General features: G+C 39.8%; 1 protein-coding gene and 1 long non-coding RNA gene across 2 annotated transcripts in view; both read right to left on the reverse strand.

The window, feature by feature from the left end:
- Positions 1-10,567: 10,567 nt before the first annotated feature.
- On the reverse strand, positions 10,568-102,982 carry LOC309807110. Its single transcript, XR_014294510.1, has 5 exons — positions 102,823-102,982; positions 38,703-38,829; positions 20,743-20,839; positions 13,058-13,141; positions 10,568-11,895 (listed from the first exon to the last, which is right to left on the reverse strand). It is a non-coding gene; the product is annotated as an uncharacterized lncRNA (long non-coding RNA).
- A 22,621-nt stretch (positions 102,983-125,603) lies between these two features.
- The window catches only part of LOC309808830 (forkhead-associated domain-containing protein 1-like), a gene marked incomplete at both ends in the record, with an annotated part of 1,104,685 nt that continues 1,086,109 nt past the window's right edge, over positions 125,604-144,179 (reverse strand). Inside the window, 6 exons of the mRNA XM_082629403.1 lie at positions 125,604-125,630; positions 132,552-132,717; positions 133,255-133,472; positions 133,896-133,991; positions 136,913-137,029; positions 138,939-139,036. Coding sequence (XP_082485529.1) covers positions 125,604-125,630; positions 132,552-132,717; positions 133,255-133,472; positions 133,896-133,991; positions 136,913-137,029; positions 138,939-139,036 — 722 coding nt within the window. The remainder of the gene's footprint in view (positions 125,631-132,551; positions 132,718-133,254; positions 133,473-133,895; positions 133,992-136,912; positions 137,030-138,938; positions 139,037-144,179) is intronic.

Consider the following 144,179-nt stretch of genomic DNA (forward strand, 5'->3'; position numbering starts at 1 on the left):
CCAGGAGTGTTCCACTGATCTGCTTCTGGCACAGCTTTTCTTGTCTCCTGACCCCTGTCCATATGGAAAAGCAGGGAGATGAGGAAGAATTTCTCTAGAGTGATTTGGTATTTTCTGCCATGTGCAGGGCGCATGGTGGACACAGCTCCAGGTGGTGTCTTTCTCATTGTGGAGATTTCGGTTCCAGCTGATGCCCCTGATCCAGATGACAACAGAAATGGACCCCATCCCCCATACCTGTCAGGTCCCTCAACACGTGGAAATGCTGTGACCTGGGGTGGAGGGGGCAGAGTGAGCACAGGACTGCTCACACCCCTGGTTTCTCCCTGGAGCCAGGCCCTACCTCTGGGCCCCGATTCCCAAGGCAGCCTCCAGAATGGGCAGAGCAGTGAGAGTGAAGCCAGGACTTGTGGGAGGGGTCGGTACCCAGAGGAGAGAGTTGACAGGGCTGGGACCTGAGCCTGGCTGCTGCTGGGTCCTCTCAGGGGCACCCAGAAGTGAGTTCTGGGAATATGGGGAAGCTGGACTTGGACCCCCCTGGCTCCTGCTGGGAGAGTGCCACAGACAGGTGATGCTGATGGAACAGCAAGAAAACAGAAAGAAGCAAGTCCCTTTGCCCTTCTCTTGCTGCTCCGTCTTCCATAAGGTACAGTAAGACAAGAAATTGAGAGACCAAAAGAAAAAAAGAAATGGAGAGACCCAGAGACAATACACAAAGACTTCACGGACACACCTCTCGAGAGACTTCTCACGCAAACACCTTTCTCAGAGATCACATACTGAGACCTCACACAGGGACCTCATGTTGCTTCACAGACCCTCAGACAGAAACCTAGCACAGATTCAACAGATTTCCCAGAGATACCTTCCAAAGGGACCTCATACAGAGACTTCACACAGAGATCTCACCCAGAGACAACACACAGAGACCTCACATCTATTCTTCAGTATCCATTGACAAGTCTTTCTTAGTGAATATGAAACCACTTAGCAAACTGGCAGCATGATAAATATATTATCAGTTGTGCCCCTCTGAGATCCACCAGACACTCACTGTCAGCATTACTCTAAATGGGGAAATGTTGGAGAAGTTTTGTTCTTTTGGAATGTCACTGCCTCTGAACAAAAGAATTATACATTCCAAATGTAGATTTTCAAATTTCATTCTTAGGTGTTCATTAGCTTGAAGATCACATATTACATTATTTTATTTTTATTTATTTTAGAGGAATGAAGAAAATAATGTTTATTTCTTAGAAATGCATGTAGTACTCTATTTTTTTATTTTAAAAGATTTTTATTGGAGTATAGTTGAGTTACAAATTTGTGTTAGTTTCAGGTGTACAGCAAAGGGAGCCAGTTATACATATACATATGTCCACTTTTTTTAAAGATTCTTTTCCCACAGAGGCCATTACAGAGTATTGAGTAGAGTTCCCCGTGCTATACAGTAGGTTATTATTACCTATTTTGTATATAGTAGTGTGTATATGTCAATCCCAATCTCCCAATTTATCCTTCCCCCCTTATCATCTCCTGGTAACCATAAGTTTTCATTTGTACTCTTTTTTTAGGAGAATCACAAATTGTAAGCACAGCTAAAACACTGTCAGTCTCCAGTGAGAGAAAATATTTGTCCAGTTTAGTTATCATCCAGTCAAATGGTATCTGGCACATTTTTTACTTTATTGAGGACAGAACTTAAACTTGAGATGGCTTACTTGTTTCCTTTGGAAACATAAGAAAAACCTGCAACAAGGAATGAAATAAATGAAATGAAATAAATAAATAAATAAATAAATGAAATAAATAAATAAATGAAATAAACCAAGAAAGAAGCATCCGGACTCACATTCACTTCCCAGAGGGCTGTGTAACTAGCACGTTATTTTGCACATAATAGCTTGCATCAGGTTTGTGGGGTTTGCTTTAGTTTTTAACAGGCCAATAATCATGTGAGGATTTTTCACAAGTCAAATTTCTGGTTTTAAATTTTACATTCTGGCAAAATTATGCTTCTGAATATTATTTTATTTCTTAAAATGTGGTAATGCCCTAAAATGATATTACACAATCATAACGTTCAGCTAACATACTTAAAAAGATGGGCTATTGAACTGGTAAATAATAAGAGATAGAAGACGCGGAGATCACCTTCCTCCCCACGGATACACCAGAAATACAGCTACACGTGGAACAACTCCTACAGAACACCTACTGAACGCTGGCAGAAGACCCCAGACCTCCCAAAAGGCAAGAAACTCCCCACATACCTGGGTAGGGCAAAGCGGAGAGATCCCCACACAGAGGATCAGTGCCGAGCGGCACTCAGCAGCCCGAGAGGCTTGTCTGCTCGCCCGCCGGGGCGCGCAGCGCTGGAAGCTGAGGCTCGGGCTTCGGTCAGAGCGCAGGGAGAGGACTGGGGCTGGCGGCGAGAACTCAGCCTGAAGGGGGCTAATGTGCCACAGCTAGCCGGGAGGGAGTCCGGGAAAACTCTGGAGCTGCCGAAGAGGCAAGAGACTTTTTCTTCCCTCTTGGTTTCCTGGTGCGCGAGGAGAGGGGATTAAGAGCGCTGCTTAAAAGGGCTCCGCAGACGGGCGCGAGTCGCGACTGAAAGCGCGGAGCCCAGAGACGGGCGTGGGACGCTGGGGCTGCTGCTGCCGCCGCCAAGAAGCCTGTGTGCGACCGCAGGTCACTGCCCACACCGCCCTCCCGGGAGCCTGTGCAGCCCGCCACTGCCGGGGTCCCGGGATCCAGGGGCGGCTTCCCTGGGAGAACGCACGGCGCGCCTCGGGCTGGTGCAACGTCACGCCGACCTCTGCCGCTGCAGGCTCGCCCCGCACTCCGTGCCCCTCCCTCCCGCCCGGCCTGAGTGAGCCAGAGTCCCCGAAGAGGCTGCTCCTTTAACCCTGTCCTGCCTGAGCGAAGAACAGACGCCCTCCGGCGACCTACACGCAGAGGCGGGGCCAAATCCAAAGCTGAGACCCAGGAGCTGTGAGAACAAAGAAGAGAAAGGGAAACCTCTCCCAGCAGCCTCAGAAGCAGCGGATTAAAGCTCCACAATCAACTTGATGTACCCTGCATCTGTGGAATACATGAATAGACAACACATCATCCCAAATTGAGGAGCCAGGAGTCAGTGCTGTGCCTCTGAGGTGGGAGAGCCAACTTCAGGACACTGGTCCACAAGAGACCTCCCAGCTCCACATAATATCAAACGGCAAAAATCTTCCAGAGATCTCCATCTCAACACCAGCACCCAGCTTCACTCAACGACCAGCAGGCTACAGTGCTGGACACCCTAAGCCAAACAACTAGCAAGACAGGAACACAACGCCACCCATTAGCAGAGAGGTGGCCTAAACTCATAAAAAGTCCGCAGACACCCCAAAACACACCACCAGACGTGGACCTGCCCACCAGAAAGACAAGATCCAGCCTCATCCACCAGAACACAGGCACTAGTCCCCTCCACCAGGAAGCCTACACAACCCACTAAACCAACCTTAGCCACTGGGGTCAGACACCAATAACAACGGGAACTTTGAACCTGCAGCCTGCAAAAAGGAGACCCCAAACACAGTAACATAAGCAAAATGAGAAGACAGAAAAACACACAGCAGGAGAAGGAGCAAGATAAAAACCCACCAGATCTAACAAATGAAGAGGTAATAGGCAGTCTACCTGAAAAAGAATTCAGAATAATGATGGTAAAGATGATCCAAGATTCTATTTCCCAGATCCAAAATCTTGGAAATAGAATAGACAAAATGCAAGAAACAGTTAACAAGGACCTAGAAGAACTAAAGATGAATCAAGCATCGATTAAAAACACAATACATGAAATAAAAAATACTCTAGATGGGATCAATAGCAGAATAACTGAGGCAGAAGAACGGATAAGTGAGGTGGAAGATAAAATAGTGGAAATAACTGCTGCAGAGCAAAATAAAGAAAAAAGAATGAAACGAACAGAGGACAGTCTCAGAGACCTCTGGGACAACATTAAACGCACCAACATTCGAATTATAGGGGTTCCAGAAGAAGAAGAGAAAAAGAAAGGGACTGAGAAAATATTTGAAGAGATTATAGTTGAAAACTTCCCTAATATGGGAAAGGAAATAGTTAATCAAGTCCAGGAGGCACAGAGAGTCCCATACAGAATAAATCCAAGGAGAAATACGCCAAGACACATATCAATCAAACTGTCAAAAATTAAACACAAAGAAATCATATTAAAAGCAGCAAGGCAAAAACAACAAATAACACACAAGGGAATCCCCATCAGGCTAACAGCTGATCTCTCAGCAGAAACTCTACAAGCCAGAAGGGAGTGGCAGGACATAATTAAAGTGATGAAGGAGAAAAACCTGCAACCAAGATTACTCTACCCAGCAAGGATCTCATTCAGATTTGATGGAGAAATTAAAACGTTTACAGACAAGCAAAAGCTGAGAGAATTCAGCACCACCAAACCAGCTTTACAACAAATGCTAAAGGAACTTCTCTAGGCAAGAAACACAACAGAAGTAAAAAACCTACAATAATGAACCCAAAACAATTAAGAAAATGGGAACAGGAACATACATATCAATAATTACCTTAAATGTAAATGGACTAAATGCTCCCACCAAAAGACACAGATTGGCTGAATGGATACAAAAACAAGACCCATCTATATGCTGTCTACAAGAGACCCACTTCAGACCTAGAGACACATACAGACTGAAAGTAAGGGGATGGAAAAAGATATTCCATGCAAATGGAAACCAAAAGAAAGCTGGAGTAGCAATTCTCATATCAGACAAAATAGACTTTAAAATAAAGACTACTAGAAGAGACAAAGAAGGACACTACCTAATGATCAAGGGATCGATCCAAGAAGAAGATATAACAATTGTAAATATTTATGCACCCAACATAGGAGCACCTCAATACATAAGGCAAATACTAACAGCCATAAAAGGAGAAATTGACAGTAACACACTCATAGTAGGGGACTTTAACACCCCACTTTCACCAATGGACAGATCATCCAAAATGAAAATAAATAAGGAAACACAAGCTTTAAATGATACATTAAACAAGATGGACTTAAGTGATATTTATAGGACATTCCATCCAAAAACAACAGAATACACATTTTTCTCAAGTGCTCATGGAACATTCTCCAGGATAGATCATATCTTGGGTCACAAATCAAGCCTTGGTAAATTTAAGAAAATTGAAATTGTATCAAGTATCTTTTCCGACCACAATGCTATGAGACTAGATATCAATTACAGGAAAAGAGCTGTAAAAAATACAAACACATGGAGGCTAAACAATACACTACTTAATAACGAAGTGATCACTGAAGAAATCAAAGAGGAAATTAAAAAATACCTAGAAACAAATGAAAATGGAGACACGACGACCCAAAACCTATGGGACGCAGCAAAAGCAGTTCTAAGGGGGAAGTTTATAGCAATACAATCCCACCTTAAGAAACAGGAAACATCTCGAATAAACAACCTAACCTTGCACCTAAAGCAATTAGAGAAAGAAGAACAAAAACATCCCAAAGTTAGCAGAAGGAAAGAAATCATAAAAATCAGATCAGAAATAAATGAAAAAGAAATGAAGGAAACGATAGCAAAGATCAATAAAACTAAAAGCTGGTTCTTTGAGAAGATAAACAAAATTGATAAACCATTAGCCAGACTCATCAAGAAAAAAAGGGAGAAGACTCAAATCAATAGAATTAGAAATGAAAAAGGAGAAGTAACAACTGACACTGCAGAAATACAAAAGATCATGAGAGATTACTATAAGCAACTCTATGCCAATAAAATGGACAACCTGGAAGAAATGGACAAATTCTTAGAAATGCACAACCTGCCAAGACTGACTCAGGAAGAAATAGAAAATATGAACAGACCAATCACAAGCACTGAAATTGAAACTGTGATAAAAAATCTTCCAACAAACAAAAGCCCAGGACCAGATGGCTTCACAGGCGAATTCTATCAAGCATTTAGAGAAGAGCTAACACCTATCCTTCTGAAACTCTTCCAAAATATAGCAGAGGGAGGAACACTCCCAAACTCATTCTACGAGGCCACCATCACCTTGATACCAAAACCAGACAAGGATGTCACAAAGAAAGAAAACTACAGGCCAATATCACTGATGAACATAGATGCAAAAATCCTCAACAAAATACTAGCAAACAGAATCCAACAGCACATTAAAAGGATCATACACCATGATCAAGTGGGGTTTATTCCAGGAATGCAAGGATTCTTCAATATACGCAAATCAATCAACGTGATACACCATATTAACAAATTGAAGGAGAAAAACCATATGATCATCTCAATAGATGCAGAGAAAGCTTTCGACAAAATTCAACACCCATTTATGATAAAAACCCTGCAGAAAGTAGGCATAGAGGGAACTTTCCTCAACATAATAAAGGCCATATATGACAAACCCACGGCCAGCATCGTCCTCAATGGTGAAAAACTGAAACCATTTCCACTAAGATCAGGAACAAGACAAGGTTGCCCACTCTCACCACTCTTATTCAACCTAGTTTTGGAAGTTTTAGCCACAGCAATCAGAGAAGAAAAGGAAATAAAAGGAATCCAAATCGGAAAAGAAGAAGTAAAGCTGTCACTGTTTGCAGATGACATGATACTATACATAGAGAATCCTAAAGATGCTACCAGAAAACTACTAGAGCTAATCAATGATTTTGGTAAAGTTGCAGGATACAAAATTAATGCACAGAAATCTCTGGCATTCCTATATACTAATGATGAAAAATCTGAAAGTGAAATCAAGGAAACACTCCCATTTACCATTGCAACAAAAAGAATAAAATATCTAGGAATAAACCTACCTAAGGAGACAAAAGACCTGTATGCAGAAAATTATAAGACACTGATGAAAGAAATTAAAGATGATACAAATAGATGGAGAGATGTACCATGTTCTTGGATTGGAAGAATCAACATTGTGAAAATGACTCTACTACCCAAAGCCATCTACAGATTCAATGCAATCCCTATCAAACTACCACTGGCATTTTTCACAGAACTAGAACAAAAAATTTCACAATTTGTATGGAAACACAAAAGACCCCGAATAGCCAAAGCAATCTTGAGAACGAAAAATGGAGCTGGAGGAATCAGGCTCCCTGACTTCAGACTATACTACAAAGCTACAGTAATCAGGACAGTATGGTACTGGCACAAAAACAGAAAGATAGATCAATGGAACAGGATAGAAAGCCCAGAGATAAACCCACGGACATATGGTCACCTTATCTTTGATAAAGGAGGCAGGAATGTACAGTGGAGAAAGGACAGTCTCTTCAATAAGTGGTGTTGGGAAAACTGGACAGGTACATGTAAAAGTATGAGATTAGATCACTCCCTAACACCATACACAAAAATAAGCTCAAAATGGATTAAAGACCTAAATGTAAGGCCAGACACTATCAAACTCTTAGAGGAAAACATAGGCAGAACACTCTATGACATAAATCACAGCAAGATCCTTTTGGACCCACCTCCTAGAGAAATGGAAATAAAGACAAAAATAAACACATGGGACCTAATGAAACTTAAAAGCTTTTGCACAGCAAAGGAAACCATAAACAAGACCAAAAGACAACCCTCAGAATGGGAGAAAATATTTGCAAATGAAGCAACTGACAAAGGATTAATCTCCAAAATTTATAAGCAGCTCATGCAGCTCAATAACAAAAAAACAAACAACCCAATCCAAAAATGGGCAGAAGACCTAAATAGACATTTCTCCACAGAAGATATACAGACTGCCAACAAACACATGAAAGGATGCTCAACATCTTTACTCATTAGAGAAATGCAAATCAAAACTACAATGAGATATCATCTCACACCAGTCAGAATGGCCATCATCAAAAAATCTAGAAACAATAAATGCTGGAGAGGGTGTGGAAAAAAGGGAACACTCTTGCACTGCTGGTGGGAATGTGAATTGGTACAGCCGCTATGGAGAACGGTATGGAGGTTCCTTAAAAAACTACAAATAGAACTACCATATGACCCAGCAATCCCACTACTGGGCATATACCCTGAGAAAACCATAATTCAAAAAGAGACATGTACCAAAATGTTCATAGCAGCCCTATTTACAATAGCCCGGAGATGGAAACAACCTAAGTGTCCATCATCGGATGAATGGATAAAGAAGATGTGGCACATATATACAATGGAATATTACTCAGCCATAAAAAGAAATGAAATTGAGCTATTTGTAATGAGGTGGATAGACCTAGAGTCTGTCATACAGAGTGAAGTAAGTCAGAAAGAGAAAGACAAATACTGTATGCTAACACATATATATGGAATTTAAGAAAAAAAAATGTCATGAAGAACCTAGGGGTAAAACAGGAATAAAGACACAGACCTACTAGAGAATGGACTTGAGGATATGGGGAGGGGGAAGGGTAAGCTGTGACAAAGTGAAAGAGCGGCATGGACATATATACACTACCAAACGTAAGGTAGATAGCTAGTGGGAAGCAGCCGCATAGCACAGGGAGATCAGCTCGGTGCTTTGTGACCGTCTGGAGGGGTGGGATAGGGAGGGTGGGAGGGAGACGCAAAAGGGAGGGGATATGGAAACATATGTATATGTATAACTGATTAAATTTGTTATAAGGCAAAAAAAAAAAAAAAAAAAAAAAAAAATAGACCAACAAGATCCTACTGTATAGCACAGGGAACTATATTCAATATCTTGTAATAAGTCATAATGAGAAAGAATATGAAAAATAATATCTATATACATACACACACAAACTGAACCACTTTGCTATACACCAGAAACTAATACAACATTGTAAATCAACTATACTTCAATAAAAGTAAAAAAATAAAAAGAAAAAAAGAAAAAAAGAAAAAAAAAAAAAAAAAAAAAAAAAGATGGGCTATTAAGGATTCATTCTTCAATAATTCTATGAAATGCACATTTTCTAAGACATGCAGTTAGGATCCATTTTATATTCATTATAGGGTTAACACATTGCTTTAAAAAGTTTTGAAAGATTATAAAATATATGACTTAGCCTATGCTTGACATTATACATGTTACCTCATAAAATTACTGAGGGAAGGATATCTTAATATCTGAATTGAAGGTAGTGTACATTTAATCTACATTTGGCTTATAACAATGAATAATGAAAGGCTTTCATTTATTATATATCTCACACTTTCCAAAGGGTACACTTCTAAAAGACTACTGATTTCTCATTGCTAATAAGCAACCTATTGTCCTTGCCTTGGTAAAATCTATTTTAATGACAGCTGGTTCTCTCCCAGATTATCCATTGGTATTACAGCGCCACGGTCTTTTAAGAGGAGCAGGGCTGACACGAGGACTCTTTGGGCTTATTTCTACAAGAAATTTAGTTTTTCTATTCTCCTAATTAAAAAATGTATAATTATTAATTTTTCACTTTCTTATGTCGTTGAATCAGAAAACAATGGACTATGGTCATGTATGTCATCTAATACTCTATCAGATCACTTTTTTTAAAATAGTGCAGCTTACTCAGGTAAGTTTACTGATCAGAACAAAATGGAATCAATTAGGAAAAAGTTCATACAGGAAAATATCCTTTTCAAAGTTGACTATTTTAACACAGTTAAATAAGCGATTATTTTTTAATCCTTTGAGTTAAAATTGTTCAGGGTGGCCAAGAAAGTCTGGAAACATGAAAAATGTCCATAAAAGCACTTTATTACTATAATACATTGAATGTGTTGCTCCTCATTATTAATTCACAGTTCATTAAGCTGGGCAAAATTACAACGAACAATGTGCATTAAAGCAAAATTCCCATCAATCATTTTCCATCTGTCATACATTCTGTCAGATGATTTGTGTGTCTAATTTTCATGGAAAAACTTGTACCTTTACTCCAGAATAAGAAATCAAGGGGGATCAATCTATTAAAAAGATATTAATATTCCCAGACTCTGTGGCCTTCAGTATTTTTTTTTAAGAAGATTCACCTAGTGCAAATCTTATAAATATTTTTACCATTTAATATGCCCAGACAAAATGGATACAAAAATTAGATAAAAGAGAAAACAACAAAAACAGATCCCCTTTGTTTTCAAAACATTTGATGTTTACATCAAAATATTTTGTTGAAAATGAAGTGATTTTTAATCTATAGTTAAAAGACACTATAATGATATTTAGAACATATTACAGATCCGGATTTTTACAAATAGATTTTTATTTAAAACAGGTCTCACACTGATATCAATAAACCAGGCACTCTAGAACAAAATGTGGAGAGATGGCAATTATGAGATGACTTCTTAATACTCCAAGGGAAAAAGATTTTTTCCAAAGTAGTCCATCTACAATATTAACCCTTAAGATCTACTCCCCTTGATAGGTTTCAATATTATTTTCTCTTTTATACACATTTACTTTATAATTAACTCCTACAGGAGGACATTTCTGGAAATGTTCCCAGATATCTACAGCCACACTTTCGGTCATGATCACATCATGGAAAAAGTAGGGAACATCCAGATCCTGATGATCCAGGGGTTTCATAATTACCCCTTTGAGTTCAGTCAGAATCATAATCATTCCCAGAACAGGGTCGGTCTTTACATTTGTGCCCCGAGACATGCAGATTGTAACACTACCCACCCAAAGGCAAGTTGTCTTCCTTACTCAGGTTTGCAGGGGCACCACTCACTGTGGTAGCTAGAAGAGTCCGTTGCCCCCAGCCCGGACCTGCATTCTGTACTCTCCACACACACATCGTACCGCAGATATACCAGTGGTGCTGATGAAACTTCCAGAAAGCTATAAAATAATGCATGCCAGGCACGGTAGATGAGGATTCAGAAAATGCTAACATCTTCTCTAGGAAATAAAGGTGACATACCTATGTGGCTTTAAGCATTTTTGTGCATTAGCTGGCCCCCTGGATCTGGGAAAAAGCATCTGATTTTAAAGTTTCTCAGCCTCATTCTCTGCAGTGAAATCTGAAGCTCTTCCTTCCTTCTCTGAGTCCAGAAGCTGGAACTGATACAGTCTGCTCTCTGTGATTTGTCTCTACCATTTGTTTCCAGTGACCACTTCAACTCAGATATCTCTCAATTCAGGGGTCACTCCTAAACTTCAGAACGAAGGTCACTGCCCTTTTCATTCCCACCACAATTTTATGCTAGTAACCCTTTACCGTGTCAATAAACTTATTTTGTAGAATGTGCCCCCTGGACTCCACCTGCTAAATCTGTTTTTTGGGCAAATCATTTGTTACTTAGCTAAACAAATTTTATAAAATCATATTTCATAAAATTGTATTTTATAAAATGTTACTTTCTTATTTTATAAAATTGGTAAATCCAGGGATTTAGGCTTAATTATTATTTTTAAAAATGTTGGTACTCATTTTGCCAATTTTTCTCTTTTTACATATATCAGAAAATATGTTAAGAACTCAACTGTGAAGATACCACTGTTTTTATTTTTTCTCACTTTTTGTACACAGGAAACAAGAAAGTTTGTTCCTTGGAAAACATCAGTCCTAAGAACGTACTAAGTTAAAGCTTAGCATGTTAGATCTCCGAGTAGCCTTGTCTTTTTTTTTTTTTTTCTTTTCGGTACGCAGGCCTCTCACTGTTGTGGCCTCTCCCGTTGCAGAGCACAGGCTCCGGACACGCAGGCTCAGCGGTCATGGCTCATGGCTCCAGCCGCTCCGCGGCATGTGGGATCTTCCCGGACCAGGGCACGAACCCGTGTCCCCTGCATCGGCAGGCGGACTCTCAACCACTGCGTCACCAGGGACGCCCAACCTTGTCTTTTTTTTAATGATGCTTTTTTCTGAATTGGTTAAAAAAAAAAGAAAAAAGCCTTAAGGCTTAGGAACAGAAGCAAATTGAGAATTAAAATCCAAATCATTCAAATGAAGTTTGTCAGAACAGTTTGTGTGTGGAGAGGACAGCTTCTAGGCACTTCAGAGAAACCAGCAGGACAGAATTGAGAATAGCCAGCACCTTACAGGGCTTCTCACAGAAATGCTTTAATGCAAAGAGGTGACTGGATTTCACAGGGAGACCAGGGAGAGGATGCAGAGATAATTAAATCACATTCAAGCACCTGTTTACCTGGGAGGTAAGTTCCTTCATATTGTGGTCAGATGCTGTTTAGGGGGACACTGGCGCAGGGGAGGTGTTGGGAGGATGAACTCTTTTCTGAGTGATTTTGCAAGTGTGAAAATTCATCCAACAGAGATGCTAGAAAAATTTGCTCCTAGTAGCGAGCGTCCAACATGATATTTTGGGACAAAAATGTGTATTTGGAAGAATTTTTCACAAAAGAGCAGTGATGGGAGGAAAAGATTCATATGGGCCTGGCTAGTAATATTCTTCCTTCACAATTTTCTTGTGGGTTCCTGAGGCCTGTTGTGACTGCTTGGAGACCTGGTCCCCAAGCAATGGCCCTCTTTGTCATACTCAGGGTAACCCAGGAAGTTGCTTGTCTGAAGCAGAAAAGGTTCTCCCTTCCACTCATGTCCTCTTGCTGATCAGATGAACACATGGCATCATCTACAGCTGAGAGGTGTTTGTTAACTACCTTTGTTTCATAGGACACAACTCATATATACTCTACAGTAATGTTTATCACTGTCTTTTATAATCTCAAGGTAAGAAGTAATCAGTGTTAAAATCATTCTACTGGAATAACAAAGCACATGATTTTTTTTCCCCTAATAGTGATTGTATTTGTTTGCTAGGGCTGCCATAACAAAAGACCACACTGGCTACTAGGTGGCTTAAACAACAAAATATATTTTCTCATAGTTCTAGAGGCTAGAAGTCCAAGATCAAAGTATCAAGTTTAGTTTCTTTGAGGTCTCTCTCCTTTGATGGCTGCCTTCTCGCTGTGTCCTCACATGGTTGCCCCTCAGTCTGTGTTCTAATATTCCCCCCTTATAAAGATACAAGTCATATTGGATTAGAGTCCATCCATATGATCATTTTACCTTAATTTTCTCTTCCAAAGCAGTATTTCCAAGTAGAAGTTAAGCTTACTGTACAAGCAATCAGGTATTTAATAAGAGGCATTGCTATGGAGACAAAAAAACAAAGGTTAATAATTGAGGCAAATTTCATATCAGTTTTTGAGTTCTGAGGGTAGACAGTTGAGAAGATCTCCAAATGTCAGGGTTAAAGCATCTTTTGTAGTTTGAATGTCCATCAGATGTTCAGGTAAACTTTCTGAGTGGTCCATATAGCAACAGGAACGAAGAAGACTGTCTAAACATGAGCTGCTGTGGAGATTTCTCTGAAGTTTATATTAAGATATCTACCTTCAGTATGCAGGACTTCAGAAAAAAAGGCAGTTTTAGTTTCAATTATTCCAAGTCAAAAGGGTGGGAGAAAATTTGGAAACATTAGTTTGGAGAGTTGTAGTCAGGTAGTGGAGGAAACTAGAAAAATTCAGGATACAGCCCAGTTTTCAGGTAATTAACAAAACTTCAAGGAAAATTAATAGCACTAGAATCTAATATCCACAATATGTATTTTGGTTTCTATCGAAAGATAATTTTTCTCTCTAAAATCACCCTCATTTCTATCAAAGATAGCCAAATTAAGACAAATTTGTTTGCAAAATAAGTCTAGATTCAATAAACTTGGTCTTATTTATATAAGTATAGCAAGGATTGTGACTGACCATATAGGCTTATTTTTTATTTTTATTTTTTGCTTTTATTAAGAGAATTTATTGCCTCTCTCTCCTCCCAATAGCTCAAACATGAAGAAGCAACATCAGAGGAAGACAGATAAATGACTCTTTGAGTTTGTCCTGCTTGGCATTGGTGAAGGAAGAGGCAGCTTTCTCAAAGTTTTTATCTGCTTAATTGGATGTAGTAGAGAAAGGGAACAAGGAAAGTCAGAGGATAAGTGAACAGGCTCTGCACCTACCAAGGATGTGTTATCCTCCTAATCATCCCAGTAGGAATATTCCATTCATGTTCTTTGATCTGATCCTTGCATTGGAAGACACTTCTTTTTTAATCTCTTTTTTTTAAAATTTAAATTTAAATTTTATATTGAAGTATAGTTGATTTACAATGTTGAATTAGTTTCAGGTGTACAGCAAAATGATTCAGTTATATATATACACATATCCATTCTTTTTCAGATTCTTTTGCCATATAGGTTATTACAGAATATTGAGTAGAGTTCCCTTTGCTATACAGTAGGGTCTTGTTGATTATCTATTTTATATATAGTAGTGTGTATATGTGAATCCAAACTCCTAATTTATCCCTCCCCATACCTTTTCCCTTTAGTAACCATAAGTTTGTTTTTTAAGTCTGTGAGTCTGTTTCTCTTTTGTAATTAAGTTCATTTGTATCATTTTTTCAGATTCCACAGATAAGTGATATCATATGATATTTGTCTTTCTCTGAATGACTTCACTTGGTATGATAATCTCTATGTCAATTCATGTTACTGCAAATGGCATTATTTCATTCATTTTTATGGCTGAGTAATATTCCATTGTATATATGTACCACATCTTCTTTATCCATTCATCTGTCAATGGACATTTAAATTGCTTTCATATCCTGGTTATTGTGAATAGTGCTGCACTGAACACTGGGGTGCATGTATCTTTTGGAAGGATAATTTTCTCCAGATACATGCCTAAGAGTAGGATTGCTGGATCATATGGTAGTTCTATTTTTAGTTTTTTAAGGAATCCCATAATATTCTCCATAGTGGTTGAACCAATTTACATTCCCACCAACAGTGTAGGAGGACTCCTTTTCTCCACACCCTCTCCAACATTTTTGTAGTCTACAGTTTGTAGACGTTTTGATGATGGTTACTCTGACTGGTGTGAGGTGATACCTCATTGTAGTTTTGATTTGCATTTCTCTAATAATTAGCGATGTTGAGCAGATTTTCATGTGCTTTTTGCCCATCAGTATGTCTTCTTTGGAGAAATGTCTGTTTAGATCTTCTGTCCATTTTTTGACTGGGTTGTTTGCTTTTTTGATATTGAGCTGCATGAGCTATTTGTATACTTTGGAGATTATTCCATTGTCAGTCTCATCATTTGCAAATATTTTCTCCCATTCTGTAGGTTGTCTTTTTGTTTTGTTTATGGTTTCCTTTGCTGTGCAAAAGCTTTTAAGTTTTATTAGGTCCCATTTGTTTATTTTAGTTTTTGTTTTCTTTCCTCTAGGAGGTGGATCCAAAAAGATATTGCTGCTGTGAAAGAGTGTTCTGCCTGGATTTTCCTCTAAGAGTTTTATAATATCCAGTCTTACATTTAGGTCTTTAATGCATTTTGAGTTTATTTTTGTCTGTGGTGTTAGAAAATTGTTCTAATTTCATTTTTTTACATGTAGCTGTCCTGTTTTCCCAGTACCACTTATTGAAGAGACTGTCTTTTCTCCATTGTATAGTCCTGCCTCCTTTGTCATAGATTAATTGACCATAGTTGTGTGGGTTTATTTCTGGGCTTTCTATTCTGTTCCATTGATCTATATTTCTGTTTTTGTGCAAGTACCATACTGATTACTGTAGCTTTGTAATATAGTCTGAAGAGAGTGAGCCTGATTCCTCCAACTCCATTTTTGCTTTCATAGTATGCTTTGGCTATTTGGGGGTTTGTGTTTCTGTACAAATTTTAAAATTTTCTGTTCCAGTTCTGTGAAAAATGCCATTGGTGGGGGCTTCCCTGGCGGTCCGGTGGTTGGGACTTCACCTTCCAACGAGGAGGATGCAGGTTCGATCCCTGGTCAGGGAGTTGGGATCCCACATGCAATGCAACCAAAAAAAAAAAAAACAACAAAAACATAAAACAGAAGCAATATTGTAACAAATTCAATAAAGACTTTAAAAATGGTCCACATGAAAAAAATCTTAAAATAAAAATTCCACTAGTAATTTAATAGGGATTGCATTGAATCTGTAGATTGCCTTAAGTAGTATAGTCATTTTGACAGTATTGATTCTTCCAATCCAAGCACATGGTATATCTCTCCATCTGTTTGTGTCACTTTCGATTTCTTTCATCAGCATCTTAGAGTTTTCAGAGTACAGGTCTTTTGTCTCCTTAGATAGATTTATTCATAGGTATTTTTTCTTTTTGATGTGATGGTAAATGGGATTCCTTCCATAATTTCTCTTTCTGATCTTTTGTTTTTAGTGTATAGGAATGAAAGAGATTTCTGTGTATTAATTTTGTATTCTGTGACTTTACTGAATTCATTGATGTGGTGTATCACACTGATTGATATGAGCCTGTGAGCCATGGCCGCTGAACCTGCGCGTCCGGAGCCTGTGCTCTGCAACGGGAGAGGCCACAACAGTGAGAGGCCCGCGTACCATGAAAAAAAAAATCATAAAATGGGGCTTTCCTGGTGGCACAGTGTTTAAGAATCTGCCTGCCAGTGCAGGGGACATGGGTTCAAGCCCTGGTCCAGGAAGATCCCACATGCCGCAGAGCAACTAAGCCCACATGCCACAACTACTGAACCTGCATTCTAGAGCCATTGAGCCACAACTACTAAAGCCCACGAGCCACAACTACTGAAGCCCATGCACCTAGAGCCCATGCTCTACAACAAGAGAAGCCACTGCAATGAGAAGCCCATGCACCACAACAAAGAGTAGCTGCCATTCGCTGTAACTAGAGAAAGCCCACACACAGCAACAAAGACCCAATGCAACCAAAAATAAATAAAATAAATAAATTTATTTTTAAAATCATAAAATATTATAACCATCTTCTTCAGTTTACTTAGTCCCATGTAATTAATTCTTGTTTTGTTTGATCTTTTGTTAGAAGTTTTATGAAACCATCAATTTCTCTATTAGGGTTTTGTAAATTCTTACTCAGTTCAGTGTAATGATTTGAAATTCATCAGAAACTTGTGTTCTAGAATACTTGTTAGATCCTTTTCCATGAATTTCTCTGAACATGAAACACATTTTCAGGAAGCTTTTGTCAAAGCATCTGAGTAAAACCATTGTCTAAGTAATAAAAGACAAATATCCATTACTAAAAATTTGATTCATTCTAATGGAATTGACAAGAAAATTTATCTCTGTGACACAAAACATTTAAGATAATAACTAGAATTATGACTGATAACATTATACTAGGACATATCCAATTTTAGGAATTTCATATACTTTCGAGAACATTTATATTAATAACATTCACCCTTATGATATAACCTAGGGTTTATGATCATTTATTTAGCAATGCTTCCCATGTAAGTAACATACCAAATAAGCCTAATGAGTTTCATAGCTCTCTTTTCTAATAAGATAAAACAAATCTTTTAAGGTGTTCCAAGGGGCCTCTGGAAAACCTGAACGTTATTTCCAGGTCAATAAAACTTCATTTAGAATTTGACTTGGGGGAAAATCTATTTTTTCAAAAATAAAAATGTTTTAAAACACTTTGTCAAATATGATCATATGTCACTGTGAATTAATATTTAGTTATCAATTTAATCAAAGTGACAAAGATTCACATGTAAATACAGATAGTTAAATAGTGTAAAAAGACTTAGCTCTTTTACTATTGAAAGCACTCAGTTTTTCTTCAAAATTATCAAAGACTCATAAAGACAAAATGTACAATATTTGTTTTGCCAGACAGATTATATTAAATGTAAAAAAAGGGCTTTGTTTACAATTTCTCATTAAGAGCAGACCAATAATTAAGAAAATTTTGCAAAAAGAGAGAAAAAACAAATTTTAATTTTCTACCAGCTTACTTTGGATATTAAAACTCAATCACTTTATTAAATTCATTCCAATCTTAGACCTGACTACACATAAAATTCCTTTCTAAAGATTCCTCTTTAACAAACCTCTTACAACTTTCTCTGTCCATTTTGATTTGTCCCTTGTTCTCTTTCCCATTTAGAAGTTACCAGCTTTAGGACAAAACTCACTTAACAAAGTTTTTACATTAACAAAAACATCTCCATACCGTACACTTTTTCTTACCCCCAAATATATTCTAATTTCCTTATAATTCCTAGTAGCTTTAACCACATCTATTATTTACAATTCTTAATCCTTTGAAGCTTTAATTTTTTTGTAAAGATAAAGTTAAAAATTATGAACTGTGTAAGTATTTTGTGGCTTGGCAAACTTATAAATACATTTCATAATTTCTAGAAACATATTCTACTTCATAGTACAAGCTTTTAATGAAGCACAAGACATGTTTACTAATAGAACCAAACATATTTAGTGTGTAATAAGAGGTCAAAAGTAGGTAAACTTAGACTCGTTCAGCAATTAATATTTCAGTATTTTGTCTTAGTTGGAAATGATCTAGACATTCAATTCATTTAATTTAACTTAGCAAAACTCTAAGGGTACAATTTATCAAAGACATTTAGAAAACTATTTAAGTTGACATAGCAAAAACAATTATTGCTAAAAAAAGTTTACCTAAAAGAATTCTTATCTTATGTCTATTTAATTAATTTGTTCTTAACAATCACTCAGATTACTCATGACAATTTCATAAGTTGTTAAAGTAGTGTTAGCCATCATCTTAAATTATTATTATTACTTTTTTCTGAGAAATTTTGTAAAAGAGATAACATGGGCTTATTTGACTTTTAGTAAAACTACATAGCATAAAGCTATTATACTTAATGCTGATAACTCTTAAGATATGTCTGTATTAATTAAACCATTAAACCTGAACTAGATTTTACTTACCAAAAATTATCCTAGATCATGTGAATTTGAAAAATATTTGTATTCGTTTTTGTTATATTTTTGAGAATTTTTATATTGCTTGTTGGAATAAATTAAGTTTACTCACTCAGATAGCTACAGTCTTTTATTATTTACGGAGAAGACTTTTAAGTCTTCTTGCCCTTTAAGTGTACTTGCCCTTGATAAACAATTTTAAGGAGACTGTGATTTAGAGTTTGAGCAAGAGAGGGTTTTTCTGGTGGTTTTTGTTTAAAAAAAAAAACCTCTTTCCTTTTTTTTCTTTGACTTTTAGTTTCAGGTTCTAACAATTGAGATAATCTGGGCTCAGTCTCAGGCAATGCGGCTGTGTTTACATTTCAAAGACATGGTAAGATTTATAAGTTTAAGGGACAGAGAAAAAAGTGTAAATTTTCTTCTGTGAGTTTTGGAGTGTATTTTTCTATCATAAGTTTCAGGGTAATTATTATTTTAAAAACTTTTTCTTCTTAAGTACAGGACAATTTTGCTCCAATTATCCTCAACTTTTATAATATCTACAAGAATTTGAGAGGAATAGGTTTCAGGGTTGGTGAAGATAAATGGGCCTTGACTTGTTCCTAAGTTGCATTTCTGGTTTTGTAGAGATTTGGAAGACAAAGATAATTGTTTCTATTAGCTCTTGAATATTGGCTTCCAACTGATCTTTTCCTAATTATTTGTAGGAGGGCCTAAGGAATTGTTGAGGAGATGGGGCAATTTTTAAAATTTTTCTTAAAAAGGGGAATTCATGTTGGATCTTTAATTTCTGTTATTTCATCTTAATAACGATTCCCTAAGGCTAGCTGTTATACATGATTTTTCCTTTCAATTTGATCCTTCCATAAATACCAATATGACAGCTGTTTATGATGAGAGCTCTCAAAAAGGGAATCTTTTAAATACAGCAAATTTAAAGGATCCATCATCTGGCCATTGAGGAGTAAGACCTTTCATTAATTTCAAATAGTGACTCAAATCAGTAAGCCTTTTTATGGAACGACCCAGAGGTAACTTTTCAGGCTTAGAATAAATCCTTACCATGGATGAAATAAGCATACTTTCAGATGGAGAGGGCACGGATGATATAGCCCCTATAATGTGAAAATTCATTTCCAAGGATAACCTAAGAAAGCAAAGGCCTTCATTGCACAGGCAGTAAGGGTGGTATAATGCAAACTGTGTCCCTGGTCTCTCCTGGGAAGTTGAGGCACCTCTGATCCCAAACCTACTAATCTGTGACATCAGGCATATGCTGCTGGAATGGGACTTTTCCAACACTAACAAGGCAATGAAGGTTGAAACAACAAAGGCCCCTTATGGACTGGGTCCCCTTAGGACAAACTCCTCTGACAGCTGGCACAACAAGACTAGAGTGTGCTGTTTATGACTTTGTGTCTCAGAACCCCAGTCAATTCAACTGGTTACCAGATGCACCCCAGTAAATACACCATCCAGATGGTGGAGACCAGAGAGAATATTCTCACTGGACAAAAAGCCAAACTCTCAGGACACAGAAAAATACAGAAGGAAAAATCTCATCCAGTTTTTATATAGAGGACTGACAGCAAAGTTTGTCTTAATAGGCACTGGACTAGAGAGAACTGGTAACTCACCAGTCTGTGAGGCTGTCTCAAACAGCAGGCTTATAGGGCCTATGCCTGTATTCTGCCCTATGGTTCTTTCTTCTTATGAAACATGACTCAGGAGACAGAGACAAAGAAAAACAGTGACTGTCTCTGGGAGGAAAGGATTAAGAAAAACTGAGATGAGATTACTCATTTCCAAAAACCAGATTTTCTATGTCACAAGGATCTTGCTCCATAAGTATTTTCTTCTGCTAATCTAAATTTAGAGATAGAGAAAAGGAGACTCTTAAGCACTTTCCCTCCCACCAGACCTTACAGGCCTGGGAAGTTGAGGAGAGAAGAAACTTTACCTTCTGCTGGCCTTTGTCATGTGTCCTAGGATCTCTCAGCTGCAGCAGTCTTGTGGTGGGAAGCAGGGTTTAGCCAGCCTCCTGGTTGTCTTGTCAGCTGTTGAGGAGGAAGAAATGTCCCTGCCAACCTTCTTGAGTTAAAGAAGTAACAAGGTTTATACAGCCTTCTTGACCCTGCATTCCCTATCTCTGGTGCTAATGATGTCTTTCTACCTCCTGGTACAGGAAGGGCACCATTCACATGAGATATTAATTTCCTGCTTTCATGGAGACAGATAGGAAGGTCAGTGTGTCTCTCTTGCATCAGTCATTTCTTCAGTAACTTTAATTCAAAGTAATATTCCACTGAGGCATATTTTGGAGCATCCTGCCCTGGGCACCAACAAAGTCAAATGGTTTAGAGAGAAAGCAAGTCCCTTTGTCAGCACTGACCTGTGCTCATGGTGATTGTTATTCCATCTCCACAATACCATTGGGCTGGGTGCTCAAGAAACAGAGCTGTGAAAACATGGCTCCTGTCTCTTATAATTTATAGTACCAATGTTTCAAAGAAAAAATTTTATTTAGTGCCTCCTTTGTGTTAGACAATAATGCTGGTATATTTTCAAGATATACAAATAATAGAAAGAGACATGTATGGTACTTGAATTGTAGTGAGACATTAAAAATTCCCCCCCCCCCCAAAAAAAATCTTTTTCTTTATACTTATAAGGAAAAAAATGTAGATTCATTTTGGATAAGATAAAGAAAATTTATGAAGTGATAAATCTAACCTGAGAAAGTAGAAAAGAACACAGTACACAGGCTCTGAGCATTCTACTCACAGAAAATATTGTCCTGTTCTTTTGCAATATGGACTTGTTCCCCTGTCCCTATGTCTGTCTCTTCCCCTCTCTGTTTCTGCCCCTCTTCTCTCTCTCTCACACACATACACACATTCACTCCCCTACAAAAAAACCCATTGACTAAATGCTAATTGGCAGACACTGTGCTCAAACTGAGGCTACAGTGGTGAGTTAAAAACAGAGATAATTTTTCCATCCTCATCAAACGTATATTCCAAGATGGAGAAAGTGAATACTAACCAAAGAGTCACACAACCATAATATTGCAACCACAACGAACAACCATAACCACTGAGTTAAGCTAAGCAAGCCACTATTGTCAGCTTTCTCTCAACCCTCAGTAGAGTGTGTTCCACTTAAAGGCCTTGAGTAAGTCACTATTCTGTTGAGAAAATCCAGGACATTTCTCAGTCTTCCACATCTGAAATTATGCAGTTTGGAATGTCAGGAACAAGAGTGAGGGGAAAGGTCATTCAGAACTGCAACTAACCAGTTTCTCTCTTTCTGACTGCTGCAATAACCTCCTGGTCTATCCTGTGTTTACTCCCATTCCTCTGGCCCGTTCACAGAGCTGCCAAAGTGGTCCCTTAAAATTTAAGCCTGATTGTGCCACTCTATACTCAAAATCATCCAGTGAATTCAATTTAATTACAGTAAATCCAAAGTTCTCACCAAGGCCTCAGAGTCCTTTTTGATCTGTTCTCCCCTTCTCCCATGTCTCTCTTGGCCTCATTCCTACCACTCTCCCCCTTGTTTTCTGTAATCCAGCCAAACTTGCTTCTTCTCCAGCTTTTACTAAAACACTACTTAGTAGACAAACAATTTAATTTAAATTGGGCAAAAAATTTAATAAGACACTTAACCAAAGAAGATACAGGAATGGTAAATAAGCAACATTTAAAAATGTTCAGCATTATCAGTCATCAAAGAAAAATTAAAACCACAATGCAAATAACTTCACATCTACTAGAATGACTAAAATTAAAAAGATTGATAGCATCAAATGTTAGTAAGGATGGAGAACAACCAGAAGTCTCATACATTCCTGAAGAAAATGTGAAATGATGTACTACTTTGGAAAACAGTTCGGCATTAATACAACCCCCTAATTTCACCCCCTAGGAATTTAAATTAGAAAAATATGTCCACACAAAATTTGTACATGAACGTTCATAGAAACAACTTTATTCATGATTGTGAAACTGAGTAGGATCCTGTGGGGCCTTCCCAGTGACAGACTCCCAGTGTTCCCTGCTTCTTGTTTGTAGAACAAAGCTTTAGTCTCCTAGGCCTCCCTTGATTTCCAGAGAGCAGTTAATGATTACAGAACTGACAAAATTCAGAAACAAAGGAAAAGCAGTCAAGCAAGAAAAGTAACAATAGATTGAAAAACAGTGTTGTCTATATCCCTTTCTCCTCAAGGGATATAGATAACAGTCTGACACATATCCTTGATGTGGTGCTCCAAGGACAATGGTGCTTCAAGGACAAAGGACAACCCTCTCTGAAAAAGTGTCAGCGTTACACCCCTTATCAGACCCTTAATTGCCCTCCCCACCATGTTGTGATGCTTATGAAATTCCTGAGCCCAGCTGGGCCATGAGACCTGTCCCAAATAAGAAAAGGCATCTTCCCTGTCCCACTGCCACCCTATAGAAGGAAAGTATATGTGCCTCGACCAATTAGTAAACGAAATTTTCACCTTGGAGCATTCCTTTGTTTTCTGGCTATAAAAACTGATCAATAGCACATGTTTGGGGTCCACTCCCCCAGACTACTAGGAAGTCAGCCTGCTGTTCTGGCAGAGACACTTTCCTCTAATAAATTCTATCTTCTTTACATTCTGCCTTGTGTCTGGAAATTCTTTTCCAACCCACGTATGGACCACGACACTTGAGAGTTTTTTGTAGACACTAAGGCTCTCCACCTGATGGAGGATCTGACTACATGCTGATCACAAGCATGTAGGTCCCAGACTGGTTGGAACAAGAAGGCTGATGATTAAGGTTCCCAAAATATCACCCTGTCACCTCTCCACCAACTAATCAAAAGAATGTCCATGAACTGATAATTCACCCTGAGACCCTCACTCCTAATGTTGTCTTTAGAAACACTTGCCCAAAAGTCTTCAGGGAGTTTGGGTCTTTTGAGCATTAGCTGCTTGTTATCCTTGCTTCACATCCTGCAAATAAACACTGTACTTTCCTTCACCACAACTGGTATCAGTAGATTGGCTTTGCTCTGCATTGGGTGAGTGAATCTGTGTTTGGTTTGGCAATAATTTAGGCAACCATGAAGGGGCCACCATCCCTAGTGGGCATCTCAACCATAGCACACTGGCCCCTGACCAGTGGCAGCTCATGGATACTACTCAGCAGCTGCTTGAGCACCTTTGTCTCAGAGATGGCCCTGAACACTTGCCACTGACCAGGCATCATTGGCCCATGGCACTTTTGATTTCTCTGGTAAAGGGAAAAAGACACATGCTTTGCTGGTTGAGATTTCTCTAGTAAGTAGTGGAACTTGTGTGTGATAATACCAGGGTATTCATTCTCTTAGCCATTTGGGTCTGTCAGTGGCTAACCATTTGTTGGGATTTTCCCTTTTGGGCTGAGGAGTTTGAAACCCTGAGAGACTACATTTGTTTGTTTGTTTGAGATTTTAAGATTACCAGCCATAAACAACTGAGAATGGGTAATCAGAGCTCTGTTTCATCTTATATTCCCTACGGTGTATTTTGCAGAATCGGGAAATTCTTAGCTCTTAGTTTCATGGGCTCGTACCCATGAAAAGGAGAAGGTGATATTTTTCTAAAATCATGTGGTCACAGTATTCTTTAGGCTCTGGAGAATAATGACCCAGATGGGGCACTTTTTGACATTCTAAAACTTGTTTTTGCAAATGAAAAAGATGGCTTGTTAAAAGTATCTCTTCACTATTCTGACCAGAAGGAAACAAATCTTACTAGGAGGAACTTACATTTTTCCCCCTGTGCCTTTGAAATGTAAATGTTCTACCCTGGGCTCTAATGTACTCTCACTCACTCTTGTCTATACCATGGCCAATTCCTGAGACTGAGGGGGGAAAAAAAGGGAGAAGAGTCCTTTTTAAACTCAGGCAGGAAAACTGTGAGATCTCTGTTTGTCTGGAATGTATGTATGTCCATGTGTACATTATAAATATATCTCTTTTCCTTTGGATGGTATTATCAAAGTTAGTTTGTAAATGAGCTCTATTTAATTGACTTAAAGGAAATTAAGCACTTACAGAAATTCTCAGAAATATAAAAGAAACTAACTTGAATGAATTTCAGATTCATGTGATCTGAAAAATATTCAATATTAAATTTGGGATAATGGCTGACTTGGTCTAATGTCTCATAAAGTTTTCTTGGGTAATCTAAACATAATTTTTGAGAACAAGTGAATAAAATAGAGGTAAATGAGACAAGAGTTTTTAGGTGAACTCTGGGAATAATTATGTTTTAGGAATGCCTACTTAAAAATAGCTTTTCTGGACGTTTTAGTAACTTGAAATTTTAGAGTTTAACTAAATTAAGCTAAATGATGAGAATTCATTGAATATCGAGGTCTTTTTCAAATAAAATAATATACTGAAATATTAATTACTAAACATTGGCTTCCTTTTACAGAGAAAGTAAAGATATTTAAGACTATTAATAAATATGTTTGGTGTCACACTGAGACATTTTCCATAAGAAAGCACATATTTTTAGAAATTATAAATAGCATTTATTTATAAATTTGCCAATCTACAGAATGCTAATGTAAAGAACAGCTCATAATTGCTTACTTCTTAATTTTCACTAGGAATTTAGGTTTTTAAGACTTGAGAATTCTAATTAAATATGTAATTAAAGCCACTAGAAATAAGGAGAACATTTTAGTATACAGGGTAATAGGATGTGTGTTTTCATTAAAAGAAGGTATGAAGAATAGGAATTTATTTTGTTAAAGAAAAAGGAAGTAATTTTCTCTTAAAGTTGGTTATTTCTAAATAGGAAATAAAATAAAGGGCAAGTTAATATGAATATAGAAAGTTGTAGATTTCTGGGGAAAAAGTAATCTTTAGAAAGAAATTCTATGTGTTGTCAGGACTCACTAAGATTAGAATGAATTTAATTGAGTAAATGAATTTTAAGATTAAAAGTAAAGTGGTACAAAAACTTAAAATTTTTTTCTCTCTCTGTTAAGAGAAAAAAGTTTTCTTGGAATATTGATTTGCTTTTGATTACAGATGGTAAATTTTCTTTACCTTTTAAATAATCTGTTATAACTTTCTGTACTTGCTTTTAAAATCTTTCATTGTAACTTTAGTTAAATGGATAAGCATTGTTTCACAGTGATCTGTAATCCTATTTGACCAAGTGTCTTGAAACTTTTTAACATTTTGGATAAATTTCTCAAGGATAGAATCCTAATTAAAGATATTTTGACCTCTAGATAGCTTTGGGATGTTTCAGAGGACCCCTAAGTCATCTCAAAGAGAGATATTAAACTAATTAGGATTATTTGGTATGTTATGGGAGGCACTGTCAATTGATTAGGGATAAATGTATCTCCAACCTTCTTAGGTTATACATTTAGATTATACTAAATATCATTAATATAGATATTCTTAAGTTATATGAAATTAAATAAAATTTCTAAAATTTGAATATGTCAAATTTGTATGTTACAGAAGTAAACAAAATTTTTTTTGTCAATTGCATTTTAACCAGCTCTTTAACTGTGTCTTTTTAAGTCTTTTTATCATTCATAGATGCTTTTGCAAAAATGCTTCATCTTCAGGAAGATTCATACTAAAGACTTTCTGACAAGTGCAGGTTTCTGATAACTTTCAAATCATACCATTGAATTGGGTAAGAAATTAAAGAATTCTAATGGAAATCCCGATGGTTTCATAAAGGTTAAGGCTGCAAACTGTAAACAGCTCAAATGTTCATCATCAAGTGAATGAGTAATTCACATCAGCAATAAAGGGGAATGAAATATTAATATACATAACATGGATGAATCTCAAAACATGCTGAGTGAAAGAAAACAGGAACCAAATACACACTGTTAGATTCTATTTATGTAAATTTGAGAATGGGAAAACTATAGTCACTGAAAGCAAATCATCATATCACTTTTGTAGGAAGGTGAGGATTGACCACAAAGGAGCCTAAGGAAACTTTCTGGGTAATGGAAATTTTCTGTATCATGATTGTGGTAGTGATTACACAACTGTATATACTTGTCAAAATTTATCTAACTGTGCTGTACACTTAACATGAGTGCTATCAGTTGTCTGTAAATTGTACCCCAGTAGGGGTGATTAAAAGGAAATATATATTATGTATGACATATAAATATATGTTTACATATATTACATATACATCATGACAATAGAATAAAACATGTTCTTAGTGATTAAATTGCCATTTAGCCAACATCCAGAATGCCAAACATCCTTATTTTTTTCTTGTTTTTCCTTTCTCTAACCTTTCAAAAAGCATCATTTTTAATAGTCACATCAACATTGCTGATTAGATTTGCAGTAATTTGAAAACACAGAAGACATTCCTTTTAAAAATATAAACAAAAGCTTCTTTCATCTGCTCTCTAGATCTTTTTATTCTTATGCCACATTCTTTACACCAGTTGACCAATTGAGTTAGGCACTCATTTACTTTTTCACAAATCTTTGTTGTGTTTCTGCTAGTTCTGCATTAGGGACTATTAAGGAGGAAAACCACTGACACAAAATGGTTTCATTTGTGCTGAAGCCCACGATACCACGCATATATTTAATACCTAACCTACTTGCAATTTCGACCTTCACCAGAAATGTTATCTTAATTCTGAAATCTGGAATCTTCTGGTCAGCACCAATGTGGTAATCTATCACAGGGGCCCTCTCCATCTCCCCCAACCCAAGAAGAAGAGGCAATCTGCAAGATAAAACTCAAGGCTTCCCTTCCCTACAAAGAGAAGATAGTACTGGTCCCAAATAACCTTTTTTTTCTTTTGCTAATGACTTTCTTGCCCACCCTCCTTTCTATAAAAACCTTCCACTCTGTGTAACTTCTCAAAGTGCCCTTCTATTTACTAGATGAGATGCTGCCCAATTCATAAAGCATCAAATAAGGCCAATCAGATTTTCGAATTTACTCAGTTGAATTTTGTTTTTTAACAAGACATGACCTTAAACAAGATAAACATTGCCCCTGTTTTCATCTCAGGTGGCCTCAGCCTGCAGCTGCTTGAAGCAGGATTTTGGTTCCTGGCCAGAGATTGAAGTCAGGCCGGGGCAGTGAAAGCACTAAATCCTAGCCACTAGACCACCAGGGACTAGTGGCCAGTGACAAGGTCCTGGCCTGTCTGCTGTGTAGAAATGAATTTCCACAGAGATGGAAAGTAGTGAAACAAGTAAAGTGTTTATTAGGAGGACAAAGAATACATGTGGATAGACACATGGGCGGGCTCAGAGAGAGAGTTGCGCTCGCAGGGTAGTTTGAATCACTTTTATGGGGAATTTCTTCCAGGTTTCCTTTGACCAATCATCTTGCTTTGCCTGGTTCTGAGTCCATATTTGGTATACCTCAGGGTCCTCCCGTGTTCATGTGCATCTCTTAGCCAAGATGGATGCTAGCGAAGAGGCCTATGGGTAGTTGACATCACTTACTATGGGGTGGTGCCCTCTCCCTTTTTGACCTCCAAGGAACCCTTCTGCACATGTGTCGCTGGGAAGGTCTCCTTGACTACGAGAATGAGGAACATCTAGTCTTTTATCTCTTATCTGGGCAGGGCACAGCCTCCTTTCTCGATTGCCCTGTTATTGATATTTTGGAGTTTCTGTCCAGAGGGAATGAACTCCTGCTGCTTACCCTGCGGCCCATCTATCTCCTGCCTCACTTTCACAGAACTCACAATCTGCTGTGCGAGACAGTCAGAATATGAGCACACACACACACAAATAATTTTAAAGCCCGATAGATTTGAAGTCAATAGAAAAGACATTGAGGGCTTCCCTGGTGGCACAGTGGTTAAGAATCCGCCTGCCAGTGCAGGGGACACGGGTTCAAGCCCTGGTCCAGGAAGATCCCACATGTCGTGGAGCAACTAAGTCCGCGAGCCACAACTACTGAGCCCGCACGTTGCAACTACTGAAGCCCATGAGCCTAGAGCCCGTGCTGCGCAACAAGAGGAGCCACCAAAATGAGAAGCCCTCACACCGCAACGAACAGAATCCCCTGCTTGCCCCAACTAGAGAAAGCCCACGCACAGCAACGAAAACCCAATGCAGCCATAAATAAATAAATAAATAAATAATAAATTAAAAAAAAAAAAAGAAAAGACATTGAAAAAGAAATGGGCCTCCTTTTGATAAGGAAGTCAGAGGTTTCTCTGTAACTTCTTTTGAGAACAATAAGCCATGTCTTTTCCCTCTTCTACATTTTCTCTCCCCACTGCTGACCCCAACAAAATGCTGAAGACAGAATTTGCACTCAATAGATTACCTTTTAAATTGATGTAAAAGTATAAAGTATATTTAAGTGCATTAAAGTATGGAAGGGCATACATTTGGAGCATAAAAGCTCAGTACCTGCTGGAAATATCACATAATTGATGAATATAAAACTAATTATATAATAGGGAAATTAAAAAGAAATTTCAGGCTGTGTAGAGACTAAATTAAGAGAACAATATCATATATAATAGCTGAATATTTTGGCATTTGAAATTGGAATTTAAAAAATAGATAAGAGAGGAAGAAATAGGAGTCTTAATTAATAACTGAAGGACAAAGGGGGGATAGGTAGCTTATTTAGCTTATTTCTGCCTTTTTAGTTGCAGAAAATATCAGTTTTGAAACCAGATATGGTTGCAATGTATTAGTTCTGCACAAAGTGCTAGGATGAGTTTCCCCACACCCACAGTTTGGGGATAGTGCTTTACTCATAACTCATCTTTCATGCATTTGCCTAAATTCTTGTGGAATACAGCTGGACTTGCAGCTCATAAATGTGAACCTTTGGATGTGTTTTAAACACTACTGAACTCCATTTTAATTTTACATAGTAAAGCCTCTGGGCTCTATTTACTCTTTCATTATATAACATTCATTTATCTTATGAAAAACGCTGTGATTCACTGTTGGTCTAGCTTTTTTTTTTTCACTTATTTGGATGATTTTTAGAATCCAAACTGTATTGTTATTTATCTTGGAAAACAGAAACACTTTCGGGAGTCAGTTCTCTGAGTCCCAAACCCCTCACCTGACACCCTCTTGTGGTGCTGTGCCCTGGGGGGAGGATACAGCAGGATCTGCAGGTGGAGAGGCCTAGAGAGCTGAGGGTATTATGTGTCTGGTTTATCGCCAAGATCAGTCAAGCCCCAAATTATAGTGTTGAGGGAGAAATTTTTCACGTAATGAGGTATGGGGAAGTCATTTAGGCTTATACATGGTTCAGTGTAAACTCTGTGTGAACTGAAAGAGCCTGTCAAGCACACGCAGCACATCTGCTTTAACCATTAAGGAAAAGAAATGCCTGATTCAAACAGAAGGATAAGTGACTCCCTTCTTACGATGCCCATGTTCACACCCTCTCGAAGACGAGGCTCCTTTCCCACGTGCCAGGATCCCACTGTCTCACTACACATGTCCTCAATCTGTCTCTTTTGAAATCTTCAAGGAATAGACCCCTGTCATGTTGGATGTATGTTCTTTGTTCTGATAAAGTACAAGACTACCATGCTTCAGTGGAGAAGTTCCTTAGAGCCTTTTGAGGGGCTGCCTCCCAGATTATAGCCCTCAGCTTGGCTCAAATAAAACGATTTTCTGTTCCTATTATAAATTCTTTATTATTTCCCTCCACAGTGTGTTATTCCTTATGAAGTCCAGCTGTTCTAGGCTGACACCAAGCCACCCTGAAGCAGCCATCGTGTCTTCATTGCCTCTTTCTCACATCTGGGTCCTTGAAGGTTGCTGAGATCACACTTGCTTGTCTGTGTCCATGGAACCCAGGGCAGAGCCCAGGTCCTCCCACCAGGGCCCTGGATTCTGGTACCAAACCCAGGAGAAGGTGTGCTCTAGTTATATCAGCCTCACCTGGCACCGAGGCCAAGATCGTCATGTGTTTTTTCCCAGACTTCTTCTGTGGGAAAGGGTTTTGGGACGTTTTGTTTTCCCTAGTTCACCCTAGAGAGATGCAAGGAGGAAGTCTGATGCAGACTTTCCAGCTTACAAACATCTGAGGGCTGTGTCTCAGGTCAGGATCAATGTTCCCTTTTCCATGGGCATTCAAGTCAGTGAGGCAGCCTGACTTGAGGGCCAGGACTCTGCCTCTGTAGTCCTGGAGGTGATGGCTGAAGGCTGGGGACAGGGGCGCTGCAGTTCTGCTCAAGGGGAATTAAAGGCCAGAAAGCCCGGGTTTCTGCAGGAGTCTGATCATCGCCTGGAATGTATGCCAGTTAACATATAATTTCTTTATCCTATTTATTCATTATTGTTATCATTGTATCATCATTGTACTTTGGGACTCAATTTTTTATTGTTATAGAAATCCAATGTTTTCAAAGATTCTCCCTCAAGGATTCTACTGTTAACATTTTTCATTAAGAGAAATGCCTGTCTATTCCAATCTTTCTTTCCCTCCATTATTTACTGTGTCTTTTCTAGGTCTTGTCCTTGTCTCCTGGGCCACAGTCAGTAATGTCTCCACTTATGTATTCTGAGTGTGTGATCATTTGGTCCAAGGGATTCTGCTGAATGAAGTATAAATTCTGATATCTTTCTCTTGCAAACTTTCAAAAACTACAAATAAAATGAAGATATGGGCAATATAAAATGAAAATATGATTTTCCATTCTTATTAATATCTATCTCTATATTTCAATAGAATTCAATTATTGGCCCCTGGTGACTATATTTTTCAAAAGAATTCCCTAAATAATTACCAGGAATTCACTACTCCAATGTAATGTAGAAGATATTCTTAGTGTATTCTTCAAATTCATGTTGATGGAATGCTCAAGTTCCCTATATCAAATTGAGCTCCTATATTCCCTCTGAATAATAAAACTAAGATATGTTTGCTAAAGACTGTTGAAAAACAACATTTTAGCTTGACATGGACAGTACAAATACAGTATCACTAAGGGTGAAAATTTAGTATATGTCCTGTGGACTACCAATTTCATGTTCCACAATCACAATCGAACCATTTAAATACAGAATTATTTCCTAATTCTCTATTATATAAATCTCATTATAAATAACAAGCATTTTAAAAGCTTTAAATTTTTAACTATAGCTCATTAATTTGTACCTTTTCTCCTCTATCAACAAAAATTGACTTTCATGGTTAACTCAGTTAAAAAATAAAACAGCACAATAGGAAAGAAGTAAAATATCTCCATTGCCTACAATATATAATAATATATATAAATATGCTGATGACAAAAACGTGGGTCTGCTCTCCCACGTGCAGTAAAGCAAATCTACTGACACCAGGTTATGGCGAAGGAAAGTGCAGCGTTTATTGCAGGTGCCAGGCAGGGAGTTCAGGTCAGCTAGTGCTCAAAACCCCTGAACCCCCTTTCCTGATGGGTTTCATGAAAGCATTTTTAAATACCAGGTGAGAGAGGGGAATCACAGGGTATGTGATCAGCTCCTGCACAATTCTTTGGTTGATGTGAGGTAACAGAGCAGTGTCACAGGGGTTAACGTTATCAATCCTCAGGCTCCAGTAAAAGATCTCCTACTTAAAACAGCTTTAAAAGTTAATAAAAATAAACACTAACTGAGTAGAGGGCAGGTGTCCTCAACTTCAGAACAGTGTAAAGTCAGCAAATATCACAACTGGTACACCCCTCGAAGAGACTGATCTTGACTGGTTGCAATTTTTAAGAAAACACATTTGGGTAAAATTAACTCTGCACTTAAAAAAATTGACTCACAGGTTTTAGGTTTTCTCAATGCTCTAAAAGTACTTCTTTTTCCTTTCCAAGAAGGGACTTTCAACCTCCCCCAAAGTAAAAGGGCAGTGCCTCTTGGATTGCTTTCTCTCACTGAACACACCGAAGAAAAATTGCATCATGTTGGTGTCTATCTGAATAATGTGCTCAGGGCTCTCCCTGAGTCATTGCATGGTTCTCATTTGCACGTGGGAGCCAATGGGTCTAAGTGCAGGCCACCACAAGATGTGCCACTATGGCATGTGGATTATTTTGAGCTGAAAACAATCAGGCCCAAAAGACTCAGGAAGAGCCTTTGAACTTCCCCCTTACTGCCTAAAATAATTTAAGACAGGGGGCCTGTCCCAGGAAGAAGCTATCACTAGAGATAAATGTAGTATAATATTAGGTGTGGTAGAACAGGAGGAACATTGAAAAGCCCATTTGATCAAAATCCTCTCTGTGGGGCTTCCCTGGTGGCGCAGTGGTTGAGAGCCCGCCTGCCGATGCCGGGGACACGGGTTCGTGCCCCGGTCCGGGAAGATCCCACGTGCCGCGGAGCAGCTGGGCCCATGAGCCATGGCTGCTGGGCCTGTGCGTCCGGAGCCTGTGCTCTGCAAGGGGAGAGGCCACAACAGTGAGAGGCATGCGTACCGCAAAAAAAAAATTCTCTCTGTGGCTCATTGTCTTTGGATGGATCAGCAAACATTTGTTTACCAAACATTAACTCTTTTTAACTTCCTGTGAATTACCTTACTTCCCCTTGAAATTTCAGACCCATACCTCCTTCTGATGCCGAAATTTGGCCTCTGTGCGCTGGTATGGAATCGAATTCGGGGGCAGAGTTTGGGTGAAGTAGAAAAGAATAGGTTTATTGTGTTGCCAGGCAAAGGGGGACACAGCAGGCTAATGCCCTCAAAACTGTGTGTCCCAACCTGGGGGGATTTGGTGAGGAGTTTTATAGCAATGGTTCAAGGTCAGGGTTGCTGATAAGGATTATGGTGTGTTCAGGGCCTGCAATCCTTTAAGCTGGCCTCAGGTGGTCTCCTGATGAGCTTCTATGCTTCTCAAGGTTATCAAACCGTGACCTTCTCTCTAGAATGAAGGATGCTTCATCAAGTAGTTAACATCTTCCATTTGTTGGGGGTTTTAGTTCTGTAGAAGAGCTCAGTTATTGGTATATGTTTCCCTTGAGGCAGAACCAGGATCTTGTCCCAAAGCTGCACTATTGTTTCTTGACAGTTCCTCCCTTGTCTCTGCAGCCCCTCCCTTCCCTGATTAGCAACTATTTGACCCTACCCTTTGGAATTCAGGGAAGGTTGTGGAGGCTGAAGCCTAGTCCCTGCAAACAAGAAATGGGGGACACAGAAAGACTTTAGTGCCCAGGAGCCCCACAGGGTCCTGCTCAGTTTCACTTCTCTTTAGTCAAGAATATATATATGTCACCTTGTCTTGCTGTCTTTGGAATTCTTCATACTTATGTGAATTCCCCATGTGCACATAATAATTTAATTGTCTCTTGTTAATCTGCCTTATGTCATTTTCATTGCCAGCCAAAGAGCTAATGTTACCCAAAAACCCGGGTTTGCCTCTTGGTGGGTGTCAAGCTGAAAGGCACAACAAAAACAAAGATTGGGAGAAGAAAGGATTTGTTACTTGCAGCAAGTAAAGAGAACACCGGGGGTCTTTCCCAAAGCAGTGTCTTCCTGAACAGCAAAATTGGGGAATTTTTAAGCTAAGGGTATATGCATATTCATGAAGGGGTTTGGGTGGTCCACAGAGTCCAAGCTTTAGTGGACTGAAGTCATGAGGGTCAGAAAAGGTCAATATCATCATTCCTTATGTTCCCAGTTGATCAGGCTAATCTTTACCATTGAAAGAGAACTGGGAGTCTTTACAATTATCTTTGTTATTGTTACTTCTTTTACCTGAAAACAGTCCTTTGATTCTGCATTATTTTGTTCCCTTAAGATCATTAATTACTGAGACCCTTTCAACGGCAAGCATCCTGGCCAGGCTTACATTGCAAAATGGCTTAGGCCAAAAATGACTCCTAGATATACATATTATTAAACTTTTGTTTTATTTTCTCCTGTTAATCAGTCTCACGTCAATTTAATTCTTAGACCAGCTAAAAGTGTTACCTGAAACACTTCTTTTGTTGAGCCAAAAGACACAACCAAGCCAAAGGGCAGGAGAAGGAAGGGTTTATTACTTGCAGCAAGTAAGGAGAACACCAGGGATTTTCCCAAAATGGTGGCTCCTTGAACAGCCAAATTGGGAAAGTTTTAAACTGTCAACTGAAAAAAAAAAAAAAGCACAAACTGAGAGTTGTGAGTTAAGTTTTATTTGGGGCAAAATGAGGACTATAGCCAAGGAAACAGCCTCTCAGATAGCTCTGAGGAACTGCTTGAAAGAGTTAGGGGGAAGGTCAGCATGTATGTGATTTTGGTGAAGGGGGACACATGGAATCAGGGACACATTTTGGCAGAAATTTGCTGCTAGTCACGAAATGGTGGCTGCTAGTCACAAGGAGCAGATGTCTCCATTAATGATTTTAGTGCTTTTCTAGATATGAGAAGATAAAAGAAACTGGGCTCATAAAATCTTCTGAAAATATCCAACTATCTGAAGGCCTGTTCTGCCGGGTTTTCCCAGAGCATAGACTGCCTCATTCCTGATCTCTGTCCTGAATTCCATTCAGGGTGTGTTGAAGGTTGTGAAACAAAATTTATATTTTATGGCAAGACAAGAGAAATTTAAACATAAATTCTTCTCTGCCCTTTGGTCTCCTCTCTCCCCACACTGTGCATTGTGCATCTGCATTATACATTGACCAAACCTCCCCCATAGGCGGGGACACTTGCTCAACCATAAAGAGCAACATTCTCCTAACATCAACAAGACAACTCCCTCCTTAAGAGATAACATTTCTTCTTGACCTTGTAAGGGGTTACATGACCAGCAGGATGGCACTTAGATCTGAATTATGTAAACGTTCAATAACATGTCATTTGATGTACAGCCCTCGGTCTCAAAAAAAACTTATACACCTCCCTGGGTTTCTAATGGGCAGAACAGTTTTCAGAGTTTTCTGAGATGCTCTTCCCAGGTTATAATCCTCAAATTTGGCTCAAAGAAAAATCTCCAGTTCTCTTTTAGATCAAGTGATTACTTTTTTGTCAAGGTCAGAGACTACAGTGGCTAGTGACTTCATTCTTATAGAACCAGATGGTAAGGGACCATTTTATTTCACAAGATCATTAATTACTGAGACCTGTTCAAGAGCAAGCATCATGACCAGGCTGAGATCACAAATGATTTAGGCTTAAAATGGCTTCTCTTATGTCAAAAAGTTATATTTGATTCTTTTTCTTTGGGGACCCCCGACTCCATTTGCCTACAGAAGGGCAGAGGAAAAGTTCTTCCTCTCTGACAGTCTTCATGACTGCCTGGAGAAACAATGATGGACTCAGGAGTTCTTCTCAGCCTCGATGTGCACAGAAATCTTTATGCCTATGGTAAAGGGGCATGGAAAGGAGAGGGTTCTCAATGTGTAGAAGTTCAGATGCTTTCAAAGGCAGGCAATGTACCCTGCACTATAATGCCTGTTGGGCAGGAAGAAAGTTTCCTGTACCCTTCTAGATTTTTCTGGTTAGTCTAGGAATTAAATTGACATGAGACAGATTAAGATTAACAGGAGAAAATCAAACAAAATTTAATAATATGTATACATGGAAGAGACCCAGGAGAACTCAGTAAATCTCCCAAATGGCTGAAATCCTCACCTTAAATACCACTTTCAACTAAAGACAAACATGTTGGGTGTAGTGGTTTGGGACTTCAAAGGGGAGGAAGGCAATTCTTCCCCGGACCTCATACATGAAGTCACCATACCTCAAGGGGAAATTCAGCTTGCACTGCAACTTCAACTAAAGAACAGTTCTTCGTGTAACACTGCCGGATACTGGAAGATACACAGGCCCCTCGGCCGACCGAAGGCATTCCTTCATTGAGGCCGTTCGCTAGTCGCAGAACACCCTGCTTTAAAAAGTTGATTCAGTTTAGGGCACAGTGGGTAGCTTGTGTCTCTTTTACTTGTTAGAAAACACACGTATTTAGGCTGCGTGTCAATCTACACATGGCGTCTATAGCGAAAAGCCTGGTTTTCCCATTTTGAAAGCTCCATTCTTGCAGCCGGAAAAAAACTGAAAAACACTGTTGTTGCCGTGTTTCTAGTCCCTGCAGGCATGGCTCTGAGAAAAAAAAGAGTTTTCTCGAAAGAAAGAGGGTGCTTCCAGGTCCTGGGTGGCAGCTCTTCCTGCCCTGCTCTAGAGCTAAGGGGAATCTCAACGGGGGCCCTAGCCTCACCGTAAGGTCTTGATTTGGCATCCAGAAGGGTAGGCGTGAAGCAGGTTCCCTGAGGCCTTAGTCGCAGTTCTGCATCCGTTTAACGGCAGTAAGTGTCTAGAGACTCGTGGCCCCGTCGCGTCAGCGCCAGTTTCAGGACAAGAACTCTGAGGACCCGCCGGCTCCCCTGGGCTTGCTGGGCCACACTCAGACCCGTAGGCCCTTCAGGGTGCCCCAGGGTAGGCCGAGGGAAGGGTAACACACTGCAGTCTACCTTGGGGGAGCTAGATGTTGATGTTCCAACTACCGGGTTTGTTTTTTTTTTGGCAAAAACCCCTAAATATCCTGTACCCTCCCTTACCTCTTCAGAACAGTCCCTCAGAGCTATCTGAGAGGCTGTCTCCTGACTTAAGTCCTCAGTATGTCCTCCAAATAAAACATAATTCTCAACTTTTAGGTTGTGCATTTTTTTTCAGTCAACATTTAATTGTATGGCTCATGTAGGTACTATGCCTAAATGTAATGGGATGAGCTGTAAATTATTAAAACTAGATAAATTCTGTCAGCTCTACCACTAGCTGAGATCAGGCTTTCTTCTCTGGATACTTCTGTCATAGACCTTGGCAGATATGGGGTCTGTGTTGGTCTTAAAATTCTTCTTAGAATTGTGGGGACTCATTCATTCTTTCAACAAATTTTACTGCTTATATTCTATGTGTCAGTTACAGTGCTGGGTCTTGAAATACAGAAGTCAACACACGAAAATACAAGGATAAAACACATTTTCTACCATATTAACTTTTTTCATTCATTAATTCATCCTTAAGTCATTCAACACGCATCTTCTTATTGAATACTGATGAGGGATCAAATGCTATGCTAAACACTGAGTATATAACTGCAAATGAGATGGATAGGCCCTGATTTTGATGTCACTACTATCTTTTGTCGTGCCATATAGTGGGACAGCTTCGTTATTCCCTTTACCGTAAGTTTTGGGTTTTTTGCGGTACACGGGCCTCTCACTGTTGTGGCCTCTCCCGTTGCGGAGCACAGGCTCTGGACGCGCAGGCTCAGCGGCCATGGCTCATGGGCCCAACCGCTCCGCGGTATGTGGGATCTTCCCAGACGGGGGCACGAACCCGTGTCCCCTGCATCGGCAGGCAGACTCTCAACCACTGCGCCACCAGGGAAGCCCTACCCTAAGTTTTTATCACAAATTGCTAATGAAAATAAAACTGTTAGTGGAGTTTCAACATGCATAGGTAAATGAGAACACAGAACTCCCCTTTCGCATGCCCCATTCTCCTCCTTCTAACTCCCTACGTGAACTCACTTTGTGCCAAGACCAAGAAGATGTGCCCCAATAAGAACCAAGCTGATTTCCTCACACTGACAGGGGCTATTGCTCACTTAGAAGACTTGATGCTTAAGTTTGATAAGCAACTAGAAGACCATGGAGACAACCTATAAAAATGATTTGTATTGGGAGAAAATACTAAAAAGGGTTAATGTGCTGTTCCACATGTCTAACCTCCTGGGATTAAACCACAGGCACCAAGGTCACCAAGGGTACTTGGCAACAATGAGCTAAAAATGAAAAAAAAAGCATCATACTGTTATTGTATTCATCTTCCCCCAAGGCACTCTCTGATAAACACCACAACCACTAAGGGAATTGAGAACAGCTTCCTTGTGGGGTAGGTTATATATGCATCTTTTTCCAAGAAGTTAAATCATATCCAGCTATCAGCACACCTTACTTAAGGTGATTGCAATGTATGAGATTAAATGTTCCTACCTGATTGGAAAACTTCTTGTCCTCAATTCATTGGCTATACTGGATTATTTTTCTTGGGTCAGACCTTCAGACTTCTACCAGAAATCGTTCCTTTGGGGAAACCAGGCCTTCCCAGAAACTCAGGAAACTGAAATGGAGACAGCAAGAGAGAAGGAAATTATTTGGACATATAGACCTCAATTGTTTGGTTTTAAGTAAACATCCCAGCAAACATCTTCTAAATGGTATAATAACTTTAGGGAAATTCACAGTTTATAAGTTTGTGTACTCATAAACTGAACATATTATGATAAGAGTACAGGTTGCATTTTGTGTCTTCAACTCAAGCAAAGACTTCAAAAAAGTCCCAGTTATCCTTTGTTCATTAAGACACAAAGAAAGGGCAAAAAGGGCAAGTTTCTAAGTCTTTTTCTTTAAAATTTACTTCCTTTCTTCAGTCTTCATCAAGATCTTCAGGAAATTAACTTTACTAAAGTTAATTAGTCATAAAATAAACATAGGAACCTGCAGAAGACTATTTCACAGAGACCTGTAATGTACAATATCCATTGCATACATGCACCATGAGCTTGTCTTTTCTAGCACTGGCATACACAAAACTCTGTGTGTGTGCACATGTGTGTCTTTTTTTTGTGATGGAGCCATAGGGAGAAAATAAATCTATTGGCTGCAATTCAGTGATGTAGAAAGATTTAAGGGTAAAGGAAAAGGCTACATCAAGTGAAGCAATAAAGTCATGAGGTTGTGCTTCCATAATAATAACAATAGCAGTCTTCTGTAACCAAGGGAGCAGGCTCCTCAAATTATAGTCACACCTGTTAGACCATCTGCCCATAAATTTCACACTATCATTAATGGAAAACAAATGGCACTGTCTCTCCTTCCCTTTATCCATTGGCCATTCTCATATAAATGATTTTTCTCTTCAAGGTCATGCTCTTTCCTATCTGTTTAAAAATATTAGGATTTAGGAGGGGTGATACATAATGTGCCATGCCTTGGTACTTGTACCAGTGATGGCTCTGTAAGGAGCACTGGATTGTTAGGAGGCTATAAATTGAATTCCCCTAGAAGCAGAACCTGAGGCAATAATTTGAATGCAAACTGTTCATGTGGGAGGTGCTTCCAGAAAACTCAGAAGTGGAGTGGGAATTGAGAATGGAGGCATGGAAGGAAACCAACAGAGGTGCATTACTGAATAAATTACTCCTGCAGGGAACTGCTGCCAGTACTTCAGGGGAGTTCTGTGAAACTCTATAGAACATGTCTCAGAGTTATCCCAAGAATTGGTGAGAAACTTGAAGTACTTATCTTCCAGTCCCCTCTGTCCTTGGTTGAAAGCTACACCCAGATACATTAACTCCTGTACATTTCTGGCCTGCCCTAAGGTGGATAATTGCAGGTGGTAGCATGAGTCTATCAGCATATACTGGAATGATGAGTGCTGGGGAGATATGAGTGGAGCAGTGAAACCATCTAATACAGTCGGGGCAGGAGATATTAATTATTGGCTTGCAAGTCCAAATGGGTAACCTTAAATTCCTGGGTTAATGGTTTTACTTTGAGGTATTTAAGCATGATGTATGAGTAAAAATTTCCTCTATTAAATCAAGTTGAAGATCCTAAGTCCCTAATCTTCTGGAAAACTGTGGGTATCTTTTTAACAGATTTTTGAAAAGTAACATGATTAAGATTTCAAACTGACCATCCATTCATTCATTCATTAACTCATTCAACAAGCATTTATTGAACACCTAAAGTATGCCATGGGTTAAACTAGGCACCAGTGTTACTGTTACTAAAATCATTATCGTGCCACCTAGAAGTCAATGTATTGTGACACTCAAATAAGAAAATCCATAGTTACTGTAAAAATTATTACAGAGTGATATAGAAACACACGGTAAGACCTTAATTCATTCTGTGGACAGTAGTATATGGGGGATATCAGTAGGGCTTCCTGTAGAAGGCAATTGAAATGGATATGTAACATGAAGGAAGGGTGAATTTTTGAGGAAAAGAGAAGATAAATTCATGTTTGCCAGAAAATGAATGGTTAAGGATCAGTCCAGAAAGGAGTTCCATTCATAATCAGTATAAGAAATGTCACTGGGGCCTCCCTGGTGGCGCGGTGGTTGAGAGTCCGCCTGCCGATGCTGGGGACACGGGTTCGTGCCCCGGTCCAGGAAGATCCCACATGCCGCGGAGCGGCTGGGCCCGTGAGCCATGGCCACTGAGCCTGCACGTCCGGAGCCTGTGCTCCACAACGGGAGAGGCCACAGCAGTGAGAAGCCCGCGTACCACAAAAAAAAAAAAAAAAAAAAGAAATGCTCACTGGAGTGTAAGAAAAGAAGACAATGGAGAGGGTGGTAGAAGCCAGACCATGAATGGTCCATGTATGTATACTAAGTGCTATGGTCTAGTCTTTGTGTTCCCCTCCAAATTTATACGTTGAAATCTTAATTTCCGGAGGTGATAGTAGTAGTAGGTGGGGCCTTTGGGAAATGATAAAGGTATTAGTGCTCTTATAAAAGAGACCCCACAGAGCTCCCTAAGCTCTTCTGCCATGTGAGGTTACAATGAGAAGTCTGTGACTCAGAAGAGGGCCCTCATCTGACCATACTGGCACCCTATTCTTGAACTTGCAGCCTCCAGAACTGTGAGAAAAAAATTCCTGCTGTTTATGAGCCACCCAACCTGCAGTATAATCTTACAGCAGCCCAAAAGGACAAAGAGAGTTGGGATGTGAGATTTTACTCCAAGAAAGATGGGAATCCATTGAAGGATTTTAACTGGTAACTTAGAAGAGAGAAAAGTTTCATAACACAATCAGGTATTTTTATAAGAAACATTTGTTTCATTTTCAGAACGATCACTCTGGAAATACTGTGACTAGATTTTTGGAGAAGGGTGATGGCAGTCCGGGATATAGAAAGATGAGTTAGTACTCCATTAACGTAAGTCAAACAAGAAAGTGGAGATAAAAAGTGTGAATTTGTGGCTGAGAGTTCTTTTCTTTTAGCACTTGAAAAATGTTATGTCAATGCTTCTGACTCCAGAGTTTTAGACAAGAAATATGCTGTCATTGGAATTGGTGTTTCTCAATAAGCAATGCATCGTTTCTTCCTGTCCACTTTCGAGATTTTTTTTGTCTCTACTTTTCAGAAGTTTAGTTATGACACGTCTTGGCAAGGATATCTTTGCGTTTTTCCTCTTTGGGTTTGTTCAGATTCTTGAATTTGTGTTTATGTCTTCTAAAAAATTGGGAACTTTTTAGCCATGATTTCTTTGAATACTTTCTCAGTCTTACTTGCTCTCTTTTTTCATTCTGGAACTTTGATGATATGAATGTTAGTGCTTTTGTTACTGTTCACAGGTTCTTGAGATCCTGTTCTTTCTCCCATCTTTACCCCTCAGTCTATTTTTCTCTGTACATTTGGTACATTGTATTGATCTCTTCTAAGTTCATGATTCTATGCTTTGTAATCTCCACTCTATTCTTTTTTTTTTTTTTTTTTTGCGGTACGCGGGCCTCTCACTGTTGTGGCCTCTCCCATTGCGGAGCACAGGCTCCGGACACGCAGGCTCAGCAGCCATGGCTCACAAGCCCAGCCGCTCCGCGGCATGTGGGATCCTCCCGGACCGGGGCACGAACCCGTGTCCCCTGCATCCGCAGGCAGACTCTCAACCACAGCGCCACCAGGGAAGCCCTCCACTCTATTCTTGAGCAATGTTTTTTGATTGTTGTATTTTTCAGTTCTACTGTTCTCATTTGTTTTTATTGTTATAGCTTCTAGTTCTTTGTTTACATTTCTATTTTTCCCATTTCTGTCAAGGAACACATAATTGCTAATTGAAGCATTTATGTGACAGCTTATTTAAAATCCTTGTCTGATCATTTCAATGGATGTTTTATCTCAGTGTTGGTGTATGTTTATTGTCTTTTCTCATTTATTCTGTGATTTCCTGGTTCTTGGTGTCATGAGTATTTTTCCATTGTATTCTAAACATTGTGAGTTATTATATGACTCTGTAACTCATTTAGTTTTATTATTACTTTTTAGAAGGAAGTCATCCTATTTGAGGCGTAGTATGAGGACTGGGGGGTTACGTACAGATTTCCATTGGGCCCTACTGACAATACCCCAGCAAAAGTGGGCACTTACATTGTCTCACTGCAGACAGGTCAAGTAGAAGTTCAGCTATCCTACTGGCCCTTCTGACCCCTTCCCCCCAAAAGTGGGAGCATTAATATCATTGTGTTGCCTTTTAGTAGGAGTGGAAGTTCATCTCCCCAGTAGATTTCTTGACACAGGGGAGGGGAGAAGTGAAGTGTTTGCTGTCCTTCCTCCCACTTCATTCCTTCTTGTTGATGCCGGGTGTGGGTAGAGGGTCAGCTCCCTGCTGGCCCCACTGACGCCAGGGTAAGAGGAAGAGAACTGACGACTCGCCCTGCTCGTGCCGTCTCGTTCTGTCTTGTTGCCTCAGGGTGGTTCTGGGGATTCAGCACCCCAGTGGGTCTCACTGACACCATGTGTCGGGGGTTAGTGGGGTGCCTACTCCCGCCAACCTGTAACATCCTATTCTTATTGATGTCCGGGAGAGATGGACGCTAAGTCCCACCATTGGACCCCACGACTGTGTGAGGGCAGCCCAGTGTTAACAAGCCTGTCAGGCACCACTTTTTTTTTTTTTTTTAAATAAGTAAATTTATTTATTTATTTGGCTGTGTTGGGTCTTCATTTCTGTGCAAGGGCTTTCTCTAGTTGCGGCGAGCGGGTGCCACTCTTCATCGTGGTGTGCGGGCCTCTCACTGTTGCGGCCTCTCTTGTTGCGAAGCGCAGGCTCAGTAGCTGTGGCTCACGGGCCCAGCTGCTCCACGGCATGTGGGATCTTCCCAGACCAGGGCTCGAACCTGTGTCCTCTGCTTTGGCATGCAGATTCTCAACCACTGCGCCACCAGGGAAGCCCAGGCACCACCTTTTAAAGTCTGTTTGCTAATGGAAAGGGGTGGAGGCTCAGCTCACCACTGGACCACACTGAAACAACCCTGGTGGGGAATCAGAGCGCTGGCTCTTCTGGAGGGCAGGAGTGGGGTGGTGTGGAAGATCAAATCCTACCTTGGCCCAACTGAAACGACAGGACATAGGGGATGGGTGCAATATTCCACTGGCACTTGGCTCGAGTAGTGTGTATATTCCACTGGCACTTGGCTCGAGTAGTGTGTATATTATTGCCCAAATGGTCTTCTGTCTTTAGCAACCCCTTTCCTCATACTTTGGCTAGGGGGAACAGGGTTTTGTGTTTTTTTCTGAAGCTTTTTTGTCTGTTGTTCTGTTGGTGGTTATTGATTGGGGGTGCCTGTAATACCCTCTCCAGGATGTATGGGAAGCAACAGGAAACACAGGGGACTCATCACCATGTTATTCCTCAAGTCCCGAAGTCCCTAGTTAAGTCTGCCTTCTCATTTCCACCTTTCAGCATCTTCCTATGTTTGTTTGTTGTTATGTTCAGGGCTTTAGTTTTAAGTGGGAGAACCTGGGAGAAATGGGCTATTTCATCTTCTTGGAAGCAGAGGTCTGGAGGCCTTTTGATGTTAAAAAGTACTGCTGACTGTAAATTAAAATTTGATGATATACACCTTGCCCTTTAAGAATTATTCTACTAGATGATGTGGCTTCCCAAAGTTGCTACAATTTGATTTTCATACTTCTAAAAGCCAAGTGTTTTGCTGGAGTTGAAATTTAAAGATAAGCAAGAGATGAGGCTAAGATGATCTATGTGGTAACAGATTAAAGTTGGAAACATCAATATACATTCATGTTTAGCTTAATATTGCTTCATATTACCTTAATACACATGGTTATGTAGAGAGATACTTATAGATATGTGCGTATACATGGGTAATGTGCACACATATTATCTCTTTGCTCTGTCATCTGAGAAGATCTAGAAGCAATGACATCCGAGCAGCAATTAGCACACCCCACACCCAGATCCTGCTGTCTAATACTGTTCTCCACTAAAAAGACCTAGTTATCTTTGAAGAAATAGCTGATTCTAGGACTAGGGCAGTAAATATACAAGATTTATATACAAGACCATCTCATAGTGTCAGAAAGTAAGGAAGTTCAAAAAAAAAAAATACAGGATGGGGATACCTCAGAGTGGCACAAGAGCCAACTGAAAAGAGTTCACAAGGGTCAGGACTAGAGCAATTTGAGGAACAAAGTAACTAAAGTAGAATTAGATTATAACCCAAAGTGTAAAATAAAAATCCATGAGTTCTTCTGATATAAATAAATAATTGGATACATAAATGCAGGAGAATAGATAAATCTCCAGTGCAAAGGAATTCCAAATAGTTTATGTAGTACTCCATCTTAAGCATAACTCCTTATTCCTTAGTTGTGGGCTGAGCATATTGACTTCCTTCCAAAAAAGTACAGTATGAAAAAGGGAAAACAGTCATCTTACGATGGAGAAACCTGAAAAACACTACCTCAGCCTGGTGATCAAAGTCCACCTCAGCATTCATAATGCATATTCATACTTTGTACACTTGATGTGATCTGACAAAATAACCCTTCTACTCTGTGGTCTTCCTCCCCAAAACACATAATCCCAATATTATCATGAAAAATGCATCAAACAAATTCTAGTAGTGGGCATCCTACAAAACCCTAACTACTCAAAATTGTCAAGGTCATCCAAGGAAAATCTGAGAAGCTATCAAACCCAAGAGGAGCCTAAGGAAACATGGCAACTAAATGTAATGTGATGTTTTGGATGAAATCCTGGAATAGAAAAAGGACATGAGGTAAAAACTAAGGAACTGGACTAATGTATGGACTATAGTAAATGATAATGTATCAATATTTGTTAACTGATTGTAACAATGTAACATACTAATGTAAGTGGATCATCATAGAGGGAAATGGGTCTAGTGTATATGGAAACACTTCATACTATCTTCTCCAGTTTTCTGTGAAATTAAAACACTTCTAAAAAATAAAGTCTATAAAAACGCTGTGTTTTCTTGTTTTATGATTATGTGCCTGTATTTCCTAATGAATATGTCAATTTGCTTTACCTTCCTTGATACTGATATTACAGAAAATACTAAGTAACTCTGAAAGAATTTGTAACTCCAGTTCAACAAGCAATAATTCTTGTATTAACTTTTTGGAAGAACCCACTGAATAAATCAAAGCAAATTGTCTTTAAAGGCTGAATTCCTTTTCAGTGTTTAATCTTTTATATGATTAATGCATACCACAAGCAAGATTCTGTTTCAAAGGGCAGAAAACATTGATTGTAGGCGATGTCTAAAGTACAGTGAAATATTAATGCATGATGCTATAACAACTTTAATGTATTTTATGTTTTCAAAGTGATGAATTGTTATTTCAGTCAATAAAGTATTCACTTTTATACATTTCCTACCCATCTTTTCCCAAGACACCCACAAGGAAATGATACTATCATCTGACATTAGGTTCATCAATTTAAATTGGAGTTTTTGGTAGCTGTGGTTGCCAATGGTACTGGAATGTGTGATACTTTTACAAATCCTCTCCATGGCAAAATCTGATCCTCACAAGGTAAATCACAGTAGGTGCCTAAAGCCAAATGACATATTGCTTTGTAGCTAGATTACCAAGCATTTTACTTAGAGGCACAATAGAATGTAAAAAAGGCCATTTCTCTTTCTGTCTTTTTCTGCTCAAAGGTCACTCACCATCTTACTTTTTATCAGACATTTCAGAAGTTTTCCATAAATTTAGACTATATAATGTCACTTAAAGTGAATGTAGCTCAACATTCTGTTTTAGTACAGCTAATCTCACATTATTTTAGTGGTGCTAAATATGTAAATCATCAGCAAATTTTTGTACTTAACTTTTTTTTTTTGGATGTGGACCACTTTTTAAAGTCTTTATTGAATTTGTTACAATACTGCTTCTGTTTTATGTTTTGGTTTCTTGGCTGTGAGGCATGTGGGACCATAGCTCCCCGACTAGGGATTGAACCCACACCCCCTGCATTGGAAGGTGAAGTCTTAACCACTGGACCGCCAGGGAAGTCCCTGTACTTAACTTTTAAAAATAATTAAAATAAGCTATTCAACACATTTTTCCTTAAAAAAAAAAGCAATTCTCCTTAGGCTGGCCCTGGGCACATATGTGACTTTGCCATTTTTTCCATGGACTATTTTCTTATCTGTTCTACTGTGGCACATTTGTTCTACCTTCGCAAAAAGAAGCATTTAAAAATTCCTCTACGCGTTCATGCATTCATACATTTATTAAATAAATCTATTGAACACCTACAGACGGCACAGAAAAAAAGGCAGAAAACTAATCTGGGTTGCATAGAAAGTAATGAACTCAGTTAAAATTTTTGGTGAAAATAGGTATTACTCAATCTACTGGAAATTACATTTCATTATGGGGACTCACAGACTCAAGGAAAACCAAGACCTAAATAATAATAAAGTAATAAAAGCACTAGCCATTTACTGAGTGCCTGCTTGTACCTGACTCTGAAACTCTAAAATCATTACGGATGTTCTGATGATTGTCTGATATAATTGTAATCTCCATTTTACAGATGAAAATAACAAGGTTCAGAGACATTAGGTTACTTGCCTAAAGTGAAGTGGCCCAGAAACTACAAAACTGGAAATTGAACCTTAGACTTCATAATGCCAAAGTCTGTGCTTTTAATCACAATGTGTGTGTGAGAGAGAGAGATAGAGATAGAGAGAGAGAGAGAGAAAGAGAGAGAATGTGTTTAATAGAGAACCTCTGAGAAATGGCAAGAAAACTGCCAGGTATCCATAAAACAATAATTTAGGAGCTTCTTACTATACAAGTAATTGTTAATCATATGGCTGAACTAAGGATCTCTCACTTTTGAACTAAGAAATCAAAAACTTCCAGAAGTTGAGTCTAAATTTTACACTTACATAAGATACTTCATACAGAATGCTAAAGTATAATAACTAAAGAGCTCTGAAAATACTGGAAGCATTCATATAAGTATGATTTCATAATGTGGATATAGAGGATTTAAGAAATTGGCAGATGCAACTGCAGACTCATTTGTTATCATTTCTGTGAAGGGCAAGATAAATGAATAAAATGAGAAAAATGTAAAAAGAATGGCTAGCAATTTTAGGTAGTTTGCTGAATCTCCATACTAGGAAAGACTAAGCAAAAAAAAAAATTCTCGAAATATTATTTTGAAAGCACCTACAAGTGTATATGGTCTTTTTACACCAAATAACTTGGAATTATGAACTGTCAAATAAGTCTAATCTTCTCTGATGATAAAATTGCTGACTTTATTTGAAACTATGGAATGAAAAATGAGGTAATAATCAGAAATTCTTAAGAAAAGGAGTAGAAAAAACAAAATTATAAGAGTTACGTTAAAAAATATTTTGAAACACACATAAAATCCCCATTACTGGTACAGAGCTTTTAAAACTTTATTTTGGTTTTAAGTTTTAATAAATATTTATATGTTTACATAATTACTGTCATAAGGAAGACACAATTGTAGGTCAACTTTCTTCATTCTTTCTTTATTAAGCATTATTCTATTTTGCTCCATCATCTTGTAATTATAATAGAGTAACTGTGTAACTTTCTACTAAGTGGATATTTCCTAAACTGTTTTCCTACTGTTAACAATTAAAGGTGTTTCCAATTTTTTGTTATTACAAATGACATGACAATGAGCATCTTTATATAATAATTTTCTGGATTATAAATTATTTATTGGCATAAGCTTCCAGAATTAGAATTAATGTGTAAAAAGCTATTAACATTTTTATCTTGCTAGACATTGCCAAATTACTTGTCAAAAGATGGAACCAAATTATATTGCAAAAATCTTTGCAAACGGAAGACATTATATATAATTTTTGATTTTGCTAAATTAATAAGTTGGAAACCTATGTTCCATTTCTTTGAATTCTTTGATAACAGAGTGCTGCTGGAGGCTGGGAGGGCAGCCATGTCCATGAAGGCTCCCCAGAGTTGGAGCAGGGAAGTGGAAAAAGGTCAAAAAAAAATACTAATTGTATTTTCCCTCCATTGTTATCTCTCACTCTCTTCTGCCTCTGTGTAACTTATATCCAGGTAGCTGGAGAAAAATCATGTGGCAGGGCAAATTGGTATTCCAATAAATTAATAATCACCAGCTTCAAATGGATTTTCAAGACTGGAAATATTGCTCTGACTTACAGTAAGCTCTTTCTATTTCTCCTTAAGGACTATTTTCTTAGAAGCTTTACTTAACCTCCATCCTCTCTACTTCCTTCACTCTGAGCTGGTGAGGTGCTTCATAGCTCATTAAGAACACAGAAGTCAGTAAATAGTCCACTGCCAAATCCATTAATTCATTAGCATTTGCGTTGACCTTTGTATTCCCTTTTACTACAGGAGTGAAAGTTAAAGGGCCGTGTGCACTACAGAGAGCATTTCATTCTCCCTCATCTTCTCAAGTACTTCACAGCCCTGCATCTTCTACAGCCCATCTACTCCTTAGGAAGGATTCTTGCCAAAGTTCAACCTCATTCTAGACTAGTAACTCCACCTTAAAATTTTAAAAACTATACGTGTAACATGAAAGCCTCCCTCCTCCCCTAATCCCTGCATATCTTCTTTAGCCAATTCATGTCTGAACTTTTCAAAATTGTTATCTTCATATATTGTTTCCATTTCCTCACGTCCCATTTACTCTATAATTTCCATCCATCTGACGTCTCTCACCGTAATCTCACTGCCCACTGTCCTGAAATTTTACTTATGAAGGTCACCAGCGATCCCCATGTCAGTATAGCCAATGAATAGTTTTTGTCCTATTTCTAGGCTCTTTCCTTCTTTAAAAAAGAAGAAGAATAAGAAACACAAAAACCACTTTTTTCTTCTATGCTTTTACACTCTCATCATCTTCTGTCTTGGTATATTTTATTGGCTTTCTGTGTTTCATCTGATTTCTAACATTCTATTAGTTTCCTTTATCTCCAGTGGAATAAACCAGTATATGAAGGATTATTCTCAACAGGTAGTTCTCATGATAACGGTTCTAGTAGCAGCAGTCAACACTCTGTGACGCTTATCACGTGCCAGACACTATCCTAAGACACCGTTTAAATACATATATATAGACACACACACACACACACACACACACACACATATATGAGGGTTTCCTCATAGGCCTATGAAATAAGCCTATTATTATACCCATGTTACAAATGAGAAAACTGAGGCAATGAGAGGCCAAGGTCACAGGATCAGTACTTGGTGAAGCCCCGCCTGAGTTAATGCTGGAACTTTAGAGTAGACAAGTTCATAATGTCTCACAGATTGGCCTTAAATGTGAGCAACATTTAATTAATGACTTGTGAAGTATCAGAAAATAATGGAACATTTTAAATTGATTGGGAACTACTAAGTCATGTATCAGTAACTAAGAAGGACTCTTATTGAATGAAATTATTTTTCATTATTCTTTTGAAAGGAGAATATTCTTGTGTTAGTGTTTCAGTTTTTTTTCATTCACATATTTATTCATTTATTAGACACACATTTCCTACACACCTTCTATGTGCCAGTGTCTGCTGCAAGCCTTGGAAGATTCAGCGGTGAGCAAAAAAATTACAAAGTCCTTGCTCTTAAGCAAATGTCCAGTGGTGGAGGAAGACAGAGTAAACATGTAAATAAATTTTGTACAGAGACAGAAATACGACTGGACAATGGGACGGAGAGGCAGTGAGGAGGCAGGTCTCTTTGGTCAAGATAGTAGTGGTGGCGTTTGAACCGAGACCTTAATGATCAGAGGGAAATTGGTCTGGGTAGAAGGATTAGCCAATCTAAAGCCGGGAGAGCAAGAAGTAGAGCTTGTTGCATCTGAGGGACTGAAAAAGACAACTGTGCCTCGAACGCCATGAAGGTCAGGGAAAGATGTAGTAAGTGACCAGAGCCCATGGTCCCTGTGAGCCTGGCTAAGTAGCTGAAAATTTAATCTCTTTACAATAGACAGCCTTTAGAGGTCAGAAGCAGTGCGATAATAGCATCTGATTTGTGCTTTTTGAAAGACTACTTTGACTGCTGAGTGTCCTACAAAAGCAAAACACTTGTGTCTCTATGAAGTGCAGATAGTAAATTTTAAAAAGCCCAATGAGCTCATAAGCAGTTGGTTTACTAAGTGTAATCATTTATCTTAACTAGACTTCATTAATATAAGCTTGGTGACCTTGAGGCCCTGGGACATATTAGATTAGGGAAACCCAACTATTTTCAAATAGTGTGATTTGAAAAATTCTCGAAATTGTTCGGGTTCAGGAAGATTATTTTATTGCTGGGCCTGGATGGGAAGTTTAGAATAAGAAAAGAAAGTATGATGGCTGGCTTCCATCTATTCTCCCTTTCTGTGGGAGAAATATTGATGGGGTGACTACTTTGCTGTTGACCCAATGCTTAAATTTCAGAGCTAGTTCAATCCAGTAAATATTTGCTGAACAACTATTATATGTTAGGCACCTAGCTGAAACTGGGAATATAAAGAGAATAATTAATAATAAAAGCAGGTATTACTAACAAGAGACAGGCACTGTGCTAATGCTTAACATGCACCATCTCAAGTTACATTAATTTACACACTAACCATATGGGGTAGATGCATTTATTATACCATTTTCCGGGTGAGAAATCTAATCCCTTTAAGGATTAAGTTACTTCTCCAAGGTTACACAGCTAGTTAGGGGCATAGGCAGGATTTGAACGCAGGTCTGGTATCAGCACCAATTCTCTTAGCCATTATGCTCTATAAGGACCTTACTTGAGAAGTTCAGGATTATACATATATGGGTACAACCAACCCTAAGACCATCTGGCAAAACTGGCTGCTTGAGAAGTCCTGGATTTATGTAAGATGCTCTTGGAATGGAGAAGATCGTGAAGGAGGGTCCCCAAAACACACTCTCTATACTAAGGGGCAACAGAAGAGAAAAAGAATTAGCCTACAGCAGTATGATATTGAGGACGAAGAAACAGTGTTTTTCTCTTTTGTGAATAGTTATTAAATTATTTCTACTTCAAAATATCAGAAAGAAATCACAGTACTATGGACAGTTTGCAGAGCCACCCTATCTTAGCGTGAATCCTGGCAGGTGTAGAGTTCATAGTATGACCCTGGCACCTAAGTGTAGTTAAGTAAGCTTTCATTTTTCTTTAGCCTTAAAGCAAAGTAGCTTTCTGATAGGTATAATTTAGGAAAGTCTTCAAAGAAAATATTTAAAGTCCACTATCTCAGAGAAAAGCAATTTTGCAAAAGATCTATCAGCAAAAGCAAGGCCAAACACACCAATTATTTAGTGAGACTTATATGGTTATACCATTGCTCATGTTGTTTCTTTATGCATTTACCTGGAAGAAGGCTTTTAATGTTCAACAATTCTCAAAGAGATAAAGACCCACACTGATGTGTCAGAAAGAGCTTTGCCCTGGAATTAGATCAATTTAGGCTTGGCTACTTACTAGAATTAGGTAACATTCTTAATCTTTCTGAACCTGTTTCCTATCTGCAAATAGGGATAACACTATCTATTACAGAGGGATGTGGTTAAATTAAATGACACATGTAAATGAAATATATCCTTCCAGACTGAGAACATACCTAGTAAATGTTAAGTGATCTGCAAATATTCTGCTTTCTTGAAATGGATGAAACCTGTTATCATGTTCTTAACCAATGGTCTAAATATCAAGACAATATTTAGTTAAAAGTTATATTTGTTCTTTCACTGTCCATCTGCATTTTAACATATTCTAACATATTCTCCTTGATCAATTGTGTCAATATTAGTAACATTTGTCATTTAAGCTATTACTGTTCATATGTTTAAAATATTTCAATGAGATATAAGTCATTACTCAAAGGGATGCCTAGCTGGCTTTGTCAAAGATTTACTTTAAGTAAAAATGAAAGACGCATTTTTCATTTTCACCAAGTTTTACTGAACAGTGTATTCATTAACTGTATGAACTTTGTGGCCAACCCAATACAGTAGCCAAGACATGGAAACAACCTCAGTGATTTTTGTGGATGAATGGATGAAGAAAATGGGGTGCATACAACCTACTATTATTCAGCCGTGATAAAGAAGGAAATCTGGCTATTTGTGACCACATGGGTGGATTTGGGGGGCATTATGCTAAATGAAATGTCAGACAGAGAAAGAGAAATACTTTAGGATCTCATATGTGAAATCTAAAATACTGAACTCATGATAGAAAGAATGGAATGATGGTTGCCAGAGCTGGGGGTTGGAGGTGAGGAAAATGAGTGAAGATGATCAAAAGATAAAAACTTCTAGTTATAAGATAAGTGAGTAATCGTGATGTCATGTACAGCTTGGTCGCTACAGTTAACAATACCGTATTTTATGTTTGAAAGTTGCTAAGAGAGTAGATCTTGAAAGTTCTCATCACAAAAATAAAATTTGTAATTATGTGAATTAAGGTTAACTAAACTTATTGTGGTAGTCATTTCACACTATATATATATATATATCAATCATCACATTGTACACCTTGGACAGATACAATATTATATATCAATTCAATCTCAATAAAACTGGAAAAATCTCATTTATAGTTTAGCATAAATATATCAAATGGGTTTCTTGACAAGATTAATAATAACTATAGATAAAAGGAAATAAGATATTGTTGTTGCTGTTGTTTGCTTTCCCAGAGTGCAAAACACTAAAAAGGGGGGAGGTGAGTATGGGCTTGCAAATGCTGCTTCATGGGCCCTAATGCTATGATACAGACATTTAGTCCAGATCTGAAAGAGAACTTGAGTCATTTCAACAAATCTGCAAAACAGTCATGTTCAAACATGAAGAGATATCAGTAAGTTCTTTTTCACACTGCAAGAAATCTGCCTTCAGCTTTCAGCAAAACCCCAGTTTTTGGGTTATGAGGGTAACAGTTCTTAAGCAAGCAGCACAATCCTTCCACCAGTGCTTTCTCCCTATGATGAATAAGTTTTCAGTCTCCCCACCAGTGCTCATCCCTTCTCCCCTTAATGTCTTGGCCAAAATTCAACCATCAGCCCAGAAAACTCCTTCCCAGTTTCATTGCCTGTAAGTGACCACGTTATTTCAATCACCTTGGCACATTTATATTACCTACTTCCTAAGGTAGGTATTATATATATGAGATTTTAAATAAACGAATGCCTGTAAAGTACTTAATGCTCAACTCCTAGAACAATATGAATATTCCGTAACTGCTGACCAGCATTATTATTATATCATTTACATTAAAACTAACCTGTACTTTCCTTCACACACCCATGTTCTTTGTCCCCAACTGGGGTAAAGGAAATAAATGAACATTTATTGATTATCTACAGTGAGAGTATAGAATGCAGTGTAGGCTATAGAATTAGTGGTGTTCAAGACTGAAACTGACCTGGATTTGAATTCCAGACCTCTCACTTACTTAGACTTTACGACGCCTCAGTTCCCTTACTGATAATTAGAGATAATAGACATTTCAGGGACCACGGTAAGGATTAAAAATATTATAATGTTTGGATCCAGAAAGGGCATTCATTACCTCATTTAATGTAAACTCTTAGATAATCTGATTGAGTTTTGACAATCTGATAACGGCTCTGCATCCTTTTGCTATTTGCTAACTATTCATAGCATTTTGCATATAATTCCAGGGCTTTGCTAATATGAAAATCAATCAAAGGCTTTAGTTGGCACAAAGAACTCAGAGAAATTGTTATGGGGCAAGAATTAGAATTCTTCTTGAAATACAGACTATCATCCTGGAGAAGAAAGAACAACATTTTAATGGGGTCAAATTTGGGTCAAAACTATGCACTTCCATAATGGTGTTTCTACCAGGTCTTGATTTGACTGGGATTGAAATTTCTGACATTACTGTCCCCAACACAGACTTGAAAACCTGGCAGACAATCAAGTGCAACCTACAGTTAAAGGTCGCTCATCTAAAAAAAAAAATGGGTATGTTACTACCATTCTGACAAGAGCATTATGAAGATTAAGAAAAAGCACAAATAAACTCTCCTAACACCTGACAGCCAAGTAATACATCTTTCAGCTCTTTCAATTCTTTTTCCTTCTTACCTGCCTTATTTCCTTCCTTGCTCTGAGTTCTCACTGTGTTTCATGTCCCACAATGCTGAAGTCATTGTAATGCTTTTACTCAGAAATCTCATTTAACATTTAGCATAGTAAATAAGAAAGCCTAAGAAGTGATTGAGGTAAACTGCCATTATTACATCATTCTGATAACCTGATTTGTCCAGAAATGTAACTATGTGATTCTCCTTTACTTCTAGTTGCTCACCATTCATGGGCACAAATTGAGTGTATATCAGATATATTAAATTCCTGCAAAATTCTCTGTGGTGTGATTTGGGGTTCTATTTGTGTACCACAGCTTTCCTAAAACTAAACTATTATCATTTCTACTCCTCTTCTGTCTGTACATCCTCAAGACATAATTTCTAATTAATAGTTATACTAATTGGCATTATAGTCATTCTTTTTTGCTTTTTCTCTGATTATAAGTATCTTCTGATGCTTAAGTCAATCAAATGGGTTCTCTACATATGAGGAAGTTCAAAGAGGAAAGTAGGAGGAGTAGGGTAAGAAGACATTCACACATAGAATTAGTGGAAGCCTTAGCAGTAACAAAACTAGTGAAATTAGAGCTAATTAATTAGCAGCCAGGAAAATTTCATTATGTGTTGTCATTAACTGGTCAACTAGGGTAACTAGGCTTACAAACAATAGAAAGCAAAGAATGGAAAATCTGTTGTTTCTGCCAGCTTCTCCTGCTTGTTATAAGTGTAATTTTCTCCTAGTTTATGAAACAATAACAGTTTGGTATTAGAATTTAAATGCCATCAGTATAAGATATGGAGATATGTGAAGCCTACTACACTTGCTTCGTAAACTAGTAGTATAGCATCATAAATTCCACAGTAGAATGATTTAGTTGAAAGATAAAATTCATGCGGAGTACACTATTTGTTTAAACTTCAAAAGAATCAAAAAGGATTGCTATATCTTGGCACACTCTTCTTTGTAGAATATGTTAGAGCCAGCCTTTTTTTGATTAAGAGCTACTGTTCTGTAGAGAACACTTTTTTCATATTCATAATCATCAGGTAAATCAAGGATCTGACTTCCTTAGAATCAGTAAGTGTTTTTTTCCTCACTTCTTAACAAAGAACAGAACAGCTGATAAGAAAACTAAAATACCTCTTTTTATTGATGTATAAATGATTTACGATATTATATTAGTTTCAGGTGTACAACATAGTGATTCAATATTTTTATAGATTATACTACATTTAATTATTATAAAATGATGGCTATATTTCCCTGTGCTGAACAATAAAATCCCTCTTTTGTTAAAAAAAATAGCAAATGATGGAATGTTAGAAAATTAATTTATTTCCCATGAATAATGATCAATAACTATGGGACACTGGCCCATGTAAATTAAGAGGCTTCTTTTTCCATGTGATTCTGAATACAAAATGTATCCATATTCAGGAATCGTTTTCAAAGTGAATTTTTTTTGGTACCTTAATAATCATAATGGGTAGTAAGATCAATTTGTTTTAACACTTATGTAGATAAGTGTTGAATATAAAATGATAAAACGTAGGGTCTTTTCACTTTTTAATTTTAACTCTGTATATGAGACAAAGAAAACGAACTGCTTTCTATCATACTGTAGTTTTTGCTCAACTACTACGACCAAAATCCTTGAAAGAGAGAATTACCTGTTTGTGTCCTTTCAGAACAACCCCCTTGCATACCAGGGCCATAAAAAAACAATAGCCTTGGGCTTCCCTGGTGGCACAGTGGTTGACAGTCCGCCTGCCGATGCAGGGGACGCGGGTTCGTGCCCCGGTCCGGGAAGATCCCACATGCCGCGGAGCGGCTGGGCCCGTGAGCCATGGCCGCTGAGCCTGCGCGTCCGGAGCCTGTGCTCCGCAACGGGAGAGGCCACAACAGTGAGAGGCCCGCGTACCACAAAAAAAAAAAACAAACAAAAAACAATAGCCTTGAGAGACCGTTCAAGGAAATCATTGTTATTGATTCATCCCTCAAATAGGACCCAATTGAGCAACAAAATGATGCTGAAGTTTATCGTTTCTTCTCAGTGAATTTATAACTCTGGAAGATTTAAATGTCTTTTCCCAGATGACAGAGGTGGCTTCTATACACATACACAACGGACACATACACACAAATAACATCCTCATATCCATTTTACATCTGTAATTCCACTCTGAATTCTCCCTGCCATTAACCAACTCAAATGCCACATTATTCAACTCCTTTCCCTTGCTGGTTGGATTGGGTTCAGGAAACAGGGAGTAATTTTAATGTCCTCTTTAGTAAACCTACACCCTATTCATGAACTAAGAGGAAGTAGTTTTGGTTTCTATTTTCTGATATCTTGAGCCTTTCGTATGGTTGCATCTCTCCAACTATATAGCTTGCAGAATTAGTATTATGACTAGAGATGCAGAAAAGTTTTGATGCCTAAAAATGTCTTCTCATCTACTAACTGATGGTTGGCACTCAACTCTCATCCCTTTATCTCGGAATCTCATCCCTTTAGCTTAAATCTTTTTTTCCCATTAAAATTCCAATACTGGTTGTGCTTTAAGATCGTAGTCATTTTTACCTCAGCCTGAATGATCCAAAAGCAAGTTTTGATGATGTGCAAGAGGGAAGAGAACTTGAGGGCATAAGTGTTCTGCAGAGGGTATCAGGGAATAGAGAAGACAGAGCAATAAATAGACTCACAGGGGAAACTCAGAAAGTGGAGCTTGATGAAACAAGCAAACATCACGGTTTTGCTAAGGTCTATTCTAATTAGTTGTTATTCGTGTGTAAAAGTTTGCCTAAAAAGCAGAACCTATGAGTGATTTGTGCCCCTGCATATTACGGATGTATAATATAATTCAAACAGTGCAAGGAACACACAGATTACCACATGGCCTCAGCCATGCTCCATTTTGTAGTCTGCCCACTTTGAGCATCAGAAAATGGATTGTAGAAATCTGGTTCATCTTATTTTAAACTTCTCATTCCCCAAATTTGAAATAGTATTTATGTAAAAACTAGGCTCTTTATAAAGATCGCAAAAACACTATAAAGTATTCATTGAAAAGAACCTAACATTTACTACTGTAGTACATTATGTACAATTTATTGACTATTTCTACTGAATATACATTTATGTATTACATAATCTAACATTTATATTAAGTATAACTATAATATGATTCTTGTGTCAACCTTGACAAAGCTGGTGAAATCCTTTGCTACAAAAATGTCTCTGCCTTCTATTTTTGTTTCAGTATTAGTTTCCACATTTGCCAGCAAGATACTTTTCATCCTACTAACATAATAGGCCACTTAGTTGAATACTGGATAAAATACAAATTGCAGAGAATTCTCCATTTTTGTTTATAATTTTAAAAATTTCAACTAAAAGTGCAAAGCTTTTATCAGTTTCTGTAGCTTGCTCTCTTCCTAAACCTACTTGCTTCTTCCATCAATATTTAAGTTTCTGGTTTTAAATAACTGTGACTCTCCTTTAATGTGTTCTCTGTTAAAGGCTTTCTCTCCCTTTAGAATTGTTAGTAGGAGAAGTGGTATTTTTGTGGGAGGAAAACTGCATCTTCTCTACTACTCAGCTGTCAGGACTATAGAGCTACATCCTCAGTTGTATAATCAAAAACCTGGCCTGGCATCAACTAGTGAGATTAAAAACCACTTCTTCAATTCCTTGCAATTAAAATATTTACATCAACTTCTCTTGGTTTTGACAATAGCATATAGAACCCAGTGTGGGTGTGGCTCATGATTCTGCTTCTCTGACTCATGATCTTAGACTTCTTGCTTCCAACTTCCTAATGAATGTGCCCTTTAGCAATGGCTGGGGGCCAGGTTTGTTTACTGCTACTCCTTTCCAACAGTTCAAGGCCATGAGGCATCTCTTGAATGTATTTCTTTGCTACAAAGTATTTCTCTCCCCTGCCCTCACCCCACTCTCAGGTTCTGTTGCTTATTTAAGATTTGCATCTGTAAAGAGTCCTTTGGGTTTGTTTCCTTGGTGGACTGGCTGTCTTCCAAGATTTTGTTGTTAATATCGTCTGACATTTTAAAGATGACCTTTCGGTGTTGTTATAAAACTTCTCAAGGAAAGGAAAACAGAAGTGCTCATCTAACCGTCTTCTAAAGACTATGCAAAAAAGCCAGTTGTTTTAAAACATTATGGCTGGTGATATAAATGCCTGCAGCATATTATATCTACACCTGCATGTTTTTAACTTCCAGAAACTAAAAATCACCTCTGCAACATGCAATCAGCCATGAAGAAAGAAAGAAACAAACAAAAACCCAGTATTGAAATTTTTCTGCCTGATACTTGAATGTATTGGTGAACAAGCCTGCTACTTCTAGTATTTACATAAAGACAGTAGTCAAATAACCAATGCAGTAAAACAAACAATTCTGTGAGAAAAAAGAATGATGCTACTTAAGAGTTGATGGACATGAACTTTAGGAATTTTAGAGCTGAAAATAATCTTGGAGGCCTCCTTTTAGAGATGAGGAATATGAGGTCTATGGTGGTTAAGTGAATTGTCCAAGCCAGAGGTGGGACTAGGGTCAAAGTTGAGGTCTTCTGCCAGGATGTTGAGCTTACTCTTTGAACTTGCTGGGTGTTTACATATTGCATCAACAGAGCCCAAATGTACTGGATTTTCTTCCATTTACTAATAGAAGGAAGTTAGTGCCTTTACAGGTATTGTTGTATAAAATCAGCCCATTCAGCCAAAAATTAGTCAATCTAGGAGTCCCAAAGAGACAATGCTTTGCAGGCTTTTTCTTTTCTTTTCTTTTCTTTTTTTTTCCACTGGAAATGGGAATTAGATAGATAATGCATGTTTGTGTGTATGTATGTATACATATATATATATATATATACACTTATATCCTGTTCAAATTTAAAAGAATACAATTTTTATAGTCTACTTATGTATGACATAAAAATAGAACATCGTTAATCAAATACATTTGCAGTATTTATTTTTGTAAGTAACTTCCTTTCTTTATATATCTATACAGTTTTAAAGATAATGGGACGACACAGAAATATTATTCATTTTCAAGCTAACACTGATAAATAATGTTTTGTAAGTGCCCTAAATTATGTAAAGACTAAAAGTTCCATTGTTCTATCTATCCTATGGAAAGTGGTTGATGTTTAGCTATGAAATAATGTATCAATCTCAGGAAACAATTCTTAGGTTAAAAAACTCATTTTCCCTATGATGTCCTTTCACAAAGATTTAATTCAAAGAATTTGCCTTTGTAAGATCTCCATCACTTTTCACCATTGTTCCCATGCATGTTCCTGTTAAGAGTGCCTGATTCTGTTGCTAAGCAACCTTGCAGTCTTGTTGGGTCATGATGGTGAACTAATAATTATTTAAAATGTGTGTTTGGATAGGGTCTTTTAAAGAATATCGTGATACTTTTGTGTAAGAGGCTGGGTAAGAGGGTTCTTCATTTCAACTTACAGTTCTACAGGAATATAAGTGATAGAATGATGTTTTCCAGAAGAGTTGGAAGAATGCCAAGAGTACACTAAAAAGCACTAGCTCTTACTTCCTCCTGTTATGCTTTGTTTCTAGAAAAGGGTAAAAGTCAGTCAGGTGACGTCAAGAAATTTAGCAAAGGATTTCAAAGAAATAAGAGCAACATCAATATTCCTTTTATTGACTAGATTAAATTATTGTTTTTCCTTCTCATCCCAAATTCTTAAGAAAAATTGTCAAGCCATATTATGTTGAAAAATAAGTCCCATGTAAGCGAGACATGGGTATTTGAATTTTATCAGGCTTCCAGATAAGACTAAATTGTTGATTAAATCCTCTCCATCCTGCTTGCTCTTGTCCCAGACATCCCTCTCCAGTTCAGGAATATCCTCCTTTAAATAGCTTATTTAACCATATGGGACTGATGCCAGTAGCCTTAATATTTTCTGTACGGTATACTGGGATATATAAGGGGACTACCATCATATCTCTAGCATGTAGTGAGAGTTGGTAAATAGCATTCCCAGTGTGCATCTGGAAAAACAAAAAGGTTGTTCCTTTAAACAATCTTTTTTGGTGATAAAGCAAAGAATCAAAGGTATTTCATTACTAAAGAATCAGAGAATGTCCTATATCTAAGAGAAGAGCACTTCTAATGTCATCTCAATATCCATCCAATCCAGAAGCAGAGCTGATGGTGCCACCAAGAGACAGAGTCTCCTTGTGGTGACACCACCTTCAAAAGTTTTGGAAGGTGCCCCCAAACATCACCCGTTTTCTTTACACCCTTGCTTGTCTCTAGTATTTAAAGCTACATCTGATACTTATTGATTCTATTTATATTTTGAGGGTGATCCCTTCTTAGGGATATCATCTCATATGCAAAGTTAAAAGTATTGATCATTTTTCTCTCCTAAACTTAAACTATTATAATTTATGTTTAAGGCAGCCAAGTTTAATAGCTTTATGACTTGGGGCCATAAAGGTGAGTGTTTCAATCTTGGTTCACTGTTCTGTAGGTGGTATATGGCCACTCCAGGAATCAGTTTTCTTACTTACAAAATAGGGTTTGCAGTGCTTTCTTCACAGATAAACGATTCAATTTGATATGCTAACATAGTGTCTACCATATAGCGTACATTAAATGTGAGCCCTCTTTCCTATCTCCACTGGGTGTGGCCAACTTCTAGTTTTCTAGGATTTACTAGAAAATTTCATACCTTCTAGGAATATATGGCTTCTGATCATATTCCCTTACCATCTTCATTTTACTAAACTAAAGGCTCTTAATTTTTTTGTAATTCCCACATTCTTATTTCCTATCTCAGCTACTTTTCTGTTAATTTTATAGAATTCAGTTTATTTTAGCAGGCATTAATTGAGGTAAGGGGAATTACAGTAGGTCCTATGGTTACAAATGTAAACAGGATCCCTGTTCTCAGGTACCTTACAGTCTAGTGTCAAGAGTAGTAAACAGACAAAAAATTGCAATTTGACCCGATAAATTCTGTGATATTGGTAAGCCTGTGACAACACAAGTGAAAGACCTAAATCAGATTAGGGAGGATGGGAAATTAAAGGTAAAGGAGCTGGTCGTACTTGTAGGCTTTTCTCTAGAGTTGGCAAACATCTGTACCTGTGTTCAAGGTTTAGATTGACCAAGACAGCCTTAACATTCCTTTCAGCTTAATAAAACTTTAGACAGGTTTCTTCCTGACTTATAGGCCCTTGACCTCCCCTTATTGAGAACATTTACTCTAAAAAACATGCAAATTCTTTTTTCACCCCTTTGACACGTAAATCTTCTTCTAGTAATCTTGCCAGATTTACAACCCAGGAATGTCTTTCTCACGGACATGGGAGCCATTTTTCGAAATGTAATCATCAAGAAAGATAGCACCGCATTCTCTGTGGGAGGGCAAGAGTCTAACTTCAATAAGTGCTGATTAGCAAACACAGATGGCCTAATCACATTAACCAGTCTCCTCCTAATGTCCTCCAGTACCAGTCCACTAGCTCACTCCAGAATTGATAAACTGTCCCACCTTTTGTTTCAGCAGAGTTTAGTCCAATCTCTCTCTCCAACTGCAATCGTTTGCAATCAACTTTCCCTTGCCTGTTTAAGTCTGTCCTTGGACAGGATGCATCCAGGTTGTGTACAAGGGGAAAAAACGGATTTTTGCCCAATAATCTACTCACTGATGCCTGGCACTTGGTCAACTTTTGTAATTGCTGATTAAAATAAGTCCATCATGTCAATGTCTAGGGGGAAATGTTTTCAATGGCTCTAAACACTTTGAGCAGTGATAAATGAAATCTCTGAGTTCACTATCTTCTAACTGGAACTAGAATTATTTTTCCAAAAATATATTTCTTTACACTTATGCACAAAATGAGTCTCTGCCTCAAAGAGACTCTGAGCAGGCTCAAGTATCCACTCGTCCTAGTAGCTTTATACTCATTCTTTTGGTACTTCAATTATCTCAAGTGTTCAGAATCATGAATAAAGTTGGGAGCAATTCGTGAGGATGTTAATCAAGTATAAATTACTCAACAAGGGCTCCCCTTATTATACTCTCCATGAAGCTCTCTAGAGGATCAGCTCAGGTACTGGCCTCAGGCACAGTCTAGATTGAGAGAGGATTTCAAATAATTGATGGTTTTAGCCAAAATTTTGAACTCTAAAAATGGATGGAAATTTGGAAATTCTAAATCAGTCATAGCAAATTACAAATTATCATCAAGAAAGACTGCATAATAAAAATTTCTAAAGGTTACTGTAGAAATTAAGCTTAAATTCAAATTTCATTCTAAGGTAAATAAAAATATGTATTCCATTTTCTTTTTTCATTATAAAATTTATAAAACCAGAATTTTCCTTCTAATGTGCACATTTGGTGTACTTGCTTTTTATTTCCAAAAAAAGTTTCCCTAACTTAAGGACATATACAACATACGGTACCTTAGAATTAAGGAAATATGGGAGAATGATTTTGATTACCTCCTCATGCTACATGAAAATTCATTACTTCAAACTTTCTTGAACAGTTTTTTTAAAAGATGCCAGTTACCTAACTCATACAAACACCCATATACATATGTACATCTTTCTTGTTGGGGAACAGACTTATATTAGTGTAAATAAGTGGTCATTAAAGTTAATGTGTTCATTTTATATAGTTATAATTTAAGATATAGTAGAAATTCGTTTGAATATGATATATACCTTTTTAAAATATATTAGAGACTTATAGAACCACCTCACAGTGACTATATTTGTCCATTATGAGGTTTAGAATATACTTCACTACTTAAATGAGTTCAGTATGATATTTTATCATTATACCTTTGCTTTTATCATATATTGTGGATGTAGAGTCTTTGGTCAGAAACATACCCTCTATATTATAAAAACATCATTATAGAAAAATGTAGTATTCTTTTAATATATAATTTAACATGAAACTAGGACAGATTTTCAGCAAAAGAAGGGAGCTGCATATAGTTGGCTTTTACTGGCAGGCCTCTTTCTGCCCAGTAATTACCCAGTCTTTACATACATGTTACAGTTAGTTCAGTGCTTTTAAGGAAATCCAGCTTTCTTTGCTCTCTGATCTTTTCTTCTCACAAAATACTTAGCAAACACATAGCTATTAGCTCCATAGGAACTGGTTGTATACATCAGTATTTTTCACAAGCCCACTTAACCAAGGTACCAAGTAATTTGACTAGAATCCAAACCAAATCAGTTGAAGAGCTAAGTGTGCAAAAAATCCTGTAACACACTAGATTCCAATGAGCCACAGTTTTATTAACACTGCATCACTTAGCAAACTCAGATGGGGTCTTTGGGTCTTCATGTTGAGTTTCTTTAATTGGCAAATGCTTAAGAGCACACTTTATTTATTGATTGATTGATTGATTAAAGACTCATCTTTTTTTAAAATTTATTTATTTTTGGCTGTGTTGGATCTTCGTTGCTGCACGTGGACTTTCTCTAGTTGCACGGAGTGGGGGCTACTCTTCGTTGCGGTGCGCGGGCTTCTCATTGCGGTGCCTTCTCTTGTTGCAGAGCACGGGCTCTAGGCACGTGGGCATCAGTAGTTGTGGCGCATGGGCTTAGTTGCTCCACGGCATGTGGGATCCTCCCGGACCAGGGCTCGAACCTGTGTCCCCTGCATTGACAGGCGGATTCTTAACCACTGCGCCACCAGGGAAGTCCCTAACAGCCCACTTTAAATGCAGTTACACAATGACATCATGATAAGAAATGCTATAGGAATATAGGCATAGAAAAAAAATTATCATCACTCACATATGCCCTGAGCATTTTCTGCTGGAGAATCTGAACTTCATAATGAGGGTACTAATATATTACCTGCTTCTGATAGTAAGTTCTTATCACTTGAGAAATATCATTAAACGTTATATCTCTGCAGCTTAATCCTTCTTAACCTGAAATATACCTTTAGAAATAATATTTTAACAGTTTGAGAAAATTCAGCTATTACATAGCTATTTACCTAAATATTCACGTGAGATAATTATGAAAGCATTCTATTAATAATTTTTGAAGACATTGTAATAACAATTTAGTCTTAGAATTTTAGAAAAAAAAATAAACCAATAAAGGTACTTCTTCTGGTTCAAACTGTACAAATGAAAATTCTGAAGCTAAGTAAATTGGGCAAAGTATGTTACTGTTTCATAAGTTAATGAAAGTAAATTTATTTATTAAATTTTTATTTATTTATATTTTCATGGGTTTATAACACATAAGGTTCATGTGTATAATATTATATTTTGACATTTATATAAACTACAGTGTGCTCACCACCAAAAGGTTGTCAACTGTCATCGTATTGTTGACCCCCTTTACCCATCTTGCCCTCACTCCACCCCCTTCTCCTCTGCTAACCACTACTCTGTTCTCTGTATCTACTTGTTTCAGTTTGGTTTCTTCATTCATTTTGTTTTGCTTGTTTTTATATGCCACATATGAGTTAAATCATATGGTATTGGTCTTTCTCCATCTGGTTTATTTCACTTAACGTAATACCCACATGGTCCATCCATGTTGTCCCAAATGCCAAGATTTCATCTTTTTATGGCTATTATTCCATTGTAAGTGTGTGTGTATCTTCTTTATCCATTCATCCATCAGTGGACACTTAGGTTGTCTCCATATCTTGTCTATTCTAAATAATGCTGTGATGAACACAGGGGTGCATATATCTTTTCAGATTAGTGTTTTTGTATTCCTTGGATAAACACCCACAAGTGGAATAGCTACATCACATGATAGTTCTATTCTTAATTTTTTGAGGAATCCCCATGTGATTTACCATAGTGGCTGCACTAATTTACATTCCCACCAAAAGTGCACAAGGGTTCCCTTTTCTTCACTTCCTCTCCAGCACTTATTTCTTGTCTTTTTGATAATAGCCATTCTAATGGGTGTGAAGTGATATCTCCCTGTGGTTTTGATTTACATTTCCTGATAATTAGTGATGTTGAACATTTTTCACATGCTTGTTGCCCATCTATATACCTTCTTTGGAAAAATATCTATTCAGTTTCTCTGCTCATTTTTTAATTGGATTGTTAGCTTTTTTGTTGTTGAGTTGCATGAATTCTTTATCTATTTTGGATATTAGATACATGATTTGCAAATATCTTCTCCCATTTGGTAGGTTTTCATTTTGTTGATGTTTCCTTTGTTGTACAGAAGCTTTTTAGTTTGATAATAGCCCCATTTGTTTAGTTATGCTTTTGTCTCCTTGCCTGAGGAGGCCTATGCAGAAAGATATTGCTAAAACCAAAGTCAAAGCGAATACTGCCTATGTTTTCTTCTAGGAGTTTTATTGTTTCAGATCTTACATTGGAGTCTCTAATCCATTTTGAGTTGATATCTATGTATGGTATAAGATAGTAGTCTAGTCTCATTCTTTTGCACGTGGCTATCCAGAAAAACTAAATTTAGATGCTCTCCATCCTTTCATCAAATTTTAAACCCATTCAGATTAATCTGCAAAACTTCATCAAGAGGTTTGAAGGTAGAGAACTTTTTACTGTCTAGCTGATTTTTAAGAGTGATTAGGGCAGAGTTATATATCAAATTACTGCAAAAAACGTTCTGGCTAGTCCTTGTCAGTCACTTTCCTAAATTTCAAGGTTATCGATTGCTCAACTTATCTTATGACTTTAAATTTGAAAGCCTCAAATTAGCAACAAGTTTTCATAGGATTCAAAGCAGTAGGGGTTTTACAGAATGATTCTATTAAATTAATCTTTTCCTCATTTGAAACATACATGATTAAGATACATATTAATTTATTCAGAAAAGTCATACATTTTTTCAATGGAAAAACTCTTCCCTTCTGTGCTCCCTAGGGCTATTTGTGTGCAAAATTTAACAAATATTGGTTCAACTCTTTTTTTTTTCTGATTCAAAACTTCAGCATGAGTGATGATTAGTTGGATGGCTAACGAGACAGTAATCTCCTCAAACATCTTTTAACCCACTTGTACATTCTACATGAAGCAGCAGCTCAGTAAATGTTGAATGAACGAGTGGACAGATCCCACTTACCCAGAAGACTGAATTCTTCTTTAAGAATCTGAGGTTTAATTTTGTGGTCAAATGTTTAGAAATGGAAATAGAACTCAAAGTTCCACTTGACTTATAACGTGACTTCTGTTCTCAGCAGATGGTTAGAAAGGTTAGTTCTACCAGTGGCTTCAGAAAACATACAAAAGGTGTTAGCAGAACCATGATATTTACGGTACATATTTGATTGTTTCAAGAACTGAGCGAACAGGTATCACTTGTAAGGGCGATCAGGTGCCAGTTTCAGTGATCAGGCCTGAACCGCAGGGGTTTCGCACTCCGCCCGCTGCTTGTGAATTCTGGCTTCACTCATTATGCCTCCTGATGCTGCCACACAGCTCCTTATTTTGAGGTCACAGGTGATCTGACTACGCTTTTTTGTTTGTTTGTTTTTCTAACGTTACACAGAAAGCTAGAGTCAAAAATGTGTGTGTAGTCTGAGAATGATACTTTGGATATATTGCTATTTATGATAAGCCCAGACTGACATGTTTACCTCGAACTGGAAAAAAATTGCTAACTAGAATATCCCCCGTAAAGGTAATTACTGACAATGTCTTCCTCCTTAACCACATGGACCTACATCAAGGCTGCTTATCTGTGCAAGATACCAAAGTTGTTACCACAGGACTATGCTATCAGAAGCAGATTTTCTGCCAGTGGGCTGGGCCAGCTTTTGCAAACTACAGGAAACCTGGGTTCATAAAATAACCTAAGGGACACTCCTGGTCTAAACTCAAACAGAATGGGCTTAATACATAAATCCTTGCAGGAAGTTTGGACACTGAAATGATCTCTCACTGAGGATGGCGATTCAGCTTAACAAATGAGGCAATGAGACTGATGGAATACGCCCTTTCCAAGGAAGAAGTTACAATGATTTCCGTTGATACTATCAGTATTTCCACAGTCCTGTTTCCAGGAGGTTATATATAGTATCACAGAAGAACCCTGAGAACAGATAATCAAGCCTTCATTATAAAGAATCAGAGAAATATATGAAATGTCTCTTAACAAGGAGAATTGAACTTTTTTACTTATAATAACCATTATTATCATTATAGAGTTATTATATTGTTCTTAATATTTTATTATTAAATAAATATTATCTGCATGGAAGGCAAATTGGCATCACATACGTGTTACGGCACTGAAAACTAATCAATACACACACACAAAATAATGTGCTAAGGCTACACTAGGGAGTCTCACTTCTGATCTCAAGGTTATGCCAGTTTATCCCAAGTTCTCAACAAAACTCTTTATCAAACTTATTGTATCTTATCCCTCACTGTATCAGAACTGTTTCAAAAGGGATCTTGTTAGTCATTTTCCTTAAAAAAAAAAAAGAGAAATCCAAGTCATGCCTTTTCTATGAAATCTTTGGAGGTTGCTATGACAATGTTATTTGTAGCTCAGCCCACAATTCATATTCTTCAGCTTTTACCCAAAGTAACCTGGTTCTGCTTGCTAGGTATCATCTTCTAAGTCTCCAAGAGATATTGCCAAAGTTTTCTCCAGAGACTGGGATTGGAAAAATGACGGCATTATTAAATGCTGCACTTTACAAAAATCATTTCTATTTTGAGCACCCTAACATAGTTATCTTCATTTTGATTAATCCTTTTTTTTAAACAAGGATGTACATTTTTACATGGTTGCAATTACAGCAAACACAGGGTTTTGTGTTATTCCTTCACTATTTCCAATAACGAAAGCATTTTTCATATATTACAATTGGGGGATTATTTTAATGTTAAAGAATATATGATATTTAATGGATACAATCTATATTTAATTTAATCAGATTCCTATTACTAGCCATTTGTCTTCATTTTTTCCTTATTACAGATAGATTCACAAATAACATTATTATTAATATTTTTTTCCTCTACAGAATTGTTTCTTTGAATGAGACAGGGGTTATGGTTGTTTGGCTTGTATCGACAGTATTTATAAAAGTGTAAATCTGAATGTGTTTAGGTGAGGCAAGTACAGTAACCTGTATTCCTATTGCCTTCCCCCCCAGGCCAACATGGCACATTTAGATTACTTGCTTGACCCTGAAAGCATGTGAATTTTTGACTCCTGGATTACTGGGTCAAAGGCATAAGTATCTTTATGACTTTCAATAACAATGATCATTTAACTCTTCTAAACCAGTTATACATGTATTTCAATGTCACCAACTTTCATTTATTTGAGTACTTTCCAAACCTTAGGTGCTGTATATGCATTGGGGACACAATGATGAAGACAATGAACAGGGAGTTACAATGCAGTCTGAATTAATAGAACTTAGAATAGGGTACTAAGGGAACCCATAAGAGGGGCAGAAACAAGTCTTCTCCAAATCGGGTCATTACATGGGGAAGTGGTGGCAAGTAGAAGAACGGAGGAAGGAGAGAACTCCAGGCAAAGAGAGCACCACATGCAATGGCCTGGAAAACATAAGGCAAGCATATTTTAAGTATTACGAGAATGTAGAGGGTGAGGTTAATGTTGAAAGACATGGATATATATGAAAAGGCATATATATATATGATTTTGTAACGTAGTCATCATTAGGTATCACTTAATAATTTTTTGTCAAATTTATTAACTATATAAACATGTTATACATGTAAAGTAGATTTAATATGCATCACATCTAAGAAAATCCAATTCCTGACATAATCAGCAGAATGAAAAGTGACAGAGATTAGAAAAGTCCCCAGCACTTGAGAGAAGAGAGGTTTGTGCAGTTTGATGGCAGCACAGGCCCATGTGTAGGAGAAGGGGAGGTGATGGAGCAGCAGGGATAGGTTAGAACAGTTGGAGTGCCTGGAGGGCCAGGCCAAGGAGTTCACTTTGTATTAACTCAATGGTCAATGAAATTACATAGCAATTTTAGAGGAAACAAAATTATAATTAAAACTGTAGAGGAAACACTCATTCCTTTCACTAAAGCAAAATTCAGAACATCCTGGTGTCAGCACTGGAAAACAATCTCCAGGTAATTGAAGCAGGAAAACCACATCCATTTAGGGGTTCTCTCATTTTCATTATGACTGCTACCACCATAGCAGCCTCTAGGCTTCCATTCTAACACTTTTGTCCAGGTATGGAGCAATCAAAAACATCTCGCTTTGTTTCACTTTAGTACAAATGATATAGAAAAGACATCAAAAGAATTTATTAAGTGATAAGAGAGAATAACTGGGAAACAGAGGGTGTATGAAATATATAAACAGTCTAGTTTACAAAGAACTACTTTATTCTTTAGAGAACATTGTTAGCCCATAGTCCATGTTATTCTACATTGGACACCAAGTATCTCTTAAACCTATGAAATAATATGTAAGACATTATGTGCATTTATATAGTCTTTGTATAAAGGATGTCACGGAAGAGGACCTCTACCAATAGATAGAAAAGAAATTCTTGCAATTGTCTGTTATGCAAGCCAAAAGCAGATGGGGTAATTTGCCAGAAATAATACTATAAGGGATATAAGTAATTTGGTCCAAGTACACTGCTCTCTGGGTTGCATTATTCAAAAGTAAATTTTAGAACGTCTGGAAGCAGAGGTCTTACCCAGTGTTCGAGACATATGAGGTCTCTGAGAATTTCTCTGAAGTCACACTGAACATCTTGTGTACATGTATGTGTGTGTGTATATCTCCTGGGAAGTCTTTAAAAGGCTCATAAGTTCTTTTATGGCACTTCTTCATTTCACTTCTGTGCTGGGCCTCCCCATTTATGAAAGCAGAAGTTTCAGCCTCGGAGACTTTGGGCACAAGTCAGCAGGTGGTGACAGCTTTCTCTTCCAACACTGCATCTTTTAAGCATTCTTAAGAAAGCAAGCAGCCATCAGTTATGAACATCATTCAGGTGACGTTCTGTATGTATGAACTGTATTTGAGATTAAAAGACGGGGAAGAGATGGGAAGTGAGTAGACATGAGACTATTATAGGGCTCAGGAGAAAAGTGGCAGAATCTAATTACGATGGGATGAGTGGGAATACAGAAATGAGGATGGGCAGAGGATGCACATCTTGGTATTTGGTATATGCCGCAGGGTTTTTTTCACCAAGTTGTCATTCTGTGTTTGGAAAACAAAATTGGGGGAAAAATGAAATCAAAGAGTAAGTCAGTGCTTGGCATATAATAGGAATGTAATAAATTTTGGAAAGACTCACACTACCATGGTGAAACTTTTAGTATGAAACATATATTCATTTGCAGAACAGACACTAGTTGGACTTTTATATTACTAATGCTTACAATACTTCAACTTCTGGTCATCTTATACAAGTTCATTAGACCACTGATCGTTGTTGCAGTAGAGTTCTGAAAGTTTAATTTTGAGACGTGAATGAGAAATGAGGTCATGGCATAGATGCAGACAGGCAATGAAACTATAAAATTGGTAAGCTTGGTCTATGAGAACCTATATGAGCAAAGAATCTGAAAAAGAATAGATATATGTATATGTATAACTGAATCACTTTGCTGTACACCTAAAACTAACACACTGTAAATCAACTATACTTCAATAAAATTAATTTATTTTAATTAATTAATTAAAATTAAAAAATGGTAAGCTTGGTGAACTGTAGTTGACCTCGTTCAGGAAAGTTGAAGTGGGCACTGGTTCTGGAGGATACAGGAGTGGTTTGCATAGAGAGAGGGCCAACTTTACTTCCTAACAGTAAGTTAAAATTAGGGGAATGCAGAGATCATACAATAATAATCAGAAAGTGGCATAAATGTAAGAAGCAGTCTGGCTCTTCTTATACTAGAGAAAGAGAAAGGTAAATTTGTGGTGGAGATGGTAGGGGAATCATTTAAAACAATCCAGATTTCAATTGAAGTGAAGAGGTCAGAAAATATTAAGGATAAATAAAGCTTAGTTTATTCATTAGGAACATGGAAGTTAGAGTTAGTAAAAACCAGTCTCAAAATGATAATTCTCTAATTTGATAATTCTGAACTAATCAGAAAAAAATATGAACTATAGTGCACATTAAGTCAATGTTGAGGAAAACGATGTATTTATTTGAGTACAATTCAGTTGTTATTTTACAATGCTTTAACAAAAGTACACGTTAAATACATCAAATTTTATATATACTGTAAGTATACTTTTTAGCATAGAAAATTACAAAATTATCTAATCACTTAAAAGAAAATAGCATTATCCTTCTCACAAAGTTCTGAAATTAAAGAAAAAAATTATGAAGATATAAACTATTCACTGAAGTTTCTGAAATAATCAGAAAGCTTGAATCAAAGAGAGATTACATTTAAGGAGGATGTGTTATTGTTTAATTCAGAGGTTAAAGAAATAGAAAAATTAAATGGGAGCACTTTTCTGTTAAACTTTCCCCTCTGGCGGCTGGTATAAATAAGGGAGCTAGTATGGACCCTCCATTTCCCTTGAACAGGTGTTAACTTCTTCCTAGGGGGTTTAACTTCATGGTTAAGAGCATGGCCTCTGGGCTCAAATCTTTTGTGCCTGAATCCTAGACATGTCACTTGTTAAGTCTGCAACTTTGGGCAAGTTTCTAACTTTCTCTAAGTCTCAGTATTTAACTGTGTAATGTGGATAATATTTGTGAGGGTTAAATGCCACTGACAAACGGTAATTGGTATACATTTAAGCGCTCAATAAATTTGTCTATCAGGAGGAGTTTGGACATAGAGGGAGATGGTAGATAGATTCTGAAGGGAAATGTGAGAATTCGTTTAGAATGAACAGTTTCGAGGAAGACAACAACTGAAACGGGGGTCCTCCTTCCTATTCAGCTGCTAGAAAAAGAGGTGTGTTTAACAGGACAGAGAAAACAGGTTGAAAACTGGTGGCCCTGTGGGCACTGGAGTAGGGGAAACAGGTTAGAAGTGTTTCACACACAGACTGAAGAAGCTAAATACTACACATCCAGCAGAGCTGTGGATATCTACTTCAGTATGTCTGTGGGTCGATCTGTACAATGTTTCTCTTGAAAAGTCAGCAAGCGCTGTGAAGACAGAGCTCCAATCCTCTCTGACACTTGTTTAGGGGAGGGGCAGCAGCAGAGAAATCTCAGAGTGGAAGACAACCTACAAATACCTGCAGGGACATACGTGACTACTTGCCACTTTCCTCCTGGCATCAGAGCTCTCAAAGTAGTTTATCCCCTTTCATTGCCTTATTCATTCCCTTCATGCATCTTCCACAATCAGGCTTCTGTTTCACATTTTTTACTTCATTTTCCTCTGTAATGTTGTCATTGCAAAAATGAAGTGAACTTGCCTCAGTCCTCTTCCTTCTTGTCCTCAATAAACTATGAACTGGTAAATATATATCTTCTCTTTCTCTTATCGAGAAATCCACCCTTTAGGGCGTGAAATCCTACAATGTGTAAGACAAAATTGTTCTCTTATACTTAACTGTGTATATATAAACCTTCGCATTCATTATATACATTTATTATATTCAGTTGTTATTCATAATATATTTATTATATTCATATATATATATATATATATATAATGAATGTGAACATCAATATCCCCTTAAATTTAAGCCCTCCAGGTAATAAATATTTTTGTCTTTATGAGCTACATAGGTCTGTAACACATATTCTTTCTTTTTTTCCTTTTTTCTTTTTCTTTTCTGACAACCTTTTCAAAATGTAATAACCATTCTTAGCTCAAGAAGAGATTTCACCTTTAGGCCATAGTTTGCTTACTGATGCTTTAAAATAAATAACTCTGAATTTGAGAAAAATACAACAAAACTCAATAATCAGTTATTCATGTTGGCTATGGTCCACTTTAATGCAAGTGAGCGACAACAAGTACTACGGTGAGAATATGCTTATCAGTTCCCAACACATCTGAGGAGTGAAGGTAAGTTGTGTGAAAGGAAAATAGAAATGGAGTCATTACTGGTAGGGAGAGCTCTCTCACATGGAGCCTCTGAGGAAGCCACTGAGGAAGTGTGACTTAGGCACATCTCAGCCGAGATGGAATCTGAACTTTGACTACCTATTGCTTTGACACAGGCATCCAGAGCATCTGTCCACGTTCCAGAAACTCAAGATACTTACCGGACTCTTACCCTAAAATAACTTGTGACAGAGAATCCCTTAAGGACAAATATTTCCTTTCCTGCGTCACAGTCAATCATAATCCCTGACAGACAGCTTTAACAACCTTGTACCTTTTATCTTTATAAGTCCCTGACTCTTTCTCTTCCACAGAGCATCTCTGGGTTTTACCTGAATCTGTGTCTCCAGGATTGCAATTATCAAGACCCCAAATAAAACTTTGTTCTCTGCAGCCTCGATACTGATTATTGTTCCACAGTTGGGCCCCATAGTCTACGAATAAGTGAGACAAGGTCTTATCTCTTGGTTCATGCCTCTGATCTCCTTTTTCTTGTTCAATTTAAATGTTATTTCCTAAGAATGACTGCCTCCTTATATTGAGATAAAGTTCTAATTTTCACCTTAGATCTAGTCATGTGACAAAGGAATTATTTTATTCCTTTGTCACATGACAAAGGAATGAGAAAATATACTCATTTTCTCAATCTCTTAAGGATTGCTTTCACTTTGATACAGCAAAAATGTTACTGTTGAGAAAATTGTTTCTTTTGCCTGTTAATTTGATCCACTCAACCTTTTCTTGTACATTTTCTATGCTACATTTAATCAATTTAAATTACTGACAGTTGATTTCCAGGCCTACCGATATACCACTTCTGCCTTTCAATACTCACTCACCTTGTTTCTTTGCACTTCTCTTTTCTGTCATTTTTGCTCCAAATTGCTCATATTTAAAAAGTCCTCTTGCAATATCATGCATAATTCACTCACAGATGTGAGGAGGAACAGCTGGAACATCTTTCTGCCAAGGCATACACTCATTCACAATGCCCAGTGGTTTCTCAGTTGTGTGTAGGATTTTTCTGCTGGGATGGGTCTTTTATCATCTTCAAACATGCATGACTCAGCCACACATACTAGCTTCACAGAGTCTTCCCAGCTATAAAGTTTAGAACAAGCTTCGACTCCCAAGTATCTGCTATGGTCTGAATGTTTTGTACATTGAATTCCTATGTTGAAATTCCTATGTTGAAACCCTAATGCCCAATGTGATAGTATTAGTAGGTGGACCTTTGGGAAGTGCTTGAGTCGTAACAGTGGAGCCATCATGAATGAAATTAATGCCTTATAAGAGGCTCCAGAGAGATCCCCTGCCCTTCCTACCACGTGAGGACACAGGGAGGTTGTGTCAGCTTATGAACCAGGAGGAAGGTCCTGACCAGAAGGCAAACACGCTAGTCTTGGACTTCCCAGCCTCCAGGACTGTGAGCAATAATTGCTGTTGTTATAATCTACCCAGTTGGTGGTATTTTGTTATAGCAACACGACTGGAGTAAGGTCGCATCTTTCTACCCTAGAGGAATAATTCCTAGACTAATTACCTAGTAAAATTTGTGCATTACCTCAGCATACACCAAGTGATGCTGGATGAGGTAAAATCCAGAAACAAGGTTGCTGAAGAGTTCTGTCACGATCTACTCTCACATACTATCACACACCTCAGAGATACTACATACTTACTCGTGTTAGGAGCTTCACATGGCAGTGGTTTTCTCCATGGCAGTGTGAACACCAGCATCACTGCTACTTGCTACTCCTAAAGGAGCTTGAATGCCTCACTCCTCTTCCTTGTTTGAGAGCTATTCCACTTTTCACTTGGCTGACCTTCAAGCTACTTATCATAAGTGCCCATTCTCTTGATTTTCAGGAACACTCATTACTATTATATCCCTCGGGGCAATTTTAGAAGTTTAAAGCAAGGAAGAGTAGCTTCTTATGATAAGAAAAAGAATAAGGTGGATTGTTGTTCATTTATTGATCATTTATGAGTAGCTGTCATATGCCAGGCATTGGCGCATTGTGCTTTTGATGTCAGAAGCAGTCCCTGCTTTCAAGTGGTCTCTGGTAAAGCTGGGAGGAGTTTCAACTGGACAGAATAGTATAACATAATGAGTAGATAAGTGCCAGGACAGGGTGCCAGGGTGGGAAGGAAGACACAGAGAAAGAACAAGTTTATCATGAAATATTTTTGAAGAACAGGACACCTGATTTGTGTTTTGAAGGAAATGTAGAAGTGTGAAAGACAACAAAAAAGTTTCAGAAATGAACATCCTAGGCAGAGGCTACAGCAAGATTTAAAAAGCAAGAGGGCACAAACCACAGAGCTGATCTCCCTGTGCTATGCGGCTGCTTCCCACTAGCTATCTATTTCACATTTGGTAGTGAGTGTATATATGTCCTGTGACCACCTAGAGGGGTGGGATAAGGAGGGTGGGAGGGAGACGCAAGAGGGAAGAGATATGGGGATATATGTATATGTATAGCTGATTCACTTTGTTATAAAGCAGAAACTAACACACCATTGTAAAGCAATTATACTCCAATAAAGATGTTAAAAAATAAAATAAAATTTTAAAAAAGACACGAGGGCATACAGAGCAATGGTGGTCCTAAAGAACTGCCAATAGGTACGTATGACTGGAGTATAAGATCATTTGAGCAAGTAATGCAAAAGATACCAAAATTTGCAGTGGATAATCTAAGGTCAGGATATATCACCTTTCTTTTTTTTACTCTAGAAATATTTACTGAGTGACTCTTATGTGCCAATGATTGTTGTAGGTTCTGCAGTGAAAAAAATCATGACTCTACCTGCACAGAATTTGCATTCTACCTAGGGAAGAGACCGAAAATAAACCAATACCAAAATATTGATATATTGTTTGGCAGACGGGAACAAACATATGGAGAAAACGATATCAGAGATGGCATGGAGCATGTGTAGGTTAATGTGTGCACCTGCATGGGGATGCACAACAGCTGTTTTTTATAGGATGATCAAGGTCTCACTGATGTGGTGACATCTGACCAGAGACTTGAAGGTAGTCATATCCTATCTATTATCATAACCTCTAGTATCATATTCTATTTATATGTGTATGGATTACTTTTCTAGAACATTTCCAGAAGATGAAATCGTAAATGCAAGGGCCTTTGGATGGGAGAACGTTGAGTGTTGAAAGTACAAACTAAGAGGCTGGTGTTCCTGGTGTGGCAAGAGTGAGAAGAGCAGTGGATAAACTGGAGAGCCGGTGGTGGCGAAGGGGGTGCAGAAAAGATAGGGCTTTTTAGAGTCTCTTTAAGTACTTGTTCCCGTGTGGCTCCCCACCTCTTAGACAGAATCAAGGAAATGTCTAGCCCCAGGCAGTGGAGACTAGGCATTTGGTAGTTTTTGCTAAAGAGTTAAGCTTAAAAGTCTAAAATCTTTATGGACAGAGAGAAATTTTGCTAAATTTCTTCTTTACTACATCAGAGTAATAGATGGATAAATCCAAAGAATTTTCCACAAAGGAAAAGCACCATCAGGATTTGCATAGTTTTTGTTTTGTCTTGTTTTTTAACAAGAGGGAAGGGAAATTACCATTACTATTTTGAATCTGAGAAAGACTGGGGTAAAGAGAGATTAAATGGCTCATTCACGGCAAACCTGGGCTTAAGAGTAGGACAGTCAAGAGTATTCTACATGATGCCCTCGGCCAATCACTTACTCAGAGGAAGGCCAATTTTTATTTTTTTAATTAAATTAAATTATTTATACAGCAAGTTCTTATTAGTTATCTATTTTCTACATATTAGTGTATACATGTCAATCCCAATCTCCCAATTCATCCCACCACCACCACCCTTGCCCCGCTTTCCCCCCGTGGTGTCCATACGTTTTTTCTCTACATCTATGTCTCTATTTCTGCCTTGCAAACCGGTTCATCTGTACCATTTTTCTAGATTCTACATATATGTGTTAATTTACGATATTTGTTTTTCTCTTTCTGACTTACTTCACTCTGTATGACAGTCTCTAGGTCCATCCACATCTCTACAAATGACCCAAGTTCATTCCATTTTATATATGTACTACGTCTTTTTTACCCATTCGTCTGTCAGTGGGCATTTAGGTTGCTTCCATGACCTGGCTATTGTAAACAGTGCTGCAGTGAACATTGGGGTGCATGTGTCTTTTTGAATTATGGTTTTCTCTGGGTATGTGCCAGCAGTAGTGGGATTGCTGGGTCATATGGTAGTTCTATTTTTAGTTTTTTAAGGAACCTCCATACTGTTCTCCATAGTGGTTGTATCAATTTACATTCCCACCAACAGTGCAAGAGGATTCCCTTTTCTCCACACCCTCTCCAGCATTTGTTGCTTGTAGATTTTCTGATGATGCCCATTCTAATTGGTGTGACTTTCAATACGCTTCCCTGGGGCAGTAGTGATTATCTTCCCAAGAGCGTGGGCAGCTTGGTGAAGAAGATCAGAAGCTGACTTCAGCTTTTCATAGCTCTCCATCTTTCTACTTCCTAAATTCCCATTCCGTTTACTTGAGCAGTGGTTCATCAAATATGTAACAGCAGCAGAAGTTTCTCCTAGAAACTTGTTAGAAATGCAAATTCCCAGCTGAGGCTCCGGAAATCATTGTTTTGACAAGCCTTCTGATTCTCACTAAAGCTTGAGACCCCTTGCTCTCCTTCTGATCTGAGAGAGAGGGAGAGGGGGAAAGATAGAGAAAGCCCAGGAAAGAATGCTGGAAAGTAAATTCAGAGAGCTTTTTATAGGGGGTTTTTACTGTGGTAACTCACAAATGGTTGAAAAAACCCCACAAATTGAAACATGTAGCTACTTTAAGGACTCTTTAGCAGAAATCAATCTTATTCCCCATCTATTACTTACTAGGTCATTTCCTCATAGGGATGACTAACAGCAATTCATCAGAAAATGCTTTTTATATTTAAATAACACTTTCTGTTCCAAGATGTCAAAATGTTTGACAAGTGGTCAAAATGCAGCTCACTAATATTCTCAACCCCATGGTAGTAAATAACCCACATCTACCATCACTGCTGTTTACTGGTGATTGCTTGTCTGGGAAAGTTGAAGCGCCTTTGCTATCTCTGTAGAAAGTCAATCACTAAAGGAGAAAACGTCCTTCATCTTGGTTCCCACAGGAAACCAAATTGATAAATTACTCACTGACTTCTATTATTGCATCTCAAGGATAGTTAACAATGCTCATCAAGGAAAAATCCCTAAGAACACTCTTGCCCTATCTCTGATTAAACCTGATTTGGGAAAATCATCTGGCTCAATCTACATTGAATTACAATATGAATGCTACTTAATTCCCTATTACTTCTGATTACACAGGATCAATGCCACTTGAAGAGAAAGAAGCAAAGGTTCACTACATTGGGGTCTCCTTGACAGCCAAGCCTGTGCCTTAGTCATTTTGACTCCCTAGTGACCAGCCTGGTATGTGGAATAGTATATGCGATCAGTAATTATTTCTTGAATGTATGATGTAGGAATGAGTCAAGATATTTTTAGAGTTGGAGTCATGGATCAAGAGGAGAAAACGTGGTTTAAAAGAAACTACTACAGGGCTTCCCTGGTGGCACAGTGGTTGAGAGTCCGCCTGTCGATGCAGGGGACGCGGGTTCGTGCCCCGGTACGGGAGGATCCCACGTGCCGCCGAGTGGCTGGGCCCGTGAGCCATGGCCGCTGGGCCTGCGCGTCCGGAGCCTGTGCTCCGCAACGGGAGAGGCCACAACAGTGAGAGGCTCGCGTACCGCAAAAAACCCACAAAAAACAAAAAAACTACTACATTCTCAGAAGCCGGTGCTGCAATGAATGCTAATAACAACTTGACAATGTCCTCTGCCATTGCAAATAATGTGATACCAACATCTACTAATCAATCAAAAAAAAGACTTTCAGAATTCAAAATTGGATAGGATTTTGAGCTGGGGATTCCTCTCACCCACCTTTTCTTAGGATAAAACTTGGAACTGTAGTGTCAACAGATAATATGCCAGTTTTCCACTTAAAATTGGAAAATTTAATCTTGTTTCGGAGGCATGAAATAAAAACTGATGGGCAAATATTAGAATTTCCATCAATGAAAAAGCTTAATTTCTAAAATGCTGAAGGTTAGTTTATCAAAATACTGAAATTGCCTCATATCACAAGTCAAAGCACCCTCTCTTTACTAAATAAGGAGCTATAAAGTCGCACAATTACTGTCCATTTTTTTACTTGGTTTGAAAAAAAGTTGCTTGTTTTAAATAAAACAAAGTTCAACTGAAGTGACTATAATATCATCAGTCTTGTAAAACTCCTTGTGTTAGATTTCTTCTATCCCCAAGATGCCAACCATGCATATTAAACTGACTCTTGTTTTTTGCGTATGATTTCTGTACATCTTTCCTATTGGAATTTTCATGTTAAGTACCCTTGCTTAGAGTGTGGATCGTAACCACTCTGTTTAACACTCTATCACCAGTACCTAGAACAGTGCCTGCCACATAAGAAACACTTCATAAAATTTCTAAATTATCTTGATTAAAATCCATACTCATCCTAGCTTTAAGCACATGAAGACAGAAATAGGTTCCAACTGCATAAGAACACGTGAATAATCCAGAGAAAATGTTAACTATAAGTACAAATTATCTGTTGATTAAAATACAGAACATGTCTGAGGTTTGGAATTACTTCCTAATAACCCTGAGTCAGAGCTGTGGTAAAGGCTTACTGGGGGCATGTTACCATTTTCTGAGGACACACTCAGAAAAGGAAGAAGTTGATGAGAGAGCATGCAAGATTTTCCAGGCTCAAAATGGAACTTGACTCATCTGCATGGAACCATCCGGCGAAACACAGAAGAGCTCACTCTTCTGCTGGATTAAGCTCACCCTGGTGGAACGGAATGGAACAGAAACAAGAGACTGAGGTCTAGGCTTTGAGGATCTTCACTCCACTTACCTGCTTTCACAGGACCAGGCAACGGACAAGAAGAAATGTGAAACTGTTGCTGTGTACCTCTAAACAAATACAGTCACCCTATGTAATAGAATGTGTCCTAAATCTGACCAATTAGAATAATTCCTCCATTCTTGGTGGAGTAGCTCTGATAGAAATGGACAGAGCTGGGCTCGGGGTGGGAAGGGGGTGGTTTCCTTCTGTTACAAGCTCTAAACTTTCTTCAATTTTCCTATGATTTAAGCCTAACTAAAATGTATGGACTTTTGAAAAAGAGTAGGTACTAAAATTAAATAAGCTGAGAGTGTTGAGGGTGAAAAAAATGATAACAAATTTAAGAAAATGTAGAATTATTACTATGAGAATTACCAGAACTGTGTTTGTTCCAAATATGAGCCTGCTGTAGCATTTTAATTAGGAATAGAATTAAACAGAAATTCACTTGCTGTCACCATCTGATAATATTACCAGAGACTTCCCTTAAGGAAATTTAAAATTATTTATTCTATGTTAATCTCTGCAAGTCCTTAATTTCAACCTTATTATAAGAAATAACACACAGTATCAACAAGCTGGCAGAATTTTCACAATTCTCCTGCCTCCCTCCATTCCGCCTGCTTTTCCTATTTCCCTCCCTCCCTTTCCCTCCTCTTCCCTCACTCCCTTTCTTTCCACAAAGCAAGGAAATGGGTATATAGCAAATAGTAGGGATCACACGCTTTCATCACAGGGCTTGGGAATGTGGACTCTCACAAAAACAGACTTGATTTTAAATACTGTATCTGTGCCTTACTAGCTGTGTGACCATGAATAATTTAATCATTCTGTGCCTCAGTTTGTCTGGCTGTAAAATAGGTTCAAACAGTACCTACCTCTTAGGATTGTTGTGAGGGGGGATTCCCACTGTTTTTTTTTTTTTTTTTTTTTTTTGCTGTACGCGGGCCTCTCACTGCTGTGGCCTCTCCCGTTGCGGAGCACAGGCTCCGGACACACAGGCTCCGCGGCCATGGCTCGCGGGCCCAGCCGCTCCGCGGCATGTGGGATCTTCCGGGATCGGGGCACGAACCCGTGTCCCCTGCATCGGCAGGCGGACTCTCAACCACTGCGCCACCAGGGAAGCCCCCCACTGGTTTTAAAATAGTATTTAGCACAGAGGAAGCATAATAATTATTATTTTTCACTTCTCTGAATATATAAAACATTTAGTATTGGGATTCATAGTCTCAAAATCTAACACTCACTGATGTGAACATCTGATTAGCTAAATGGAGAAAAACATTGTTATAGTAATTATTTCTTTAGTTTCTCTTTTGTTTTTTTAACTGAAAACCAGAATCACAATTTCTTGTTATTATCTGTTATCAATGAACAGTATAAGACTATAATATTACTTTTGACAAGGCACTGAATATTCGAAATGAAGAAAACTAAGAAATAGTAGTAAATAAAACTTTTCTTGTGCTAATCCCAAGTGAAAGATGAAATTAATGATGATATATATGTGGAAACTCTGGAGAAGTCATATAGAAAGAACCTCAAGTACTTGAGGCACACTTGAAATTCAAATGATACTAAATGACTAATTCTTAAATCAAGAACCCTTCACTAAAATTAAAAACACAAATGCTTTCTTTTTCTTGATTTCTTGTAGGAAGTGAAAGAGTACTCGGTAGGTGTCAGACTATTTTAAAAAGCAGGTTATAGAGATGATATTTCAGGAGTGTAAAAATACTAAGGCGGATCTCATAAATGATTGGTATATTATTTAATTCAGGTTAGCATCAGAATTGTCAATGTTTGTTTATTAAGCAATGCAATCCTTTAGGGAGGAAGCATGGTTCTTTGGAGAAGTTGATAGACACAAGATACACAAACTGGAATATGGTGAAAAAACAGACAGTAAAGATTTTTTTAAATTAAACCTAGGAATTATTTAACATGGCCATTTCTTTGGGTTGAAGAAAGAAATTCATATAGATTTTCCTGGTTCAGGCTCCAGTGAGGTCTATAGGCAAATTTGCAACTAGAGCAAGATTCAGACCTATTTCCATTTTTGTGCTTACGTCTTAAATATGTCCAGTTCCTAGAGCATAGAGGAAAGCACTAGATTGGCCATGGCATGAAACAGGTTAGAATTCTGGCCCTGCCACTTAATAACTGTGTACGGCTTAAATGGGCAATTTGCTAAACTTCATGAATTTCAATTCCCACCCTCCAACCCCCACCCTGGGCAAAATGAGTATAATCCTTTTTCTACCGACTCTAGAGAGTTAGGATGGTCTGAGGAGAAAATGTACATAAAAGTGCTTTGAAAATTATTTAATGCTTTAAAAATATTATTTATCATTATTATTTCAAGATGAGGGAAAACTCCCCCTCCGCTAATATATTCAGTTTTTTATGGCCAGCTAGATCTTCCAGAAAGCTACATAAAAACTGAACATTTTAACAATACTCGGCAATGTTTAGATGTTAAAAAAAAATTATCCAAACTGGCACATTTCTTCTTAAACAGTTCTAAAAGTAACACATACATAGTGCAATGAATTTGGAACTACAGAATGAGAACGGGAGGAAGTAAAGGTCACCCTGACTCTCTTATTTCTTGAGTTAACCATTGATAAATAATTTTTAAATTTTCTTTGGGTCTTTTTGCTCTATGTGCGTGATATTCAAAACCAAGTTGTGAATATGTTGTATTTATTATTTAACATTCTTCTCTTCTCACTTGACATTTTACAAAAAACAATTTTAATTTGTTAGTTTCTGTATTGTTTCCGATTCTAAGCACCATAAAATACTTAATAGTGAAGGTTACCTATGAGCTATTATGTAAAAAAAAGTTCAGCATATATAACCTAAATAAATATATTAGAAATTCATATGCTTTAAAGCAGTGATCCCCAACTGTTTTGGAGCTAGGGACCGGTTTCCCGGAAGACAATTTTTCCACCAACAGGGTGGGCGGGGGAGGATAGTTGGTTCAGGCTGTAATGGGAGCGATGGCGAGCCATGGGGAGCAGCAGATGAAACTTCGCTCGCCCGCCCGCCGCCCACCTCCTGCTGTGAGGCCCAGTTCCTAACACAGCCAGGGGGTTGGGGACCCCTGCTTTAAAGGATATCCCTATGTTTTTATGTGATTGACCATTTCAAAAGTTTCATAGACAATTCCAATATTTATATTTAATTAAAGACCATGAAACTTTTTTTTAGTATTTTTAAATAAAAGACAGTTAAAGATTACTTCATTTAAAAGCTAATAACAAACCTCTAGAACACTTCCTTCTACTTAAGTGAGGTGTTAGATTAAAAAAGCACTATAGAAATATAGATTATACTTGACTTTAAATAAAAATCTGAATAAATACTATAGAATTGTTATCTCCCCTTTATTCTGTTAATAATTGGTAATAGGAATATTATGGAGAATGATTGAAGCTTAATAGTCATATGTCAATTACCAAGATCACATCTGTGTGGTACAATGAATTTGCAAAGGTAGACTATCAAATATATTTTATTGTCAAAGGTGGTCTGCCAACTGGCAAGTCATTTAGTAAGTTATGCTCTAAAATATATCATTTACTGATACCCAAGAGACATCTCGGTATGTCATTAATAGTGCAGAAACTCGAAGCCAGGGATATTTTTGTCTTTATAATTAATTTGAGACAGCAGCTAATAAAAACCAGAATAATAACAGTAATAACCTTCAAATTAATTTTGACCCTAAGCAATTTCAACAGAAGTTAGTATATTTACATACAAATTAAAATTCCTAAACTTGTATTACAATTGATGCAATGTTTTTATGAAATACTACCTGTATAATATTTCATTAAAATAATAAAATGAGAACAATATAGAAATGTCATAAATGTTTGTGTCCTAGAAAGTATTTAGAGGGAATTTCTGGTAGTATAAATTAATACATGATTATTATTATTAATCATATTACTTTTATTTATAAAGCATCCAAACATACACATCTGTAATCTTATATGTCTTTACCATCAAGAGAAATATATTCCAGAATTAATTTTAAAAACACTGCTTTTACTGTGCTTACGTTTTCTAGTTGAGAAGTCTGGACTTTAAGCATTTTTAAATTATAGAACTAATCAGAAAGCAGGAGGAAACCAACAATACAACTGATGGCATTTGTTAATATAAACCTTTGTGTAAAAATGTTATGAAACTAAGAATGGAAAAAGAATAGAATTATTCATCAACAAATGGCTATTTTTAAAAATCTAGTTAATAGTATACTACCTGGGTTATTCTCTTACTTGAAAAAATTACAGTATATTAGGTTGTCCTAATTTGGAACTATGTAACTGCCACTCTCATGTTTCTAGTTTTACTAGAAGAGTGCATTTTTTTGGTATAAGCGTAAGAAAAAAAAAAAAAAAACTGGAACATTCCATAGTGCAGTTTCCTTCCTCCCTTTCCCCAACAGAAAAAATAAGAAATACTGTACCTAACCAACAGATCTGATGATTCCAAAAGGGACAAGTCTCTATTCTGAAACACTATTCAAGTCAGAACATTCCAAATTACGATTTTGCGAGACACTGGAAAATTATGGCATGAAAAAGAGAAGAATATTTCTAATGCACTATAAAATGTATTCCTCAAAGCAAAAGAGCTAATGGAAGGCCAGAGCACTTAATGGATAAAATATAATCAAATGAAACAGAAGCATGTTCCAAGCTGAAAGGCAACAATATCACTATTCTCACATAATTGGATAGTAGACATAACCCAGTAAGATCAGGTTTAAAAACATTTAAATATATATAAATACACATATGTATAAATAACATATATAGCACCTGAGGTAAATACATATTCGTATTCATATATTAAAGAATCACTTTGAAATTTTAAAATATTTTTTTAACTATTGAAAAATAAACAGCTAGTGAAAAAATAAGTTTTCTTTGCAAAACTTGACTCTGGAAACAAAGATTCTTCAAATGCTTCTCGAAGAACTTGTCTCTTTATTTGAAATATAACCAAATAAAAAAATAAAAAATATAATCAAATATGTGAAATAGAAGGCAAATGTTCATGAAAGCAGACATATATACATGCACATATATGCATATATATATTTATACACATAATTGGATAATATAATTAATATATATAATACACATAAAACACACATCTTCCTTAACTTACTATGGCATTGCATCCTGATAAACCCATCATCAACTGAAAATATCATAAATTGTAAATGCTTATAGTACACCCCATCTACCAACCGTCATAGTTTAGCCTAGTCTACCTTAAATGTGCTCAGAACACTCACATTAGCCTAAAGTTGGGCAAAATCATCTAACACAAAGCCTATTTTATAATAATCTGTTGAATATCTCATTTGTTTTATTGAATACTGTACTGAAGGTGAAAACCAGAACGGTTGTTAAGTGTGTCAGTTGTGATCGAGTCGCTGAGTGGGAGGAGTGGCTTGCTGCTGCCGCCCAGCATCACAAGAGAACATCATGCTGCATATCAGTAGTCTGGGAAAAGTATAGTTTCTACTCTAAATTCAAAGTAGACTTTGAAAAAATGAAAAAATTCAAACTATAGTTTCTACTAAACGAGTATCACTTTCACACCATGGTAAAGTTGAAAAATCGCTAAGTCGAACCACTGTAATTCGGGAAATGTCTGTATATAAATTTTTGTATAATATATGTGTATGCACATGTATATTTCAAACAGGAATTTAGACTGTTTGCTACATCTCTTCTTAGAGGCAGACTATGCCCAAAATCTATGCCTCAAGCCTTTGGTGAATAGCTAATGAATTCAGTATTCAAACAGGGATTAAAAATATTGACTTGGAAATTCAGGACAAACTTGCTACTAAAAATGTTTTACACTTTTTACTTAAAAGAACATAGTTAGGTACACATGATTAGACTCTACCAACTGAAATAAATTATTGCCGATTTGGCTAGAGTTGTTGATCACCACAAAATTCTCTCTTGTGGACAACTATGGCTTACATATTAAATGGAAGGCTTTAGGCAGTTTTTGTACTTGTTTCCTTAGACCTAAATGGTCCACATAATGATAAAAAGCCAAATAAGAAAAAAATGTAAAATTATGTGCTTTTCAAGCCCAACAATATTGTTGTTTTTTTTTTGCATTACGCGGGCCTCTCACTGTTGTGGCCTCTCCCGTTGCGGAGCACAGGCTCTGGACGCGCAGGCTCAGTGGCCATGGCTCACGGGCCCAGCCGCTCCGCAGCATGTGGGATCCTCCCGGACAGGGGCACGAACCCGCGTCCCCTGCATTGGCAGGCGGACTCTCAACCACTGCGCCACCAGGGAGGCCCCAAAACTGTTCTCATACTAAAGCTCATCTGTGTGCTAACAGTGCAGTTTCCACAGGCAGGTGTTCCTGGTACTAAAGTTTTCACGTTAACTGAGGCTCTATTTCTGATTTCAGTTTAAAGTTGTCGCTAGTGATTGAATCTACTCAGTAGTGCACGTTTATGAACAAGACTCTGAATATTAAAATTCTTACATGTACTCTCTAAATTCATTGAGATTCAGTCAAATAGAAAGATATCATATACCAAGAAGATTCCTTTGTATATGACGTACAATGGAGTAACAGATTAATTTTCCTTTCTGGACAACTTAATGATACTGATTAACATTAAAAAACTTCAACAGTTACATATTTAAAAACAAAGACTGGGGTACAAGGCAGATAATTAGTAGTATTACCTTTAAAGGCTTTTGTTAGAGGAAGTGAATGTTAACAACTCTTCATAAATTAAAGTTGCCCTCTCCCAGGAACTTCAATACTGTATCAGAAAAAATAAAATAAAATTCTCAACTATTGCTTTTAAGAAAGGGAACAATTCCCATTTTCTATAACATTACTTCTGAAATCAACACCCTTATTCAACAACCTTGATATCATTTCTGATAATGAGTCAGTGAAAAGAGTGATTAGACAAATGGTACAATTCAGAAAGAAAATAAGATGCGGAAAGAAATTCAGAAAGAAAATAAGATGCCACGTGAGTTCTCCCGGGTCATCCAATCAACTCCTTGCAGAGTTAAAAATAGAAGCTAAGACTAATTCCCACAGCTACTGCCAGATCAGAGCCTGACAACTTTGCATTGTGGTAGCTTCAACCTCTCCTGCTACTGGGATTACCTGCATTGAGACATCTTCCTATGAGGTTCAGTCATTTCAAGGTTTGCTTTAAAATGGAGAGGGGTGGGAAAAGGTTCATAATTTTAGGGAAAATCTGTGGTAATGAGATCTCATTGTAAACTGCTCACGAGAATTAGAAAGATAAAAACTGGAAATGTTTACTAACCCTTACTATGTCTCAAACACTGCAGTAAGTTCCCTTTTATGTTATCTTCTTTAATCTTCGCAACAACCCTGTGATTTTCCTGTTTTAAATATCCAGAAACAATTCACAGTGGTTAAATAACTTACCCTAAGTCATAGAGATAGAAAACAATAGAGGTAGGATTCAAACTAGGTGAGGTTCAAAGTTCAAATTCACTTCCTGAAAAACATGATTAGAACATAAATGGTAGCCAAAACTCCCCAAAATAAACTAAAAGATTAAAAGAAAGAGAGAAAGGAGGAGAGGAGGGCCTTGTGAGCTGCATACCTTAAAAATAATGTTTAGACTTTTCGATTGATCTTAAAAATGACCAAAAGCTAGCTGCCTGAGAGCTCTAAGAATAAAATTATTAACAAACTAAACAAAAAACATTGATTTTTATACTCACTTTGAGATCAACCCAATTGCTTTCCTTTCATAACACTGTACTGCCATTTTATTTCATTTTCTATTATATTTATTAAGGGATATTTTAAAGACAAGTATTTTGCCTAACAGGTTAATGATTTTTTTTTCTTCTAAACAATGACCAAGATGCCAATCCTCCTCCCCTTATTCAATGGACTAATTAGTGTCAGATCATTTTAGGGTCATATTTAATTTTTGTGGTGAAATAGTGATTTCACAAACCCTGTGGAGATGTTACACATCCACTATAACATGCATGCAGGTGGAAAAAATTTTCAACTGATGTAGATTTTGCTTTCTCTATGAGTGTATTCTTCACAATCAATGAGATAGAAAAAGACATAGAGATAAGAGAACTGTTGACTAATATTTTCTTATGAAAATCTGTATCTTGGGCTTCCCTGGTGGCGCAGCGGTTAAGAATCTACCTGCCAATGCAGGAGACATGGGTTCGAACCCTGGTCTGGGAAGATCCCACATGCCGCAAAGCAACTAAGCCCATGCGCCACAACTACTGACCCTGTGCTCTAGAGCCCGCAAGCCACAACTACTGAGACCGTGCGTCGCAACTACTGCAGCCGGTGTGCCCTAGAGCCCGTGCTCTGCAACAAGAGAAGCCACCGCAATGTGAAGCCCGCGCCGCAATGAAGAGTAGCCCCAGCTCCCCACAACTAGACAAAGCCCATGCACAGCAACGAAGAACCAACACCACCAGAAATAAATAAATAAATAAATTACTTAAAAACAATAAAATCTGTATCTTGCATTTTCAATTTTCTAAAAGTTCAAATCCATTGTGGTTGAAAAAAGAAGAGTAATGTCATATGTTTTCTTGTCCTGGGAAAATGGACTGTGCTTGGTTGAGTGTGTTTATTTATTTATTTATCTTATTGCCAAAATTTATTTTTTATTATTTTTATATCTACTAGTACTTATTTGAATTCTACTCACTGTTTTTTTTTTTTTTTTCATCTTTGTTGGAATACAATTGCTTTACAATGGTGTGTTAGTTTCTGGTTTATAACAAAATGAATCAGTTATACATATGTTCCCATATCTCTTCCCTCTTGCATCTCCCTCCCTGCCACCCTCCTTTTCCGATGCCTCTAGGTGGTCACAAAGCACTGAGCTGATCTCCCTGTGCTATGCGGCTGCTTCCCACTAGCTTCTATTTTACGTTTGGTATATATGTCCATGCCACTCTCTCACTTTGTCACAGCTTACCCTTCTCCCTCTCCATATCCTCAAGGCCATTCTCTAGTAGGTCTGTGTCTTTATTCCCGTCTTACCCCTAAGTTCTTCATGACATTTTTTTTTTCTCAGATTCCATATATATGTGTTAGCATATGGTATTTGTCTTTCTCTTTCTGACTTACTGGTTGAGTGTCTTGAACTGCTCAAACTTTAAGGTCCATCACCTCTAATTTGCACCTTACCAAAACCTCAGACAAGAAACAGGAGAAAGGGTAGTGCCATCCATAATTCATTCCCACCACACCTACAAAAATAGTCACAAGGAACTTGTGTAGAATACCAATTCTTTTGTATTAGGAAGGCAGTTTTCAAAATTAACTGGTATTGGTTCATTTCGTTGTTTAATAAATATCTTGCAAATGCCTATAATAAAGCCAAATACCAAACTGACCATTTAAGTTGCAGGAATTTTTACGGTCTTGATATTTTACTATTTTAAAGTAACAGTTTACATTTGAGTGCTCACCACAATATATAATACCAATGAGCTCCCGAGAAATCTAAACGTTTATAGAATACACCAAATGCTACTGTCTCATGCCTTGCTTTGCAATCCTGGATTGCTTTCTCCTATGGAGATGATGTAAGAAATATAAGCTAGATATCTCTTCTATGGGATCACCAGCCATGTCTCAACTAACTTTTATCAGTGGAGACTCTCAGTACATACATATTTATTTATTATAAAACTCTTCGGTACTGATCATTAGGTAATTCTGGTAAATGTGGGCCCGAAATAATAGTTAAGAATGTCAGCCCCATTTCATTTCAGCTTGATCCACTGCAGAAAAGCACAAATTAGATGAAAGCAATCTCCCCAAGAACAACTCACTTCCTTGAGATGACAGATAGATAAACTTGGGTGAACAATGATTTGTCACAATTTATTTTTGAGGGTAGTGGTTTAAAAAAAGTGCTAATGTAATCTTTTCAGAATGAATTCTTTTAAAAATGCATTAATTCTCCAGTGAATATAGCTTATAATTAAAAAGCTAAACATGTAATTTTACTTTTCTAAATTTTTACATATGACCATATATAACAAATATTGAAATCTTAAAATCTTCGTTATCTTTGAAATTTGATGGCCTTTAAATCTGAATTTGGATTTGGTGAGTCTGACGGATTATTCTTAGTGACTCTATTGGGTACCACCAATTCAGATTCGACATTATTTCTGCAAGTGTCAGAAGCATTAAGTTGTGTGAGTGGATAGAGGGTATTAGCATCCTGGTGGTGTTTCACTACCCTGAGATGACCAGAGAACCTGAGTGTGAAAGAGCATGGAGAGGAGTGTAAGGAATGGCCTAAAGGTATCACTGGCTTCTCTCTATACTCAGACTCCGCAGTGCACAACAGAGGGAACAAAGCAGGTCGTGTTGCTGCCACTGTTGCAATGACCAAGCATCCTCAGTCTCATCGCCATTGCAGTCCGTTGTTTAAGATGTGAGCTTGTTGGTGCTTATTCGGCAAAAGTCAGAATGCTTATTTGTTTTATGTCTGTTTTTAAATGAGGGTTTGATGAGACAGCAATAAAGACAAAAGTAAATAGGAGAAATGTTTATTAATAGGCCCCTCCATCCCTATCAACCAAAGAAAAGGCATACCTTAAAATATTGTTGTGAAATGTCGAGGGTGTGTCTGTCTGTGTTCTTGCAACCCTTCACCTTTAAGTAGCTTTGCAAAACTATGTTATAAACATGTTGCTTCATCCTTGCCCTTTTAGCCTGTTAATGTCTAATTTAAGTAAAGCAGGATGCAATCCCCAGCAAGTTATCTGTTTCTCCTTTCTTGGACCATGCAAATCAAAACAGTCTTCTTCTATGGAGGGTAGTGAAAAGTTGTGCCAATTGTGTTCATACTTCAGCTATTCCAACATTCTTTAGTTTAGCTTAAATGAGACATTCTCATCTTTGGGCTTTAATTATTCTGTTTAAAAATAAATTTTAAAAGATACTCTAAAGAGAAACTAAGAAAAAAAAACAACAAGATAAAAGATTTACCATAATGCAGGTACATAAATGTGAACTAAAAATAGTTTTAGATTAAAAATTAATCTTTTTTATTTTAAAAATTAATCTAATTAAAATTTCAGATTAGGCTGGATAGAAATGATCCATTGCTGAAGCTTAAAAAAAAACTAGCTATAAATGTTACTAGTTTTCTACACTGTTGTTACAAGACTTGACTGACATCCGTGATGTACTCCGTAATATTTTTGAAATGATGAAATGTGTGATCCAGAGACTTGAAATATTTCAATACTTGGGTATAGGAATTTTCTTCCATGAACTAGAAATGAAAAAAGTGAGAATGTTTCCTTGCTCAAATCACATGAAGTGGATTCCCTTATATTATTTGCATTCATTTTTAAGATGGTCATAAATGGTTACATAAATTACAGGAATATTATCTGTTGAAGAAGTTGATGGTTTTTATAGTAAATGTATGTATTCAAATGATAAATGTTTCTGCATAATCTCTGACCTAACAATACCATTCCATGCCACTCCAAGAATTCTTCCGTCAAAAGTAAAAGCTCCAGCACATAAAGACATGAACCTCTATGTCCATTACCACATTTCTTGAAATCATAAAACTGTTTGGAACTTAATAAATGTTTATCAATGGGTTTTGACTGAATGAAATTATGGCTCACTCATAGTACACATTACTGGGCATCTACTAAAGGTAATATGGTAGTGATATATGCTAGATATCATTAATATAATAGAAACACAATGTACTAAAAGTGTTTTGCAACTAAAAATCACTATACATTGTATGGCTTTAAAAAGGAATGAAATGCTGCTACATGCTATAACATGGATACACTTTGAAAACACTATGTTAAGTGAAAGAAGCCAGACAGAAAAGGACAACTATTGTATGATTCCACTTATATGAGGTAGTTAGAATAGGCAAATTATAAACCCAGAAAACAGAATAGAGTTAACCAGAGGCTAAGGGGAGGGGAGAAATAAGGGGTTATTGTTTAGTGAGTACAGTTTCTGTTGGGGATAATAAGAAAGGTCTTAAAATGGATAATGGTCATGGTTGCTCAACATTGTGAATGTACTTAATACCAATAAATGATACACTTAAAAATGGTTAAAATGGTAAATTTTACATTATGGGACATTTTACCAAAATAAAAAATAAAAATATACTATAAAATAAAGTAAAAATTTACCTCCTACTAGGCATACTATGAAGTTTGCATAAAATTGCACTTATTTTAGGAGCTTATACGGTTATTATCATATTTGGGGACATGTAAAGAAAGCAACAGCTTAAGTAGTCCTCTTGAGTTCTTGCTCTCCATCTTTCCAACCCGGTTTCTTCCAGATTAATGGTTTTGTCACGCCTCTCTTTGAATGCTAGCATCAGTAGGAATGCTAGCTAGTACTGGTTTCCTTAAGTATCAGCGAAAAATTTTAATGTATTTTTATGCTGGTAATTGTTTTAGAACCTGGGAGGGATGTCATTGTTTTCTGAACTTGGAAAAAGCAAATATATTACTGTAGACAGCATTACTAGAAAGAAATAGTAACTTTGAAGTAGACATATGTCCATCCTAAGAAAACTGAATATATTTCAAAGCAGACCACACCACTCAACTGCTGGCAATGTTCTTCCACGTACTTGGCAGTATACTACTCGAAGTCTGAGAACTGTTTCTTTTTTGTAAAAATGATTTTGATTGGAAAACCCTGAATAAATCCTTTGGAATGTGTAACGTTTAGAGCTCCTTCTGGGATTCCTTTTCCATGAATCAAGGTTCTTTGATTCACTATCCTCCTTGGCACTTGCTTCCTAGTCATCTCAGCAGCCTTTGTGCCAGTGCTAAGGAAGAGCTCCCATTTTAGGTCCTAAAGCAGGGAGAACAATAAAAGGAGAACCTCATTTCAAGTACCAGAAATGTCTGGGCTATAAAGAACACACATATTGTCAAGGTAAGCCCAGAGTGGGGTGACATCACCAAGGTCATTCCTGGCTCCGCGTCCCCCCACCCCAGGAGGAACAACTAACAATTATTTGGAAACAGGACACTATTTGAGAGAATCCTAGAACGTGGAGGTGAGGCTGAAGCACCCCCGTGCACCACAGAGACCAAGACAGACTGCATTCGAAGGGTGAGAGAAGGAGCTACACGTTGACCACGCTGCCCCTCCCCCAGGCCAGTGGAGCACCATGGGTGAGGCCTCCCGTGAACCTCTGGCTCCTCCAGTAGGAGAAGAGAACTGGGGGACGGCAAGCTCCACCACTAGCATCGGGGCTGCTTTGTGGGAGCCGCTGCTCTAACCTGCTCCACTGGGGCTGCAGGGGAGTCTGCAGGGCTTGACCACTACAAGTCGGGCTGTGACGAAGGGGGAAGGGGCATGCAGCAGCCAGCACGTGGATTGTGACCGATGGAATTCATACCTGCAGTGCCCAAGTGGGGATCACAACGGGCATCTTTGCTTATCTACAGAGCCAGGTTGGCGGGGCACTACAACCAGGGAATTCAGGCTACAGATCCACCTGATACGCATCTGGCCCTTGAACCTGGTTTGCCCATAGCCAGGGAAAGAGCAGAGTCACAGCCCACCCACTGTGGACAGTGTCTTCTGGCCATCTGACCAAAAGGGCTGGCAATAAATCCTGGAAGCTATTTGGCCCAGTCGTGCTCCAGCCAAGAGGCAGGCAGCCAGAGCTCATCACTGGCTCTGGTACAAAGCAGAGCCAGTATCAGGTGTGGAGGGATCCGGTACCATGCACAGGCAGGGAGATTAATTCATATCCAAGGCTGAGAGGAGCTCCCAGCTCCTCCCAACTGGGGAGCCTGTTTGAGAAATTAAGAGTAGCCTAGAGCGGCCCCTCCTCATCCCACCCAGGCAAAGGAACTGGGACTAGCCCCATCCCATCTGCTGTGGAGAGTGTCTTCCTGGCCCATCTGACTAGAAGGATTGGTGACAACTCCTAGAAACTGTGCGGCCCAGCAGTGCTCAAGCCTAGAGAAGGGTAGGCAGAGCTGATAGTCTGCAAAGCAAAGCCAGTGGCCTTGTTCAGCCACAGAACGTGGAGTGTGGATCAGCTTGAGTTAAGACAACAAAGAGCTTTACTGGCTTTAGAGCTGCTTCTCCTGCTGCACCCAGGCAGGAAATCTAATTCATAGCCCTACTCATCACTGAATACAGCCTTCAGCATGTCCAGCTGGGGAACCTAACCAGAGAACATGGGAAGCTGTACAGCCCATTAAACAGCCCTAGATACAGTGGCACTTGAACACACAGCACAGCCTGTGGCCTCCCCCATCTGCAGGGCAAAACCAGTGCCCTCACCTGACCAGGGAATTAAGTGCACACTCTGGCCTGATTTGGGTTCCCAAACAATGAACTATACAGGCTCTGGGTCCTGTCCAGAGCCAGGTCCTATACAAGCTCTGATTCTCTGCCAGGAAACTACTTCATAGCCCCATCTACTACTACTACTGAATATAATACCCAGTAAAGTCTGGAGGAAGAGCCCAATTACTCAGATATGCAGATACCAAAGTAAGGAATCAAGGATCACAAAAATTAGGCAAATATGACACCACCAAAGGAAACCAATAAAACTCCAATAACTGACCTTAAAAAAATAAAGATCTGGGCTTCCCTGGTGGCGCAGTGGTTGAGAGTCTGCTTGCCGATGCAGGGGACGCGGGTTCGTGCCCTGGTCCGGGAGGATCCCACATGCCACAGAGTGGGCTGGACCCGTGAGCCATGGCCGCTGAGCCTGCACGTCCAGAGCCTGTGCTCCGCAACGGGAGAGGCCACAACAGTGAGAGGCCCACACACCGCAAAAAAAAAAAAAAAAAAAAAAAAAAAAAAAAAGAGTATCTATGAACTGTCAAAGAATTCAGAATAATCCTCCTAAGGAAGTTTAGTGAACTACAAGAAAGCACAGACAGCTAAGTGAAATTAGGAAAACAATGCATGAACAAGACAAGAAGTTTGACAAGGAAATAGCAACATCAAAAAAACAGGGGCACTAGATTTTAAAAATACAATAACTGAACTGAAGAATTCAATAAAAAGTTTCAAAGGTAGATTTGACCATGCAGAAGAAAGAATCAGCAAACTGGAGGATAGAACTTTAGAAATTACCCAGTGAAAGGAACAAAAAGGAAAAGAATAAAAAGAGTGAAGAAAGCCTATGGAAATTATGGGACACAACAAAGTAAACAATGTTCATGTTATGGGAATTCCAGAAAAAGAAAAGAGAGAGAGAAAGGGAAAAAAAGTATATTTAAAGCAATAATGGATGAAACCTTCCCAAACCTAGGATGAGAAATGGACATCCATATCCATGAAGCCCAAACAAGCCCAAACAGGTTGAACTCAAATAGGGCTACTCTGAGACACATTGCAATTAAATCACCAAAAGTCAAAAACAAAGAAAGAATTTTAAGACCAGCAAGAGAAAAGAGAGAAGTTACATACGAGGGAACCCTGGGATAATTGGATATTCACATGTAAAAGAATGAAATTGGACCAATATCTTATACCACTCACAAAACTAACTTGAATTGGATTAAAGACTCAAATGTAGACCTGAAATTATGCAACTGCCAGAAGAAAACATAGGAATAAAGCTCATTACATGGGTTTGGTAATGACTTTTTGGATATGACACTGAAAACACAAACGACAAAATAAAAAATAAACAAATGGAACTACATCAAACTAAAAAGCTTCTGCACAGCAAGCAAAAACAAAAACAAATCAACAAACTGATTGAAAAGACAACCTATAGAATGGGAAAAACGTATTTGTAAACCATATATCTGATAATGGTTAATATCCAAAATAAATTAAAAATTCATACAAATCAATAGCAAAAAAAAAAAAAATTACCCAATTAAAAAAATGAGCAAAGGACCCGAATAGACATTCCTCCAAAGAAGACACACGAAAAGCCAACAGGTACATGAAAAGATGCTCAATACCACTAGTCATTAGGGAAATGCACATTAAAACCACATTGAGATATTACTTCACACCTGTTAGAACAGTCATCCTCAAAAATGTCAAGAGATAACAAATGCTCGTGAGGATGTGGAGAAAAGGGAACCCTTGTGCTGTTGGTGGGATTGTAGATTGGTAAAGCCAGTATGGAAAACAGTATGGAGGAGCCTCAAAAATTAACACTAGAACTACATATATCTAGCAACTCCACTTCTAGGAATATATCCAAAGAAAATGAAAACACTAACTCAAAAAGATATCTGCACCCCCATGTTCATAGCAGCATTATTTATAATAGCCAAGACATGGAAACAATCTAAGTGCCCACTGATGGACAAATGGGTAAAGAGGTTGTTTTATATATTTATAGGTATATACATATTATAGGTATACACACACACACACACACACACTGAAATATTATTCATCTGTAAGAAAACAAAGAAATGCTACCATTTGAGACAACAGAAATGGACCTTGAAGGCTTTATGCTAAGTTAAATAAGTCAGAGAAAGAAAGGCAAACACTATATGATCTCACTTATGTGTGGAACCTAAAAAAAAAGAAAACAATCATAGAAAAAGAGATCAGACCTGTGGTTACAGGAGACAGAGGGTCAGGGGAGGGGAAGTTGGAGGAAGACGGTCAAAGGTACAAGCTTCCAATTGTAAGATAAATACATACTATGGACATAATGTACAACATGATGACTATAGCTAACACTGACGTGTGATATATAGAAAAATCGTTAAGAATAAATTCTAAGCATTCTCTTCACAGAAAAGTATTATTTGATCTCATTTATATAAATGTGTGTGTTTGTGTGAGAGAGGACAGAATACAAAAATGCAAAAAGAAAAGTTGTAAAGTACGAAGCTGCTTAGGTTTATACCTCAACTATAACAGATAATAATTTGTTTAATTTTAATAGGTACAAAAATAAATGTTAAGCATAGAACAAGCAAAAAGAACAACTGAGCCCAGCGTAGATGTCCTTAAAGCATTTGCAAAGGAGGGCTTTATTAGGTCCGCAAACACCTGCAATTACAGGCAAAATTCTGTGTATGTGTGTTGTGTATGTACTTGGGGGGTGGATGCATAGCCTTTATTGAATTATTAAAGGGGATGTTAAGACCCAAAAGTTTAAAAAGCACTGGAAAGCCTGATCACAAAACCATTTTAAACTACCCTGATTATGTTTTATAGTTTTCCTTCACTCGTTAACACTTCAAAGAACAGCATGTGAATGTGGAAAGAATCTCTGCCATTTAGGTAAGATCTCTGAGTCTCAGCGTAAAATTAGCATATAGTAGCAGGATGAAATTATACACCATAGATGAAAGTACCTAGCAGAGCGCTTTAAGACTAGTACTTACTTATGCAAGACATCTTCCCCTGCTTACTTGTTTTCAGTAGAATGAAAGCATACTGAAAGCTGGTACAATGTCTTCTTTGAAGTTTTCTTTTGTAATGCTTACTATGCTTTTTGATACGGATGAGCCAATATCCACTTAAGGGCATGTAAGCTCACAATAACTTTTGTTGAATATAACTGTTTGAATGTACTTTCACTATATTATTATATAGGGATTTTAAACTAAAATGTACTTGCACACATTATTTAGAGCCTAACTTGGATATCAGAGTAGGTGGATATACACCCCTGGAAAATAATAGCTAATTTCTTCACTAACATCAAACTGCTGAACATCTACTTTGCATATACATAGCTAGGCACTGTATTATGAGTTGCAGGTAATAAAAAGTCGTTAGTCAAAGACTCTGCTCTCTAGGGTTATTTTACAACAGCAAATCATGTTCAGACTAAAGGATAGACCAAAATAGGAAGTGCCATAGGAATTTAGACAAGGGAGAAACACATCTGAAATGAGAAGGAAGGTGGGTATGGGGAAGGGTTCATGGAAGAGGCAGTGTATGCTGTGAGCAAGGTTGCAACGTGTAGCAGGGTGAGTGAAAGGAACAAATGAAGACATATAGTCGTGATATCATGAGGCACAAACTAGAAATAAACAGCACTTGTTTTAGGCTGGTCATGAGGTAATTTAAGGGGATTAGTGAGAAACTAGATAAAGAGATATCTCTTTATATATTACTTATTAACAATACTTTTGAACACAAGTATTTAATTTAAAAAAAAGAACAATACAGGGATAGGAGATTAGGAGGTACAAACTATTATTATAAAATGAGCTATAAGGATATATTGCATAGCACAGAAAATATAGCCAATATTTTAGAATAACTATAAATGGAGTATAACCTTTAAACATTGTGAGTCACTATATTTTACACCTGTAACTTATATAATATTACACATCAACTCTACTTCAATTAAAAATGCTATTTTAGTGAATAAAACACTAAGCAGTAAAATTTTTAAAAAAGAACTTAGAAGAGAACTTAAAAATAAAGACATAAAGAGCAGGTTGAAACAGCGCAGAAATCTGGCAATTAAGAGGCCATTGATAACTTTCAAAATAGCACTTTTTCTACCCATTCTCAGTGGAGGCAAAGCCTTATTAATCCTACTATTTCTCTTTCTGTTTTTCAAAATCTCAGGATAAGTCTATTTCAATTGTAGCTAATGGCAGTAATGCAGCACCAGAAAATGCCTTTTGTAAGGAGAAGCAACTTTGAATCCTAAATCGGTACTCAAGTCTTAAATTACTGATAACACTGACCACCCACCAGACTAAATGTTTTTTTTTTACGTGATTGGAAAGCAACAGATTGATTTCAATTCTATCTTGTCAAATCTACAAAAAAGTTCCCACAGTGCATTTAGCAACTAATAGCGTACATCCTTCTATTTGGTATTACTCCTCCTCCTTAACACCGGGCAATTAATTTTGCCTTTCTCTGGGAAACGTTTTTAACAAAGGAAATAGAGTCATAAATCAGTTTCGGATAGGAAATCATACAACTATTTCTACCTAGGGCTTTGAATTTAGAAACTTTCCTCAGAAATTGTTGAAATATAACAAAGTCCAAACTCAGAAACAACTTAAATTTAATTATCTTAGTTGCACTCAAATAACAAATTCTATTTTCTATCTTGTTTTCTTTCTTCCCCAGAAGGCTTCTCCAACCCTAATCCATAACTTAATGCATTCATCTCACCTATAAAATCACTGGCAGGTATGATGCCGGCTTTGGCGGCTCCAGTCCCCTAATCCTGACCCATTTCTTGCCAAAGAATTCAGTTTCTTCAGAAACCAAGTAACAGACATTTCAATTTCTAACCATCATTAGCATATTTTCATGTACTAATACTCAACATAAAAACACCTTTTAAAATTACAGAAATTTTTACTGTACTTAAGATCAATTGCACTAACCTGTATTTCATAAACCTTGGGCTACTTTCTTAAAAATGAATTATTATTTTAATATGTTTTCACTTATTATTCAGAATAATTATTCATATAATTAAATATTTTACAATTAGGTAAGAAAGGTGGAAAATAGTTTTGCTATTCTTTTTTTTTTTTTTTTTTTTTTTTTTTTTTTTTCTTTTTGCGGTATGCGGGCCTCTCACTGTTGTGGCCTCTCCCGTTGCGGAGCACAGGCTCCGGATGCGCAGGCCCAGCGGCCGTGGCTCACGGGCCCAGCCGCTCCGCGGCATATGGGATCCTCCCAGACCGGGGCACGAACCCGTATCCCCTGCATCGGCAGGCGGACTCTCAACCACCGCGCCACCAGGGAGGCCCAGTTTTGCTATTCTTGTTCTTTGTTCTCTCTTCTACTTGGTGTGCCTGAGTCAAAATTTTAGAATATTGAAAATTTAATCTTTCAAACCCAAACCAAATTTAAAGATAATAATAACAACCAGCCAAAACAATTTCGGTCCAGAGCTTTGCATGGTCCGGGGAACAGTTCTCTGAGTGGGCCATTTGGAGTGGGATTTGCCCACCCGCCTCCACTCCTTCTGCCTCATATACTGAAGATAGAGACAAAGAAACCAACTCAAGTCTTTCCAAAGTGTATCTATAAATAGAGAATTTGTAATCAGAAAAACAATAACGATATATAATAGAAGTAACATGATTCTTCAGAACCAGTATCTTGTTCTAAAGCAATATTTTAAAAAGAAGGTAAGGGGCTTCCCTGGTGGCGTAGTGGTTGAGAGTCCGTCTGCCGATGCAGGGGACACGGGTTCGTGCCCCAGTCCGGGGAAATCCCACATGCTGCGGAGCGACTGGGCCCGTGAGCCATGGCCGCTGAGCCTGCGCGTCCGGAGCCTGTGCTCCGCAACGGGAGAGGCCACAACAGGGAGAGGCCCGCATACCGCAAAAAAAACAAACAAACAAACAAAAAAAAAGTAAGAAGGCTAGCTATAAACCCTGGCCCTCTTTTTTATTGATCTCCTATTTTAATTTGTTAAAATAAAATCCATGGCCTTTTGAGTCAAACCGTCTCTTTAATTTCAGATTTAAAGATAACAAGCCTCTTTTTAAATGGAATATTGGCACACAGACACCACACAGTCTGGCTTATTACAACTGTTCTCTGTTGGTGAAGTGGCACATTTGCAATCCCCACCATAGCAATCTTCACCATTTCACAGAATATCATTCAATTGTACATCCCTAGGTGAGCAACAAGAATGGGCACTTGAGCTCAGGAGCAAAGCGTTTGTGGGGAAATCCTAGGTCAGAACCCCTAAAAGGGGAGACTAACTTGAGGATGCCCACATAACCTGAGGTTTACCTTGGCCACCTCCCCTGGCTTTCTGACTGCCTGGGGGAAAAGTCTCTCTGGAAACTCTTTTGAGGTTATTGGGGGAATCCTAGGACAAACACACTGCTTGCTTTTGCAGGAGGACTTGCCCCATACCCTACCCAGCTAGCTGTCTCACAACCTAGCTGGACTAAAAAACCTTCAAGAAAAACGGGATAGACTGACATTTGCATTTCTACTTCCACCTATTCTTATGCACAAAATATGTAGGTAGAGCCCTCTTTCTCACACCCCAATAGATTCTGCTGTCCTTGAAACCCATCTGGTAGCTGCAGTGACTACAATGAAGGGAGTTATCGGAAACCATATTGGTACTGGGCTTAAAGGATTTTTCATGCCATGCATTTTGGGGAAGGACACAGATAACAGTCCAAACGTGGTATAAGGCAATGCCCTTTCTGGGTCCTTGAAAAATCAGTCACGGAACACAGGTGGTGGACAGGAGCTGACAAGAGCTGGTTTGTTAATGAGCACAGCATCCCCGGCGGGGGGGGGATCAATGAAATGATTGACAAGAGAAGATGGTAAATGAAGGGAGAAGTGGGGACAAGTGCTGCTCAACCCAAGCTGAACTCCAGGAGGTAAATTTCTCCTCTAATTTGAGATTCTTTCTAAAGGTTCAGTATTGAAGTGGATGTTTGACGTTGAAATGTGCAGACCCATTCTGATAACTGGAAAGGGAGGAGGCTGAGGAACGCAAAAGGAGAAGGAACATTTCCGATTACTTCTCCAGGCTGCTGACAAGAACCTGCTGCTCGCAAACCACAAATTAACCAAGCGAAGGTTGAAGGTAGCAACGTAAAAGTGCAACTCAAATTATTTTACATTCGGAATCTTCTTCAATATCTAAGCGAGTGTAGCACAGCAATGGTTGATTATCTTAAGATTACAGAGGCTGACCGCCTTCTTTGTTTGCCCAGTAACACCGCTCCTCCAATAATCTCAAGCACTTGGCTGATTAACATTTCAATTTCAGTTGTTGCTCCTTTTCCCATTGCAGAAGGCGGCAGGGATATTCCCCTTCTTCCCTCTGTATTACAAACCCCATTACTAACCAAGCAGAAAGCACCGCGCAGTGTGGCCGAGGCTAATAATAGCCGGGCTGCTTACCTTCTCCGGAGGGATCGAATCAGCGCATGTCCCCGGCGCCGGCTGCCCGGGGGCCGCCGCGCCGCCGCGCCGCGTCTGTGTGTGGTCAGCTCGGCCGGCCCCCACCCCACCTGCCAGCTGCAGCACCTGCTCCCGGCGCCGAGCTCCGGCCGCCGGAAGTCATCCCCCGCCCCTGGCCGGATCGCCACATTCCGCGCCAGCCGCGGGGGGAGAGGGGCCTCTCCCGGCACCGGCTCCTGCAAACTGCGCTCAACGATCGCTACCCTTCCCGGTTGTAGGGTTATTTTCTAGGAATGCTTTTACAGAAGAAGCGTCGCCGGCTGGTGGACCGAGAGAGAAGAGCCAGAGTGACTTTCCCTGCAGAGCGCCTTTCCTCTGAGCGCTCCCCTGTCACTCCCGCGGCATGGACGGCTCCATTCCGCTGTGTGGGTTTTCCACCCTCTTCATCTTCCTTATCTGTATTGTTCATTTCGCTGAATTTGAGAGTGGGATTAGCTCTTAAGATATTCAAACACTCCGAAAATATTTTAAATTGGCGACTAGTTTTTCTAAGCCCCTTGTAGCGAGCTCCACTTCCCCCCCCCACACACACAGTTACTCGCACGTACACACCCAGCCAAACCACTCACAATTAGGAAAGCTGGGACCTCTCGCCCTCTTGCTTACGTAATGGAACAGGAAACTCCCAAAGGAGTGGGGAAGTAGGACCGGCTAGCGAAAGCATTCGAGGAAAGAGAGAGGGGTCGCCCCAAGATTTTGTTGCTGTTTAGTGGGGTCCTTAGTGGACAGATGTTCCCCCTCTAACCCCCTGGCCTCGCCCCAAGTGGAATGGCTGGTCTGGTGACAGCTGTAACATTTGAAGACAAAGAAGCTGAAGCCACATTAACAGATGGCTGCATCTCTTTCTTTCCCGAAGGATTGATCAGAATTGGCTTTAAGAATCATATTAGCATATACGTATATAATAAGCCCTTTCCTTCTCTCTTTAAATTGGCACCAGCTATTAACAGGTTTCTCTCTCTCTCTCATCTTCCTCCCTCCCTCCTTCCCTCCCTCCCTCTCCTAAGCTGACCAGATCATCAGTTTCCGGATTTAAGGGGGAAAAAAGGCCAAGGATGTGCTCTCTTTACAGCTGAACCAGGGTTTATTTTCCCAGTGTTGAGCCATTCCCAAGTAGAGAGGCTCTTTGACACTAGGGTTCTCTGAGTGAACTTCTCACATTCAGCTTGCTTTTGGAATTGCCCATCACTAGGTCCAGGCCAGTTTTATCCTTGGATTTGTCCAGCAACCTAAACAGTATAATTGCACAGGGCCAAGGCAGTACTTTTACTCTAGGAAGCCTTCCCAACTCTCTGTTTAGCAGTTCCAAAATTAGGAGGTAGTGTAGCAAACAGTTTCAACAAGGCTCAGTAAGAATTCTTGACCCTAGAATGTGGGCTTTTTAAAAGCTGGAACAACCTAATTCATCTCTCTGTGTTTCACTTTCATAAAATTAGACCTCACCAAAGAGCAGGGGATTCTTAATATGTATCAAAGTGTATGTGGAATCTGGATGGGAATATTACATCTTTAATTTCACTAACCTCTAACTGCAATTTAGTAGTTAGCATATCCTTTAAATCTAAATGCAGACAACAAACCACAATAATATTAGGAGTACCTGTGCCTATATCCCCAGCAGATATCACAGACAATTTCCTAAGGCAGTTTTATAGATATCTCAAAGTATCACTACTCTGATGTCACAATCAAATCATCATTACCTTTTTTGTTTTATCTAATAGACTATATCTATTTTAGAATGGTTTTAGATATACAGAAAAATTAAGGGGATAATACAGAGTTCTTATATATCTCATTCCCAATTTCCTCTATTATTGACACCATACACTAGTGTGGTACCTTTTTTTACAATTAATGAGCCAATATTAATAAAATAATATTAACCAGAGTCTGTACTTTATTCAGATTTCCTTGGCTTTTGCCTAGTGTCCTTAATTCCATTTCAGGCTTCCATCCAGGACACCACATTACATTTAGTTATCAAGCCCTCTTAGGCTCCTCTGGGCTGTGGTAGTTTCTCAGGCTTTTCTTGTTTTTGATAACCTTGACACTTTTTATTTATTTATTTATTTATTTATTTATTTATTTATTTATTTATTTATTTATGGCTGTGTTGGGTGTTCGTTGCTGCGCGCGGGCTTTCTCTAGTTGTAGAGAGCGGGGGTTACTCTTTGTTGCAGTGCGCCGGCCTCTGATTGAAGTGGCCTCTCTCGTTGTGGAGCACGGGCTGTAGGCGCCTGGGCCTCCGTAGTTGCAGCACATGGGCTCAGTAGTTGTGGCTCATGGGTTTAGTTGCTCCCTGGCATGTGGGATCTTCCCAGGTCAGTGCTCGAACCCGTGTCCCCTGCATTGGCAGGTGGACTCTCAACCACTGTGCCACCAGGGAAGCCCCAACCTTGACGGTTTTGAGGAGCAGTGATCAAGTGTTTTGTAGCATACCTCACTAATGTAAACTGTTCAATGCTTTTCTCATGGTAAGGCTGGGATTATGGTTTATTGGGAGGACAACCAGATAAAGTGCCTTTTTTATAACATCTTATCAAGGGTCCATGCTATCCACGTGATTTGACTGTTGATGTTGACCTTGATAACCTGGCTGAGGTCGTGTCTCAGATTTCCCCACTGGAAAGTCACTCCTCCACCCCTTCCACACTACACTTGTTGGAAGGAAGTCACTATGTGAAGCACAAACCCAAAGAGTGGAGAGTTATGATCCACCTCCTTGAGGACAGAGTATGTACATAAAATATTTGGAATTCTTCCACACAGAGTTGTCTATTTCCCCCCAAATATTAATTTATTCAATTATTGATATTTATTTATATCAGTATAGACTCGTGGATATCTATTTTATCCTTTGGGTTATAATCCAATACTACTTTATTTTGTTGTTTGAATTGTTCCAGCTCTGGCCATTGGGAGCTTTTGCTTTTGGCGCCTGTGCTCCTTTGACATACTCCCTTTGGGGTGTGTGAGTTTGTGTGTGTCTGTGTATCTGTGTGTATATGTGTTTAGCATGCATGTGTGTGTGTGTGTTTAACACTTCCTGACTTTCTGGTACCACAAGGTGCTCCAGGCTCATTTTGTGTATTTCCTGCCCCAGTCCTAGAATCAGTCATTTCTCTGAGGAGCCCTGATTCCTTCTGTTGGAGAGTAGTAACAGAAACCAAGAGCTGGGCTCTAGATGTGCTGTTGCTAATGGGGTATTATTTGATTAGGCTCTCTTAACTGAGAGAACAAAGAAATAGATACGTATAGTAACCCATGTATATACACATATCAGTAAACATTTCTATATATAACTATCTATATCTATATTGAGCTGAGTGTATACTGATGTCTGCAACTATAATCCATTAATGCTGAGATTAGTTTAGCTTTCTCCTCGTTTATCTGTAAATTCATACTTCAATATTGAGAAATGTGGCTACCACCATCCACCATCTATTTATTTAATTGTTCAATTTCAGTACACATGTATCAGAATTGTTAACCCATCACCCCAACATCACTATTTTTAAGTATAGTAGTTAGTAGAGTCTCTGTTATAGCTTGCTATTTAATGAGTTTAAATACCCATTCGTTTCTATATCACAAATTTGCTTTTTAAAATATTCTAATGACTGCATTTAAAACATAGTAACTAGTTTCTTTTGAGATTCTATGTATTATATTTTATGAATTTAAAAGTGTTATTTTAAGACTATTTAAATGGGCTACTCCATATTGTCAAAGGATCCACAGTAAAAAGAAGGTGAGGATCTCAACCTCACAAAGATTATTGTCAGTTTATAAGGAGATGATGTGAAATTGTCTGGTGCAAATGTTGGGAGCTCATGCGTGATAAGTGTTAGCTTTGTCCACTTGGGCAGGCTTCTTTCTCCTTTAAAGTTCTAAATACCTTGGAAGAGAGAACATGCTAAACCTTATGGTTAATAATTTATAATGTAGTGGAAGGATTTGCTAGGTATCAGTGTTGGAGGTAAAGGTCCATATAAGGTTGACAGAGGATGAGAAGAAGACAAGGATGACCCTGAAGGTCAGGGGTTTTGTAGTTGAACAGACTGGGGATTGGATCCTTCCATTCACAGCCTGACTTTGTCTCATTTTTGAAATAAGGAGAACAATGGCTATTACATAGGCTTGTCCTTAAGAGTGAAAGTAGATGTTTAATCTTTTCTTTCAATTTGTTTGAGACAGTGGGGATTAAGTGTGGCGATTTGGGACAGTTACATAACATATTGGATTGTCCTTCCTTGTATAGTTTTCACTCTGTGAAGCCAGACTCACTGGAGGTATAGATAGTTTCTCATGATAATTCAGGCTCCTTCATCCATGAAAGTACTCTTGCCAGGTGCTTTTTACTCATAGAAGACAATCAATGTTGATGGTGCTTGGGATAAAACACAAATTAAAGATATTAAATGGCAGGAATTAACTGCTTCAGATGCTATACCATGGCGAGAGACATAGGGGAAAGAGAAAGAAAAAAAATGAAATGAGAAATGTCTTACGTCAACATGTACGGTTTGAATCTATCTGCTTGGAACTTGACATACACCAGTATGCCAGATATTTTAATTTAATGAATAGTGGCTAGGGTGAGGTGAAATAGATCAGTTTTTTAATCTATGACTTTTCATTGAAGAACCCTTTTTTTTTTTTTTTTTTTTTCTTTTTGCGGTACGCGGGCCTCTCACTGTTGTGGCCTCTCCCGTTGCGGAGCACAGGCTCCGGATGCGCAGGCCCAGCGGCCATGGCTCACGGGCCCAGCCGCTCCGCGGCATATGGGATCCTCCCAGACCGGGGCACGAACCCGCATCCCCTGCATCGGCAGGCGGACTCTCAACCACTGCGCCACCAGGGAGGCCCGAAGAACCCTTTTTTAAAAAACAATCTTCGGATCATGACTTTGAGGTCTGCAGTAATTCCTTTCTGATATTCTGGAATTACAGATCAAATGGCCTCATGATATCATGCGTCTCCGCAAAGGACAATATGAAAACCTGAGCCAGAGGCCCTGGGTGCCTGAAGCTGTCAGCATTAGAACCACTCCTTTGGTTTAAGGAGTCCTTCCAGAAAGGACTCATTTAAATGCAAATATACTATCAAGAAGGGTAACCATGTATCCAGTATCTGATTAGCAGCCATTAACAATTTAGCAGAGATTAGCTTCTCAGATTTATTATGGAGAGGAGTTGTCAGGGTGATTTGGCCCAGGCATCTGTCATCCACTGACTGCCAGGTCTCCTGCCCTCTTCACTACATAGGGATCTGCCTAAAGCTGGGAATTTAGTTTACTAGGAAAGAATTGGGCACTCAACGCATGACAATCAATATTGTTTTACATAATTTTGACTTATGAGAAAGGGTAGGAGGAGAATTTCTATAATAATAGTACCTTTGTGTGTGTGTGTGTGTGTGTGTGTGTGTGTGTGTGTGGTAGCTGCTCAGCTTAGGTTGATTAATCATACTCTACAGAAATCTTAAAATTTTATGATAATCATCTACCCTTTCAATGAGGCCAGAAATTATATCATGTAAAATATGCACAAATGTAGTCTAGGGATGGCAAAGCTATAGTAATAGAAATAGAATTGCGTTCAAGTAATTATAGCTGGACTAAAAATTTCCTGCATTAATATGAAAGCACGGATACAAGAGTACAAGAAAATGATCATTCATATGAAGATTGATATTTCATATTGAATATCTGTAACAGAAATAGGAAAATGGAAGAAGGGAAATGACTACAAACAGAACAGTAACTGTTTCTTTAGACATCGCTAAGAATTCACCTTGTTTTTACTGGTAAGGAGTTCACATATAATACCAGACCTATAGAATACAGGTAGTATTCTATAATTGGAAGCCTAGATTTAATTGAGAAATGTATGTGTACTTAAGTGAGATGCTTGGTAAATGGCATATGATACATTCAATAGTGTGGTGTAAGTAATTCTCAAATAAACCCTTTTAAAAATAAATCATCATGTAGAAGTCATGAAATAAAACAATGTACTTAGGCATTGCTCTTTAAATTTTTTAACCTTAAGTTTTTAAAGAATCTAAGAAAACCAAAAAATCCCTTCTGGAGAAAGGTATACTTTGAATAAAACTTTTGCATTGTAATGAATAGATTATTAAATAGTATTTATAAAGAATTATGTCTCTATAATTATTCATTTTTTAATAAAAAGGAATATTCAACTTTTCAAATCAAATTTAAGCTTATAAGAAGAGGAAATTGAAATTTGATTAAAAAGTAAGTTTCAATGAACTGTGTTTGGTCATCAGGCAAGTGGATGTTCATCCATTCAGCAGATATTGATGGAGTGTCTAATATGTGCCGCTGTTCTAGGCACTAGAGCAGTAGGCTCTAGGAGTGAACAAATAAATCTCTTCTTTATGGATCTTATGTTCCAGTGGAAGGAGACCACCATAAATACATAAATATAGCATGTTAGTGGAAGGACCATGAAGGAGCAGCGTAATGATGCAAGGTTTAGGGCAAGTATATAGGGTGGTCAGGGAACATTTGAGCAGAGATTTGAAAGAAGTATGGGAGCAAACCGTATGAATACACTGAAAGAGAGGCTTGGTGTATGCAGGTGGGTGGGCTTATACTTTATGTGTTCCAAAGACTAGGAGGTTAGTTGGTTTGTAGTGAAATGATCAAAGGGGAAATTGTTAGAAGGTAAGGTTAGAAAGCTAGGTTAGCGAAAAATCACTTAGGGTCTTTTAGGCAATGGTCAAGAGAGAACTTTAGAGGATTAAGAATTTGTTTTTGGACATACTAAATTTGTGATGGCATGTGTGGACATGTGAAGTAGACAACTGGATATACTAGTCTGAATTTCAGCAGCAAGAGATTATCATGGCTTTAGATGAAAATTGGTAAATCATCATGGTATTTAAAGTCTCTAGATTTACAGATGAAATCACTTTATAAGTAGGCATAGGCAGAGAATACATGATGTTGAAGGACTGAGCCAGGAGACACTCCATCCTCTAGAGGATTCGGCAAAGGATATAAGAAGTGAGCAGGGAGATAAGACGAACTGTCTCATGAGCCAAGTGGTAGGTGTTAGAAGGAAGAGGGAGTTATTATTAATCCTACTGGTAGATTAAGATGAGAACTGATCACTTAATCTAGGACTTGGCAACATATAATAGATATCACTAATAACCTTAAGAAGAGTAGTTTCTGTGTAGTGGAGAGGACAAAAATAGGTAAGTGGGAGATAAGGAAATGAAACGTTAAGTAGAGCTGTGTTGTTTGAGTCGTTTTGCTCTAAAGAGGAGCAGAGCAATGGGGCAATGGTTAGAATTGGACATGGGAAGAGAGGAAGACTTTTTCCCTTTAAGAGGAGAGGTATTAGACCTTTGCATGCTAATGAAAGCATCTGGTAGAGAGCAAATAATGGAAGATACAGGGAAGAGGAGACACAGTAGAAGAGAAATCCCTGATTCGGCCAGAAGGGAGGGATCCAGTGCAGAGTAGAGGGTTCGGCCTTAGAACAGAGGACAAACATTTCTTCTGCCAAAGGAAGAAGGAAAGCAACACACGTGGTTTCAGATAGATCCAGGTAGGATGGTAGACTTGGTGTTTGGAGTTCATGGATATTCTATTTTGATCCCTCCTGTATTCTCAGTGAATTAGGAAGCAGCTGAGAATTTAGAGGAAGACATGCTATAGACGTAAAGAAAGAGGAGTTATGAAATTGTTCTCTAGGACAGAAGAAAAGAGAATTGATTCAGCAATCAGTTTTCTAGTAAGTACTAAGAGTTCACATGGGGTAAAATGATTATGAATTTAAATGAGGCAACTTAGAAAGGTTGCTCATTTTTTTCTCCAGCCATGTTTAGTTGTTTGGCCCAGACGCTGAATTGGCATAAGTTCTATTTCACTAGGGCTGGCATTTTGCACTGCCAATATGACTAAGAGTGAGGGCCAAGGGACTTCACAGTGTCTCTGCAAAAGAGTGATTCTAATGACAGACCATGGGCTCTAATCAGGGTAAGCAGAGAACTGAGGAATTACGCCTTGAGCGCTACACTTGATTTTAACTGCAGGTTGGAACACAAAACTGAAAATCTTGACTGATAATGGTATGGTAAGGGCAAACACAGCTAGAACCTCCACATTTCACTCTGTTACACAGGAATTCTCCATGTTTCTTTCAGCTGAATTCCTGTCTCTCATTTCTTGATCCTTAATTCAGTGACATTATCTGAGGGGAGGTATGCATTTTTGATAAAGTCTTTCAGAAATGCATTTTACAAGACAACTTTTAATTTTAAAGTTGTTAGACTAGAAATAAGTTTAACAGAACTTGCAATGTTTTCAAGTGCTTTTCTTTTCTCTAAAGAGACATTTTTTGACTATTACACCGAGCACCATCCTTCAGGTGTTCTTCCTCTGGCATTGAAAATAGGAGTAAAATGTAACAATTAAACAAACATCTTATCTTCAAACAGATATGGATCACTGTTTTCTTTCTAATATGGGCCAAATCTTGCTATTGACACCATGTCCATTTTTTCCCCAGTGTAACTAGTTTTCCCTTCATTGTGTGTATGAGACATGTTTGCCCCCTCATGGATGAATCTGGAACTGTCACCGTGAACTTTTTCTTGTTTTTATAGGGAAAAATAGACTGAAAGTATAGATATTGTGGTCAATGGGAATTATTTTTGAAGGAAATGTTGAGGCTGACCAAAAGAGGTTGAAATCACTAGATGTTTAACCTTCAATTAGTTTCAGAACTTGGGATTATGTTAAGAACCACACTTTAAGTGAATCTGGAAGAAGATGATAGACAAAAAAGTTTAAATTTTGACATCCTTTTAAAATATGAGAACACAGAATTGTGAAGAAAGCTAGTCTCACTCTTATTTAAATATTAAAATGCTTAATGTTTGTAACTTAACTCAGAAGGATGAGATGGCTTTTCTTCAATTAGTTTAAGATTATATAAATATAAATGAAGGAAAACCTGCCATTGATTAATCTTCACTTGCTACATATAGAATTATACAAGTTATGAGAAAGTCCATTCTTAGGACTGTGGGAACAACAATGAATCTGACTTTCCCTTAAGTGTTTTCCCTAACATTCTAGAAAAAATAACTTCAATGTGCTGATTTAGACATTTATGACTTATTTGCTTGTCACTGTTTTCGTTTCTAGGAATAAGACCCAGTTTCTTTCCTCAAAAGAGTTGCAAGTTGATATAGAGCCAAAAATTGCAATAAAGTGTAATCAATTCCACTGCAGAAGTTTGTACTTGATATAAATTAATAGAAGTGCAAGCAATGTATTTGAAGTTCATTCTAGAGGAGTAGTTCAGAATAGCTTCATAGAGGAGAAGACCTGAGCTATCTTGGGAGATGTTTAGACAGATGAGGAGTGGAGCCGGAGTTGGGAAGGCAAAGGCAGTGTAGCCTTAGAATGCAAATGTTCACAGACATGATCTTGTGGCTTATTCACCATTCTTACCGACCTAAGAAGGACACCTGCTGGTAGCTTCATCATCATCATCATCACCATCATGTTAATAAAGAATGGATATTTTTGTCAGGTAGTCAAACAAGCTCTTTACATGTAGCACCTAGATGTTTTCTACGATCCACCTTATGAGTTCAATCATTGTAATTATTCTCATTTTTCACATACAAAAATGAAGACTTAGAGAGATTAAGTAATTTGTTCAAATCTTGGTGTGTGCCCTTTCAACTCCATGCTCTGTACCTCTGTGCTTAACAGGCTAGGATGATTTGCCCATATTAAGGGCTCAGATATTGGTTGATAAGTATAATAATCTCATAAAAGGTAAAGTGAAGTAATCTGCTTTGATGTTTATGATGCAGTTTGGTGAATGCACTTAAGTGCCAATAGATGAATAATAAAAGTTAGAAACACACAAAACATAGAGAATAAAAATTCATATATGTATGTCTGTTGGGAACAAAAAATCCTCCTGAATGTCTAACTTTTTAGTAAATATCAGGATATCACATACACATCATTAGGCAGCATCAATGGAGTATCCTCTGTACCCTGCAAGAGGGCACTGTCACAGATGCACAGAAAGAAAATTCATATTTCCTGCACATTATAAATAAGGACATACTATGATCACTCTTTAAGAATGAAGTAATTTGAATTTTTAACTTTTCCTTATCAATTGGTGTATATGAATCATGTTAGGTGAAGAATTATTGGTTGATTGGACATTTTATGTTTTAATTCTTTTCAGAAAACAGTAAACAAATCCCTTTAGGATCAAAATATCACATTCAGCAAATGAGCTATTATACTGAAGAAAGTGATGAATTCAGTAAAGTGTCTGCAATCTAAAATATTGTTATAGAAGAAGTAATTGAAGGAACTGGGAATAGATGACATGAAGCAAGACCAGGAGAGAAGTAGGTGGTCGCTCTAAACTATTTTAGGAGTTGTCCTATGAAAAAGGGTTTAGACTGTCCCACACTGAAGATTTTAGACCAAGTAGACAGGTTTAGGTTGATAAAAGGATGAATATTCTGACAAGTAGAACCTTTCAACTCTAAAATGGACCGACTGCATTTTAAACTCAAGAACTCCCTGTTACTGAAGTGCTTTAACAGAGGTTGAAGTTAAGCAGTTGGAAAAGGAAGAGCCTTTACAGTGAGAAAATTCTATGATTCTATGGTTTTCAACTCATAAATTTGTGTAGTTCATCCATTTTATTCATTGTATACACTTAAGTATATTGTTCCTTGAAATGGCCATTCAAAGTTGTTTCCTGTGCCACACACTATGAATGCTAGGGTTGGTCCTGTGTAAATCTTACCCCCATTGAATTAGTATTAACCCTAAACAAGCAGCTTTCTTCCATAAGGAAACAAGAAAAGAGGTTCAGAAATGTCCAAACTAAGTTTCTATAAAACGGTGTTATCAAATCTTATTTATCAAAAAACTTCAAACAGGGGCTTCCCTGGTGGCGCAGTGGTTGAAAGTCCACCTGCCGATGCAGGGGACACGGGTTCGTGCCCTGGTCCGGGAAGATCCCACATGCCGCGTAGTGGCTAGGCCCGTGAGCCATGGCCGCTGAGCCTGCACGTCCGGAGCTTGTGCTCCACAACGGAAGAGGCCACAACAGTGAGAGGGCCGCGTACCGCAAAAAAAAAAAAAAAAAAGGGGACTTCCCTGGTGGCGCAGTGGTTAAGAATCCACCTGCCAGTGCAGGGGACGCGGGTTCGAGCCCTGATCTGGGAAGATCCCACGTGCCGCAGAGCAACTGGGCCTGTGCGCTGCAACTGCTGAGCCCTGAGCTCTAGAGCCCACGAGCCACAACTACTGGAGCCCATGAGCCTAGAGCCCGTGCTCCTCAACAAGAGAAGCCACCGCAAGGAGAAACCCGTGCACAGCAACAAAGAGTAGCCCCTGCTTACTGAAACCAGAGAAAGCCTGTGCACAGCAATGAAGACCCAATGCAGCCAAAAATAAAATAAATTAAAAAAAAAAAAAAAAAAAAAAAAGGGAAGATGCAGACCTGTATGCTTCAGGATTTTCTCACCAAAACCCCACACAATTTCTTTACTATTCCAGCCAAGTATGGCCTAGCCCTACCCTCATCCCTGTTTTTCTTGGTTTAGTAATAAAGAAAGAGATGGAAATAAAGAAGAGATATTAGGTAGAAAGATATAAAATAGTGGGGAAAATAATATAAGTGAAGTCATGTACCACCACCATTTACTAGAAGTGAACTTTCAGCACCAACATTAATATTTTTTCCTGTTATATCTGTAAATGATAATAACTAATATGTGCATAACAATTTTCAATTTAATCAAATCTCATTTTTATAACTAACTACTTCGCAACAAGTAACACGCTAAGGCAACATCAATAGATGAAAAAAGGTAGTCCCTGGCCCCAAGGAATGTTGCCCAGGAGAACACAGATATATGTAAAAAATACAATCACAATACAGTGTAGCGAGTGCAGCAACCAGGCATGCAGAAGTGCAAGGGTAGCAAAAAGGAGCGTGTGATCACAACACTCAAAAGAAGACTGCACAAAAGACATAATATGTAAACTGAGGTTTGAAAAATGAAGTGGGTTGCCCAGGTACCCCATAGGGAGAAAGGAATTCTTGGAGGAGGGAAAAGCATAAATGAAGACAGTGAATTGTTCATATAATCCAGAAGTGAAGTAGGCAATGGCAGGAGAAATGATTGGACACAGGCGTCATGAATACTTGCAGGTCTGCATTTTAGCAAGTCCATTCTAAAGGAAACTTTGAGGATCAACTCGGGGGTGGGGGGCCGCGGTGGGGACAGAACTAGTCATTCCTGCAAGAAACACTGGAACCAGTTTCTACCAACCCACCAATAGAACGACTTCAAAGGCAACATGGTATCACAGAAAGGGTTTGTTTTTTTGTTTGTTTGTTTTTAGTTCATTAGGCCTCACTTAAAATTCTGATTCCACAGTGCGTTTGCTTTGGGATCTTGAACAACACTCATAACCTCTGCAAGTCTCAGTGTAGTAAGTTTATGTGATTACCTTCATCTGTAATATCTCTGCGATGCAATCTTAATGGAAACTCAAGTTCAGGTCAAAGACAAGTTTCTCTGTAACTTCTCCTCCGAATTGATTCAAAAGCCATCTCTCCCGTCCTCATTTGGCTTCTCTTATGGAATCTCATAAAAACTTCTAAGACCTCTTTGGGTTTTTGTTGTTGTTGTTGACTGTTTGTTTGTTTTTTAATTTAAGTATAGTTGATTTACAATGTTGTGTTACTTTCAGGTGTACAGCACAGTGATTCCTTTTTTCACATTCTTTTCCCTTATAAGTTATTACAAAATATTGAGTAGAGTTCCCTGTGCCATAGAGGAGATCCTTGTTGTATCTATTCTACGCCTTCTTTGAATGACCACAGCACTTGTTGTCTGTATCAGTTTTATGTCTCTGGTTGCTTTGTGACTGAAAATGAAAAATTTCTATTTGTTCATGTCCTGGCCCTTCCTTAAAAATCTGTTCATTTATGCATTTCATATTTATTGACTACATCTTAGACACCGTGTTAACTGCTGGTTCTAGATGTTAGTAAAATATAGACCTTCCTGCTCAAAAGGTCGCAGTATTTGTGGGAAAACAAAAAAATGAACAACCTATGTCTCAAAGAGCTTTGTACTTCCCAAAGAGAACACACCTAGTAGGTACAATAAATACATGTATCATACATAAATGTATAAATAGTGAATGGGATTGAAAACTAGAGATAACTGCTTTTCGATTCTGAGGAAATGATGATTATATTTCACCAGGAGCTCAATACCACTCTGAGAATGAGGGCTTAACCCCCGTCCTGACTCACTGCATCGCTTTTCTGTATAAAAACACACAAGTCTGTACGTACGCTCTAGAAAAAGGCTTATCTGGCATGAATTTCAGATAGCAAGAAGAAAACTTCAAGAGGTTCAGAGAAGCATCCGGAAGCTCACGTGATTATCTGGCAGTAATACAACTTGCTTGACAGGAAAATAGAGCTGTAAATCTCACAAAATTAGATGATCTTTGAAGAATTTCAAAACCTCCTGCTATTAATTGGAAATCCTAGAAGAACCGCTTCTTTTAAAGCACACTGATAATATGCTTTACAGCTTAATATTCAGAAGCCTATGTTTTGGCTAAGTGAGCTTCAGGAAAGAAGGAAACTTGAGGTTCAGTTCCATCTACTCTGGAACCTCTGGTCAAGACATCTACTTCTGTGCTCAGCCATCTTATCACCTGTAAAATGGAGGCAACTCTAAGAACACATAGTTACACAGATGCTGCACAGTTTCACGTGTCATTGTCCTCATTTGTTTCAGAAAAACCAGTAACATCTAAGCTACGACTGCAAAGAGTGCAGTGTTCCTTGGGGTCACCTAGTGCAGCTCTGTCAAAGGAAAGACAAGGAAAGGGGCCTAGAATAACTATAATTTTCCCAAGAGGACACTATTATTTTATGGTAAATCTGAGTCAAGAACCCTGATCTCTTTGATGACATTCCATTGTTCTTTCATTGGGTTCTGAACAACCCAGAGAAAGAAAGAGAAATAAAACTCGTATGTGCTGTGTCACTGGTACAGGACGTGACAAGATTGGAATTGGAGAACTACATATTAACAGGTATTTGGGAAATTCTTCAAACTAATTAAGATATATACCAGGTCCATAAAAAACAGTATGTTTTCTCAAGATGATTCTGTGGAATGAACAGAACTGGTAACTGAAGGTGTCTGTGTGCTGCAGTTCCAAACAGGATGGGTGAATGCTTGTCTTCTGGCACCTTGAAGACTCCACCCCAACATACACATTAAAATAAAATTAACATTTCACCTGGGTCATATTTAATTCTGCATGTTCTTGTAAGTCAGCAAAATATTTCATATATCATTTAAGTTGTCATTCAGTTTTTTTTTTTTTGTGGTACGTGGGCCTCTCAGTGTTGTGGCCTCTCCCACTGTCGAGCACAGGCTCCGGACGTGCAGGCTTAGCGGCCATGGCTCACGGGCCCAGCCGCACCGCGGCATGTGGGATCTTCCTGGACTGGGGCACGAACCCGTGTCCCCTGCATCGGCAGGCAGACTCTCAACCACTGCGCCACCAGGGAAGCCCCTATCCATTCATCTCTTGATGACACTTAGGTTGCTTCCATATCTGGGTAATTGTAAATAATGACGCTCTGAACATTGGGGTGCATGTATCTTTTCAAATACATGTTTTTGAAAACACGTGTTTTTGTTTTTTTCGGATTTATACCCAGGAGTTGAGTTTCGAGGTCATATGGTAGTTCTATTTTTAGTTTTCTGAGAACCCTCCATACTGTTTTCCACAGTGGCTGTGCCAGTTTACATTCCTACCAACACTGTACCAGGGTTCCATTTTCTCTAAAAATTGTAAATTTTCTTCCTAGGGGTAATTGAGATGGTAGTTCAATAATAACATAAGATCAGGTGATGTCTAAAGAAATTTTAGAAAACCTGGATAAAGTAAGAAAACATCTGTTCACTGGCATCTGAATGTTAGAGAGACACCAAGACATGTGGGCCAAGTTCTGGAGAGAAGGGAAACACAGACGCAAGCTTGACATTTGGTGCAGCTTTTCTCCTTGGGGCATTTGCAGATTCAAATCTTACAGCCTAGGAGCTGAAAAGCCAAGGAGTTCAAAAGACTCTAACCACGGAAGCTGCTGGCATCCCTTGACTTGTAGGTGCAGCACTCTAGTCCTGCCTCTGTGGTCACTGCCTCCGCCTCTTCTTTGTATATAATCTCCTCCTGTCTCTCACTTATAAGTACACTTACAGATGGCACTTAGGGCGAGGATAGTCTCAACTCAAAATCCTTATATCTGCAAAACTTTACCTTGTAAGGTAACATTCTCAGGTCCCAGGGATTAGAGCCTGAGATCTTTGGGGCCACCAGTCAGCCCACTGTAAGCCCTAAACGTCTTCTCTCCTGAGGAAGGTCTAGGCTGGGCAGAAACCCCGACAGACATCTACCAGAGGCCAGATTGAGAGCCCTTTTAGAAGGTCATTTCTCAGCTCATTTGGAACCTTGCTATTGCCCTTTTTTTTTTTTCTTTTCTTTTCGGTACGTGGGTCTCTCACTGTTGCGGCCTCTACCGCTGCGGAGCACAGGCTCTGGACGCACAGGCTCAGCAGCCATGGCTCACGGGCCCAGCCGCTCGGTGGCATGTGGGATCCTCCCGGACTGGAGCACGAACCCGTGTCCCCTGCACTGGCAGGCGGACTCTCAACCACTGCGCCACCAAGGAAGCCCTGCCCTTTCTTTTTTCCTCCTGTTTGTCCTCAACAGGGGGAAGCATTAAGAGGAAATGAGGGGCTTCCCTGGTGGTGCAGTGGTTAAGAATCCGCCTGCCAATGCAGGGGACACAGGCTCGAGCCCTGGTCCAGGAAGATCCCACATGCCGCGGAGCAACTAAGCCCGTGCGCCACAACTACTGAGCCTGCGTTCTTGAGCCTGCGAGCCACAACTACTGAAGCCTCCATGCCTAGAGCCTGTGCTCCGCAACAAGAGAAGGCCATGGAATGAGAAGCCCGCGCAACGCAACAAACAGTAGCCCCTGCTCGACACAACTAGAGAAAGCCCGGGCGCAGCAACGAAGACCCAATGCAGCCATAAATTTAAAAAAAAAAAAAAATAAAATAAAATAAACACATTAGCAGATTTTGGGTTTCCTCTCATCGTTAGTGTATTGCTTTCATTCCTAAGACGCTAAAAAATTGGAAACCACTCCACTTACCAGGAACACACTTTGCAACACGGATCCAGGGGAAGCTGTTTTCTTCCGTAGACACTTCATGACCCCGGTTTCCACAACAGCAGGCACTGCTGGCTCTGCCAAGTTGCTGGAGAAGGGCACCTTATCTGCAAAGTCACGAATCCAAATGGGCCCCCATTGGCAAGGGTGGAAGGAAGTTGTTTGGCTTAGCTTCTTGGGGGATCAGAAGATTGGGAGTTCTGGTGGGGGGACTGCAGGTACCTTGCTGTCCCTTGGTACAACGTCAGGGGAAAGAAAGGTCGCTGGTAGCTTCTCAGAGCTACCAGTTGGGGCTGTGCAGAGCATCTTAGTAAATGCCATTTTGGTTGCAAATAACAGAAACTCAAACCGGCTGAAGCAAAAAAGGGGACATCTACGGGGAAGAAAAGATGGCTCCTGCCTGTCCAGACTCCTCAGCTTTGCTTGCCCGTTGATTCTCTAACCTTCCGCATTTCCTTTCAGTAAACTCCTTTTCTTTTTTTTTTTTTTTTTTTTTAATTTTATTTATTTATTTATTCATTCATTCATTCATTCATTTATTCATGGCTGTGTTGGGTCTTCGTTTCTGTGCGTGGGCTTTCTCCAGTTGCGGCGAGCGGGGGCCACTCTTCATCGCGGTGCGCGGGCCTCTCACTATCGCGGCCTCTCTTGTTGCGGAGCACAAGCTCCAGACGCGCAGGCTCAGTAGTTGTGGCGCACGGGCCTAGTTGCTCCACGGCATGTGGGATCTTCCCAGACCAGGGCTCGAACCCGTGTCCCCTGCATTGGCAGGCAGACTCTCAACCACTGTGCCACCAGGGAAGCCCTAAACTCCTTTTCTGTTTAAGTTAGCCACAGGAGATTTCTGTTGGTTGCAACCAGAGAATCTTGAGTGATACAAAAAGTCCTAGTGGAACCCAAGGGCAGGCATTAGAATGGGCCTTTCCAAGGAAAGAAACCAAGAACCAGAAAGTCATCAGGAATCAGGGCAACTTTCTGCATCAGTTGGAATGCCTTCAGCTTTTTTTTTTTTTTTTTCCTTCATGGAGCTCATAATCCATTCATTTATTCAATAAGCAATTATTGAGTGTCTACCCTGTGCCAGGCACCCTGCTAGGTCTTAGAGTTCCATACAGGTGTAAAATATGCCAAGACCCCTGCCCTCAAGTAGCTCACATTCTAGTGAAGATAAGACATGTGAGCACATAGAGTATATTCACAACACAGAATAAGAAGAGCTATGCCATGGACACATATACACCAGCAAACATAAAATAGATAGCTAGTGGGAAGCAGCCGCACAGCACAGGGAGATCAGCTCGGCGCCCCGCGACCACCTAGAGGGGTGGGACAGGGAGGGCGGGAGGGAGGGAGACGCAAGAGGGAAGAGACATGGGAACACATGCACATGCATAACTGATTCACCCTGCCACAAAGCAGAAACCGACACACCATTGTAAAGCAACTACACTCCAACAAAGATGCAAAAAAAAAAAAAAACAAGAGCTATGCCAGAGGGATGAAGCATGACTGTCTTCATAGACCTAGAAAGCCCAGATGCAATTATCCTGGTAGAGAGGGCCTGGGCAGAGAATCGCAGGTAGGTGAACCTGTGTGCACAGAGAACATGGTGTGTATGAGAAGCTGCAAGTTTGCAACATCCGTGGAGCAAAAGAGTTCTTGCAAAAGTAGTGGGAGACATGGCTGAAGAAATTGGTTGAGGATGAAGCATAAAAAACCCACTGAAGTGTGATCTTTTTTTCCTGAGGAGGCATGGGGGAGCCATGGAAGACTTTTAAGCTGTTTGAGGACATGGTCCATTCTCTGGGTTTCAGAAAAGTCCCTCTGGAGTCTGGAATGTGGTGAAAGCTGGGCTGGACCTTTCACCAGCGGGCATGCTCAGTCGCTCAGGAAAGGTTTTTGCTCTGCCTTGGGAAATTTTTCACGCCGCTCTGGCAGCGGAGCTCGCCCCGCCCACGGCTTCTCCTCACTGGATTGGTTGAACTCAGGGAGGCTACCAGGAGGCCCAGTTGACCTCCCAACTCCACACCCCCGCCCCCGCCCGTTAACGCTCTGGGCGCGCACTGCCTTCAGCTTAAATAACAGAAACCTGGATGTGGGTAGATGGTAAAAATTTGGAGCCCCTCCCAAATGAACTCTAGCCATGTGGCTTGCTTTGTCTGATGAGATGTTGGCAAACACATGGCAGGTGGAGACTTGAAAAGTGTGCTTTGGGGCTTTCTCTCTCCTGTTGCTCTTGGAAACCTGTACCCACCACACGTGGCCTGGTCTGGCCTGCTGGGTGATGAGGGACCACACCAGGCAGAATCAGACGTCCCAGATGAGGCCTTTCTAGACCAGGGTTTCTCATTCTCGGTACTATTGACATATTGGATCAAATAAGTCTTGGTTGTGGGCAGCTGTTCTGTGCACTGCAGGATGTTTAGCAGCATCCCTGGCTTCTACCCCAAGATGATAGTATCACCCCCACCCCAGTTTAACAACCAAAGTGTGTCCAGACATTGCCAAATGCCCCCTGGGAGGCAAAATGCCCCCAGTTGAGAACCACTGTCCTAACCCAGCTTGCCTGGCAATGACCAGGCAGGCATGTACGAAGCCACCATAAACTAGCCCCAGCCAAACCAACCAGACCAGTACAAGTGGCCAGCTTGACGCCTGGAATCAGGAGAACTAATAGTCGCCATTTTAAGTCACTAACTTTTGAGTGATTTGCTCCACAGCACAAACAGGTACATCTGACTACAGTGGCTGAAACTGATAGGATTGATTTATTTCTACAACAGGATGTACAGAGGTAGGCAGTTCAGGTACAGTGCAGAGCACAGTGATGCCACTAGGCTCCCACCCAGGCTTTTCATGTCTTTCCACTCCACTGTCCTTTGAGGTGGGCTTTGGTCTCTTGCTTGTTACCTGGTGATCCCCAACATGGCTGTTCCAGCTCCAAGACCGAGCTCCAGGAGAGGAAAAGGAGACAAGGCAAAGGGACAAAGAGAAAAACTTTCTCCTAGCAAAGCCTTGCCTTTAATTCCAGAAGGGAAGCCCTGCCCAGGGCCTTCACCTGCATGTCACTGGCCAGAACTGAACAACACAGCCAGGTCTAGCTGCAAGGGAGGCTGGGAAATGAGGGCATTTCGCGTGCTGCTTATACAGTAGAGGGAGGCAATGACTAAGGGGCTTGTAGTGTCTGCTGCACTGTCTCACTGGGGGTCGTCTTGGTTTCTTCTTCTTCTTTTTTTTTTTTTTTTGCCACACGGTGTGGCTTATGGGATCCTAGCTCCCTGACCAGGGATTGAGTCCGGGCTCTTGGCAGTGAAAGCGCAGGGTGGACTGCCAGGGAATTCCCTGGGTCTTGGTTTCTTGTCTCTACCTGTTGCTTATCTATCCTGGCCATCTCTTTCTAAGACTGGCTTTGTTTCTCCAAACACAGTGGGAGAAATGGCCACCCCAGCTGGGAACTGCATCAAGACTTTCAGCTCCGGGCCATTAATGACCTGTGTGGTAACTCCATGTCCCACTTCCAAATATCAAGGGCACAGGTGCTGATTGGCCCAGCTTGGGTTAGAAGAGAAAGCTGATTGGTCTGGCTTGGGTAGAATATCTACTGATCAGCCAGTCAGGTGTGGCCAAGAGAGCAGCAGTAGGTAGGGTAAACCTGGTTGGGGAATGTGCATTCTCAGAGAAAGCGGTGTGTGGCTGAGGAGACACCTAAAGAACCATCTAGTTCAAGGAGTGAAGAAAGGACATTGCCATTGTGGGTTGCAATGTTGATATGATAAAGATTAACACGTCCTTTGAAAGACCTCAAATACAGTGGAGCCACATAGGCATTACATTTAACTTATGCAAATTCAAATATTTGTATTCAACCAAAGTATTTTTTTCCCACACAATTTGGCTTCCAAACATGAGCCAGCTACTTAACTACTGCCTGACCAAGTGATCTTTTCTGGTGCTGGAGATTGCTGTTTTGGATTTTGGGGATATGGTACAGTATAAGTAATATGTTCTTTATGGAAAACTGCTGGGATTTTCAAGATTATTTTTAAGGTCAGGTGATGCTCCCCCTTCTCACTGTGTAAGAAGTACCTTTAGTGGAAGATCATGCCAATCATTTTTCCCATTTCCTTCTAGTTTTAATCAGTATAAAGAATGCATTTGGTTTTAAAATATCAAAATACTTTTATTGTGCCTTTTTAAAAATAAAAAATAAATGATATTCATGGCTTCTGGCTCTTCCTCCTGTTTTGTTTGGTGGTCTCTGGCTGTACAAGAAAGTCAGGGAGAGAGCAAATGGCTGGAGAGAAGGCAAGAATGAGGGTCTCTTCAAACACCACGGGAAAGGGGTGTGTCCACCTGGGCAGTGTGTGTTCTTTGATGACTGGGTACTTGGTCTGTCCTGATGGCCTGGGACTTGACCTACTGGGCTGTCTTGGTGCGGCAGAATGGGCAGCGTGAGACGGAGTTAGAAACCTGGGTTCCAGACCCAATTCTTGAATTTACTAGCTGTGTGACTTTAGGCGGGCCATTTAACCTCTCTGGGCCTCAGCTTCCTCATTTGTAAAATGGGGAACATAATGCTATTTACCTCCCAGGGCTTGAGAGAGGATTAGACGAGAAGTGTTTTGAACACCGCAGAGCGCCATATAAACATGACTCACTGTTATGGAAGCGATAAAACTGGTTGCTGTTCACATTTATTATAATCAATTCAGATATAAATGCACTATACCATGGCCCCAACAGCCCTGAGGTTACCATTCTGTCCTGTGGCCCCAGTACACGCCCTGGGTTTTCTCAACTGCGGGCTTCTCAGAGCTCCTTGGAAGTGTGACATTTGGGTTTGTCACTACCCAAACACATAATTGCATCTACCAGGCCTAGGAGTCTGAATTTCAAACTTATTCTTCATATGCCTGTGTATGTTTACATTCATAATATCTGTGAAAAGAACCCCTCTCCTCACACACTCCAAAATACAGTATTGTGCAAAATACCAGTCTAGGAAGCAACACACTAGGGTAGCAACCTTTAATGTCCTAACAAAGCATCTTAGTAGTTTGACGCAGAAGAGTTACACTGACTCACGGAGGATCACGCGAGGCCCAGCGGGACGACGTTTCTAGTTCCTTCCACCAGGTTTAGAAAACAGAAGGCTCTGGCTGGATTTGCTGGACATTTCTCTCTTCAGCATCTCCCTTCCTTGGTCCATCTTTGGGGTGCCTTTTCTGGCTCCAACCTACAACAAGCAAGAGCAACAAATGCCCAAACTCTATAATTGTAGGGAGATCCCCAAATATTTCTCAAATGGCATTTTTTTTTACTGAAAATAAAATCTTTGTTGTAAAAAATATTTATATATACACATAGACGTGAGCAAAACGAAGGTAAAATGATCCACCATTATCACACTACCCACAGGTAACCTTATTCACATTTTGGTGTACACTCTTCCAGATACACAGATAACGTTTTCTTCTGACATTTGCATCTTTTTTTGAACCAGGAGTTTCTGATGATAGGCAATTTCATTGGGATGGACTTTCTCTCAAAAAGCTGTTACTGAACTGAATGCCTTATGTCTCTGATGTCTTAGGAGGGTAAAATGCAGCATACTCTAGGGGGTCTGTCTAACCCTTTTCTGAGCACTACTCCTGGATCCAGGCAGCCATGTGTGTGACTCTGTCCCTGGTCATAGCTGATCGGGCACTTGGCACGGGCTGGGCTTTTAAGATGGTCACTCCCAGGATTTGGGTTATGGGTTCTAAGATGCTACTTGCTTCCTGGGCTGGTCCTTTGAACTGGGGGACCATGAGGTCATTCCTTCCTGTCACATGACTGGAGAGAGCAGAGATCAGGGGAGCCACACAGAGACACAGAGAGGAGATACGGCCTATGTGTGCGTGTGCGCATGCTTGTGTGTGTGTAAAAGAGAGGATGCCTGAGATCTGATGGCTTACCAGTTCTATTTCGAGGCCAGTCTCTCTTTCAGCTCCCAGTTTTTATGAGGCACTCACCCCTATATCCTTAAAAAAGCCCCCTCCCCCACTTTTTAATTTTTTGCGGTACGCAGGCCTCTCAGTGTTGTGGCCTCTCCCGTTGCGAAGCACAGGCTCCGGATGCGCAGGCTCAGTGGCCATGGCTCCCAGGCCCAGCCGCTCTGCGGCATGTGGGATCTTCCCAGACCGGGGCAAGAACCTGTGTCCCCTGCATCGGCAGGCGGACTCTCAAACACTGCGCCACCAGGGAAGCCCAAGGCCCACTCTTGGGGAAGGAGTCGCCCAAGTTACACTTGGCAAGGAACCTGGAGGAAACCTTTCTGTACTGAGGAGATCTTAGACACCAAACTTCTAAGCTCAGGCTGGAGGGCAGGGAGAATGGGAAGTTGGCTCTTTGCTCTTAGCCGAAGCACCATTTGCCCCGCTTCTGTTAAAGCCAGAGGCAGCGTGAAGTTCCAGGGGGTCTCACATCTCAGAGAAGCACAATGTTCCCACAACATCCGGGGCCCATCCCAATATCTCCTCTGCCATTTCACATCCGCAGGTGGTCCTCAGACAAAACCTAGATGTAGGGCAGTTTCTGCCTCCTCCCAGCTCAGTCATATATGTGAGTGAATAAGTAACAAACTTCCAGTCGTTTCCACTTTGCAGGGTGGCAAACGTCTCAGATCAAGTGGGGCCCTCAGGATGCTCTCTATCCTCTTAACATCCTGCTCTGGGGAGTAACCACCTTCTGGTCTTAGCACAAGGATGCTGGTTGAGAAGCTTCTATTTTTCAAATATATCCCTCACCTAGAATATCTTCGTTTCTTCCCATGATAATTTGGTCGCCTCAGCATGACTGTGGCCTTTTATCAAACTTGAATGTCTCCTATCTCATATTCAACCAAAATGTGTTTGGCTTTCTAGCTTCCTGAGAGCTCGCCTCTACTGTCTGCAAAGTGGGAACGTGGACTGGCTTAATTCCAGTTCCAGGGCTGATTTGTCAATGGCAATGTTTCAACATGTTCAAGATTTCATAGTCTTAATTCTCAACTTTGAAGAGAATTCTAGAGGATGCTTCCTTGAAATTTAAGAGAAATACCACTGGAAATGTATCAGGTTTATTACCTGGAGGTTTCTAACCTAAAGGAGGAAAAGCTAGCACTCACCTGGGTGTCAGATCTGCACTGATTCCCAGCTCTCCTACTGAGCTGTGTGGCTCTGGACAAAGAAAGTCTCTGAGCCTCAGACACCTCATCTGTAAATTGGGTATAATAACAACACCCACCCCATAGGGTTGTTGTGAAGCTTAAAAGAGATACTGCACATCGAGTGTTTGGCTCTGTGCCCGGCACATGCCAAATGCTCAATACATAATAGATGTGGGATAACTGTCCACTGGGCTTCCTGCTGACGTCCTAGGGTTTTCTCTCTTCTCTCTTCTGGCTCACCTGGAAATGTGAGTTCTGCATCTTTGAGTTCTTCATCAGCTCTCCAAACATTCGTCTCTTTAACACAGAAAGAATATTGACAAAATTTAGTGTATGTTCTTCTTTGCCTTTTACATCAGAGAAAAATGGATTTTTCTCAACTTTCAGATGCTACCCATTTGGATGGAATGTTGAGCCTTCCTAGGTGAGGAGGTGAGGATAGAGATCTGCAGAAGGGGGTGTGGCTTTGGGGCAACGCTACACTGTCCTGCTGCACCTTTTAGGGAATCTCTGTTCCAGATTCCAGCAGAGAAGGAGGTGGTCAACCAAGAAGGCTATGAAGGATACTGTATTCTTCTTGGAGGACAGATCTGCTTTAGCTGGAAGCAGAGCCTCCTAGATCAGTGGAAGAGGCTGTAGATGTCCAGTGGCTTTCCACCCAGTGGAAATGTTGAAAGCCCCAGTGGCTAACCTCCCTGGCAGGGACTACAGGGGCCTATTGGGAAGCCAGCATCATTGAAAACCTGGAGCTTGCCGCTCCCCTGGGGTTTGATTACTATTGCTGACCCTGATCTGCTCAAGACCCTGCACCTCAGGGGCAGCTCATCAAAGAAAGAGCATCCCCTAGGCACTGGAGACACAAAAGTGAGAGGGAACTGGGGTCTCCCTTGCAGACTGACACTCTGCAGGTGAATGTGCAGTGGTGTCAGGAAGGAGACGTTCTCCTAGAGCCCTGAGCATCCACTGGGGTCGCCAACCTGATTCCTACAGCGGCCAGGAAAGGAAAAGAAGTGGGTGAAGTGAGCTGGGGTGGTGGTGGACAGCAGCAAACACACGAGCCCAGGGCCTTTCTAAGGGGCCTGGAAGATGGAGGCTTGTGATGGTGGCTTGTGGGTCTGTGGGCCTAGGGTCACCAGATCTTCCAAGTTTCCCAGAGAAGCTGGAAATCCAGAGTATTCCAGGAAACTGCCCTATTTTGAAATGTAACTTAAAAAAAAATCCCATGAGCCAAATGGAATATATCTGTGGGCTGCCATCTTGCGACACCTGGTTCAGAACCTCCCTGCTTGGTGTCTAGTTGGTGCTCAGTAAATGTTGGAGGGGTTGCCAGATAAAATACAGGATGCCCAGTTAAATCTGAATTTCAGAATGAAGCCAACAAATTTGTGAGTGTGAATATGCCCCGTGTAATAGTTAGGACATTTATACTGAATAGCTTTTGTTGTTTATCTGAAATTAAAATTTAACTGGGCATCGTGTTTTTGGTTTGTTTGTTTTCCCCTAAATCTGGCAACCCTACCGGGTAGTCACAAAACTCAGGGAGGAGATAAGGCTGTCTTTTGGGACAGGGCATAGGTGCTTACAAGACTCTTCCATTCTCCCAGAAGGATGCTAACTCTACCCTCAGAGGACTGTCTGTGAAGGCTGATGGGCCCGTATTGAACTGACAGTTGCCCTCCAGGCATTTTCCGTGGAGAAGGCCTCGAGCCTGCAGCCACTCAGTATTTATCACAAACTCAGTTGAGACAATCACTATCCAAATTCCCAGATATTATAAAGCAGGGGTTAGTTTTAAACCAACAGCCTTCTTCTCTCCCACCCCATCCCCCGCCTTTTTTTTGGCAGAACCGTTTATCCAAGCAAAATCCCATGAGGAACTTGGGGTATAAGATAATGGAGAGCTTCTCTGGCGGGAGAAAGGTGTGTGTGCTTTGAGAGTCACACCTTTCCATGGCACCCAAAGGCTCCAGGGAACCCCAGTTTGAACATTGCTGCAAAATTCCTTCCTGGATTAAGTTCCGTCAGTGGGCAACTGGGCACTGAAGGGCAGAGCCTGGCCCCTGTGCACCTGCTTTTCCTGAACTTTACTGAACACACTGGGATGTGATGAAGGGGGTGCGGGAGGGTCTTTTTCTTTAGCCTTCTTCTATCCGTATGCTGCATAGGCCTGGCCACATGGTTCTACTTCATCATTGTGGGCGGAAGAGTACCACCCCAAGCCCCTCCCATCCCACGCTCCTCCTACACAACATCTACCAATTGTGGGGCTTCCCTGGTGGCACAGAGGTTGAGAGTCCGCCTGCCGACGCAGGGCACACGGGTTCGTGTCCCGGTCAAGGAGGATCCCACATGCCGCGGAGTGGCTGGGCCTGTGAGCCATGGCCGCTGAGCCTGCGCGTCTGGAGCCTGTGCTCCACAACGGGAGAGGCCACAACAGTGAGAGGCCTGCGTACCGCAAAAACAAACAAACAAACAAAACACAGAAGTGGCACGGAGGAAGCCAGAATCTTGAGAATACCTGGGCCCAAGGAAATCTTGGAAGATAGTGAGTTAAAGAGAATAGTGAGGATAATGACGATGGTAGGAGAGGGTGAATGCTTTGTGGTCCTATGTGCTAAGGCTTTTGTATACAAGCTCCCATTGGGAAGGCTACGAGCTAGGTGCCATTTTTATTCTCATCTTAAAGAAGAGGGATCTGAGCTAATTAAGCAGAGGGAAGGTTAGGGGCTTTTCCTGGCTGAGACCACAAGGCAAAGCAGTGGTCACGCGTCCTAGCCAGGACTTGATTGGCTGGAGATTTGATTGGCAGGAGAGCTGAGCGGCTTCTCCTGCCAGAAGCAGCCGGTGCCCTTCAGCCTTTCTTACACTTCAAGCCCTAAGAAAGGGCTTGCGTGCTTCCCAAGTGGCAACTTCTGTGCATTTAAAAATTTCCTCTTGAAAATCCCAGCCTTAGCCCTTTCACAAAAGGTATCTGGGTCCTTTCTTGGCCGTGGCCTAGTCGTATTCACCAAAGAGAAGAGCGCGTCCCATAAGAGCTGGCGGCTTTGGGAGGACCGGGGAAGGCGTCAGCTGGCAGGAAGCTCCCTGAAAGAAATAGAGGAATCCCCACCCATCCATGAGCTGCCTATTCTTCCCCCTTAGAAACAGGGCTTGTGATGTGTCAGGCACTGCAGGCATTTTGCCATTTAACCCTCCCACTGCCCCACGGAGTAGGCCCCTTGCTAACAGTTTTGGTTGCTTTTGTTGAGGAACCTGGGATACAGAGGTCAAGCCACTTACTCAGGGTCATTCGGGGCAGCGGTGGGGCTTGACCCCTATTTGTTTGACTCCAAATCTGGCCTCTGAACTCTGAGAGACACTGCCGGCTTCTTGGGTGATGTGGGAAGTGGATTCGAGTGAGCACGGCCTGGGCCGCGGTTCCCGTCCCTCTGCCACATGGACAGAGCCACAGACCCAGTTCGCTGTGAAGGCCCAGCATCTTATACCAAGTCTCATTTTCACAGCCAGAGATATTAGTGTGGAAATAGGACTTTTGATTCTTGAAAGGTCTGCTTGGTGAAGAGATGGTCAAAAATTAAAACTACAAACTCCCTTTTTTTGGGGGGGGGCAATTCTGAGGCTAAAGATGTGTAATTTCATCTCAGTGCTTCAACACTGCCACCTCTGTGAACGGGTGAAGAGTTTCAAAGTTTCATACAGGAGGCTAAAAAACTAAGGCTCCTTGTGAAAATACTAAGTGTAAAACTTAGAAAAGAGGAATTCTACTTTCTGTTCATTTCTGCTTAAAGACAACGAAGATATACTCCCTGGAAGGAACGGATGCCAAGACAGATATATACAAGTGCCCTTTAGGATCCAGCAAACTTTAAAATGTATTATTGTTTTCTTCCTGACAAACAGGCTGGCCTGTCCCTTGCACTGTGTATGAATGAGGCAGCCCATGAATAATGCATGTGAAGCCTGATTATGTAAATCCTCAGGTTTTCAGTACATGACAATGGCTTTTTTTGGGCCCTTCTCTGTCCCATTCTGTGGTCTGGTGTCTCTGCTTTGGGGCCTAGTCTGCCAAGCCCTGGGGGCGGGGGCGGCATTTCGGGGAGGGGTGAGCTCTCCAGAGGGCACATCAAAGGGAAAGTCACAACTCTGTCACTGGCCCAGCTCTCCCTGGCATTGCTTGGTGTGAAAGGAAACTGTCCTCTGCCTGAGGCAGCCCGATGACACATGCAGACTAAGGCCTGTGATGTTTAATTCACAGCAGTGAGCACTGGAAACACCGCATCCAGTCTCCCTCAGAGCAGGACAGCCACTTTTCATTTCTGGGGCTCTAAGCCAGAGAGCCTGCTGTCTGGAAACCTATTGCCTGGAAGGTTCGCAGGATGGAGGGCAGGCTTCTGCAAGGAACTATCTGACCATCACCTCCTGGTTGAGGAGAAGGGCACCCTTCTATGACCTTGGCCTCCTTAGAGCTCATGCAGGCAACAAACACACACATGCAAATACACACACATGCACACACACAGCACATACTCACATGTACACAGATACACGCAAGCATGCGTGTACAAATACACAGCCCCAAGTCAGAAAGACTGGAGTACTATTCTGGCTACTCAGAATAGCAAACCCAAATCTTTATTCTCAGAGAGCTTATTCCTCGGTGTATCCCTGGCACCTGGCAGAACAATGAAAATCAGAAGCGCCGCCTTTAAAAACACTCGGGCTGTTCACTCAACTGATTGTGGTCATCATTGCAGGAGGCAGGGAAGTCAGATCATGATGCTGGACACCCTTAAGCTCAGTACAGTGCTGTGTGTCAATTATGTCTCAATAAAACTGGTAGAAAAAAGAGTTATCTGGATAGAAAAAACAAGATAAAATACACGAATTATCAAAAGTTAAAAAAATACAGACGAGCTAGACTATGAGTCTCAGAAAGCACTGTTCACAACAGCCAGGACATGGAAGCAGCCTAAATGTCGATGGAGGAGTGGATAAAGAAGATGTGGTACAAATATACAGTGGAATACTACTCAGCCATAAAAAAGAGTGAAGTAATGCCATTTGCAGCAACATGGATGGACCTAGAGACTATCATACTATGTGAAGTAAGTCAGACAAAGACAAATATCATATTATATCACTTATATGTGGAATCTAAAAAAAATGATACAAATGAGCTTAGTTACAAAACAGAAAGAGACTCACAGACTTCGAAAACAAACTTATGGTTACCAAAGTGGAAATGTGGTGGGGAGGGATAAATTAGGAGTTTGGGTTTAACATATACACACTATTATATATAAAATATATAATCAACAAGGACCTACTGTATAGCACAGGGAACTCTACTCAATATTCTGTAATAACTTATATGGGAAAAGAATCTGAAAAAGAATAGATATATGTATATGTATAACTGAATCACTTTGCTATACACCTGAAACTAACACAACTCTGTAAATCAACTATACTCCAATATAAAATAAAAATTAAATTAAAAAAAAGAAAGTTAAAAAAGATAGAGGCAAGCTAGACTGAGTCTCAGAGAGGTTAAGCTAACACATATATATGGAATCTAAAAAAAAAAAAAAAAAGAAGGTTCTGATGAACCTAGGGGCAGACAGGAATAAAGACACAGATGTAGAGAATGGACTTGAGGAAATGGGGAGGGGGAAGGGTAAGCTGTGATGAAGTGAGAGAGTGGCATGGACATATATACACTACCAAATGTAAAATAGATAGCTAGTGGGAAGCAGCTGCATAGCACAGGGAGATCAGCTCATTGCTTTGCGACCACCTAGAGGGGTGGGATAAGGAGGGTGGGAGGGAGACGCAAGAGGGAGGGATCTGAGGATATACATATGCATATAGCTGATTCACTTTGTTACACAGCAGAAATGAACACAACACTGTAAAGCAATTATACTCCAATAAAGATGTTAAAAAAAAAAAAAGCTGCCTGAAGTCACACAGTAAATGGCAGAACAAGAGTCTAAACCTAAGTCTGCCTAACGCTAAAGCTATTCTGCCACCTTCCTTTGCAATGAGCGAATGCATTCTGTGCTGCCTGGATCCCACTGGGACCTCAGTTGGCTGTTTCTAAAGGGAGCTGAGGGGCAGCCTCAGAGGCTCTGCTCCGAGCAGGGACCTCTCACCTTCTGCTGCCTGATCGCCCTGGTGACCCTCTTCTCCTGGTGCAGCCGCTCTTCCATGTGCGCCAGGGCCTCCTTCAGCAGCGCCTTTTCTTCGGCCTCTTTGGAGATGTCGTCCTTCAGCTTTGCCACCTGTGACTGGTACATCTGAACCGACACTTTGCTCTGCCTGAGCACACAGGAGAGACAAAGTCTCTTTTCTCCTCAGCTTTCTCACTCACCACCAATGCTCCCGACCTGGGAGATCCTCAGAACACTTCCATATATGCCTGGCTTCGCGGTTTCCTTACAAGTGGGGGGAAGGCTGAAGATGTGGGGACTAGAGGGCAGAATAAATAGCCCATTGGCTGTGGACGTGCAGCATGAAGGGGGCAACGGTTATGCTACCAGCCCCTCCCAATTTTCCAGAGAGGGTGGGGGAATGGATACCACTGAAAATACGATGGAATTATGAAAAGCACACACATGGTGAAACATCAGACACATTTATAAAAGGTGCACCTTATTCCTTAACAGTAGGGTACTCTAACTGCTGCTTTCTTGCCCAGAGACTTGGGTCCATCAGGCCCTGAGTCACCATCCCGCCTGCCCCCCTCCACACCCAGGCCTCTGTCCTCTTGTTCTGGTCCCTAAGGGTCTGCAGCTGCCCCGAGGTTTAGCCTGGAGAATGGAGGCCTGGGCCTTTTGCCGGAGACATGGGCCATATTTGAGCTGTTCAATGTCCTTCTCGTATTGTCTCAAAAGCTCTTTTCTCTGCAGCTGGTTCTTGAGTAGGGTGATCTTATCAAACACCAGGTACAGGTCTCTTTGTCGAAGCTGGTAGACTCTCTCCCTCTCTTTTGGGGAGAGGTGTTTCATGGACACGTGACCTGACATACCTCTGATGTTCATCAAAGTCCCGAGGGTTTTGCTCATGTCCATGTACTACGAGAAAGCATTTCGCAGGTAAGAGGCCTGGCCCAAGACCGCTGGTGGCCCCTTTGAGGAGGCAAACGCCTAATTCTGTTTCATTCATTTTCTGCAGTTGCAGAGAAGAAACACATGCTTTGCAAATGAGTGCATTTGGGGTTTTTAGTAGGACTTTCATTTTCCCCCGCATCCATTTACACTATGCCTTTTTGAGAATTGGGGGGAGGGGTGGAGGGGGAATGACAACAGACATAAACATTCATTCTTACTACCCAGTCTTGCAAGGAACTGGGCTCTGCAATTTCCAGCCCATGCTGGGATAGGAGATGGGTCTCGTGGAGCTACTGTAACAACTAAAATGTATGTGGAGTTGATGTTTAAACTACCTGCAGGGCACGCAGGTTTGGACAGGAGGGGACTGATGCTGGGTATACCTACCAGCTTTTCACTAAGATCTAAAGCGTCAGCCACATCCATTTTCCTTAACTTCTCAGAGACCATGATGGACCCTGGGCTGGAAAGGCCATTTTGAGGCTGAAATAAAAAAAAAGAAGAAAAACTCTCTTGGCATTCCATTATGATTTTCTACATCCAGAAGAATAACCCAAAGAATAATGGAAGAACTGGAAAGATACTAAAGAATAATTTGAGAGAGTTAATTTTTTTAACATCTTTATTGGAGTATAATTGCTTTACAATGGTGTGTTAGTTTCTGCTGTATCAAAAAGTGAATCAGCTATACGTATCCATATATCCCCATATCCCCTGCCTCTTGCGTCTCCCTCCCACCCTCCCTATCCCACCCCTCTAGGTAGACACACAGCACCGACCTGCTCTCCCTGTGCGATGCAGCTGCTTCCCACGAGCTATCTATTTTACCTTTGGTAGCGTGTGTGTGTATATATGTCCACGCCAAGAGAGTTGGTTTTAAATCCAGTCTGACTCTGTGAACTGCTTTCTATATGACTGTGTTCCTACCACTTCAGAGCACGACTGCCTTTGAAATGATGCATCACTTATGCCATTCTTTGGCCACCGTCTCGTCTGTCTTCCCTTTAGGCCAGTGGTTCTCAACCGGGGGTGACTCTGGCCACCCGACCCCCTCCAGGATATTTAGCAATGCCTGGACACATTTGTGGTTGTCATAATTGCTGCTGGCGTCTAGTGGGTAGAGGACAAGGATGCTGCTAAACACCCCACGATGCATAGGGCAGTCTCCCAAACAAAGAGTTACCTGGCTCAAAAAATCAGTACCGCTGATGTTGAGAAGACAAGCTCCAGAAAAATGGGGACCATGCGGCTTTTGCTCACTATCTCCCTCCTTGTGCCCAGCATGGCACCTGGCACCGAGTGGTGCATAGTGGGCATGTTTGTGGAATGAACGAATGAAGGTTAAGTGGAAAATAGCCTCCCTCCTTTTTATTAAAGGAATCTCATTTCTGTGCAGCAGAAACCATACCCTCACAAAATTTGGCCCAACCTTCTCCTAGTTCTGGAACCTGGTGGGTGAGCATCACTTCAGACCCTTTCCAGAGACAATGCAGATAGTGTTTGCAGCTGCATCTCCCTAAGACCCCAACCAGCCAGCTGGCTGCTGGAAGCCCAAATGACTGCATGGAATGGCCACCAGTCTGAATAGGTTACCCGATCTGAACGACTACAAATAACCATAATAAGCCTCCTTAAAAAATAAATTGGCTTTTAATGCTTGTCATGAGCATCTCTTAGCCCTAGCATTTGTTGGCACTACCCTGAAAACCTCTGAGATTAAAAACAAAACAACTAAAAAACTATAATGGCCCCCAAAGTGACTGTGATAGATAAGAGTGGACATATTTGTCTATGTATCTATGGAGATGAGAATAAAAGAGGGTATCTGAAGATGACAATAAACCGGGCAGATCTGCTGCAAAAAGAACCTGAGATGCTGCTCAGTGTCTTCAGCTACCCTGAGCTGCATCCTCTGTACCTCTCCAGACGCCCCCTCTTTTCCTGAGTGGAGGGTCACTAAGGAAGAGCCTGGGCTACAGGATCCAAGTACACAGTCCCCACCCGGTCTCTGCAGGCTAGCAGACACACCACCAGGGACACACCCCTGGTGTGTCTTCAATCATTATTCTGTGACCTTGGGTGAGGTACTTGACCTCCTGAAGCCTTAATTTTTCTTATCTGTTAAATGGGGACAATAATAGTAACTATGACACAAGGCTGCTACGATGGTTCAATGACATAAGGCATGGAGCCGGCTGAGCTCAACGCCTGGCACACAGTAAGCAGTTCACAGATGTCAGCTATTCTTCCTCCTGCTCTTTCCTTTAATTACTGCCAACCTTGGAGGATTGAGAGTTGGGAGGTTTCCTGCTCTGTGGTGTCAGTGGTGGGATGAGGGCTTGTTGCCAAGGGGAAGGTCAATCTTGGAAGCAGGACCATCAGGACGTGAGATCCAGCTGAGCTCCCCACCTGGAGACGGTCCCTCCACTCCCAACCTCAGAGAAGGAAGGTTCGATTTTATCAGGAAGACCAACACGTTTCTGAAGACTCACACCTCTAGACGTGTGAGCAAATGTCTAGAAAAATTGTAGGAGAAAATGCTGGTACAGATAGGATGGCTTTATTATGTTTTCCCAAACCTGGTTTAGACCAGCTGCCACAGCAAGCCACGCTGACCTGAGCTGTCCATTGTCATGTGTCAGTCAAACACCCGATCAAACATCCATTTAGGATACAGGGCACCTTCAACCTAACAATCAAATTACTTCTGAAAATCCTGGAAAACACAAACTATGCTCCCTAAGAAAGGAAGGTTTTCTTGGATAATACTCTTTAAATACTGTTTGACAATAATAACTATCATCTATTAAAGTGCTCGCTATGAGCTAGGCACTGGGATAAGCACTTTACATAATGATCTCCTTTAATTTTTCCATCCTCATTTTACAGCTGGGAAATTGAAGTCCCAGAAAGGTTAGGAGGCTGCCCAAGGTCACAGAGCTTGCAGAGCTGGGATTAGGACACAGGTCTCTGATTCTAGAACTTGTGTCTTCTTAATCATCATGGCTCCCTTTGGCTGCCCTTTATGTGTTCATGTTTTTCAGTTTATAGCAAAAAACAAATGTTAGGCAAGCTCATGACATACTGTTGTACATTAGCTTGTTGGATATTTTCTGCAGAATATAACATGTGATGTGAAAAGGAGGGCCCAGAGATTGACCTGGCCAGCATCAGTGCAATGCTATATCATGCTGTACATGATGGCAAGCCGCCTTTCTATTCAAACATTGGATTGCTGGTACGGCCAGGCACCGATCAGTCCATACAGGTGCCAGCCCATCAGGGAGGACCTGGCCTCGAACCAATGATGTATACACTGGTGCCAGGGCACACGGCTCGTGTCTGTCCTCATGCCCACCCTCCCCACGTGTCAGTCAATGCAGAGACAAAGTTTCTTTGGTTACCGTTCCGATCTCTACTCTTGAAAAAGTTGGCAAGTCAGGTTTTACATCCAATATTTTCTGAACATTTTTTTCCATCCCGAGGGTCTTTAAGTCTAGAAATGATCCATCCATGTGGTCCTTGTGATCTATAAAAGAAATAATTTACACTCAAAAGAAAGGCTCAGGAAGAAGTTACTGCATGTAAAAGTCACAGCTGCTATTTACTGGACACTTACCCCAGGCCAGTACTAATGAGCTCACCATCCTCCCTTGGCAGGTGAGGCATCGAGGCCCAGAGAGGTGACATGACTTGTCCAAGGCCACACAGCTCATATGAGGCTGCAGCCTCCCAGGGCGGGGGCACTGAGGGGGAACCTTCGGCCACAGGTGTGAGGATGGACTTGAACCCAGGCTTCTGTGTCCTAGCCCAGGGCTCCACCCAGCAGCAAGCTTGGCTTCTTGAAAGCCCTATTCCCTCTAAACACGGTATTTATCCTGGGAAGTTCCCCAAGGTTGGTCCTTGCACAGCATCCGTCTATGAAAAAGTCCCAGGGGAGGCGCCATCATTCACCTGGTGTGATCACTGCTTGGCTGAGGCCCCACTGGGCGTGGGCACGCATGGGTATGCAGAGTTGGAGGGGATGGCGTGTCAGAATGGAAGAGGTGGTTGGGTGAATGATGCCTCCCCCCAAAGATGTCTGGGTCCTAATCCTTAGAGCCTATGAACATTACCTGACAGGGCAGAAGGACCTTTGCAGATGTGATGAAGGTAAGGATCTTGAGATGCGGGCTTATCCTGGATTAGCTGGGGGGACCCAATATAGGTGCATGGGTTCTTACAAGAAGCAGACACAGGGAGTCTGACTACAGACAGACAGAGACGGTGATGTGACAGAAGCAGAGAGTTGAAGGTGCTCCTCTGCCGTGAGCCAAGGAAAGCGGGGAATTTTTATTTCCTCGCCTTTTCCAGTCTAGAGACTAGAAAAGGCAAGGAAACGGATTCTTTCCTAGAGCCTCCAGAAGGAACCAGCCCCTTGCCTTTACCTTAGCGAAACTGATTTTGGACCTTTGGCCTCCAGAACTGTAAAAGAATAAATATGAGTTGTGTTAAGCCCCTAAGTTTGTGGTAATTTGTTAGAAGAGCCATAGGAAACTAATATGGGGGGTGAAGGCAGGAGGTAGGATGAGAGGTGGGGAAATGCAGTGCATGTTCTGGAAGAGCTTAATTGGGTTAGAGCAGATGATGGGGGAGGGGAGGAGTAGAGGGAAGAGTTGGGATGGAAAGCTGAGTTCAGTTTGTGGCCAGCCTAGAACAGTAGCCTAAAGAGTATAAACTTGATTTAAACATCACTGAAATGTCACGAGTGTGACCTGTGTGCCCGGCCCTCTGCCAAGCAATCAACGCATCACCCCACTGTATTGTCCCGCCATCGCCTCCTTTTACACATGAGGCGGTCGGGCTCTGAGACCTGTGGCTGCTGGACGCCACACAGCTGGCAAATGGCTGAGCCAGGGCTTGGGATCACAGTGGTGTGACTCCAGGGTCTGAGTCACTGCTATTTCAGCTTCTGATGGAGCAGTGAGTTGGCTTAATGAAGGGTGATTTTTTTTTTTCAGAAAAATAACCGGGATGTATCAGAGACGAAGGAGCCAGCAGCATTTCTCAGCTGCAGCATCTCGACGTGTTGGGCTGGACAGTCCTCGTCGTGGGAGCCGTCCTGGGCACCGTAGGACGTTTAGCAGCATCCCTGGCCTCTACCTACTGGCTGCCAGGAGCATCACCCACCCAAGCTGTAATTATCAAAGATGAGAGGGTTTCAAGAAAGCAAACCGAGAGGGTTGGGTAGGCCAGAGAGAACATGGCGGGGGGAGGAAGCTGGGGCTTCAGTGCGGGGGGGCCACGTCAGTTGCCAAAGAGGCAAAGACAATGTGGGAAGTTGGTGGTGAGCACACAGGGTGTAATGCACTTCAAGGTCTTAGTGGGACAGGAGTACAAGCAGTAGAAAAGGAGCTAAAGAAGCAGTGGTCCCAGTGAAGATGCACCAGCTTGAAGTGCATGTTTGATGACGAAGGAGAAAGATGGAGTGGGAGGCTGTAGACGCTGAAGAAGGAGGTCGTGATTCAGGAGCTTGTGCACAAGGTGGTCTGGGAGGGAGAGAGAAGGGGAGACTCAGGGAGGGAAGAGCTGCATTTGGAAAGAGAACGTAGTGAGGGAAGATGGAGGGAAAGGAGGAAAGGTGGGTGCGGAGAGAGACAGGAGGGGAGCTGAACAGGCTCGTGCCTGGGCCCTTGACCTCTGACAATGCCACTTGCTGAGAATTTCCAGCTTGGAAGAGTGAGAATAATAATATTATAATAATAGCTATTCAGTATTAACCACTTGCCGTGTGCCAGGCACCATGCCAGAAGTTTACCACGTGATATTTTCTGATCATTACAAACAGCCCAGCAAGGAAATGTGTTTGCATTTATAGGTGAGACACAGACGCCCAGCAAGGTTAAGCTATGGAGCTGGTAAGCAGTAGGATCAGAATTCAGACCTAGGTCTCTCATTCTCTTTTCAGAGAGACTAGAGGCTGGAGAGTGAAGGGCTGGGCTGGCTTATGTGAAGGGTGCGTGAGGAGAGGGGCACTGGGTGGATCCCGAGATGGCAGAGATGGGTGATGCAGACTTGGGCTGTTGGAAAGAGGGATTTTCTTCTCTGGGAGAAGCAGCAATTCTTGATTATAGTTCTGGTTACAAAATTTACACATGCCTGTTACACAAATCCAAACAGGGCAGAAACCCATAAAGTGGAAAGTGTCCCCCCGCTGTATCCTCAGTGGCCGGCACACAGTAGGGCTGCAATAAATAGTTGTTGAACGACTGAGGGAAAGTCAAGGCTCACGCAGTCTTATCATGCTGGGATAATACTCTCAACACTTTTATGTCTTTTCCTCCAGATTTCTCCTGTGGTTGGATATTGGCATTTGAAAAAAAAAAAAAAAAGAAAAAAAAGGGGAGAACACTGTGCATATTGTATTACAACTTTCTTTTTTTTCACATAAAAATACTGCATATCTTGGATATCTGAGAAAGAGCGATTTTCTATGTATGCAAGGAATCCTTTTATTTGCAACAAAGTCTTGCAGAAATAGACACAATCAACTGAGCTTGCAAAGATCAATGTAAAAAGTCCTTTCTTTCCCTTATCAAAAGAAGCTGAGAAACCAGGCAGGAGGAGAGGGGAGCTGACTTTTAAGGTCCTCCTTAGATGTTTCCTGTCTTCCAGTGGGACCACACAGTAATCCTTCACCAATTAGATTTTTTTTTTTAGGTCGCAGCTTTTTTATTTTTTAATTGAGATATAGTCAATGTAAAATATTGTATGTTTCAGGTGTACAACATAGTGATTCACAATTTTTAAAGGTTATATTCCATTTATAGTTATTATAAAATATTGGCTATGGGCTTCCCTGGTGGCGCAGTGGTTGAGAGTCTGCCTGCTAATGCAGGGGACACGGGTTCGGGCCCTGGTCTGGGAGGATCCCACATGCCGCGGAGCGACTAGGACCGTGAGCCGCAACTACTGAGCCTGCGCGTCTGGAGCCTGTGTTCCACAACGAGAGAGGCCGCGATAGTGAGAGGCCAGCACACCACAATGAGGAGTGGCCCCCGCTTGCCACAACTAGAAAAAGCCCTCGCAGAGAAACGAAGACCCAAGACAGCCAAAAAAATAAATAAATAAACAAATGTGGGGTTTAAAAAAAAAAAAAGAAAAGAATTAAAAAAAATTAGTAAAAAGTGAAATTAAAAAAAATATATTGGCTATATTCCCTGTGCTGTAAAATATATCATTGTAGCTTATTTATTTTATACATAGTAGTTTGTACCTCTTTTTTTTAAATTGGAGTATAGCTGCTTTACTATGTTGTGTTAGTTTCAACTGTACAGCAACGTGAATCAGCTCTATGTATTCATATATCCCCTCTTTTTTGAATTTCCTTCCCATTCTGGTCACAAAAGGATGGAACGCTTCATGAATTTCCGTGTCATCCTTGCACAGGGGCCATGCTAATCTTCTCTGTATTGTTCCAATTTTAGTATATGTGCTGCTGAAGTGAGCACGGTAGTTTGTTCCTCTTATTTCCCTACCTCTAACTTGTCCCTCCCCCTTTCCCGCTCCCCACTGGTAACCACTAATTTGTTTTCTATATCTGTGAGTCTATTTCTTTTTTTCTTATATTCACTAGTTTTATTTTTTAGATTCCACATAAAAGTGGTATCATACAGTATTTGTCCTTTTCTGTCTGACTTATTTCACTAAGCATAGTACCCTCCAAGTCCATCCATGTTGCTGCAAATGGCAAAATTGCATTCTTTTTTATGGCTGTGTAGTATTCCACTGCATATATATATATATATATATATATAGATATATATATAGATATAGATATAGATATAGATATAGATATAGATATATCACATCTATTTTTCGGGGGTGGCCACACCATGCAGCTTGTGGGATCTTAGTTCCCCAACCAGGGACTGAACCTGGGCCGTAGCAGTGAAAGCGTCAACTCCTATCCACTGGACCGCCAGGGAATTCCCTACTGCATCTTCTTTATCCACTCATCTGTTGATGGGCACTTAGGTTGCTTTCATGTCTTGGCTATCGTAACTAATGCTGCTATGAACATTGGGGTGCATGTATCTTTTTGAATTAGTGTTTTCCATTTTAGGGGAATAAATACCCAGGAGTGGAATTGCTGGATCATGTGGTAGTTCTATTTTTAGTGTTTTGAGAAACCTTCAAACTGTTTTCCGTAGTGGCCACACCAATTTACATTTCCACCAACAGTGTACAAGGGTTCCCTTTTCTCCATATCCTCGCCAACAGTTGTTATTTGTGTTCTTTTTGGTGACGGCCATTGTGACAGGTGTTAGGTGATATCTTAACCAATCAGATCTTTAGTAGTGACCCCAATCTCCTGGGCTGCTCATGACATGATCCAACAATAGTTACTCAACCTGGATTTCCCTGAGGGATTTATTCCAGGATTTTACAGACCTAGCTCGTTACGTGTGTTTTATCCCTTAGGACAATATTTTAAAAGGCAGGTAGTATGGTGGTTCAGAGCAGGGGCTTTGAGGTCAGAGGGACCTGGATGGAGTCCCAGCTTTACCACTCGGCAGCTAGGAAATGCAGCCCATTGTCAAGAGCTGAGGAAGAAGGCCTGGGAAGAGAACTGAGTGCTCACGGCTAAGAAAATCTGACTAGCTGTCAAATAGAGATGCGGCAGGGGTCACAGGTAAAGGCACCTCGGCGTGAGTAAATCAAGCTGCCCTACCTGTGTGCATACCCATCTGCTTGCCATCCACATTTAGTTCACATTAAATCAACAAGTATTCAAGGCTGATGCGGATGGCAGCTACCGTTTCCTAAGGCTTATGTGTGACCCTATGATTTGGGTACCACGTCGTTTAATCCTCACAACTACCTGGTGAGATCTTAACCCCATTTTATAACCAAGTAAACAGAGGCACACAGAAGTCGAGACCTGCTCACACAATGAGTAAGCGCACACTTGAGAGTCACACCTTAGCAGCTGGTCTCCAAAGCCTGAACTCAGAATTATTCGCTCTAATGCAAATGGGGCTTTGCTGGGGCGAGGCCCGTGGTGCGCATCAGACACCCTTCACTCCAGGGAATGAAACTCTCAGGTTTGTCTCTGTTCAAGTTAACGACAGAACCTGTCCTCTAGGAACTGGGCATGTACCTGGTACCCCTCTGGATCTTCGGAGGGCGTGTGGGGTCACAGAAAAAACACAAGTGCTGGGATCACAACGACCTCAGTTTGAGTCCTGACCCTACCATGTACCAGCTGTGTGACTTTGAGCAAGTTCCTTAATGTTATTGATACTCAGTTTCCTTACTTGCAAAATAAAGACGACAATAGTACCTGGCTCATTGGGCTGTTGGAAGACGAAAGTACACAGTACATGTAAAACAACTAACACAGTGACAAGTACCGAGGAGGAGTTAAACAAACCATGGTTCCTACCCTCCTCTTAGGAACTGTGAACACACAAGGCTCTTAGGAGTGCTTGTGTATGGTGATGAGTGACTCGGGGATCCCCTGCTGGCCTCAGTAATGGGAAGTACCTTGAATCACTTATCATGGTGGACTAACACATAAAAAGTTTTTGAGCCAGCTTCTTTTTTTTTTTTTTTTTTGCGGTACGTGGGCCTCTCACTGTTGTGGCCTGTCCCATTGCGGGGCACAGGCTCCGGACACACAGGTTCAGCGGCCATGGCTCACGGGCCCAGCTGCTCCACGGCATGTGGGATCTTCCCGGACAGGGGCACGAACCCGTGTCCCCTGCATCGGCAGGTGGACTCTCAACCACTGCGCCACCAGGGAAGCCCCTGATGGCTTAATTTTGCAACCCATGTTTCTTTACGGGAATGTATGACTAGATTTAGAGACAGAGGCTTCAGTGAGTCCTAAAGCCTGGGGAGGGGACAGTGCACACATTGCTTGGCCCCGCTATTACTAGGATAGAGATCATGGTCTTTCCTTGTTTTAGTTCTGATTTTGAAGAACAGCTAGAACTGTGGGCCACATCTCTCTTGGTTTCACGCACACTCAGACTCTGCCATGATTACAACGACAGTAATACAGGGGTTGGGGAGGGGCTGGGTTGCCGGGAGCAATGCAGCGCCCCCGTTCTCTATGCTATCTGTGAGGGGCAGGCACTTACAGAAAAGTTCATCTGGATTTTGCCTTTTTTTTTTTTTTAAACTTTTTTTTTCTTAAACCCCACATTTGTTTATTTATTTATTTTTTTGGCTGTCTTGGGTCTTCGTTTCTGTGAGAGGGCTTTCTCTAGTTGCGGCAAGCAGGGGCCACTCTTCATCCCGGTGCGCGGGCCTCTCACTATCGCGGCCTCTCGTTGCGGAGCACAGGCTGCAGACGCGCAGGCTCAGTAGCTGTGGCTCACGGGCCTAGCTGCTCCGCGGCATGTGGGATCCTCCCAGACCAGGGCTCGAACCCGTGTCCCCTGCATTAGCAGGCAGACTCCCAACCACTGTGCCACCAGGGAAGCCTTGCCTTTCTTTTTAAACACGTTTAAAAGAAATTCACACCACCTTCTGGATTACCTTAGACATATCCTGGCTGGGGTTGCTTAATCACCAGAGTTGAAAATCACTCCTCTATTCTCATTCATTATTGTAAGAATGTCAAATTTGCGCAGCCTCTCTGGAGAGCGCTTTGGCAAGTAGTATCAAGGATAAATGTTGGAG

The sequence above is a fragment of the Mesoplodon mirus genome, assembly GCF_964341445.2.
Source record: "Mesoplodon mirus genome assembly, chromosome: 7".
Taxonomy (NCBI): domain Eukaryota; kingdom Metazoa; phylum Chordata; class Mammalia; order Artiodactyla; family Ziphiidae; genus Mesoplodon; species Mesoplodon mirus.